The 121,896-nt window shown below is 41.0% G+C and overlaps 1 protein-coding gene and 1 pseudogene across 8 annotated transcripts; one reads left to right on the plus strand and one right to left on the minus strand.

Annotated features, from left to right (window-relative positions):
* Window positions 1-7,779: 7,779 nt before the first annotated feature.
* On the minus strand, window positions 7,780-113,139 carry RCL1 (RNA terminal phosphate cyclase like 1). Of its 7 annotated transcripts, none has more exons than XM_053573598.1 (10): window positions 112,830-113,139; window positions 96,955-97,026; window positions 93,716-93,891; window positions 86,575-86,649; window positions 85,215-85,339; window positions 71,598-71,723; window positions 69,692-69,848; window positions 59,116-59,219; window positions 16,276-16,342; window positions 7,780-8,771 (listed from the first exon to the last, which is right to left on the minus strand). In XM_053573598.1, the coding sequence occupies exons 1-10, from the start codon at window positions 112,963-112,965 to the stop codon at window positions 8,610-8,612; spliced, it is 1,200 nt and encodes a 399-aa protein (XP_053429573.1). In that variant the 5' UTR covers window positions 112,966-113,139; the 3' UTR covers window positions 7,780-8,609. The 7 variants fall into 7 exon arrangements, 4 of the variants coding, with proteins under 4 accessions (XP_053429573.1, XP_053429600.1, XP_053429589.1 ...); XM_053573614.1 differs by lacking the exon at window positions 7,780-8,771 and adding an exon at window positions 14,315-14,770 and having other exon boundaries at window positions 112,830-113,137; XR_008376456.1 differs by lacking the exons at window positions 7,780-8,771; window positions 16,276-16,342 and adding exons at window positions 47,208-47,344; window positions 51,519-54,651 and having other exon boundaries at window positions 112,830-113,136.
* A 5,628-nt stretch (window positions 113,140-118,767) lies between these two features.
* LOC128566539 (CCA tRNA nucleotidyltransferase 1, mitochondrial-like) lies at window positions 118,768-120,230 on the plus strand (annotated as a pseudogene). The gene is made up of 2 exons (XR_008374580.1): window positions 118,768-118,920; window positions 119,037-120,230. The product of XR_008374580.1 is annotated as a CCA tRNA nucleotidyltransferase 1, mitochondrial-like (transcript).
* Window positions 120,231-121,896: the final 1,666 nt, after the last annotated feature.

Raw genomic sequence — 121,896 nt, forward strand, 5'->3', positions numbered from 1 at the left:
TGTCTCAAAAAAAACCCCCCAAAAACAAAAACAAATTACTGATGTCTACTACAATGAAAATGTGATTTATCAAAACAGATTCAAGAAGAGGTAAAAATCTGAATAGGCCAGTAACTACAAAATATATTGAAAAGTTATTAGTAATCTACTATACCGAAAAGGTACAAGTTCCAGACTGTTCTATCAAACTAACAAAGAATAGGTTATTCCTGAATTATTTAAATTGCTCCAGCTCATAGAAAAAAGAGAAAAAGTGTGCTGTTTAACAAAACTATGTTTTGAAAACTAGACAGTAACATTAGGCTGAGAGGGAGAGAAAATTGCAGGCAAATCTCACTTATAAATTGTTTAGGGATGGAAGGAGGATAAAGGGGCAACCAGGAGGTGGGAGACAATTATGGCCTTCTGGATAAGAAAGTTAGAAAGGAAGCAAAACAAGGACTTTTAGGTGGATGTGACCTCATTAACCAAGTGTGTGCTGTTCCTGTGAGATGTAACTTCTAGCCTGTGACACCTGACCTCTAGCCTGTGAATGATCCCCACATAAACCAGATACAGATCCTTGTCGCAGAATGATGCACACCATGGTTGCCACAAACCTCATGAGACTAACAGATGCCATACCATCACTAGTAAAATAACAGTTAATATACAGAGTAAAGAAAATTGGGTTTATGTGACAACTGACGTAATCCACAATCAATGAAATAGGACAGCCTGCCGGAAAGGGATCCAATGGGAATTCTTATAGACGAATGCAGGAGGAAGTGGGATGAAAGTGCTTATGTTGGTGAACTGCTTTTGTGTGGTGTTTCCTCTCACGAGGGGAACCCTTTTCCTCTCTTTGGAAAATTCTATGCTTATCTCTGCTTTCCTTTACTCTTTTTCTTCACGTAAATACTTTGTCTTTATTCTACTATAATAGAGTCCCAGCTGCCTCATTTTCCATTACCCCAGTTTTTTGCTCTCCCTTGGATTCAGCCAAACTTGCTAGTTCTGCTGGGTGAATTGAACCAGGTCCGCTGAACAGCTCAGAGGTAAATTCTCACCTTTAACATAGATAAGATATTAGCAAATTGAACTTAATACAGTATAAAAAATGAATAACACAACAAAACCAAGTGAAAATTATCCTAATGTATTTTACTGCAATTTACTACATTAACAGATGAAGGGAACAAAACCATTTGATCATTTCAACCGTTTGCAGCATGCTTTTTAAAAATCCAACACCCATACACAGCTCTTAAAAGTGTTTTTAGTATGCTAGAAAGAGGATAGCATTTTCCTAATGTGATAAACAGAATCAAATAACGGAAGCAAACACTCTATTTAACGGTGATCATTGGAAGCATATCCGTTAGAAACAAGAGAAGGATGTGCTCTGTCAACACCATCATTTAACACTGTACATAGTCAATGTAATAAGGAAAAAAGGGCAAATACAGTAGAGGAAATACGTTATTATTTCTTAAAAATCTAACTTAAAAGATCTTACAGAATCAACCAAAAACCCATTTGCACTGATAGAATAATTTAAGATGGCAAGATTCAAGACAGACCACGCAGAAACCAATAGTTCCCCTGTATAAGCAATAACCAATCAGAATATAAAATAACATCAATTCTCAGGACTAAGGAAAAGGCACAGGAACAAATAATACAGAAATACATGTTTTATGAAAATCAGTTTCTAAAATAAAAGCATACACTTATCTCACTACCACCACTGTCACACGTTAATTTGTCACCAGAACCTCATTGTGAATTAGCTTATTAGATTTTTACCCTCTTTGACAGGAAGAGATCACTAATGATATCAATTATACTATTATTCTTTGTGTCAGATAATTTGAGGGTACATCTTATTTTCTCTGCAAGATGATAAGTAATTTCCTCTTTGTATTCTATGGGGACACATCCATAGAATGTGCATTTGTGGGGACATCATCTTGGGTATAACAGGTACACAGAGATTATCAACAGTAAGAAGACCTGGGACACAGTGAAGGGACAAGAGAAAAACTGAAGAGGAGGGTAAGAATTGGGGGTCAGAAAGGCTGATGGAGGCAAATAATATGAGTCCCTCTTATTCACTCCTTCCCCTGGATAAATTCTCATTATCTGAATGCCTTGAATTTTAAAATGATAAAAATTCTAGAGCAGACTATTCACTATTAGGGGATCTTCTAGGGAAAAGACTAGGAAATGTCTCACATGAAATGTAGCTTAAGTGTACAGAGCATTCGTAATTATTTGCAAGACTTGAATTTAATTTTTTCCTTTCCCATTCTCCATAATTCTCCCAAATACCCTTATCTCTTTTCTTGGCCTCATTTCTTTTCTTTCTTTCTTTCTTTCTTTTTTTTTTTTCTGAGACAAAGTCTTATTCTATCACCCTGGGAAGAGTGCCATGGTATCCTAGCTCATGGTAACTTCAAACTCTTGGACTCAAGTGATCCTCCTGCCTTGGTCTCCCACCACCACCATGCCCAGGTAATTTTTCTATTTTTACTAGAGATGAGGTCTTACTCTTGTTCAGGCTGGTCTTGAATTCTTGAGCTCCAGTGATCCACCTACCTCAGCCTCCCAGAGTGCTAGGATTACAGGTGGGAGCCACCTGTAGCCCTTGGCCTCATTTCTACTTGGCTATTCTCCTTTTCTGTTTTCCTCCCCTTCTTCTTTACTTCTCTCCTGAAACTAGAAGATCCTCCCTTGTGTTCCATAAACCTAGGCCTGGAACCAGAGGAGACTAATATTTTGTATCGAACTTGATCATGGCCTCCACAGTATGGGAATGAAGAAATCAGAACTGACTACCTATTTACTGAAAGTATTCTATGTGCGGAAAGAGTGCACATTTGAGAATGAAACAAAACTGGATTGAAATTAGTCTCCATGCTTCTAAGCTCTGTGCTTCAGTATGCTCATCAGGAAAATGAGGACAAGAATAGCAGGTCCCATAGATGGTTGTTGTGTGGATTAAATAAGATACAGTGCCTCGACACTCAGCAAATAGCACTAAGTAGGGAACTATGGAGAACAAGCCAGGCAGTAGAAAGCCTACTCCAGCTTTTTTCCTCCTTGTCCTCGCTCTGGCTTAAAATCATAGAGAGGAAAAGCAAAGGCGGTAACAGAGGAAGGGTGTGTGAGCAAAGCAACACTATCATTTAAATCTCAGTCCTCAATTTAGCTATTAGATTAATCAAAGACATTGACATAATAGTTTTTACTTCATATGCCTGATTTCATAATTTATTCCAGAGAAATTATCTAAGTAATAAGAGAAAAATATTCAGGAAAAATGCTCTTCAACCAAAACTCCAGTGAAACTGACACACCCACATTACTCACTGGCTTTTCCGGGGAAATGAAAATCTGGTGATGTCATTTCTCTCCTTGTTCAATCCAATATCAATATACTTTTCAATTCTCAGAGGGTAATAGAAAGTTTTGTCTTTCACACAATAAGAAAACATAGCAAACTCTCCAACACTCTTGAGGTTACCAGGATTGCAAAGGAGGGGAAAATGTTATCTAACTAGCAGATTTTCCAGTTATTTCATCTGTTCTGCATAAAAATTATAAATGGCTATTTCAGGCAATTTATTCCTAGTGAAAGGAATTGTGACTCACTTGCAAAATATTTTCAAAGCAAGTAGACACATTTTTTCAGAATACTAGTCCACTAAATAATTACTGCTACACATACAAGATTAAAAAAAAAAGTTCAAAAGGGGCAAGTTTCATCATAGTCCTGTTAGAAAATGCTTTACTTTCCTCTGTTGCTGCTCAGCATTAGCCATATCTGATTTCAGTGTTAGCGCATCCACTGCACTTTGAAGTAATAAAGAAAAGAACACATTCAAGTTACCACTAAAAAGGTATTTCATCAGTTTTCCTGTTAGTTTGAGTCATGGCAGAGAATTTGATGCTCTGCAAGAAGAAACCACAGTTCCATAACAAGCACTCTAAAGCCTTTATGCCACAAGAGAATGGAATCAGCAACAAACTTTAGTCTTAAGTTTTTCTTTAAGAACCTACAATGTGGCTCGGTACACATAGCACAGTGGTTACAGTGCCAGCCACATACACCGAGGGTGGAGGGTTCAAATCCGGCCTGGGGCCAGCTAAACAACCATGACAACTGCAACAAAAAATAGCTGGTGTTGTGGTGGGTGCCTGTAGTCCCAGCTACTTGGGAGGCTAAAAAAAAAAAAAAACCTACAATGTACTAGCACTGTTCCAGGTTTTATGCATACTGCTTAAAAGAAAAGTACAAGATACTTTGAGGAATGTATAATTTTCTTTATAAACAAAATCAGCATTCTTTTTATGAATTCTCTGATGTTGAGACTTTTATTTTAAAAAATCAATGCAAAATAGCTCATCCTTCATTTGCCCTTAGAACAAAAATAAGGACATTAACACAAACAATCAAAATTTCACCAGCTCCAAGCCTCTCATTAACTGATCTTCCTTCTTGGCCATAGGAAGCCCAATCTTTCAGACTGAAATCTCTCCTTCAAAGTTATTATATTTACTGGCATCTGAAAAGGTACCTATACATGTCCACCAAAAAGTCATGGAAATGAGCTAATGAACTCACTTGGGAAGAAAAGAGGTTAAGTCTCCAAGGGGTAAGTAAGTGCTTCACTCCAACAGCTCTTCATCTTCCAACTTAGTGAGCAGCTGAGGTGCTGACAGTTTATCCAAGGGCCAGATCATCTTGTCAATGAGGGACATTTATTTACACAAAAATGACCTTGAATCCACTGGTGGTCAGGGTCAAGTCTCCTGTTCAATGAAGTTCCTTGCCCCCTTTGCAAATCAGTGCCTGTCTCACCAGAATCATCTAAGCCCCAGCTCCAGCCCAGTCAAGATGCTCAGTTACATCAACCAACACTGGGAATATTGCTATTAGGAGAACAGTGGTAAATGACTGACAGATGTGATGGTAAGCATCCTGAAAAGGTATAACTCCTTCTTGGAGCAAATGATATAGTCACCTGTCAGTTATCCAGTTCAAAGGGAGAGAGAGAGGGGCATGATAAGAAGGCCATTTAAAGTGACCAGCACAAGAGAAAATTCATACTTATTCTAAAACAAGTAGTATTTTTACTTTTCTCAAAAAGATTAGAATATTTTATTTCAGAATATTATGTACCCAGAGCCAGAAGCAAGCAGCAATAGACTTCAAAGGTTCTGCTTTTAAGGGATCTTTAAAAATTGAGTATAGCAATGAGAACCCAGTTCAATCTCTAAGGGATGAAGTCCTGGAAAGCTGGCACAGCATGACAGACAACATTTTTGAGCAGTTTCTATGTGCCAATTTCTATTTTTTTGCTATACATGTATGACTTACATGCATTGTCTCACATGAACAAACAAAGCTTTGAGGGGAGTGCTGCCAGGATCTCCACTCTACCAGCAAGAAGACTGAGATTAAGGAACCTCATTACTTTGTCTATAAAATGGGGAAATGAAACTACTTTCCAGGAAGTGGTGAGAATATTCTGAGACAACATTTGCAAAGACCTCAAGGCAGTGTTGCCATTTTGTGAGAGGGAAGAGGGGGACAGAGGATCTTCCTACTGGGACACTGTCCATGCCCAGGAAAAGAGCTCAGCCCAGGTGCAGTAATAATGTGATTTGGGGTATGAGAAGAAAGTGGGCCCTCCAGGCACATTGCTGACCTCAGAACATTACTGATTTCTTTAGGAAAGGAGGTTCACACATACTAAACTTATTTTAGGTCCCATCCAGATCATTTTTAGCCTTTGCCCAAAATTGCTCAAGTTGGGAAAATAAGATTTATCTGCTCCTTTTATTGTTGTGAAATTTTTCTCAGTGACCAAAGCTGAGTGTTTTCTGCAAGTACACTCTTGCTTCTTATCACAATCTCTCAGAACAAGCTTTTCCTATTTGATTCATGAGTATTATAATATTTTCGCCCTTTTAAAGCATACTTACAAATGTGACTTCTGCTCCTTTCTTTGCTCAGCACGATTCCACAGATGATAAGAAACCAAAGTAAAGTATAATCTCTTGACACTAGCTCTGCAAGTCATAGTTTGTCAGTATTTGGGCAAAATCTCCAGGGAATACTTGGTCTATTTTTTGATCCTATTTGCTCCACAGCTACGCTCCTCTTATCTGCTCCAGTATGACAATTTTGTTTAAAAATATAATGACGACAGTCTCCTAAGTAAACCACCACATCCATCTCTTCACACATCCATCTCTTTATATTGCGCTAAGAAAACAAACGAAGAAACAAACAAAAACCCCACCTATTTCTTTTGGAGCAGGTACCAGATCAGACTTCCTAAGTAGAAATCAATGTGGTAGGCTGCCAAGCACTCTCTCTGGAAAGCACTGTAATGAACTCTTAATGCATTGATGATCTCTACAAAGATCCCTCCCTAGCAGAAAGGCAGAGATGAGTTCTTGGGAAGGAGAGATAAAATGCTGTCTTCACAAAAGCCACAGTCCACAAAAACTTGTATCTAAATACACCAGAATCCCAGAGGTTGGGGGGTGGGGTGAGACTTTATAAATGTAGATTCCTACAAATAGTTACATTAGGTAGATACTCTAATCTGATAGGTCTAGGATAGGGCTTAAGTCTGTTTTCGTTCTTTTTCTTTTTCTTTTTCTTTCTTTCCTTTTTTTTTTTTTTAGAGACAGGGTTTCATTCTGTTCCCCGAGCTGACATGGCATACATGTGGCATGATCATAGTTCATGGCAGGCTGAAACTACTGGGCTCAAATAATCCTCCTGTCTCAAGTTTCCAATTAGTTGGGACTACAGGTGAGTACCACCATGTCTGGCTAATTTGTTTGTAAAGACAGGGTCTTGCCATGTTGCCAGGCTGGTCTTGAACTCTTGGCCTCAAGCAATCCTCCCACCTCTGCCTCCCAAAGTTCTGGGATTATAGGTATGAGTCACTGTGCTCAGTCAAAATTCTGTATATTTTTAATGTTAATTTTAAAGATGGCAACCACACATAGAGAAAAATGTAAAAATCATACACATACAGTGTAAAAAGTTTTCACAAAGTAAACCACACCCAGAAAACTGATCAGACCAAGAAATAAAACAAACAAACAAAAAAAGCTAGCATCCAGAATCCCTTTCATGTTTTTTTTCTAGACTCTGCCTCTTCCCTCAAGGTTAGTCTATGTCTTGCCCTCTAGCAGTATAGACTGATTTTTGCCTTTATTTGAACTCCATATAAATGAAGATACATACTATGTATGTATTTCTATGTCTGGCTTTCTTTGTTAAACATTATGTTTGTGAAATTTATTTTGTCACTTTATTTGTGCTTTGTTCATTTTTATTGCTGTTCTGTTGATGGACATTTAGGTTGTAGTTAGGGTCTGTCCCCCATAGTGTTGCAATGACATTCTTGTACATGTCTTTTGGTGCACATATGCATGCATTTCTGTTAGGTATGCATCTAGGACTAAAATTACTGGGTAAAAGAAAAGGTACATGTTTAGCTTTAGTAGAGACTGTCAAATAGGTTTTCAACATGGTTTTATGAAATCTGACCATTTTTAAACTGCTTTCCTGTTGATTCCAATGTCAAGTTGGTAACTGCTGAACTAAAGTCCAAGCAATTTGAAAGCAGCCACCATGTTGTCTTCTTTCTCCTGTTCCCAATGGATTAAACAGTATCTTACACATCGTAAGAGATCAAGAAATACCTGTTGGATTAAGTTCCGATTAAATTTTCCACATATATTAATAAATGAGAAACAGAAAAAGCTCTCTTTATTTTCTGATTACCTTTTCTTGAAATTTTATTTTTTTATTGTTGGGGATTCATTGATCCCCACAGACCAGGTTACATTGATTGCTTTTGTTAGATGAGGACTGTCTTATACTTGTATCCCACCCCCAAAAGGTGTACCATACCCCTTGACCCCCTAACTCCTCCCTTTCTCAATTCTCCCCTTCCCCCACACTCCATTATGTGCTGGGACCTTAATTGTCCTCATATCAGAATTGAGTACATAGGATTCTTCTTTCTCCATTCTTGTGATGCTTTACTGAGAATAATGTATTCCACATCCATCCAAGTTAATACAAAGAATGTAAAGTCTCCATCTTTTTTAGTGGCTGAATAGTATTCCATGGTGTACATATACCACAACTTGTTAATCCATTCCTGGGTTGGTGGGCATTTAGGCTGTTTCCACATTTTGGCGATTGTAAATTGAGCTGCAATAAACAGTCTAGTGCAAGTGTCCCTGTGGTAAAAGGATTTTTTTTCTTCTGGGTAGATGCCCAGCAATGGGATTGCAGGATCAAATGGGAGGTCTAGTTTGAGTTCTTTGAGGGTTCTCCATACTTCCTTCCAAAAAGGTTGTATTAGTTTGTAGTCCCACCAGCAGTGTAAAAGTGTTCTCTTCTCTCCATATTCACGTCAGCATCTGCAATTTTGAGATTTTGTGATGTGGGCCATTCTCGCTGGGGTTAGATGGTATCTAAGGGTGGTTTTTATTTGCATTTCTCTAATAATTAGGGATGATGAGCATTTTTTCATATGTTTGTTAACCATTCGTCTGTCTTCTTTAGAGAAGTTTTTATTCATCTCTCATGCCCAGTGATCTAAGGGATTGTTGGTTCTTTTCACTTTTCTTGAAATTTTATAGAATAGTATCCCAAATGAGTTGAGATAGTAAAAAGGAGGCCAGTCAGTCATCTGTTCTCTCTTCATAGAGACCACCTCCCAAAGGTCGAATTCTCTCAGGTCCATCTAGAAAAAAATTCTATTAGAATTTTTTCTCCTGGCTTAATTATAACACACTCCAATGCAACTTAAGCCTTTAGTAAGCTTACTGAGTTTGAATACCATTTCAATAATTTTAACAAGGTCTAAAAGAAAACTGGAAGTTAACTCTCAGGGTGACCCCTTAGCACATTATTTCAAAGTATTTGTTCACTAATTTCTAGAGCAGTGGTTCTCAACCTTCCTTTTGTTGCTAGTAGCAACGAAAATAATTTTATAGTTGGGGGTCACCACAACATGAGAAACTGTATTAAAGGGTCGTGGCATTAGGAAGATCAAGGACTACTGTTCTAGAGAAAGAACACTCTGATTTTTGCCTCCATCCAGGAGACAAAACCTTCAGAGGTTTAGGTTAGTCCAAATTGTAAGTTGCAGAGTTGGCAATAACAGTAGTTGATGTAGGCAAGAGATCCCTAAACAGAAGAATGATTCTATACAGAAAGACTGAAAACGAGGACTAAATTTTTTCTTTCATGGGGAAAAGTGCATGTTCAAGACTAAAATACTAAAGGGAGATTAAAAATATATAGTATAATCATAATACTGTTTTTGAAATTTATCTACATACACACACTCACACTTATAAATAAGGAAAAAAAAAAAAACCTGAATGGGGACACAGAGTCTCACATACCTCAGTATGATAGGAAATTGTTTAAGCCTTTATGAAAGGCAAGTTCACAATAACTTTTGCATTGTAAATACACACGCTTTTTAACCCAGCAATTCCACTTCTGTGATTATCCTTACAGATATGTTAGCACATGAGCCCAACCACAAATGTACAAAGATGTTTATTACAACATTACTGAAAATACAGAAAATTGAAAACAATCTAAATGCTCATCAATAATGAAACTGTTAAAAGAAATTATGGTACATTATTCATATAATGGAAAACTATGCAGTGTGGTTTCTGTGGTAGGTAGTTTTCTATAGGTACTGACACAGACAATTGTTTATGATATACTGTTAAAGGAAAAAAGCAACTCACCGAGCAGTATTTGTGTAAACAAAGAAACTTCCTGTAGATGACTCTGTATACACAAACAAAGGAAATAAGCCCAGAAGGCAGTGTTGGTCATGGTTAGACCTGGGCAGAGCAGAGGGATAAAGGGCAAAGGGATGCATCAGTTTGCTAGGGCTGCTGTGACAAAGTATGCAGACTGGGTGGCTAAAACAAGAAAACTTTATTTTCTCAGTCTGGAGGCTAGAAGTCAAAGATGAAGGTGCCGGTTGCTTTGGTTTCTCCTTTTTATCTTGTTTTTTTTTTTGTTTGTTTGTTTTGTTTTGTTTTTGAGACAGAGTCTCATTTCATTACCCTTGGTAAAGGGCATGGCATCATAGCTTGCAGCAACCCAATTTGGGCTCAAATAATCCTCTTGCCTCAAGCCTCCCAAGTAGCTGAGACTATAGGCGCTCGCCACAGCACCCGGCTATTTTTAGAGACTGGGTCTTGCTCTTGCTCAGGCTGGTCTCGAACTCCTGAGCTCAAGCAATCCACCCTGCCTTGGCCTCCCAGAGTGCTAGGATTTCACTTCACGCCCAGCCTGCTTTGATTTCTTCTGAGGCCTCTCTCCTTGGCTTGCAGCTGGCGGTCTTCTTACTGTGTGTGCATATTATCCCTGGTGTCTGTGTGTACCCATAGTACTTTAACTTAATCTCCTCTTCAAAGGCCCTATCTCCAAATACTCACGTTCTGAGGTCTTAGAGGTCAGAACTCAAGTAATCCTCCTGTCTCAGCCTCCTAGCAGCTGGGACTATAGGAGCACATCACCACACCTGGCTTCAAGACTATTTTTTAATGAAATAAATGAATTTAACAGTTCTCCCTTCAAAAGCTTAGAAATCAGACATACTCAGGGAACCTTTGGAACTGACTAATGATCTTTAATTACTTATAATGCCAAATTATTTAGTGTTAAGCTATTTAAAATATGTGATCATTCAGAGATGGCATGTGATTCTTAGGGTATGAAAACCAACTTACCTTCTCTCAGTTTTATAGGTTACAGTATTAAAATGAATGATTTTAAGTTCATAGCCTTTTCAAGTAATTATTCAAATTAAAGATTTTTTTCAAATTAGTGTTAGGAAATACCTATGCAGTTAATTAATGCTGTGAACTTTTTCTTAATTTACTCAATTCCATTAAGTCTTAATCCCAACACCAATAATGATCATGTCATATATACTCATATACTTTTTTCCAAGAGATGTATATGGTGTACTCCTTAACCAACTAGTTCCCTTATATTTGCATTATGAAATCACCTGTACACAAATATGCAAAGAATAAGAAAACAAAAGCTTATGATTCTAATACTCACCTACTTTGCCTCAGGGTTTGGAACTCAGTTAATTTTTTTTTTTTTTTTTTTTTTTTTTGTGGTTTTTGGCCGGGGCTGGGTTTGAACCTGCCACCTCCGGCATATGGGACCGGCGCCCTACTCACTGAGCCACAAGCGCTGCCCAGGGTTTGGAACTCAGAAACATCCAGGATACTTGCTAGTTCCTGAGTTCAGCAATTTTGCCTTGGAGTCCACATGAGCAAACTAGTGTTAAGTGGTGGGTTTATCAGTCTCGCTCCCAGGACCGGCCTTGTATGGAGAAACACAAGATGTTCTGAACATCTACTAATAAGGAAAATGTTGCATATTCCCAATGTGGTTATCTGAAGGATAAGATAATGAAGTCTTCCAAAGTGGCATATTCTTTTTTTTTCCCCCCCCTTTTTTTCTTGGAAACTGACTTTAGTGCTGGAAAGAGTGGATTTCCCAGAGATAGAAATCAGTTTAAGTAATAAATACTGGAAATTTTGAAATTTTTCTTTTTGTGGTCAGTAATCCCAATTATTTTTCCTCCCATTGGGGAGCTACTCAAAATTCCTAATTGTTCATTTATCCACAGGAATCCAGCAGATTTGGAAATTGCATCTTCTTTACCATGCCAAATCTTGGAAATGACAGTAGTTTGCATTTACCAGGGCTTTTACAAATGAGCAGAGTTTTTTTTATGTTCATATTTTTAGTAGTCATAAGCCAAAACAAACACTTCGGAGAATGACTATGAATAGATGATTATTAAAGAGGAGTGAATGGCTTCCAATACTACACCATTGAATGTGACACTGCACAAACTCTTTGGTAATGATATTATATTCAAAAATATTTCCTTTTCATAGCATTTAAGCCAAAAATTGGCTTAAATTAGTAATTATCTAAACATCTATCTTTATACTCAACTCCATGCAAACCGGGAAGGTTAATTATATTTGTCTACCTGGTGGAAAAAGAGCGGGAAAGGCGGAATGCCCAACATTGCCAAGTCGCTGCTCCTGTTTGGATTCAATTCTTTCATTTTTTCAGATGAGGAATCTACACTCTTTTGTCCCCAGAGAGAAAGAAGCAGCCTCTTTGCCAGGTTCTTTGGCAGGATTACAGAGGTGCCTGGACTCACTGAGGTGGTTCCACGTGGGCGAAGGAGCAGCAAGAGTTTAAGGAGACAGAGGAAGAAAGAAGAGGCTGCTGGCAAGCAGTGGGGTGAGCCCCCTCTCACTAACACCAGGTCACCCTCCACAGCTGACATTGTATGTACAATAACACACCTAACTTTCCCAACACCCTTTTGCGGAAGAAATGGGAGGTTTACACAGTAAATGCTATTTTGTATCATCTCTCATTACATTTTCAGACTTTGCAGTCAAATTATTGGTATTCAAGTCTTAATTCAGTCACTTCTTGCCTTTGTTGGTTTAAATAAGATATTTAATTTCTTCATGACTCATTTTTGTTTTTCTTTTTTTTTTTTTTAGAGAGACAGAGTCTCACTCTACAGCCCTCGGTAGAGTGCCGTGGCCTCACACAGCTCACAGCAACCTCCAACTCCTGGGCCCAAGCGATTCTCTTGCCTCAGCCTCCCGAGCAGCTGGGACTACAGGCGCCCACCACAACGCCCGGCTATTTTTTGGTTGCAGTTTGGCCGGGGCCGGGTTTGAACCCGCCACCCTCAGTATATGGGGCCGGCGCCTTACCGACTGAGCCACAGGCGCCACCCACTCATTTTTGTTTTTCATAAAACAGTGATAATAATAGTCTGTTTCATAGGACTGATGTGAGAACAAAATGAGATGACACAAGTCCTGAGTACATGACCCACTATATAGTAATCCCTTGATAGTTGTTAGATGCTATTTGGTTTCTATCTCTCTTACTATGCCATAAAAGTTCTTTCTTTGCCTAAGATTACATAGTCATTCATACTTCCTTTTATGGTTTTATGTTATACATTTCAATCTTTTTTTTTTTTTTTTGTAGAGACAGAGTCTCGCTGTACCGCCCTCGGTAGAGTGCCGTGGCGTCACACGGCTCACAGCAACCTCTAACTCTTGGGCTTAAGCGATTCTCTTGCCTCAGCCTCCCGAGCAGCTGGGACTACAGGCGCCTGCCACAACGCCCGGCTATTTTTTGGTTGCAGTTTGGCCGGGGCTGGGTTTGAACCCGCCACCCTTGGCATATGGGGCTGGCGCCCTACTCACTGAGCCACAGGCGCCGCCCACATTTCAATCTTTTATCTATTTGGAATTTATTTGGGTATATGGGATAAAAGAAGGGATCTAACTTTTCTTTTTCCCCTAATGGTTTACAGGACATAATACTTTAAACAACAAAATTATGAAATGAAATGAAATAATGAAAAAAAAAATTTTTTTTTTTTTTTTTTTTTGAGACAGAGTCTCCCTTTGTTGCTCTCAACAGAGTCCCATGGCATCACAACTCACAGCAACCTCAAACTCTTGGGCTTAAGTAATTCTCCTGCTTCAGCCTCCTGAGTAGCTGAGCACAAGTGCCCCCCACAACGCCCTACTATGTTTTAGAGACAGGGTCTTGCTCTTGCTCAGGCTGGTCTCGAACCCCTGAGCTCAGGCAATCCACCCGCCTCGGCCTCCCAAGTGCTGGGATTAGAGGTGTGAGCCACTGCACCTAGCCAAAACAACAAAATTATATAATACACAATGCTTAGCAAGAGTGAGGACAGGGCAATTCTTTCATAATGAGACCAGTTCAACTTTATCTTTTTAAAAATAATTTCTACATAGGATGCTTTTTTTAAAAAGGCTATGAAATTATTAGATTTTCTTGGTTCATCTTGATTTCTATCAAAAATAATGAAAAATATCTTAACACAATAACTAAGAAAATGCCAGGAAGGCTATGTTAACCAGTGTAATGAAAATATGTCAAATTGTACATAAAACCAGTATATGGTACCCCATGATTGCATAATTGAATAAAAAAAAACAAATTTTATCTTCTCAAAATATTAGAGAATGGAGAATATTCCAAAAAGAATATTCTTCAGAAATAAAATGAGAAAAATAGTGAAATGCTGGTCATATGACCTACTCCTGTCTACTCTGGCAGGAAGGAGCTATAAATAATCTCTGTTTAGATATGTAAGGACAAAAGAACATAATGGGGATGGGGAGGAAATATATCACAAGGAAAATATTTGTATTTTATTTGCTTGTATATTTTTTATTTTATAAATTAATATAGTTTAACAAAAATATATAAAATAGAAGATAAATGAGAAAAGAACAAGACAATAAACCAAAAAACAAACAAACAAACAAAGAGTAGGCGCATAAATAGGAGGCAAGAATGAAGCTAATCTAAAAATATTTACCCAGGCCAGGCGAGGTGGCTCACACCTATAATCCTAACACTCTGGGAGGATCCTCCAAGGCAGGAGGATCACTTGAGCTGAAGAGTTCAAGACCAGCCTGAACAATGATGATACTCTGTCTCTACTAAGAATAGAAAAAAGTAGCTAGGCCTGATGGTAGGCACCTGTAGCCCCAGCTCCAGGGGAGGCAGGAGGATCACTTGAGCCTGGGAGTTTGAGGTTGCAGTGAGCTAGGCTGACACCATGGCATTCTAGCCCAGGCAACAGAGAGACCGTGTCTAAAAAAAGAAAAGAAAAGAAAAATAAATTACCACAGTTTTCTGTGTATTTCCTATAAGTGGGCCACAAAATTTATCTTTGAGCTTTCAACTGTCAATGAAGAGCCAAACATAATGTCAGTTACTATAAACAAAATATGAAGTATCTTTAAGAAAAAAACAAGACCATTTCTCAGAAGCTACTTTTGGAGAATACGTAGAGGTGAACACTATTGGTTATCTTCTCAGAATTCATTCTTCTCGTCATCCTTCCTAACAGAAGCTCAATTTTGTTCAGGTATCTCCCCTTCCTTGTATAGCATTTTTGATTGGATGAAGCTGGTTCCAAAGGCAGACAGATTAATATAAGCCAACCAGTGATAGGTGTAGGAATGAGCATATGACTTAGTTTCAGCCAATAAGACACAAGGAGATGGTTGCTGAAGACTTCTAGGCAAGTTTTCTTGGCTTTAAGAGAGACTAATGATGAGACATAGAAGCCAGTGGCCCCCATGGCAGGATATCCCACGCTTGGGTCTCAGGCCTCAAACCTACTTTGCTCCGCAGCCTGCTGGCTGGCCTCCAACAGGCTGCAGCCAAATGTGGCCTCTTCTTGTAAGTCTGGGTCTTTGGCTATAATTTCCAATCTGGGGTGGAGTATGGAAGAAACAACCCAAATCCTCCCCTGCATGCTTTCCTGAGTGAGGCATCTCATCCCCACCCTCTCCCAATTCAGCCAGAATCCATCTTCCCACTTTCCCACCCAGCCTCCACCCACTCCCTCCCTCTGCCAGCCAACCACTGGGGCAGCACCTGCCCCGAAGGATTGAAGTGTTGTGGTGACAGCTGCAACCAGGGGAACAATTCTTCTTGGGCTGCTTGAGGTCATTATGAAGCCCTCCTTGGGCCTAACTCCCACAGAGCCCTCCAATCCCCCCAGCCTGAAGGATATGCTGGAGTTCAGAGGGGCATTGACAACCCAGCTATCTGGGATGCCCCCCATCTGGAATCTTGCCTCCAGTAGTCTCTCTGCAGCATCTTTGGAGTAAGCCAGAGACTTCTGGGACCCAGTGGAATGCCCTACCCACCCTGCCATGGCTCAGTCATCCTGGGATTTAACTTCTTACTTTTCCTGCCCCCATCCCACCCAGCTGCCTCTCTTGTCCCAAGGGCTGGGCTGGAGTGATAGTATCTGTCCCCACCCAACCCACCTTAGAGGCTGCTGGGAGGAAAATGGCAGCAGCTGGGGGTCCCCAACTGTGGAAGGGGCTATGCTGAAGTAGTAAAATCCCCATTTCTGGAGGTATGCATATCTCTAGTGCCAGCTCTGAGATATTTTGGAGGCATCTCTTTGCCCACAGGAGATGGGACTAGATGAATTCTGAGCCACTGTCCAACTCTACCTGAACAGAGAAGACCCCACTATACCCCCCCCAACACATGCACAAAATACTTGTACTCACAAAATTTTAGCTGACTGTGAAAAAAACACAAAGAACGACCATGGAGAAGCAATTTTTTCTGACCTGAAGTCTGTGAAAAAAAGCTGCAGTTGCTCCTGGCATCCATCTCAAAACCATGAGGGAATCCAGCCTAAGGACAAACCCAACATAAGAAGGGAAGAGTCAGGTGGCGCCTGTGGCTCAAGGAGTAGGGTGTCGGCCCCATATACTAGAGGTGGCGGGTTCAAACCTAGCCCCGGCCAAAAACCAAAAAAAAAAAAAGAAAAGAAGAAGGGAAGAGTCAAGGCAATCAAAGAGAATGGATTGAAAGCCCTGATCACACTGTACCTGAAGTTGACCCTAATGGGCATCTATCCATAGGCACCTCTTTGTTTACCAGTTTGTTTCCAGTGTCTGATATTTGCGATCCAAATCATGCTGCTGCATCCATACTCAAGTGAAAAAGCAAAGTCTCCTTTCCTCCAAACTAATTATCTCAGTCAAGCTAACACCCCGTCTCCTATCCATTCACCAACAGCACAAACATCTCTTGAATATATACCCTGTACTGGCTTACTGTGCTAAGTTCTGTGAATGCTATGCAATGGTGATGTGATAAGTGCTGTGACAGAGCACTTCATACCACAAGAAGGTGATCTGATTGACAGTGGGAGGCAGGAAACCTTCCTAGGAAGATCCATTTAAATTGCAACATAAAAAGAATGAGGAAGCATTTGCCAGACATAGTGGTGCTGAAATTAGTTCAGCAGAGCTGGAGCTGAGATAATGAAGTGGAGAACAGGATAAAGTGAAACTGAGAAAGACAGCTGCTTCCTAAGCCACACCAAGGATTTGGAGCTTTAGCCTAACAGCAATAGGATGAAATAATTTTAAGCATGGATGAAATAACATATGTGAATTTTCAAAAGATTATTCAGGAAAGGGGCTACAGTGGATGATGGCAGCCACATCCTTGGCTTATGAAGTGGCCAATGTGACAGGTGATGATGATGGTTGGACTAGATTGGTAGGTGTGGTGAAGTGCAGGAAAAATGTGTAGGAACTGTAATCTACAACATTTGGGGATAATTCAGATGTGAAGAATGAAGAAAAGAAAGCAGTGAAGAACAAGTGCCAGGTCTGTGACTTCTGTAACTGGGTAAAAGCTGGTGCTGTTTTCTGAAACAAATAGCAATAGCCTAAGAGGAGCCTTAAGGGGAGTAAACAATGATAACAAATTTATCTTGGGGTTTGCTAATTTTTTCCAACATTTTTTAACAAAAATGTTCAAGCACACAGAAAAGTTCAAAGAACAGTGCAATTTACATCTATATGCCCAAAATGTAGATCCCACAACTAACATTTTGTTATATTTTCAATATCACGTTATATACATCAATCTATCTTACTTAAAGTCGTATCAGTCTATAGTATCAATCTATCTTACTTAAAGTTGACACATTTCAAAGTAATTTGCAGTACATTTCACCCTTAAACATACCAGGATGCATGTCCTCAACTGGATTTAACTATTTGTCTGTGGTATTTTTTTGAAATAAAATTTATATACATTGAAATGCACCTATCTTAAGTGAACAATTCAATGAGTTTTGACAAATGCATACACCTCTATAACCAAAACTCTTATAGTAATAGAGAACATTTATATAAATCACATGACTGTTGTTACTTGGTATGTCCACTCAGCTCTGTCTTGACCTTAATATTATCATTACGATATGTATTAAATATTCATTTATTAATAGGCTCAGAGTCATTTTTTTGTTTAACATTTCAAAGACATCATTGTTCTCCACAGTTTCTAAGGAGATGTTTGCAATCACTTTTTCCATATATCTAATGTGGTGTTTTCCTCTGGATGCTTTTAATATTTATTGTTAGTTTTCAAAAGTTTGACTGTGTTGTGCCTACACATGGTTCTCTTTGTATTTAGCCCAGTTGGGGTTGTCCTTGAATCTGTAAATCATATGAACTTTAAATACTCCCATACTTTAGAAAATCTGGGGAAATTTTGGCCATTTATTTCTTTAAATAAATTTTATGTCCCATTTTCTCTTTACTCTCCAGGAACTCTAATTACATGTTTATTAGGCCTTCTGTTGTTGTTACAGAGGTTCCTGTAACTATACTCATGTAAAAAATCATTTTCCTTCCTTTGCTTCAAATTGAATAATTTTGATAGCTTCATCTTCAAGTTCACTAAGTCTTTTGCCATCTTTACTCTGTTATTATGATCTCTAGTACATTTTTATTTAAGATACTGGGGTTTTTTTTTTTGTTTTTGTTTTTGTTTTTTTTTTGAGACAAAGTCTCACTCTGTTGCCCTGGGTAGAGTGCCATGGCATCATAAGCTCACAGCAACCTCAAACTCTTGGGCTCAAGTAAATCCTCTTGCCTCAGCCTCCCAAGTATCTGGGACTATAGGCATCTGCCACAGTGCCTGGCTATGTTTTCAGAGACAGGATCTCACACTTGCTCAGGCTGGTCTTGAACTCCTGAGCTCAGGCAATCCATCCTCCTCAGCCTCCCAGAGTGCTAGGATTTCAGGCATGGTAGCCACTGCACCTCACAAAGATACTATATTTTTTTAGGTCTAGAATTTTCATTTTGTTCTATTTTATAATTTGTGCTTTTATCCTGATAGTTTCTACATTTTATGATAAGCACATTTTCCTTTACCTCCATGAGTTGTTATAATACTTATAAAATCTTTATCTGCTAAAATCTTTATCTTTAAAATCTTTACTACTAACAATGTCTGAGTCATCTTAAGGTTGGTCTACACTGATTCCCTTTTTCCTTGAGTATGAAATCACATTTCCAAATTATTTGTATGCTTAGAAAATTTGGATTCTATGTAGACATTGTGAATAATACATTGTAATGTCTCTTGATTCTGTTATATTTTTCTGAAGAGTTTTGATTTTTCTGTTCATTTGTTTGATCAGGCAATTAATTTGGCTGAACTCAGTGTCTAAATTCTGCTTCTCTTGTAGTAGACAGCAGCTGAAATCTAGTGATGAAAGAGTTGAATGAATTAGCATATAAACCATACATAAAATGCCCATGGAGTAGATAAGATCTCTGAAGAATGAAATGAGAAGAGAGTATATTAGTTTGCTGAGGCTGTCATAACAAAGTACAACAGACTGGTGGCTTAAATAGGAGAAATTTATTTTCTCAGAATTCTGGAGACTAGAAGTCCAAGGTCAAAGTGTCAGCAGAGTTGTTTGTTTGTTTGTTTGTTTTCTGAGGACTCTGTCTTTGGCCATCTTCTCATTGTGTCCTCATGTAGTTTTCCTTCTGTACCCATCTGTGTCCACATTTTCTCATTGTAAAAAGATACCAGTGTTGTATTAGATTAGGGCTGATCACCTAATTATGTTATTTTAACTTAATTCGTTTTTTAAAGACCCTATCTCTAAATACAGTTCACATTCCTAAGTACAATTCAGCCTATAACAGAGGACATAAATAGAAGCCAAAGAAATGCCAGCATATTGGGTCAAGAACTGGAATAAAAATCAACAAAAGAGGGCGGCACCTGTGGCTCAAGGAGTAGGGTGCTGGCCCCATATACCAGACGTGGTGGGTTCAAACCCAGCCCCAGCCAAAAACTGCAAAACAACAACAAATCAGCAAAAGAAACAAAAAAAAATTTGTCATAAAGGTAGGAAGCTACTTGGGAGAGTTCATTATAGATGCCAACAAAGAGTTTCCAAGAGGGCACAGTAAAGAGCATCAAATTCTACTGTGGGGTTCAATACCACAAGGAAGTTTAGTGAAAGGCATATCACTGACAACCTTGGTGAGAACTATTGCAGTGCTATCATGGGAGTGAAAGTCTGGTGAGAGTAGATTGAAGAGAGTAAGAGAGGGAAATAGAGTCATTTTACTTCTCTGTGGTTAGAAACTGAGAGGCGTGAGTAGAAAAGATATCAGGCTTCACCACAACACGTACTGCAGATTGCATCATTCAGTCCTCACTTCAACAACCTTTTACGTTTTTTTCTGTGCTATATTCATTAATTCATTGAATGACTATTATGTGCCAGATACTGTTTCAAGATACTGTTCATGATATATATGTGAACAAAACAAATGTCTGTGCTCTCATGGAACTCAAATTCTTGTGGAAAAAGACAGACTGTAAGTAGTAAACATAATAATAAGTATATTTTAATTATACATAAGTAATAAACTATAAAATTATATACTTACTGTGAAAAAAGAGGATGTGAACGGGGTAGAGAAAATGGGAATTCTCCTATGTACTCAATTTTGATATGAGGACAATTAATGACAATTAAGGTTATGGGGGGGGAAGCAGAAAGAGGGAAGGAGGGAGGGGGGTGGGGCCTTGGTGTGTGTCACACTTTATGGGGGCAAGACATGATTGCAAAAGGGACTTTACCTAACAACTGCAATCAGTGTAACCTGGCTTATTGTACCCTCAATGAATCCCCAACAATAAAAAAAAAAAAAAGAAATTAAAAAAAAAAAAAAGAAAATGGGAATTCTAGTAAATGGGGAGGGAAGGAAGTTGCTGTACTAAATATCAAATAATGGGGATAAAATTAATAAAAATATGTAAGATTTTTACACCTAGAACTACCAAACTGAAAAAAAACTTGAAAGATTAAATACATGGAGACATGTATCATGTTTATGGAAAACTTATAGTAAAGCATCCATCCTCCCTAAATTTTTCAACAGATTCCATGCAACCACCATCATAATCCTGGCAGGCTTATTTTGGCAGAAATTGACCATGTAATTTTAAAATTTATATGTAAATTAAAAATCCTGGAATAGGCCCAGCACGGTGGCTTACGCCTATAATCCTAGCACTCTGGGAGGCAGAGGTGGATGGATTGCCTTAGCTGACAGGTTCTCTCACAGAGAACAGCCAGAGGCAGAGTGAGACCTGGCCTCTAAAAAGCGTTGTGGAGGGTAGTCCCAGCTACTTGGGACGCTGAGGCAAGAGAATCGCTTGAGCCCAGGAGTTTGAGGTTGTTGTGAGCTATGACACTCTACAGAGGATGACAAAGTGAGACTCCATCTCAAAAAAAAAATCTTGGAATAGCCAAAATGTTTCCTTTCTTAAAGGAGGTGTAACAAAAAAACAAAGTTGAAGGGCTTCAGCTACTAAATGTTATGGCTTACTATAAAGGACAACAGCAACTGAGATTTGTATACCTGCTCCCAACACACCAAGGCATCTTTTATACAGTGAGAGGACCTCAAATGGGTGATCTAAGTTAAATCAAATCCCTCCCAAAGATACAAATTGACTAAATACATCTTAATGTTAACACTTTATAATGCTGTCTATAGTAGAGAACACAGCAAAACCAATAAGTTCATGATTTAAGAAGAAAATCATTGGCCTACTGTAGATTGATATTCAATTCTGTTTATCTTAACCCAATATTTCTTAAAGTGGTAATGATGTTTCATGAACAGGAAGGAAGAAAAGGAGAAAAGGAAGGAGCAAGGAAAGAAGAAAGATAAATCTTGGCCAAATAAGTTTGCGGATGGCCGAGTTTATGATGTTATTACAAACTTTATGATTTTATTGTTGCAAGTCTTCCCAGAACCCTCAATATATTAATGTTCACCATAATTCTCCACAATGCCAAACAGTAGTTTTTTTTTTGTTTGAAACCCCTTTTAAAATAACTAGTGTTCCATAGAATAACATCCTTTGAGAAATGCTATCTCAGACTAATGGAAAAATGCTGCAAATATAAATTTATTATTTTTTTCTGACTTAAGAGGAAAAAGCTAATCTTCAAGCTTATTGAGGAAAAAATCTTGTATTTTAAGTGATATGAAGCATCAAGGTTTTATCAAAAGAACATAGGATTAGGAACCAGGAGATGTGTTCTCTTCCAACTAGCTGTGTGACCTTGGGTGAGTATCACTTTAATCTCTTCTCATCCAATTTCCTTCCCACAGCTGCAAAAGTAGATATCCCCTGGCCAGAGTTCTTTGTGGTGGCCAAATATAAAATGCATTTGAGTATCACAGAATCAAAGAGTATACAATGTTAGAATGGAAATCCCCAGACTGTCCCATTAGAAATTTCCTCCAATTTTTCCCAATTCTTGCTCAGTGAGTACTCACCATATTTTTGCACTGGGCTTGGTTCCAGTGACCCCAAAGGCAAAGTGAGAGCAAAGGTGCGCATTTACTGGGGCAAAGCCTTCAGGATGGTCAAATCAGCAAAGTCAATGAAGAAGCACCCACTCTATAGGCCTCCCCACCTATGGCTGCGTTTACAGGTGTCCCCTCCTCAACCAGGCCTAAAAGGGTAGTTGGGGGGTGGGGGGAAGAAACAGGGAGGGACGTTTAAAGAACCCAAAGTTATAAAATTCCAAAATAGACTCTTTGCCTACTTGCCTTTGCAATAAAGGCTCATTCTCTGTCTATGGAGAATGTATCCTGCTCTGTAAGCTCTTTTACTCTGTAAGCCTACCTTTCTCTTCCTCAATAAACTTTGTTTCATCCTTTAAAAACATTCAAAATAATTTAGATGATTTATCCTTGGGGGTGGAATCAGAAAGAGAGGTTACAAAAGTTGGTGAGAGTACTTAACCCAAAATACCTTCCACTGTACTTCTTTTCATTTTATCTTGAATGATATACAGTGAATTCCACGACATAGAAATTCATTTAATCTAAACTGATTTGGAAAAAAATGAAAATATCTCTTCTAGGAACTTTTAAAGAGTTATCAAACATCCATTCGTAGTGTGAGTTTGCTTAATCGGGCCACTTTCATGTTAATACTTGAGGTTATTTGTACTCAGGAAATAGAAGCCGTGATTGGCAAATAGGGGAAGGAGATGCCTGGAGAGTGGGGAGAGTTTGCCTCAATGAGAGGTGGGCTGTGACAGTGAACGGGTGCAGAGAGGCACGCATACAGTACAGAGAAGTGCAAAAGTGGAAGTGTAAAACAAGATGTTAACAACAAAGTATCCAACTCCAAAAAGCTCCTAAGGCCTATCCTAGTTCTTCTTTTTCCTTCCTCTCTTACCTTATAAAGGTCTCCTGCTCAAGGCCACCAGGAAAACTGGGACCAGGATTAGGCAACATCATGAGTGACCTTGGTTTTCAAGAGCTAGGCCAACAAGCTAAAAAACACTTGTCATTGTGATGGCCAAATGTATTCCAAATTCCAAAGTACTTCTTCTTTTTTTTTTTTTTGTAGAGACAGAGTCTCACTTTATGGCCCTCGGTAGAGTGCCGTGGCCTCACACGGCTCACAGCAACCTCCAACTCCTGGGCTTAAGGCGATTCTCTTGCCTCAGCCTCCAGAGTAGCACCCGCCACAACGCCCGGCTATTTTTTGGTTGCAGTTTGGCCGGTGCCGGGTTTGAAACCGCCACCCTCGGTATATGGGGCCCGCACCTTACTGACTGAGCCACAGGCGCCACCCTCCAAAGTACTTCTTTACATGAGAAATGTGGGGTTACAACCTGTTCCTGAACAGGGAGTTTCCCATAATATCTAGCCAATAAATATTCACGGAACACCTATCAGGCGCTGAAGCTCCAATAGAGCATAAGAGGCCCACTAGACATATCTGCCAGCCATTTCTAGCCATCTACCTAAACATTCCACACTGCTCAGACGACCTGCACTTGAAGAAACCCCTTGAGTGCTGTGGGGGCCCCAAAGATGACTAAGTATAACACAGACCCTTGCCTCAAAGAGTATCTCCTTTGACTTCTAGCTCCATTGAAAAAATTTTAAGTCCTCTAATTATTAATTCCCTGGCTCTCTCTACCTCTGCCCCCTCCAGCCTCCATTGCCTCTGAAATGCAAATTTCTCTGCTATGGTAAATTATTACATTAATGGCTCCAAATGAATCATGCACCCAGTGAATCATGCTATTCCCTAGGGCAGTCACTGCCCACATTGAATTTGAGCTTGGCCATGTGACTTGTTATGGCCAGTGGGGCATTAGCAAATATGATGCATGCAGAGGCTGGGTCAGTGTTTGTGCTTTGCAGTTGTCTCTCCTGCATACTGCCTTTGCCATGAAGGGTCTAGACTGCTTGAGGATGAAAGACTATATGGGAAGAGGTCCCACTGCCCCAGCCTCCAGTGGGCCTGCTTGCCGAACACAACCATGTGAGAGAGACCAGCAGAAAAACCATTCAGCTTGGGTCACAGAACAATAAGAAATAATTGTTGCTGAAGCCAAAGTCTGTCTGTTTTGTTATGCAACAAAGCATAACTGAAACGTGCACCTTATTTTTAAGACTCTCCTTCTTAGATCTGCTGTGCAAGTGGGAAAAGCACAGCCTCTTGAATCCACCTCTGGCGTTCATGGTAGTTAGTGGCTTTGGACAATTTACTTAACCTTTCAAAGCTTCAGTTCTCTGTACTAGAGCTGTGTTTCTCTAAGTGTGGTCCACCTACATCAGAATTACTGAGGTGTTTATTTTAAAAAATGCAGACTTAATCAGCTATTGTTATAATAGCCCAAAACCGTGAACAATATAAACGTCCATTTACTGGTAAGAAGATATGATATGTTCATATCATATAAAGGAATACGACTCAGCATTACGAAAGGACTGAACTATTGATACATGTGTAATAACAACATAGTTGTTATGTTATTACTATTTGAGACAATCAAATAGTCTCAGATACTATTTAGAGTGAAAAAAGTAAGAATACCAAAGAAGACTTTGTATGGTTCTATTTATTTGAAATCTTAGAACAGGCAGTACTGACTTGTGAGTATCAGGCAAAACAAATTGGTGGGATCAGAACAGTGATTGCCTCTGAGCAGGAAACAGGGATGACTGGCTGGAAAGAGACACAGGGGACTTGCTGGCAAGATGGGATTGTTCTTATCTTGAGTGGGCTCTGGGTTACCTGAGTGCATGTATTTACAGAGCTCATCAAACTATTGGCTTAAAAAACTGTGCATTTTTATATGAAAATTATATGCCAATTTAAAAAAGAGATTGCAGAAAACATACAGATTTGGGCCTGCCTATGTGCTGAATACTTACATTGGCTCTTGCCTACTATTTCATCTTCTGTGTAGAGGTTAGAAAGCTGAGAATACATTGTCAGGTCCCCTTGCAGCCACCCTTCTGGGTGTGAATTGGTCCTGCCAGTTAGATGTGTTCATGTACAATTTGGAAAGTGTAAAGAAAGCAACACTACTTTGCCATCTTTTGATAGAGCTTCAGGCCAACGAATGGGCTCTGGCAAAATGTGAGCCACTCTCTGTGACAATAGTGACAGCCTAATAGAAAAGCGTGACAATGACAGAGGTTTCCTTATTCTATTTTCCCATAGCTCTCTGTACTTTTCCCTTAGAACCATTTCCTAATTGTACTTAAATAATTGGTAATTATTCCATACTTCTCCCCCCACACTAGATGTAAGTTAAATGAGGGCAAGACTTGGGTGTCTTGATCATTATTGTATCTCTGCTGCCTAGCTCAGTACCTGGCACACAGTAGGTGCTCAATTAATATTGATGACTACAGAGATGACTTCATGCCCTTACCATCTTTGCTCAGTATGGTGTCTCCTTGGGAAAGCAGTAACAGTTGTGATCTTGCGAAGATGCGGTCAGGTCAATCAGCCTGTTTAATCCGCAGGCTGATGATATTCAAAGTAATAAAAAAGGTCCTAGAAGTTGGCATGGGCAGTGGCAGGGTCCAGGGACCTAGGACAGCTAGGCTGAGAGATCTGGTTCAGGTGCAGTTTTTATCCTAGCCTCAGAGCAAGAAGAGAATGTGGTGCTATTTGTGCTCAGCTTTCTTGTCTGCCCCTGTGGGTACCCTGTCACAGTACTGGCCACCCTCACCTCAGGAGGCTACTGATACAAGGATCACATGAGACATCAACTACTGCTATGGTCTCAACACTTACATAAAAAGAAAAATCCGAGTCTCAGGGCCACCCCTGAACTCCTTATGTCAAAGAGAAGGTAAAAGCCTCAGGTACCTGTAAAGAGCTGGCCCCACAGATCATTCATTAAGGAAATTCCTTGCTAACCTCCCACAAGCAAAGAAATGCAAATTGTACCTATATCTAGTCCCTAAAACTAAAACCTGTCTGATTCCACTCTAAAAATGAATTACAAGTTTATCTTATAGGTCACAGAACCAGAAAGAAGACAGAATTAGACATTTTTCCACCTACTCAGGGATGTCTACATAATGGACACCTCCTTCACTCCTTATTCTGCAAACAATTTCCTGCAAACAAGAATATAACTACTTTGCCTTATCAGCCCCAACACTACCCCCCTTTTCCTTCTCTCTGTATGTCTTTAAAATGCCAAAGGTTCCAACTTCCCCTTCAGAAAAGACAGCCACAGCTTGTCTTGAGGTTCACGTTTTTTGCAGGCACATCATCAAAATCAGCTTAACAAACCTCCATTGATCGAGATTTTAGCTTTGGTCACTTACTTGAATTGACTTGTTTCCACGCCCCCCCCCCCCACCAAATAAAAACATATGTTGAAACCTAATCCCCAATGTGATGGCATTAAGAGATGGGTCCTTTGGAAGGTGATTAAGTCATAAATAAGATTGGTGTCTTTACAAAAAAGAGACTTATGCCTCTTGCACATTGTGGGAACACAGCAAGAAGATGCCATCTATGAACTCGGAAGGGGGCCCTTACCAGGCACCAGATCGGCTGGTGCCTTGATCTTGGACTTCCCAGTCTCTGGACTGTGAGAAATAAATGTCTGTTGTTTATAAGCCACCCAGTTTATGGTATCTTGGTTTATAGCCATATGACAAACTAAGACGGATGCTAAGAGGTTTGGAAAAAATTAATCAGTTTGTAGTTGAACTACGAGTTTGTTGGGTACTTTGTTTGTAGTTCCAGAAACTTGGGAACACTTGCGCCCAGGAGTTCAAGGCCAGTCTGGGCAGCTTAGCAAGACCTTGTCACATACACATACAAAAAATCAATTTATTACCAAATTATGCACATAGAAAGAACAGAGCCAGGAGGTCTGAATAAACTGTGCTTTTTGTGCGATTGTGCCTCTCAAAGGTTTTTCATTTATAAGGATATAGAAGCAGGTCTGTCCACCACCTACAGTTTTTTTGGCCCCCAAGCAAAATAGCCCCTTATCTCAACTTAGAACACACAGAAAATTCCCTTAGCCTTTCTAAAGCTGTTTAGGCAGTACAGTCTCCTGTGGAAACAACCATCACTGTCTCCCTGCAAATTCTACACTCCCTTGCTCTGGAGCCAGAGGAATTGAGTAAGGTTCTTGCTTCCGGTTAGACCCTGTCACCATGACAACCATTTACTGAGCATGCCTGAGCTTTTGGTTGGTCTCTGCGCAGGTGCAAAGAAGAATGAGGCCCAGTACTGACTTCAAAGAACCAATCATTGGGCAGCACGTTCACTGCCCTAAACAGCCAGGCTCAGTGCCTGCAGGACCGGTTCCAAAGAGTTCATGCGAGGATTTTAAAGGGCAGTGCATTTAGCCCCGAGCCTGGCAGGTGGCAGCTGCTCCAAAATGTTTGCCATCATCATCATTATTGAGGCTAAAAATTTTGGAAACTCTCCCCTAAAAATTGCTTCTGAAAAAAGCTTCATCTCAGCAGCTGTTCCTAATCCCCCTAGAGAACTGAAACTGTGAAGGTAAAGGCTCTCTTTTTCTTGTTACTCTCTTATTCATCCTTTTTGGTTTTTCTGACAAACATTCACCAAGTACTTATCACATGCGAGGAACCACGCTAAACATGGGATATTATTACACAGTCCCTAGAGCTCTTGTAATGCAGGTGGAGACACTTTGTAGAACAAATTACACAAAAATTTCACACACTTAATGATTTAATGACAAAAGAACGGGAAAGAACACAAGTCCTATAAAAACACAAAACTAGGAACTGACCTAGTTTGGAGGTCAGGAGAGTTTCCCTGAGCACATCATAGCTGAACTGAGCTTTGAAAGATGGGTGGGAATCAACCAATCCCAGGTAGGGAAATGAGAGGTGGAAAGTCCCCTCCAGGAAGAGGGAGCAGCAGGAGCAAAGACTGCCAAGAAGTAGGGCAGGTTTCCTGTTGCTGGTGGGGGGGTGTGCATGTGGTTATGTTGTTTGTTTCCACTTTTCTTCATAGGCAAGAGCCATGGATTTATTAAGCCTAAACATGGAGTTATAGAAGGAACTGGAATGAAATTCTGAGACCTGGGCACTAGTCGTAGCTGGGTCATTATCTGGCACCTGTGTGATAAGTATGAGAACTTAAGTCAGTCTTTAGTTCTGTAATTTACATTTATTCATATGCAAAATTAGAGTTCTTAGGATGAAATTATCTTTAGAATGATTCTAGAAACCTCTATACTTCTGGAAGACTAACCAACATATGTTGGATATTTACTGGATCCTCCTTTGGGAATGCCATGTTTCTGGTGTGTGGCCCCCACCCCCCTGAACACAATTGATTTGGGGGTGGGAATCTGACTCAAGCCTGGCCAATCAGATTTTCTTCCCTCAGAATTTACATTAGGCTGGTCCCTTGAATGGAGAAGATAAGAAATGGGAGACTGTAGAGAAACCACTTTCTTCCCAATGGGCAGAATAAGCAGCAGAGAAAGATTTCAGAGAGAAGCAGCTGCATATGGGCAAAAAGCAGCAGCCAGGTTCAAGTCCCTTTCTAAGGCCCAGCTTGTATTTCTTCTCTTGTACTCCATGAGACACTCCTGTACCTTTAAAACAAAGTCTCCTCTTTAAGCTAACTTTCTATATAGTGAATTATAGTAGTCACGCTGTTTGTGATGTGTTCCTTCTAATGATGTGTTCCTCCTCTCCTGAGCTCAAGTGATCCTCCTGTCTCAGCCTACTGAGTAGCTGGGACTACAGGCGCACACCAACATGCCCAACTAACTTAAAAGACATTCTTTTTTGTAGATCTAAGGATTTCACTGTGTTGCCCAGGGTGGTCTTGAATACCCCATTTCAACGGGGCCTGCTGTGACCCCCCCAAAGTGTGGGAATTAGAAGCATGAGCCACCACTCCTTGTCCAAAATTTTAACTAATACAACATATACAGTTATAGTATTTTATGAAGTCTTGCAGTTCAGACAGTTTTGCCTGTGGAATTTACAAGACCACTGTTGTATTTTTGTTTTATTTTGACACTCAGTACAATTTCAAAGACCACTGTTTTAATGTGGGCTTCCAAGTTAACCACATAACTCCTTCCAGATCCACTTGCTGCAGGTGTCCATTATAGGGTGAAGTGTGCATCCCCTAAAAATATAGACTTGGAAGTCCTAACCCCAGTACCTCACAATGTGACCTTATATGGAAACAGGGTCATCGAAGTTGTAATTAGGTAAGTCAAGGTGAAGTTGTGTTGGAGTAGAGCGGACTCTTAAGCTAGTGTGATTGGTGTCTTTATGAGAAGACTGAAATGTGAAGACAGAGGCCCGAGGGTGACTGCCATATTTGGCCAGGTAAAATGCATTCCCGTGTATAATGCACACTCAGGTTTTTGGCCCAAACTTTCAGGAAAATATTCCTCAAGAAAAAGGCCAACTCTCCACAGGAAAGACACATGTGGGGTGGGCTATTGCTCCTGTGGTAAATGTGCAGATTGCACAGCCTTCCTGTAACCACTTGCTCATGAAGGCTGCCCCTTCCCTTTCTCCTAGGAGACATATCTCCTGGGAGTCCTCACTCCTGGGAGCCTTTTCTCCTGAGAGACGTCTCTCCTGGGAGCCTTTTCTCCTGGGAGATGTCTCTCCTGGGAACCCTCTCTCCTGGGAGATGTCTCTCCTGGTAGCCCTCTCTCCTGGGAGCCGTCTCTCCTGGGAGCCCTCACTCCTGGGAGCCTGCTCTCCTAGGAGCCATGGCAGAGTTGGCCACACACATAGCCAGTGGGGTGGGAGCTTCTGAGGCCCCGAGGCTACTCAGCCCTTGGGTAGCCAGGCAGGTCCTTGGGGCCTGTGTGGGGTTCCCGGTCTCCTCAACATGACTGGGCCTCAGTCTTTAGCCCTTGCCCCTCATGGCCACAGTCCACCTCACCAGCCCCACCACCACCCCCCTACCACAGAGCATGGTGCTGCTCTGTGATGACCGGGGCTCAGGCAGGAGTGTGAGGTGGCCCTGGGAGGCTGCTGGGCTCCCCTGCTCGCAGCTGTACTACCCACATATGATGCACATCCTTATTTTTCCCTCAAAAATTTGGGCAAAACAGTGTGCATTACACTTAGCAAGATACAGCATAGGAAATGGAGGATTGTATCTATAATCCAAAGAACATCTACAAGCACCTACAAGCCAAGAAGGGAATGGAATTACCAGAAGCCAAGAGAAAGGCAGGGAACAGATTTACCCTCAGAGCTGTCAACAGGAATCAACCTGCCAACACCTGGAGTGTAGACTTCGGAAGAGTGAGGTCATACACTGCTGTTGTTTCAAGTCCCCCAGTTTATAGTACTTTGTTACGGCAGCTGTAGGAGACTAATACAGTCCCCAAACTATGAAGCACTATTTGGGAGATGGTTTCAGGGGCAGAAGGTGCTGACTCGCTGCCTCCCATCAGGGTTGTAATTGTATTTATGTCAGAACAGCTGTCCTCAGACCACCTTCTCACTCCACTACTCTCCTTCATAATTTGTTTTTCTTTTGCTCTAAGGACACTGGAGGCCTGGATGGAAATTCTGGTAGCACAGCCCATGATCAACTCAGTGGAACTAAGGTGAGAGCCCAGTTTCCAAGGGACTCGGACATCTGTGGCATTCACGACTGGCTGCAAGGTGAGAGAAAGAGACAATGAGCACCACATACTTTGGCAGAACCGCAGCCAGAGCTCCATTCCCAGCTTGTGTCTGGGCAATGTGACAGTCACATTGAGTGTAGGAATTGTCCTCCTTTTTTTCCAACAGCCAGCACCACCTCCAACATAACCTCCGGGAAGCCAGCCCAGGGCTTAGGAAAGGGAGGAGAGAGAAGGTTGGGAAAGAAGTAAAACAAGCACAAAACCCAACATCTCTGTCCTTTAGAGAGACACAGGGAGGGAAGGCCCCAGTGTGGCTGCCTGTCCTCCTCAGCCTACTCACAGAAGACGAATCTGGCATGGCACCAATACTAGATAAAAGGCACCTTGCTGAGAGCTACACAATTCTGCTGGAAATAGAGTCTGAAGGAGTTTCATGACAGATTCAAAGGATGAGCTGGTAATTACTGTGTTTTTTCTCTAGAGTTTTTCTTCTGAAAAGACCATAATCTCCCTGATTCACTAACTCATTCTACTGTTGGGAGGACCTGCTGACCTGGACAGCACAAGCCCTCCAGCAAACTGTGGGACCAGCTGCTGAGTGCATCAAAGGGTGGGGGAAACTTTACCAAAATGCAAGGAATAGCTTTAGAAGAACAAAACAGATCAAAACAATCTCAGATACCTGATACTCCTTAGTTTCCCAGCAACGGTTCCATTAAATTGTCATTTATTGATTTATTGTCCCAGTGAGGTCAGCACAAAGGATTAGATCAAACTGTGCTTGTCCTTTAGGCCAGACAGGTTTTGGTGACCGAGATCCCAGGTCAAGCTTCTCTGTGCAACTCAAGTGTCACCTGGACAGTCTCTCTTGCCCTCTCCCAGCCCCATGCTACACCCTGCCCATGCCTTAGGCTCCTGGCCAGGCCCTCACTTTCCCCTTCTCTCACTTCAGAACCTGGCCTGAGCCTTCAGCTTTTGGAAATCTGGGTATCTGGGTATAGGAAAGATGAGGGAACTGTGAAACAGGACCACATCACACCACATTCTTCACAATTTGAGAAAAGTTGGTATGGGATTTCACAGAGATTGCCAGGAAGGGGAGAAATAAAATTCTGGGACTCAGATTTTTTTTTTTTTTTGTTTGTTTGTTTGTTTTTGGCATTGTTTTCAGTTTTTGGATATACCACTTAAGAAAAATATCAAATCTGAAAGCTAGAATTACCCTTAAGGACATACCACTGCCACAACATACCACATGCCAGGATTACTGCAGGCCCTGGGGGGAAAGAGACAAATACAAGGTCATCCCTTTTGCGACCTTACAATCCAGTGGGGAAGAACCAAGCACAAATAATTGAAGTGACATAAATGCTGCAATGCTCCAAGAGAGGTGTGCCCAGGGTACCACAGGGATCCAGCAAACACTTCGCCTGTTCCAAGCTGTCCCTCACATATTCTTAAATTTTCTCTGGCTCACCATATAGAATGGCTAATTAATATTCCATCATATGAATATCCTATCATTTAACTGACAAATCTCCTAATTACTGAATGGTTAGTTTTTTTTCCTACAACTATCCTATACTCAAACCTTTACCCAAACTTCTGATTATCTCCTTAGGGTAAATTTCTAGCAAGAGAATTATACCCACCAAATGTTATGAAGATCATTTTTGAACTTCTGATACAAATTCTCTGTTCCCTTTATAGTAAAGCCTTTAAATGGAGAAGAGACCTGGGAAGATTCATGTTTTACTAAGATGTATCTGGCAACAGAGTGGAAAATGTATTTGAGGGAGCAAGGCTGGAGTCAGAGGAACCGATGAGCAGACTGTGATTCCCTAAATTAATGAAACGATTAAGAAAATAGCCTTAGATGTAGAGAAAAGGGATGATGGTGAGAGTGGCTAAGGAGGCAGTTACTGTGGCTGCCTGGTGAAACCAGCTAAAAGGGTACAGGATATGAGAACTAGAAGAGGGCAGAGCAAAAGCTGGCCCTGAGATCCCACCATGCATTATCTGTATAAATAAATAAAATAAATAGTCCACAATTTTTGAATTGAGCTACATCGACCAAGGGAAGAAATGTAGGCCAAGGCCCAGCTTTGGAAGCAAGACAACATAAACTCTGTTTGGACATGAGGCTTCCCATGAGGTTCCCAAGGGCTATAATTTTAGAACAGGTAGAAAGCTCTGGTAAGAGATGCATTTGGGCATTTAGAATAAGGAAGACAGTTTGAACCCAGAGAAGTGATTTATACACAAGTTAGAAAGAATGATGTTTATCTAAAAATGGCAGCTTTCCAATTTTTATCTGGGATGCTTTAGTCTTTCTGGTCTAGCAAGACAGCTAGCTCCCTGTTGTGTTTTCTTGTTTTCAATTCATTTACTGATCTACAAAATACATTTTCTATCATTTCCATCAATATAATGCAGGAGACAAAAAAGTCACCCTGTTCTCAGTCCTCCTTTGAAACCAGGCTGGGACAGAGCCTGAAAGGGGGCTGAGGAGAAATCTGGAGGGACAGAGTAAGGGAATAGCAAAAACTCAATCAAAGACTCCAAGGGACAGGCAGAGGAGTTCCTGTCTGACTGCACTGTCCCCAGCTCAACCCCACACTCCTGTGACTCTGAACATCTCCTTCTAATGCCCATCCCTCGAAGGTCTGGAGCAGGGATCCTCAAACTTTTTATACAGGGGGCCAATTCGCTGTCCCTCAGACCATTGGAGGGCCGGACTATAGTTTAAAAAAAAAAAAACTATGAACAAATTCCTATGCATACTGCACATATCTTATTTTGAAGTAAAAAAACAAATTGGGAACAAATACAATCACACGGCCGCATGTGGCCCGTGGGCCGCAGTTTGAGGACCCCTCGTCTGGAGTTTCGACTTACTTCATGTATATCTCTTTTGAAGTTTTCGAAAAGGTTTTGTTTATGTAGATGAGGAAAAATGGGGAAAAAATGACTGCATTTTATGCCCCCTTCACCACCTTTTCCCTTCTTACAGATCCTATAAGAAACAACTCATTGACCCAGAACTTCCAGGGTCCTCAGATTTACCAATGATTAGAAAGATGCATCCATGGCCACTGCCAGTCCAGCCACCAGAGATTTCACTTAGCACAAGAAGGGATGAAGTAAAGGTGGGACTCTATCCAGGCCCCTCTGGGAAGCCGTCAGCAGAGGGAGAGAGAAGCAAGAAGGGGAGCCCTGAGCACAGTTGGGGCCACCGCCTGTTTTCAGGTCAACAGCGTGAAGGGTGACTCCTGCACAGGAGCAGCATCTGCCTCTAAGAGATCACCCAGGAAGGTGGAATCCTTATTTTAACAGAGGAGGCCTCTGTTACATAAATGTTTAGGAAACCCTCTGTTGACTTTAAGGTACAACTTTATCCTCTTTGATGTCCTCAGCAATGGAAATCTTTATGTTTCAGCACAGATTTGATGATTGAAATAAGCCTGAAGTTATTTGGAGTGAAGCTTAGACAAAGAACTGGAAAATTCCCTTTTAGGTCAAAATCTAGGTGTGGCTATTTGAGTGACTGTTTTTTCTCTTGTGCCTTATACAACTGCCCAGAAGGGAGGTGGCCAGGTCAGTAATCATCGTGCCCATCGGTCAACAGGGTCTTCACAATGTTAGGTGCAGTGCAGAGCACGTGTCACTGCCTAGCAGGGCCAGTGCCACTGAGAGAAAAAGTCCTCATCCTCTAAAGGCCTTAACTTTCCTGGGTCGGTGGCTACCTCGTATTTGCGTCCTGACTCTTCTCTCCAACTCTCCCCACCCCCTCCAGCTCCCACTTAACTCCCCACTGGAGGCACTTGGCCAGTCTTCCTCACACTTCATATTTAGGGGCAAGTGTGACTCCCTGAGACATCCCACAATGGCTCAGGGCCTCCCTCTAAATAATTACAGCAATGGAAAAATAGATAAGCAAAAAGTGCAAGTCCCTTCTCAAGTTCACAGGCCTATGCTATTCCTATTAATGGCTTAGTTTATCCTTCTAATATAGATGATTACTTCTGGGGAGGACTTAGCATTCTCTTACCTAAATCAATACATGTATTCTGAGCATCCTCTGCACAGGCTTGAGTAGGGTGTGATCACCTCAGGCTGTTTGAAAGTCTGTGCAGGCTGCTGAAATAACACACCATAAATTAAGTGGCTTACAAACAATAGAAAATTATGTCTTACAGTTCTAAAGGCTGGAAAGTCCAAGATCAAAGTGCCAATAAATTGAGTGTCTGGTTCAGAGTGGAAGGGGCACAAGGTCTCTGTAGGGTCTCCTGTTTATACACCCATCCCACTCATGAGAGCTGTACCCTCCAGACAAGAGTTAATCACTCTCCAAAGACCTCACTTCCTAATCCCACCACTTAAGGGTTAGGATTTCAAGATATGAATTTGGTGAGGACAAAAACATTCAGACCATAACAGTGGCCAACATAGACATTTCCAGAGCCCAGAGAGCTCATGGTGCACCTACAGTCCATACCAACTTTGGGTCCTAGAAGAACCTGGCAGGGTCATGAGACAAGCATGCCGGGCTGCCCAGGAGTGCCAGGGTCGGCAGTGCTCTTTGGTTGCAGTAGCCAGTAGTCTGGGACCAAGATTGGTCTGAACCCTTCTGTATCCTAGTTAATAACCTGGGCCAAGACCCTCTGCTCTCCACCTTCCTCACCAGGTAAACATAGAGTTGGAATAAGGAGCAGAAGATGACCAGAGAGCCAGTCTATAATGTAGTAGAACAGAGAAAATTAGAACTCTGTTAGGGGAGTGTCTTGAATGTTCCTTAAAGGAATTTAAGCTGCTGAGTGCTGAGTGTTCAGGGGCTAGAGGCACATGTCTATAGAAAATGCCTGTTGTCTTGGCCTGCCCTGCATCCACATCCTTGTCTTTTGGCACTGGAAACCCTATTTTCCTTGGGGAATCACCTCTCCTACCCTCAGTCCATGTGGTATGGGAAGTTTCACTGCACAATATACATCCTTATAACCTTTCAAGAAACCACAAGAACCCTTTTTAAATGCCAAAAATTGGCCGGGTGCAGTAACTCACACCTATAATCCCACCACTCTGGGAGGCTGATGGATTGCTTGAGCTCAGGAATTGGAGACTAGCCTAAGCAAGACTGAGACCCCCATCTCTACTAAAAATAGAAAAACTAGCTGGATGTTGTGGGGGGCACCTGTAGTCTCAGCTATTCAGGAGGCTGAGGCAAGAGAATCTCTTGAGCCCAGGAGTTTTAGGTTGCTGTGAGCTATGACACCACGGCACTCCACCCAGGGTGACAGAGTAAGACTCTGCCTCAAAATAAATAAATAAACAAACATCTAAAATTTTCAGACCTGTTTATATATGATAATAGAATCTGTTGACTGACTAGGAACACAATGAAATAAGAATGAATTCAACAATGCTTTAAAGTGCATTTGTATATTATTCATAGTAAGAGTTCTCCACATGTGGAAGACAGTCCCACGAGACATACAAGGCGTGTAATGTGTTCAGACGGTCCTCTAGGGCACACAAATTGCTGGCAAACAGATCACACAAGCAGGCCAGTCCCCCTAAGTGGGAGCAGATGACCCACTCCTATTCTCCCTGTAGGCCCCTTATTTTGCCAAAACTGCTTTCTCAGCATTGTTAACAAAGGTCATCACCACACCTTCCATCCAAGGTTGTTTTCCACTTCCTCTCTCACTATTCTTCCTCTCAAGTAGTTAAGCAGGGAATTCATCTTCTGCACTCCCAAAAGACAAAACTCAGGACTACCAACAGCAATCACTCAGGAAGTCAAGAGCCGCAATATTTATCCTGGGCACATGGGAGCAACAGCTTTTAAAAGGACTCACATAAACTCTACATTTTGAAGAAGACACTTAGAGAGGATCAGTCAGGCTCTTTTCTGGAAAGCTCATTAAGAGAAGAACAAGGGTGGAAGCAATTCAAGGCAGGGGCTTAGCCCAGGCTCTCTCCCCATTCCCAATTATCACTCCAAGCTCCATTGCCTCAGTCTTATTATTTCTATTCCTAAAATATCCTACTAGACCCAGAGCCCCCAGAACACTACATGAAATTAATATTTTTCTGTCTTTCCTTCCTCCCCTTCCAGGGTAGGGAGAGTACCATGGTTAAATGAGTTTGAAAAGTAACTAAGTTAAACAGTTTCAACTGCAGGACCTGGTAGAGCTTTTGCTACATTAATATACAATGTGATTCTTCAAGCCAGGGATAGAGACTGGCATTTTCTAAAGTTCTATTAAACCCTTTTTCAGGGAAAGCACCCCATGATGCTAGTGTACCAGGGAATATGTTCTGGGAACCACTACGTTGGACCTCAAGAAAACCCTAATTTGGAGTCTCAGCACAGTGCTCAGATGCAGAATCCTGCTGCCAGCCCTGGAAGATAGGTAATGTGCAAGGGTCAACACCACTTGTCAGCCTCCTAACAGCTCTCCCTCCAACTGCTGCGTCTGCTTCCAAGCCTCCTGCCACATCCCAAGTAAGGAGATTTTTTTTTTTTTTTTTGGAAGAACAGATTCCTAATCTTTATTTGACTTGGAGTTGATGGGAAATTACAGGAGTTGTACCTAAGATTCTTAACATAAAACAACACATATACATATGCAAATATATTTGTATGTGTATACATTTATAACCATAAAAACAAAATAGCACAAATTATTAGGAAATAAGGGCAGCCCCTCTGGTTCTCCCACCCCAGTCCCCTGTCACAGGTTTGTTGTGTCTTCATTACTCTTCAGGTAGCTCTTTTAATTGTTGTCATTCGTATAACTATCATATTCCAGGCAATGGAAAAAAGCCCTGGTCTTCTTACCCCACTGCTGAATCTCTCCAGAGGTTAGGAATGGCAGAACCAGGAAAGAGAACACCAACTGACATTTTTCTTTAATTTGGGTCCCCAGCCCTCCTCCTGACCCACACCCCACATGCCACTCCCACACCCAGAAATGGTCATTACCACATCTTCCCTCTGGATTATCATCTGGGTGTTCCTCCCCTTCCTCCATACTGGTTAAAATGGCTAAAATGAGAAGTGTTTGCCCACCATCTCTGTTAACTTTGGTCTTCTGGGTACAATGATCCTCCTTTGCTGGGCCTCATTTGTTAAACTGAATTCATTCTTGTCTACCCCATTCTATTCCATGATGCTGTAAGATTCTGGGTCTTGAAAGTTGGTGGTGGGCAGGCAGTACTGCGAATATTCAGGGAAGTAGGCAATACAAGCTATAGTGGACTGTAGTAATTGATACTGCCTCTCCAGTATCAATTTTCTTTTTTGTAACAGCATTTGGATTGAAAATCACTTCTTCTTCTTCTTCTTAGTGCACACATCTGGGTGAGGCTGACATCATTAGCACTCCACAAAAGAGAATCTAATGGAGAACAGATTTGATCAGAGAACTCTGTATTCAGCAAAGAGAGACACAATTCTGCAGGGTTGTTTTTTGATGCTGCTGTTGTTGTTTGTTTGTCTTGAGACAAGTTAGTTCCCTTGCTCTGTTGCCTGGCCTGGAGGCCAGTGGTGTCATCATAGTTCATTGCAACCTCACAGTCCTGGGCTCAAGTGATCCTCCTTCCTCAGCCTTCTGAGTAGCTGGAAATACTGGCATGTGCCTCCACCCCTGGCTAATTTTTCTATTTTTTTTTTTTTTTTTTTGTAGAGAAGGGGTCTCATTCCTGCTCGGGCTGGTCTTGAACTCCTGGCTTCAAGCAATCCTCCTGCCTCAACCACCAAAGTGCTAAGATTACGGTGTGAGCTATCACATTCTAACCCTTAACTCTAACCCTAACCCCAATCCCAACCCTAAACCTAACCTCTGAGGGATTTAAGAAAAAAAAAATTTAAGTATTTGGTAGAAAGAATCTGTCCATTAGGGTTGCCAAGAGGACAGCGTATTAAAGACAATGCTGGAAAAGGGAAACACCACCAAAGAAAGCAGAGCTGACAGACAGAAGAGAGTTGAAATTCTGGTGGCATTATTCGAGCCCCTAAATTCAGCTTTGCCTGAAGCCAAATGCACTACTAAACTTGTTAGTTATAAGAGCCTATAGATTCTTTTGTTTGAGTGAGTTTTTTTCAATTTCTCATTTACAACTGCATTATACCCAATTTAGTGCCTTAGGACCTACCCAAGTTAAAATGACTTTCATATCCTTTTCATAATATGTCTAGTCTTTCACTATACCATCAGTCAAGCTGGCAACTCGTAGTTGGTTGATGCCTAGTACTGCCAACGACCATGACATATACATGCTTAATCTTCATAGCCTATTGTAATAGGTTTTGTTCAAAATCTTAACAAAACTACAGTTGAGTAATTTGCTCCAAGGCAGGCCTTACTCAGAAGACCTAAGACCAGAACCTTAAGCTTGTCTGACTTTTTCGATTATATGATGTTCTATGTAGCCCCAGACTGGCTACAGGAAAAGTAAACTGACATACAAAATTTCAGAATTCCCAGTTAGAGATTATGATTCTTTCCATCTCTTGGAGAAGAGGAAAAGGATGGAGTTCTTTACAAGTCAGCTTGGTTTGGTGTACACATAACCTCTAGCATTTAACAGCCTGAGGCCACACAGGCTTTTTTTGCTCTGCCCCTAATGGGTAGTAGATCCTGGCACTCTAGATCACAGTGAATTTACTCTTATAACATTTGTCATGGGGCACTTTAACCTCAACCCACACGCAGGTGCCACAGCTTGTCCCTGGTCTTCCAGCTCAGTACATCCAAGTACTAGATGTAAAGATAAACTCTGTGACTCATGTTGACATGAACCTGTTGGGTGGAAGGCTACTTTGAATCTTCACCAAGGACAACTGAACAACTAAAGAAAATCGTAATCACAGTCACTATGTTTAACAAGTCCTCTCAACACCAGCACGGGCATGAGGTAGGTAATTCCCACTTTCCAATAGGAAACTAAGGGCCACAAGGATGGAGGACCAGTCCAGTGACAGACACAGATTTCAAATGTATGTTTAATTCCCATGCCTGTGTTACTTCTACGATGCTCTGCAGAAATTCAAGAAACCATTCTGCTTTCATTTACTTATTTTTATTTGTTTGTTTGTTTGTTTGTAGAGACAGAGTCTCACTTTATCGCCCTCAGTAGAGTGCCGTGGCATCACACAGCTCACCACAACCTCCAACTCCTGGGTTTAGGCGATCCTCTTGCCTCAGCCTCCCGAGTAGCTTGGACTACAGGCGCCCGCCACAATGCCAGGCTATTTTTGTTGTTGTTGCAGTTTGGCCGGGGCCAGGTTCAAACCCGCTGCCCTTGGTATATGGGGCTGGTGCCCTACTCACTGAGCCACAGGCACCGCCCTCATTTACTTATTTTTAAAAGAGAAACCAAAACCTCTTCTAATAAATTAAAAAAAAAAAAAAAACTCTTGGGCGGCGCCTGTGGCTCAGTCGGTAGGGCGCCGGCCCCATATACCAAGGGTGGTGGGTTCAAACCCGGCCCTGGCTGAACTGCAACAAAAAAATAGCCGGGCGTTGTGGCAGGTGCCTGTAGTCCCAGCTACTCGGGAGGCTGAGGCAAGAGAATCGCCTAAGCCCAGGAGTTGGAGGTTGCTGTGAGCTGTGATGCCACGGTACACTACTGAGGGCGATAAAGTGAGACTCTGTCTCTACAAAAAAAAAAACAAAAAAAAAAACTCTTTAACATCGTGGCCATACAAAATCTTAAAAGATGACCCCAGTCCTCATCACCATAGGTTAAATGTGAGGAGAATTAAACAACTAACCATGTGAGTACTAAGAGGAAGGGATGGAGAGGACTCTGAGAATATGTTGCAGTGGGGGGACTGCAGGGGTCACGGCTCCCTGAGGCCTTAAGACTGAGGAAGCAGCTCTGTCAGAGGAGAGAACTGGACAGTTCTACTTTCTAGGCCTCTCACGAGAGTATTATTGAACCACACATATTAAAATCTATAAAAGGGGGCAGCGCCTGTGGCTCAAGGAGTGGGGCGCCGGTCCCATATGCCAGAGGTGGCGGGTTCAAACCCAGCCTCGGCCAAAAACCACAAAAAAATAAAAAAAAAATCTATAAAAGGCTATTTATAATTTTGCCTTTTAAATGGTTGGTGATCAGCAACTCCTTTAGCACCATCAGCTATGATTCCTTGGCAATCGATCAAGGTCAATGTGTGTGCCTAGAAATTCTACAGAACTGCTCATCTCAGCGGCTCATACACTAAAATCAGAAATTATAAGTCTCACCTGTATTGTCTTCAATATTTTAACAAGCTGGGAAGCATTTCATTTTGTAGATATTTTTGCTCTTTGCATAATTTGCAGCCAGTATTTTTTTTTTTTTTTTAACCTGGAAGCAGGTTAAATTGCTTTCTTGGAAGCATTTTCATAGGTCCTTCAAAGCTTATAGATCTCAGACACAATGCCTTTAATTGCCTAAGGGGTAAAAGAGCAGAGTGGTCTAAACAGAGCTTAGTACAGAGACAGAAGCAAGCAGGAGGGTCCAGGAATCGAGTGCACACAACACTTACAAAGCCTGAGGTCATCTACCACAAATGAAGCCCAGCACCATTTCAAAACATGTGGTCCCCATGAACATTCTTCCTTGAAGATTACAAAGAGTTTCCAGGTGGCTACAATTCAGAGGTTGCTGGAAGAGAAAGCTCCCCCTACCGTGTGGGGCATCATTTGTTCCCAAAGATGGGAAACCAGCTACCCAGATGGCCACCAGTGAGGCCACCTCTCTACCAAAGCTCAGGTACGACAGGGGCTCAAAGAAGAACAAACTCAGGAAGGCACCACATGTTATTACTGAGCTGGTGCATTACCTTTGGTCATTAAGTCGACCTCTGATTTCTCTAAATTCACCTACCATTGTTGATTTGAATATATCATTTCCCAAATTGTAGCAGAGAGAAATTATTAACAAATTAATCAATCTCTGAATGCGATGCTCTTTACAAGGCTGGGAATGAGGAGGAATCAGAGGAATAAAGAATGTCTTGAGCCTTCAGAGAAATTCAAATTAGAAACCTCTAGGATGCTTTGCTTCTGAAATGGAGTCTTCCTCTGTCCCTCTGGCTAGACTGCCATGGCATCAGCCTAGCGCACAGCAACCTCAAACTCCTGGGTTCAAGCAATACTCCTGCCTCAGCCTCGTGAATAGCAGGAACTACAGACACATGTCACTGTGCCTGGCTAATTTTTGTTTATAGTAGAGATGGGTGGCCATACAAAATCTTAAAAGATGATCCTCGCTCTTGCTCAGGCTGATCAACTCCTGAGCTCAAGAGATCCCACTTTAGCCTCCAGAAGTGCTAGGATTACAGGTGTGAGCCACAATGCATGGCCTAGGATGTTTTAAAATAGGTGCTGACCTAAGGCCTGTGCTATGGGGTTGGAAGACAGATGATCTGCCAGGTATGGGCCAAATGTGACAAGGAAGTAGAGCTGCCCCACACCCAGCACCCTCAACAAAATGACAGCTTCTATTTGCTTCAGTAAAGGAGTGATGTGGCTTGGGCTCCATAAGATGCCAAACCCTGATAAAGTGTTCAACTCAAGTGGCCCCTTAGATGTGGCCAGCAAAAGGACAGAAAGGCCCCACTGCATATTGACATTACCATTACCTTTTAGGCACTCATTAAAGAGCAACCAGAGCTGCCAACACACAGAGACTCTGAGTGCAAGTTACTCCCCATCTGCTCCGCAGCTGGGTGAGAGCAATGGGGGACTCAGGCTGTGCTTGTGCCCTGGTGCTACATCACCACTCATCAGACTGGCCAAAAACGCCCACTCGTACATCCACAGGTCTCCAGCACAGTGCCAAATGTGTGGTCAATGGGACTGCACCGCCTGATCCCCACTCTCCTCACCAAGCCCCCAATCCACCTCTTCAGTTGACCCTGATCCCTACTTCACCTCAGTGACTCTCACCCTCACTTCAGGACCTGCCAAAGCCTTGGGATTCCTGTTTCGCTGGTGTTCAGTGTCACCATTACTGTAATTCCACCAATTGTTTCAAGTCTCCTCTACTCCTTCCCGCCCTTTAGCACCCTCAGCTCTGTTACTGTGACCATAAAACAAACTGCCAACATTTGCTTCACCCAGCAGCCTCCACCACAGACACCTAACAAAAAACAGCCACCTCACGGCCTTTCATTGTAGAACAGTGTGGACAGGCACCATGGTGCAATTCAAGTGTTTTGTCTTTTTAAGTTGGAGTCTGTAATTAGCTACTCTTCACCACTTTTTATTGGAAATGATTTTAAAAAATAAAGAACCTGGAGGGTTGGCTGCCTGTGAGGGCAATTTGGATGTCAGCAGGTCCTCATACTGCCCTTTCCCAGTCAGCCTGTCGTGCCGCTGTACACCAGCTCCCTTTCCCCCTTAGCAACTGTCCTGACGAGAGTGGTAATGCGGCAGAAGAAGGCTGCAGAATGTTTGTGCAGAATGTCATTGGATGGTGTTTCAGCAGGGCCTACCAGAAAGACAAAGACAGCAATTGTGCCAAAGTCCGCGGGTGGACCTGCCTATAAAACTCGCTAGTCCCCCTGGGCAACTGCTGCTGTAACTCAGAACGGTCTGCCAGCAAGGAGCAGACAGACCATGACAGAAAACCAAGCCCCCAAATGCTGGAATCTCTCTGCAAACTACCCCAGGGAGCAATAGGACTGACCGGGAGCTAAGCTAAGAACAAGGCAGAGAGTGCAGGAGTTGAATGGTCTCTAAAATGTACCAGCCACTAGACTCCTGCCCAATGAATAGTATTCTTGGGCATCTGAGAAGGGGCTAGAAGCAGGCTGTTTAAATAAACATCATTATTATTATTATTCCTCCTTTTGGCAATCATCACCACTACTGCCAGTTCCAGAAGTAGCTGTGTCAAATAGAGGGCTGGAACCCCACCAGACACATGCATGTTTGCAGCAGTCAGGAGCACATGTCCCCTCTACTGCTTGCAATAATCTGCCTCTTCATAACACCCTAAATTCACTAACAGTACCATTTTCAGAGCTTGAACCAAGGGAGAGGAGTCCCCTGCCATACAGTATTTGATGTCCAAAGCAACGTGGCCATTCTCCTAATTTGGGGAGGTAGAATAAACAAATAAAGTGGCCCCTTAGTTCCAGATCTCAGTTCTATATAGGCAGATCTGGGTTCAAATGTCAGCTGCACTTAATAAGATTGCAGTGTATGTGGTAGGCAGAATTCTAAGATGGCCACTCATAATTCCCAGTCCTTGGTTATTCAAACAAAATCTAGGTACTGCTGTAATCAGCTGATCTTAAGATAGAGAGATTATCCAGGTGTTTAAAAGCAATGCTTTCTCTAACTGCCAGCATAAGAGGAAGTCAAATTTTAAGCAACAGGATTATTGGCTGAGGATAGCAGGAACCAAGTGCACAGGAATGTGAGAATTATTACTTTTTTTAGAGACAGAGTCTCACTTTATCGCCCTCAATAGTGTACCATGGCATCACAGCTCACAGCAACCTCCAACTCCTGGGCTTAGGCGATTCTCTTGCCTCAGCCTCCTGAGTAGATGGGACCACAGGCGCCTGACACAACACCCAGCTATTTTATTTTTTGTTGTTGTTGCTGCAATTTGGCCGGGGCTGGGTTTGAACCCGTCACCCTTGGTATATGGGGTCAGCTCCCTACCCACTGAGCCACAGGCACTGCCCAGGAATGTGGGGATTATCAATAAGCTGAGAGTTGTCTGCAGCTGACAGCCAGCAAGGACTTCGGTGACTTCAGTCCTACACCCTAAATTCTGCCAACAACCTGAACAAGCTGGAAGCACATTCTTTCCCAGAGCCTTTACTGGAGAGCCCAGCCCAGCTGACACCTTGACATCATCTTGTGAGACTCTGAGCAGAGAACCCAACCATGCCTGCCTGGATGTTTGCCCACAGAGCTGTGAAATGATAAATGGGCATTGTTTTAAGGTGCTAAGTTTGTAGGCATTTGCTATACCTGACAGAACACCAACACGTAAAACTCTTAGCAGAGGGCACCAGTACAGAATGTCCTGGCATTCCTCCCATACCCTGTCATCAGAGCACAGTCTTCCCCTAGCCCTTTTCACCGAGAAATTAAAGAGTATCAAGAGGGACTGATGAAGCAAAGACCTTTCCTTGCTTCAAAAATCCACCCAAGAGGGAGGATACCATCTGCAATCCTAGTAGAAAGAATTACATTTTTTCCTCTTCTACTAAATCCAAGCCAATACACACACCGAATAAAGATTCTACTAGTTGGTAGAGGAATCTACCACAGGTCCTGAGTATTCCCACACATTCTTGCTTGCTGGGTGGGCCTTTATCTGAGTTTTTTTTTTTTTAGAGACAGTCTCACTTTGTCGCCCTCGGTAGAGTGCCATGGCATCACAGCTCACAGCAACCTCAAGCTCTTGGGCTTAGGTGATTCTCTTGTCTCAGCCTCCCGAGTAGCTGGAACTATAGGCACCCACCACAGGGCCCAGTATCTGAGTTCTTTTTTAAAACAGTGTTTACAGCAAGCAATCTTGAGGGATGAAGTAACACCTCCATGTGGGAAAAAGAGCAGGCTTGCACAGAAGAGGTGGAGTCCCCCAAAACATGTGTTACTTATCTGCGATGCAAACGTATTACATTATGGCATCTACGTGGGCCCCTCTACATCTACTGTGGGACATGGGAGCCAGGAGAAACCAATATAAACAAGAATAGTGCTATGCTGAGTACACATAAAAATTCTTTGTGTCTGACACAGTACCCTCACTAAAAGAGTAATAATCTAACTTATTAACATACAAGTAGGGTAAAATTCCAGATCTTGATTCCATTACATCTGTGTCTTTAAATCAGGAGATCTAAGGTCTTTACAATATAAATTTCAAAGGAACAAAACATCTGTTTTGAATGTTCTTATGGAGATAAAAATTTACATTATAGGGCTATTGTGAGAATAAAACAAAATCTATAGCACACACCTGGAATACAGAAAACATCCAATAACTTTAGCTGGACCCCTGCCCTCTATAGTTGGCCATTTCTCATATATCCATACAATGAACCCGATAAGCGTCAGTATCTGTGTTCATGACAGCAATCCAGGGCGGCGCCTGTGGCTCAGTCGGTAAGGCGCCGGCCCCATACACTGAGGGTGGCGGGTTCAAACCCGGTCCCAGCCCAACTGCAACAACAACAACAACAAAAAAAAAAAATAGCCAGGCGTTGTGGCGGGCGCCTGTAGTCCCAGCTGCTCGGGAGGCTGAGGCAAGAGAATTGCTTAAGCCCAGGAGTTGGAGGTTGCTGTGAGCTGTGTGATGCCATGGCACTCTACCGAGGGCGGTACAGTGAGACTCTGTCTCTACAAAAAAAAAAAAAAAAGTGTTCATGACAGCAATCCATTCACAAGACAAGAGATCACAGTCTAACATACCAATTCCGACCTTTGCATGACACTGCATTTACAATTCATAAAAAACTTCCACGTCGATTAACTCATTTAATCCCTACAACAGAAACTGAGGCTTGGCTCAGCACCTGTGGCTCAAGTGGCTAAGGCGCCAGCCACATACAACTGAGCTGGCGGGTTCGAATCCAACCCGGGCCCACCAAACAACAATGACAGCTGCAATCAAAAAATAGCCGGCTGTTGTGGCGGGTGCCGTAGTCCCAGCTGCTTGGGAGGCAGAGACAGGAGACTTGCTTGGGCCCAGGAGTTCGAGGTTGCTGTGAGCTATGATGCCACAGCACTCTACCCAGGGCAACAGCTTGAGGCTCTGTCTCAAAAAAAAAAAAAAGAAAGAAACTGAGGTGCAAAGAGGTTAAGTCCTTGCAGAAAGAACAGTGACTACAGATTAGTCCACAGGAAAACAGCCACATGACATAACCCAGGGATGTAGTCTGAGGAAGCATGCCAAAAGCAGCTGTGATACTGTTCCAGCAAGTCAACTGTGGCCTAAAGGCATACTCTCCCTCCAGGTAAGCCCAGGGAGCTCTTACAATGACTGACCCTACTGAGGAATATCCATGCCACTGGAGAAATGGCTGAAAACCACATGATTCAGAGATGTCTTTTATTTGTATATAGATTCTTCTATAAATGGAAAATTAAGCAAGTCCTTAATATAAGCAGCTTTCTTGTCCGGGATGAATAGATTTGGACTTAGTCCCACTGGTGTCCTTGGCAGTTTCTGCTTTGTCTGTAGGTACTGGGGCCTTATCTTGTGACAGTTATCACTTGAGGGTCTTGCTAAGGTTGGAGAAGCCAGTGCCAACACAGGTCATCAGTACTTTATCCCCGCCCTTGAGTTCTTCACCACATGGCTTAGTTTCAATTTTAAACATAATCTGGAAAAAGGTCTTCAAATGCCGCAAAAATTCTATCCTAAAAACAAATTTGCAAATTAAAAATAAAAGGAATTAGTTTCTGTAAAAATTTCTCCCTCCCCCCACACGTAGAATCCAAGCTTTTAATTTCCCCCCAGATCAAAAGAAAGGATTGAAATTAAAACATCTCACCAAATCTGATTAAATAGTATAATACTTATTTCCAGTCTACCAGTTTCCAAAGAAGATTTAGGTAGCTTGCAAGGATGCATACAATACAGCAAGATAAATTAAATCGAAGAAAAAGAAGTTAGAAGTTAGTACATGACACATAAATCACTTAGTCCTACATACCTATTAAGAAGTGGACATAAATATGGTGATCATTTTTTTTTAAGAGGGAGGGTCTTCCTATGTTGCCCAAGCTATCCTCTCACCTCAGCCTCCCAATAGGTAGGAATACAGTAAAGCTATGTGCCACTATGTCTGCCTTAGGTAATGATTTTTGAGTAGCCCTTACAAGGACAGAAACATGCGCTTCCAACCAAAAAAACAAAATTAAAAATCCCTCCTTCATGAAGATTTCAATCTAGTGATGCAGACAAGACACATAAGTTAAATATTCCTGAAAAGTACTATGGAAAATTTAAATAAAGCAAACCCAGATTGGAGAGAACTATAAGTATTAATGTTTTGTGCATATTTAGCAGGAGGCAATTTTTTTTTTTTTTTTAAAGAGACAAGAGCCTCACTCTGTCGCCCTGGGTAGAGTGCTGTGGTGTTGTCATAGCTCACAGCAACCTCAAATTCTTGGACTCAAGCAATCCTCTTGTCTCAGCCTCCCAATAGCTGGGACTACAAGCACCCATCACTATGTCTGGCTGTTTTTCTTTTCTATTTTTAGTAGAAATGGGGTCTTGTTCTTGCTCCGGCTGATCTTGAACTCCTGAGCTCAAGCAATCCACCCACCTTGGCCTCCCACAGTGCTAGAATTACTGGAGTAAGTCACTGGAGTGAGTTACCTGGCCAGCAGGAGGTAATATTAAAGTGTCCAGGGAAACGCTCACAGTAAAACATGGCAAGGAGTTTCATAGGGCTGTTTCTTATAATTCCCCTTTAACACAGTGATAACATTACCCCAAGAATACCTTGTAAAGACCAATTCTGTGGATGGACCACAGTACAAGTATACAGGTTTGTAAAGGTCTGCCCTAGCAGACCCAGCATCATCCTAGCTGGCCCAACCAAAAGTCTCAGTCAATAAATACATAGATTCCTGAAGGTTCTGATCAGCTTGCAACCAGTAGAAAGGAAATATCCATGTGGAAGAGTCTGGAATCAAGGTCACCCTCAGTGCTATCCCATCCCCATTCTCTACCATGCCTTGTGCTCCCCAGTACACAGAGGCCAGAGAAATATTAACAATCCCTGGCAATTCTTATTGGGCAAGTTTGGGGAACACTGGTTTAGTGAGGATGGGTGATCTGGATACCCACAATGAACTATTACAAAAACCTTGTATTGTGCTGTCTCCCAATCAAACCAGCCAAACTCCCACCCTGGCCAAATGGGTCCCAAACTTGACTGTATACCTGAGAAGCTTCAAAAACACTGATTCTGGATGTGTAGATCAATGGAACAGAATTAAAAGTCAAGAAATGGACCCACACATTATGGGAATTGATAATTTGATGGAGAAAGAATAATCTTTTCAACAAATAGTACTAGAACAACTGGATATCCACATGCAAAAGATGAAATTGGATCCCTTCCTCACACCATACACAAAAATTAACTCAGAAAAGATCAAAGGCCTAACTCGAAGAGCTAAAAACTATAAAATTCACAGAAGAAAATATAGAAGTAAATCTCCATTACCTTGGGCTAGGCAATAGTTTGTTAACCATTCTTAAATACAACATCAAAAGCACAGTAATAAGAGGAGAAAAAAAGATAAATTAGATTCCATCAAAATTAAAAATCTTTGGTGTAGTACATCAAAGGACATTAGCAAGAAAGTGAAAAGACAACCTAGAGCAGTGTTCTCAACCTGTGGGTCATGACCTACAGGAACTGTTTTAAAGGGCTGCAGCATTAGGAAGGTTGAGAACCACTGACCTAGAGGATGGGAGAAAATATCTGTAAGTCATGTATCTGATAAAGGTCTGGTATCTAAAACAATTAAAAAAACAAACTCAACTCATACAAGGGAGAGAGACCTAAATAGACGTTTCCTTAAAGAAGACATACAAATATTCAATAAGCACATGAAAAGATGCTTAACATCACTGGTTATTAAAAAAATGAAAATGAAAACCACTATGAGATACCACTTCATACCCAGTAGGATAACTATAATAAAAAAGACAGACAAAGGCACAGTGTGGTGGCTCATGCCTATAATTCTAGCATATTTGGAGGCCAAGATGGGTTGATTTCTTGAGCTCATGAGTTCGAGACCAGCCAAGAGTGAGACCTTATCTCTACTAAAAACAGAAAAATTAGCCAGGTGTTGTGACAAGCATCTGTAGTCCCAGCTACTAGGGAGGCTGAGACAAGAAGGATTGCTTGAGGTTGCTGTGAGCTATTATAAGGCCATGGCACTCTACCCAGGGTGAAGAAGTGAGACTTTGTCGCAAGAAAAAGAAAAAAAAAAAGACAATAACGAAAGTGTGGGTAAGGATGTAGAGAAATTAGAACCCTCATTCACTGCTAGTGAATGAAAAATGGTACAGCCACTAGGGAAAACATCTAGAAGTTCCAAAAAATTAAACAAGGACTTACTACCATTTGACCCAATAAATCTACTCTTAGGTTTACATGCAAACACACAACAAAAAAAAAATATAAACCCACATAAAAACTTGTACACAAATGTTCATAACAGGATTATTCATAACAGTCAAAAGGTAAAAACAACCCAACTGTCCCTCAACTGATGGATAGGTAAATAAAATGTGGCATATCCATTCAAAGGAATGTTACTCATCCATAAAAAAGGAATGAAGTGCTGATACTTTCTACAACATGGATGAATCTTGAAAACATCATGCTAACTGAAAGAAGCCAGTTATAAAGGACAACATATTGTATGACTCTATCTACAGTATATGAAATAGGCACAATAGGCTAATCTAGGCAGAAAGTAGATTGGTGGTTGCCTGGGGCTGAGGACAGTGGAAAGAACAGGGAGTAGCTGCAAATGGTTACAGGTTTCATTCTGGGGTGATGAAAATGTTCAAAAACTAGGTTATAGTTGTAATTATACAACTCTGTGAATATGCTTAAAATTATACACTTTAAATGAGTACACTGTGTGGTATGTGAATTGTATCTCAATAAAGCTGCTTAAAATAAATAAATACATATTTGTGACACTAAAAAAAGTAATGATCCAGGTTCTCATCCCTACCCTGCGCATACCAAACTACATATAAAGCCTATTTCCATGAATTTTCCACCCCCTGCAGTCCCTATTCTGAGCACTGATCTAGTCAAAGGAGGGAAAGGCAATAAGAAGAAAAGCGGGGCTAAACAATTCCTTACCCTGTCTGGCTAAAATGACCAGCAAGTCAAGAACTAAGAGATGAAATGATTAATGATTACTCGCCTTGAGAACAAGAGTTCTAGTGAGTGGGAGATTTTGAGAAAAATCTCCCAATTCTCTGCTTTCCCTTCTACCTAGGAACCTTCAACTTCATTTCCATCTTTGAACTAACATCCTGTTTTGTTGACTCGTCTACAAAGCCTCTCCTAGCCAATAATCCCCACCCCACACAATGTTTCCTCCCCTCTGAATTTCCATAGCATTCTCTGCTCATAGTGTCTAATTAAAGGTTTATGTTTAAACCTTTGTTCTCTTCCCCTTTCTTAAATTATATACACAAACTTCAGGGCATTGACCTCCCTTGTTGAAACCCAATATTAAGCAAGGCACTATCATAAGGCCCTCAGTATAGAGGCACTGAATAGAATTTAGGAGTTAAGGGCAATTTTGAGAAACAACTTCAACATTCTTGGCAATTAAGGGAAGTTCTCTCCTTTCCTGTCTTACTAACCAATTAAATTTTTGTTGTTTTTGCTTTCCAGCCATCCATCCCATCACCCCCCCTACCCAGTCCTAGGGAAAAAGAAAACAAACACATCAAACCCACAGGTAAACAGTCCACATCTGTGGGCACAGATTTTAGCTAGCAGCAACTCAGAAAAAGCCAGCCGTCTCCCTTGCTCACCTGCAGTAACAGCTTGGCCTCCCTTTGCTTCTGCCTCAGACTAATACAGGCCTGGAACACCCTCTGCTCCTAAGGTCTCTCTCTGCCTACTTCACTCTGAATCACCCAACTGTGCTTGAAAACCCAGACACCTTCCCCAGCTGGCAGAATTCCTATGGGGCCTCAGCTTGCTTCTGATCTCCTGAAAAAGGATGAGAGGAACACAGGATTGAGTGTCTGCAGGCCTACATACTTGCAGTTTGGGGGCATTTGTAGCCTTTGGAACAGTTAGAAAAATTAAAGTTAGTTCCACTTTTTACATTATGTCTTGCCAATCCTTCAGCCTGTCTGAGGAAGACTGTATTTGAGACTGGATAAAGGTACAGAATGTCCTTCCCCCACCATCAGCCCCATTATCCCTATGTCTCCCACAGCTAGGATATTAAAAAGCAAAAGCCCTGGAATAGCATGTTCATGTTTAAAAAAAAAAAAAAGCAATAACCATAGGTGATATTAAATTCTAACAAACAGGTTCCATAAAAAAAATAAAAGCCAGGAAGAAGCACACAACCACAATACTCTGAGTGGGGGCTCCACTGCTCACGTCCACTCGTGTGGCGTCCTAGAACTGGAAAAGCTCCTTGGAAAACTGGAAGAAGTCTCAACACTGTTTCTTTTTTAGAAAAAAAAAAAAATTATAAAAAAATAAAAGCCAAATGAAGAATATCCTGCATCCACATGCATTTGAAAAAAGGCCCAGCGGTACTGATCCACATCCTTCTATGCAGCCCCTAGCTCTGGATGGCTACAGCCCCAGCAAGGCACCACCTCCCCAGTTCGCAACACTTCCCTACCCTTCTCTGCCACGGCACTATACTGTAGAGCAGAGGATCTCAGGTGTACCACAAAAATTTTTAAAAGATCATTAATTAAATTATTTCCAGAAGAAGTTCAAAGCACTCTAAGTATATTCTGCTTTTTAATCTTTTTATTTAATCAACATAATTTATATGTGCTGTGGAAGTTTCACTATAGGTTCAAGTGTGCCATGAGATTAAAAAATGGTTGAAAAACACTGCTATAGAGCCACACTTCCCAGATATAACCAGACAGCCACACAGCCAAGACAAAGAGAGACCCACCGCTGACTGAGAGAACTCTGTCCTTCAGTGAATGACCACCACACTGTGCAAGCAGTAGCTTTTCAGATGAAGGATTTTAGGCAACTGGGGCTCTGTGCAACTCCTACGTGAAGGGCTTATACTCCTGACTTACAGAACTGTATCTTCAGTGAGCAACTTTCCCCTTTTGTTTTTTGGACAAAGTGATTTATTTTCAGGAAACAAAAAAATAATCAACTTTTTTTTTTTGAGACAGAGCCTCAAGCTGTTGCCCTGGGTAGAGGGCCGTGGCATCATAGCTCACAGCAACCTCAAACTCCTGGGCTCAAGCGAGTCTCCTGTCTCCACCTCCCAAGTAGCTGGGACTACAGGCGCCTGCCACAACGCCCGGCTATTTTTTGGTTGCAGCCATCATTGTTTGGCGGGCCGGGCTGGATTCGAACCCGCCAGCTCAGGTGTATGTGGCTGGCGCCTTAGCAGCTTGAGCCACAGGCGCCGAGCCTCAACTTTTCTATGAAAGTCCCTCGTCCATCTGACAAGCAGTTTTCAGAGAATTCTGGAGCACAGAGAAAACTTTTCTTGGGTATTTTCAAAAAGTGGGTTGTTCCCAGTGCCACTGTTGGTCAACAGGTAAAGGCCATCTGCTCACTGAATCCCAATGGCCTCAAATCTGACAGGCTGCCAGACCACCCGTTTAAACACAGCCCCTCTCATGCAGTCCCCCTTCTGAAGCATGGTACAAAGTGAGGTGAGAGCATGGTACAAAGTTAGGTGTGTCCTTGCTTTGGCAGCTCCCATAGACAGAAACCACAAGAGAAGGTCCTGCCTCCCACTCCAAGCCACCTGGTTTCCATGCCACTAGGATATGGGACAGAGTGAGGGTTACCTACATCTCAGGTGTAGAGAGATGCTCTGGAAGATGATGGGAAAGAGCTAGGGGTAAAAAAAGATCTGCTCAATGTTGTCCCCTGTAGTTGGTCACTACATAGCACCTTGCAAATACACTGGTAGTGCTTTTTCTGCCAAATACCAGCTTTACCAAACACCACCTGACCTCTGCTCTAAGAATCACATTATTAAATTCCGTTGTATAGGGGCCAGGCACAGTGGCTCATGCCTATAATCCTAGCGTTCTGGGAGGCCAATGCGGGTGGATCACTTGAGATCATGAGTTTAGAGATCAACCTGAGCAAGAGCAAGACCATGTCTCTACTAAAAAAAAAACTAACTGGGCATTGTGGCAGGCATCAGTAGCCCCAGCCACCAGGACCAGGGAGGCTGAGGCAAGAAGATCACTTCAGCCCAAGAGTTTGAAGTGAGCTATAATGCCACAGCGCTCTACCAGAATGAGACTCTGTTTCAATTTTTTTTTTTTATAAACTTAAAAAAAATAATAATAATCTCTTACAGAGGTAGCAAAAGAAATAGAACCAGGCTAGCTGCACTGTTAAGAGATGAGGGTCCCTAGCCGGGTGTTGTGGTGGGCGCCTGTAGTCCCAGCTACTTGGGAGGCTGAGTCAAGAGAATCGCCTAAGCCCAAGGATTTGGAGGTTGCTGTGAGCTGTGTGACGCCACAGCTCTCTACTGAGGGCGATAAAGTGAGACTCTGTCTCTACAAAAAAAGAGATAAGGGTCCCAGGCCTCATTTGGACAGGAACTCACCATAAGCAGGTCATTGACCTATTTTTTCATCTGAAAAGTAAGGATATCCCTTGCTTTTACTATTAATATTTGCCAAATATGCTCTGGGGCTCAAACAACTAAAGTGATGGGGCTTTCTAGCATTTAAAAACTCTTTGTAAATGTAAGGCACAGTGGTAGTACAAGAATTCAGAGTGCAGTGAAGCCGATTCCAAAGAGCGGCAGGTGTGGCCCGCAGCTCCCAGTTTTCCCATGCATTATCTCATTTCATTTCATATGGCTGTTCCAGACTGGGGAAGCCAAGAAGCCCTGATCAGTGGATGTGTAAAGAGAACAACAGGTTCTAGCTCCTCAGCATTCCACAGGTGATGGGAAAAGGTCATTTATCACAGCTAGAAAAAAACAAAGAGGTATGGTTTATTTTAGATTTTGAACTAAAGATAGAAGAGATCATTTTACAGCAGAATTTGAAATGAAGACTTTCTTGAAAAGGTGCAGCATGGTATTGTGCCTCAGGTAAGGTGCTTGGAGGCCAGCTATACGGATGGGATCTCAGCTCATCATAAGAGCAGAGGTTAGGGAAGAGGCAACTCTGGATGAGACCATCTAATATGAACCACATATGTCTGTGTGACCCTGGGGACATAATTCAACCTATGCATCAATCGCATTGCCTGTAAGATGGGAGCATATGACAGTATCTGCCTCATAAAGTTATGATGAAAACTAAGTCAGTTAATATTTCGAAGCACTTAAAACAAGATTTGGCACACAATAAACGCAGTGCTTGCTAAATTATCACCTACCTACAGAATTTGTGGAAACAATAAGATGTATGTTGTTTAGTAATGTGACTGAAAAAAGTCAAGAATTTAAAAATAAATAAATATAGTCCAGGCATGGCCAGCACTTTGAGAGGTCAAGGCAGAAAGATCACTTGAGGCCCAGAATTCAAGACCAGGCTGGGCAACATAACAAGACTCCATCTCCACAACAATTTTTAAAATTAGCCAGATGGGTGGTGCATGCCTGTAGTCCCACCTACTCAGGAGACAGAGGCAGGAGGATAGCTGGAGCCCAGGAATTCAAGGCTGCAGAGAGCTATGGGTGACAGAGGAAACCCCATCTCAAAACAAACAATAAAAAGCTCCAAATGGATATATATTTATAGATAACTGACCAATTTACAGTTGACTTCAGGCCTGAGATCATCCGCCAAAGTGAGTTTAGTAGACCTCTTGGTGTTCAAAGTGATCTGATGGAGACTGAACTGGGGCAGGGCAAGGAGGTATCCAGCACTGACTGAGCACTTCACCTGACCTCATTTGAGCTTCAGCCCATCTCCATAAGTCCATGACTTCCAGACCATGCACTTTATCTACAGATGAGACCAAGACCAGAAATGCTAAATACCACTTCCACAGTGTCTGGAGGCAGAGCCAGAACTTAAGTCTAGACAGACTGGATGGACCCCAAGGCTTGTGCATTAGCAGAATGCAGAAAGTTCTAGGAACCATGGTATGCTTTTCCACATAATTTCCAAAAGTGCTAATTAAGATGTTCATTGATATATATTTTTCTTGCTGTTAATTTTATTTTTATTTATTTATTTATTTGAGACAGCATCTCACTCAGTCACTCTGGGATTAAGTGTGGTGGTGTTACTGCTGACAGCAACCTCAAACTCTTGGACTTAAGCAATTCTCTTGCGTCAGCTTCCCAAGCAGCTGGGACTACAGGTACCTGCCGTAATGCCCAGCTAGTTTTAGACATGGGGTCTCACTCTAGCTCAGGCTGGTCTCCAACTGGTGAGCTCAAGTGATCTGCCCACCTCATCCTCCCAGAGAGCTAGGATTATAGGCGTGAGCCTCGGTGCCCAGCCTTGTTAATCTTTCAAATCAAGTATAAATACTCCCTATACTATAAAGGTAAGCTTGTTGATGTGAGGGTGAAACCACTGTCACGAACTATAAACCTCCTAAAATCCAATAAATTTAACATGCCAGTGTATTATTCAATACTATTTTACTCTAAGAAAAAAATCTCTCTGATCTTCCTAGAGAATCTGACGCGTGTACATAGACTTATTTTCTCAAGTAGTAAAGAAAACCACCAACATCAAGCTCCTGAAGACAGTGGGAAGAAAATAAGGAAGGAACATAGAAACCATTACTTTCCAGAAAGAAGTTGAAAGCAACACTGGAAAAAAAAAATCCTTAAATCCAGTATTCTTTAAACAGTCATTTAAAAAGTTATTGATACAAATCAAAACATGTGCAAACAGCCAGAAGAAATATGTTTTTTTAAACCAAGAAGAGTCTTGCTTCTGGTTTACTTTAGAAATTTGAGGTTTTGCAAAATATGTTTCTATAACTTTAACTGCATATAAAAATAAATGTGATAGTCTTGTCTCTAAAGCTCTTGAATTTAACTAGAACAGCAGTTCTCAACCTATGGGTCTATATTAAAGGGCCATGGCATTAGGAAGGTTGAGAACCACTGAACTAGAATAAACTGCTTCCCTGCCATGATGGTCCTGACTATAGATTCTGTCCCTTTTTGGCCCTCAACTGTACTCACAAATATAAAGTTAACTTCGTCTGCTGGGTCCCACCTTCACCCTTCATCACTTTCAGCTGCTGGACCCTTCCACGTTGGTTAAGGGCAGAAATAGTCCCAAACAGTTTCAGCTTCCTTCCTTTCCTTCCTTCCTCCCTCCCCCTCTCACTTTAAAAAATTTTTTTGAGATAGAGTCTCACTCTGTTGCCCAGGATAGAGTGCCATGGCATTATCAGAGCTCACAACAACCTCAAACTCTCTTGGGCTCAAGTGATCCTCCCTGCCTCAGTCTCTCGAGTAGCTGGGACTATAGGTGTTCACCACAACGCCCTGCTAGTTTTTCTATTTTTCAGTAGAGACAGGAGTCTCACTCTTGCTCAGGCTGGTCTCCTCAGCTCAAGCCATCCTCCTGTCTTGTCTTCCTGGGAAGTGCTAGGATTATAGCCATGAGCCACTGCAGCCAGCTTCAGATTTAGCTTTCTTAAAGATAAATTACCTTAGCCTTCCTGTAGTATCCTAATAAAAAAGATGGGAGGCTACCCTTTCCCACTTTCTAGCAGATCCCTCTGCATTAACCCCTGGGAGGCAGGTAATCCAGAAAAAAAGAGAGTGTCTCTAAAGCATAGCCCCAAGTCTCAAAATACAACATCTTAACAAATTTGTCCTACTCTTTTAAAGCTCCATTCAGAGCAGATCACTTTGTTTTCCCAGGAGATCAGTAATTTTAGGCAAGGCTTCTGAAAGAAAAGACACTAATTAATGTTTGGTGAAGGGGTGTGTGGAACAGAACATGGGAATTTTTTTAAATGTCCAGTCACATCTACACCATCTTCAGCAAAGCTGCCAACTTGAAAAGGAAGCCCTGAAGCCAAACTGAAAATTCTCCAAAAGAAAAAAAGAAAAGTGCCAAGGAAAAACAAATATATAATCCATTTTTCACATAACGTTCTGCCAAACTCCTTACTCCAGGACCACACACGTTGAGACACGCCTCACGTTGTGTGAGTGGTCAGGTCTCCCGTGGCCTTAGAGCAGGGCTGGGGAACACAGCAGCAAGGAGACCAGGAGAGAAGCTGGCGAGGCCAGGGTGGTCCCACATGGCTGCCCAGTAAACTCTCCACGGGAAGTGAATCTCTACAGTTAGGGCGCTATCTCTCCAGCCCTCACCTCCTCTCCAAATGCTAACCACTAAGTCTACTTCAGCAATGTTGACTACTGATGTCAGCATGCCATTTAAGATTACTCAATTTTAGGTTTCCTGTCCTGTGAAACAGTTTACACAAGTTATCAGGAGATAACGTGGTCCTTCCCAATTTCCTGCTTACCATCTCACTCCATTGCTAACAGAATGTATTCGCCTCCTTTTTCCTGTTCCAAAAGAACCTCCCACCACCAAAAAACAAACAAACAAAACCCTTTAGAAGATTCTCTCTGGAGCTCTTGGTTTCTAGCCATGGCCCAAAGCTGCACTGGCACATATCCCTTTCTCAACGTGATGGCACCACCATTCTTCAGTTATCACAGTACTGTACCTTTCAGATACACAGCATCGGTACCATGATAACCGAAAAAGGACAGTTCAGTCTCATTTCTACCTGAGCATTCCTCCCACCCAGCTCACCACCCACAGATGGCCTTATGCACATGTACAAACAAAACAGACAGTTTTCAGCAACCTCAGTTATGATAGATGGGAAATCTATTCACTGTGTTATTTATAATTCAAGTTTTCTGGTAAGCTATTTTTTTTTTTTTTTTTTTTGGGAGAGGGATTGCTTTTCTATCTCAGCAGTCAACTTCTGCTAATATCCAATGGCCCAAACTCACTTCTACCATTGTCCTATTCGTCCTGTAGTATTACTACAAATTCTGCCTTTCTTCTTTCCCAGCCAGCTCATACCCAATCATCTTGGACAAAAACACCCATCTATTTTGCCACAGCAAGTAAGACTGTTAGGGAAAAAAGCACTTACCAAACCTAACAACAAAATCCAAGCTATACAGAAACAGCCATTTACCTTCAAAGTGGAAACACTAAAGCACAGACAAAAGCCCAGAAGATCACCATACAGTTGGAGTTACATGGAGATGACAGGAATGAGGACAGAAAGAAAGACAAAAATTCTTCTGTGTAAAAAGAAAGACCAGGTTAAGAGTGACAAGTGCTGGCTCATTTAAGGATCAACACAAGCAGACCTTCACTGTGATAAACTAGGCACTGCACAACACCTTTGTCATTTTGTGCAATTAGAAAATTAAACTGAACAGAATAAAGAGATTGAAAAAAAACAACTTACGTGTAGGGAGAGAGTGGTCCTAGCAGGACTTTGGAAACGTCCTGCTGTCCAAGGGTCATGAGCAGTAGAGCCAGGCTTTGGTTGGTTGAGCCCACACAGCCACCCTGTAAACACAAATTAATCATTGTATAAACTAGACAATGGATAACAGAAGAGAGAAGGAAAAAACTTAAAAAACAGAAACATGGAATATTCAGAATATCAGAACCCATGGAATAGCAGACTGTAAAGTCAGAAAATAATAAAACAGAATATAGGTCTTATAAGAGTAATCCATGTATCAACTAACATTAGGGGATTAAACTAACAGTTAATCAAAGCAACTGTAATAGCTGAGACTATCTCAATTAATAAGACATTCAAATCTCCTACAGTGAATCTAATGAAAAAATGAAACTTTCCCTTTGTAATTGAAGTAGCAATTGTACCCATTTTTATTGAGTATAAACAGGAAAAAAAGGATAATCAGTACTATAGGAGATGCATAGTTAACTCCAAAGGTTAAGTGGATGGCACTACTATTTATTTAATCTGCTGTAGAACAACACAGTCAATCTGATATGAGATGGCCTTTAGAGTCTAACTATTCCACTTATGCAAATAACACTCAAAAACTGCTTGCCATGCTATATTAACTTCTGCTCTTCTTTATCTCTTCCTGAGTTCTAAAACTGCAAGACTGGTAAGTTTGGAGCCCTCCATTCTTATCACTTATATATTATACACCCCCCATTTCCTTCCTTTTCTTCCAAATTAATAAGACAGAATTCTCTTCAAATACTTTCCCCTGAGGCAATAAATGCTTTGATAGCCTTTCTTCTTTCATTCTTGATTTTCTCAACCATTCCAGCCATTTTGTTTCTATAAGAAGCACACATAATTGCTATTTAATTTTGTGCCTTAAAAATGTCTGTATTTCTGATCATTCTTTCTGAGATGACTTTATTGAAAATGATTTAAACTTAAATTATACATAGTAAAAGCAGGATGACTTCCAATTCCTATAGATTCTGACCAGCTCAAACTAAGAAATCATTTCCGATCACAGCACATTACTATCCAAGGACAGACCCAACAGAAAGGCAGCCAGTCAATGCTGTTCATGTACGTACAGCCCCCTCCTTTCTAACGTACACAGGATAGGGAATAAATCAATTCTCAGGGGCAGACACTCATTCTCTAGCTGTCAGACTTCATTTAGTACCTCTGATAATAGTGTAAAAAATAAGGGGATTTATCTTCCTACTAGCCTTTATAAAAATGTATTGCTCTTCCTTAAACTACCAGGTTACTGAAGGTTAGGGAACAATATCTATCTTACTTAGCAAATTTTAAGACAACAAGAGTTCCTTTTCCATCCAAAAAGGAAAACCTGGCCCACAGAGAATAAGAGAATCAATAAAACTAATTCTGCTTTACAGATCTTGCTCCTTGTCTTTCGTAAGATTGCCTAAAATTAAACTGCTCTCCTTAGTCTCTACTTCCTATCACTGTTGTTATTCCACTATTCTCAACTAAGTCTTATTACAGGGTGCACCAATATTATTATGCAATAAATGTTAGGGTCCATGTACCAGATATCATGAGGGAGGAAGGAAGAGGTGCTATCAGAGAGCCAGCAGTGTTGGGGACAGAAGGAGAGAGGGAAGAGGTGTTGTTTGTCTGACAGCAGAGGAGGATTTGGGGAATGAGGACTTGAACTAGCCCTGGAGGAATGAGCAGTGTTTGAAGAGGAAGGAAGAGCAGGGTAGTGACCTGACAAACGATGGCACAGGGCCAGCAACGAACAGCCAGGAAGCTAGCCTGAGAGGCACTACAAGCTGCCTGTGAAACATTAGCAGAGAGAAGGTGGGCAGCCAAAGTGAGGTGAGGGTTTCCTAACTAGGTCAAGAATTCTGACTTTGATTCTGGGAAGATGGCCGACTGGAAGCAACCCTCAGCAGGAAGAAAAACTGGATGGAATTAGACTCTGTGAAACCAAAGATGGGGAGCTGAGCCAAGAAATAAGTTAAGCAAGCTGTTAACTCCAAGGAGGAGCATTCAAGAAAACAAATTATAGATACAAAGACTATCAACTAGAGGAGAGGAGACCCCTCCCTAAAGCAGGAGGCCTGCCGCAGGCTATCTGTGAACGACCAGGGAACAAAAGACCTCTCATTTAACCTCCAGGAGAGAGCCACAAAACTCCACCCTCTCTTTCTCCAGGTAGGTCCCACTTATGAACCCAGACACCACCCCGCCAGGCATAAAATCGAACAGATATTTTCCCCCATAAGTCCAAACTCCTACTCCACGCTTTCCCCCTCACATGGCGGTCTGAAGTTCTGCCCCCTGTAGAGAAAAGAGTTTGGTCTTGTCCTGAGAGATCTGGGCATAGTGTGGACTACCAACCATCAGGACAATCTGTGGCTAACAGGGAAAAAAAGAGGGAGATCAAAAACTGATTATTCCCTCAAAGAGTTGTCGTATCACTCCAAAAGATCAAACATTCATCTTAGAGGAATTCCCGAAAGACAAGAGGATGGTCCTAAAGGTACATATGCTCTACTACAAGAGATTCTGGAGAATTTTCCAAGCACTGCATGAACTTCAGATAGCAGACAGTTTCAGAACCCCAGCAAGACTCAATACAAATAAAGCATCTCCTAGACACATTGTGATTAACTTTGCCAAAGTTAAGACAAAAGAGAAAATTCTGCAAGCAGCCAGACATAAGAAAAAAGCATCACCTACAAAGGGAGAAGTATCAGAATAATACTTCAGATCTCTCAGCTAAAATATTTCAAGCCAGAAAAAGATGGTCATTGACCTTCAATCTCCTAAAACAAAACAACTTCCAGCCCAGGATCCTGTATCCAGCTAAACTGAGTTTCATTTGTGATGGAGAAATGAAATACTTCAATGACATGGACATGTTGAAGAAATTTGCCATAACTACACCAGCTCTCTAGGATATTCTCAGACCCATCCTCCACAATGACCAGCAGCAATATGCTCTACCTTCAAAGTAAACTCACCCAGAAATTTTTGAACAAAACCCAACTTCCACAGTGGTGAAAGGATTAAAAATGTCCACTGGACATCTGAAAATTATGACACCCAAAACACAACCAGGTTTATCAATTCTCTCAATTAATGTGAATGGTTTAAATTGTCCTCTAAAGAGGCACAAGCTGCCTGACTGGATATATAAACTCAGACCAGATATCTGTGAATACGAGAATCTCACCTTACCTTAAAGGATAAAAATAGACTCAGGGTGAAGGGATGGACTTCTATATTACAGGCAAATGGAAACCAAAAAAAGGCAGGGGTTGCAATTTTAGTAGCAGATACAACTGGCTTTAAACCAACAAACATAAAGAAAGATAAGAAGGTCACTACATAGTTGTCAAGGGAAACACCCAACATGAAGAGATTTCAATAATTAACATTTATGCAACCTACCAGAATGCTCCCCAATTCATAAAGCAGACCCTAATGGACAGGAACAACTTGATATCTTGCTGCACTGTAATACTTGAAGATTTTAACACCCCTTTGACAGTTTTGGATAGATCCTCTAAGAAGAAACTCAACAAAGAAATATTAGACTTAAACCTAACCCTAGAACAAATGGACTTTACAGACCTCTACAGAACATTTTACCCTAAGAAAACTGAATATACATTCTTCTCATCAGACCACGGGTCATCCTCCAAAATAGATCATATCCTAGGACACAGACAAGATTAAGGGTCAAAGACGAGATTAAGAAGGAAATCACCAAATTTTTAGAACAAAATGATAATGAAGACTCAAATTATCAAAACCTGGGGTATATTGCAAAAGCAGTCCTAAGAAGGAAATTTATAGCATTGGAAGCCTTCATCAAGAAAACAGAAAGAAAGAAAGCCAACAACTTAATGGATCATCCCAAGCAACTGGAAAGGAAGAACATTCCAACCCCAAACCTAGCAGAAGGAAAGAAATAACCAAACTTAGGGCAGAATTAAGTGAAATTGAAAACAAAGGAATCATTCAGAAGATCGATGAAACAAAAAGTTGGTTTTTCAAAAAGATTAACAAAAGTGATAAACCTTTGGCCAACCTAACCAGAAATAGAAAAGTAAAATCTCTAATGTTGTCTAACAGAAATGAGAAATGAGAAATGAGAAATAACAACAGACACTCCAGAAATTCAAAAAATCCTCAGATTACTACAAAACCTCTATTCCCAGAAATATGAAAATCTGAAGGAAATAGACCAATACCTGGAAGCACACCACCTACCTAGACTCAATCAGAAAGAATTAGAAATCTTGAATAGACCTGTAGCAATCACTCAAATAGCATCAACAATACAAAATCTCCTAGAAAAGTCCAGAAGCAGACATCTTCACATCCGAATTCTATCAAACTTTTCAAGAGGAACTAGTACCTATATCATATACAATGTTTTCCAAAGCATAGAAAAAGAAGGAATACTTCCCAACACATTCTATGAAGTAAATATCACCCTGATACCCAAACCAGGAAAGGATCCAACAGAGAAACAAAATTATAGACCAATATCATTAATTAATATAGATGCAAAAATATTCAATAAGATCTTAGCAAACAGTCAACAACACATCAAAAAAATTAAACACTATGGCTTGGCGCCCGTAGCTGAGTGAGTAGGGTGCTGGCTACATATACCAAAGGTGGCAGGTTCAAGCCCGGCCTGGGCCTGCTAAACAACAATGACAACTGCAACCAAAACAAAAATAGCTGGACATTGTGGCAGGTGCCTACAGTTCCAGCTACTCTGGGAGGCTGAGGCAAGAGAATCGTTTAAGCTCAAGAGTATGAGGTTGCTGTGGGCTGTGATGCCATGGCACTGTACTGAGGGTGACAAAGTGAGACTCTGTCTAAAAAAAAAAAAAAAAGAGAAATTATACACCATGATCAAGTTGATTTATTCCAGGGTTACAGGATTGGTTCAATATACGCAAATCTATAAATACATCACATCAATAAAATAACAAATATCATATGATTCTCTCAATTGACACAGAAAAAGCCTTTGATAGTATCCAGCATCCTTTCATGATCAGAACACTTAAGAAAATTGGTATAGAAGGGACATTTTTTAAACTGATAGAGGCCATCTACAGCAAACCCACACCCAATATCATATTGAATGGAGTAAATTGAAAATAATTCCACTCAGATCAGGAACAAGGCAAGGAAGCCCACTGTCTCCACTGCTATTCAACATAGTAATGGAAGTCTTAGCCATCGCAATCAGGCAAGAGAAGGTGATCAAGGGTATCTACATAGGGTTCAAGGAGATCAAACTCTCACTCTTCACCAATAATATGATCTTATACCTGGAAAATCCCAGGGACTCAACTTCAAAACTCTTAGAAGTGATCAAGGAATACAGCAGAGTCTCAGAATACAAAATCAATACTTACAAGTCAGTAGCTTTTATGTATGCCAACAACAGTCAAGCTGAAAATATAGTCAAAGACTCTATTCCTTTTATAGTAATGACAAAGAATATGATATATCTGGGAATTTACCTAACAAAGGACGTGAAAGATCTCTATAAAGAGAACTATGAAACTCTGAGAAAAGAAATAGCTGAAGACGTTAACAAATGGAAAAACATACTATGCTCATGGCTGGGAAGAATCAACATTGTTAAAATGTTCATACTACCCAAAGCAATCTACAGATTTAATGCAATCCCTATTAAAGCACCACTGTCATACTTTAAAGAACTTGAAAAAATAGTACATCGTTTTACATGGAATCAGGAAAAACCTCGAATAGCAAATACATTACTCAGAAATATGAACAAATCAGGAGGTATCACATTACCAGACTTCAGGCTATACTATAAATCTATAGTGATCAAAACAGCATTGTACCTGCACAAAAACAGAGCAGTAGATTTATGGAAAAGAATAGAGAACCAAGAGATGAACCCAGCTACTTATCGCCATTTGATCTTTGACAAGCCTATCAAAAATATTCAATAGAGGAAAGACTCCCTATTTAATAAATGGTGCTGGGTGAACTGGCTAGCGACCTGTAGAATACTGAAATTGGACCCTCACCTTTTACCATTAACAAAAATTGATTCTCACTGGATAAAAGATTTAAATTTAAGACATGAAACTATAAAAATACTAAAAGAGAGTGTAGGGAAAACACTCGAAGAAATTGGCCTGGGAGAATATTTTATGAGGAGGACCCCCCCACCCCACCTCCAGGCAATCAAAGCAACACCAAAAATACATTACTGGGATCTGATCAAACTAAACAGCTTTTGCACAGCCAAGAGCACAGTAAGTAAAGCAAACAGACAACCTTCAGAATGGGAGAAGATTTTTGCAGGTTATACCTCTGCAAAGGTCTGATAACTAGAATCTACAGAGAACTCAAACTAATCAATTAGAAAAGAATAAATAAACCCATTTCTATGAGGGCAAGAGATCTGAACAGAAACTTCTCTGATGAAGACAAGCACATGGCCTACAAACACATGAAAAAATGCTCATCATCCTTAATCATCAGAGATAATACAAATCAAAACCACTTTGAGATATCATCAAACTCCAGTAAGATTAGCCCACATCACAAAATTCCAAAACTAAAGATGTTGGCGTGGATGTGGAGAGAAGGGAATGCTTCTACACTGCTGGTGGGAATGCAAGCTAATACGACCTTTTTGGAAAGGAAGTTTGAAGAATACTCAAGGAACTAAAAATAGACCTAATGTTCGACCCTGCAATTCCTTTAGTAGGTATATACCCAGATGATCAAAAATTATTTTACAACAAAGACATCTGCACCAGAATGTTTATTGCAGCCCAATTCATAATAGCCAAGACATGGAAACAGCCCAAGTGCCCATCAACCCATGAATGGATTAACAAATTCTGGTATATGTACACCATGAAACACTACGCAGGCATAAAAAAAGATGGAGACTTCACATCTTTTATGTTTACATGGATGGACCTGGAACATATTCCTCTTAGTGAAGTAGCTCAAGAATTGAAAAAAAAAAAGTATCCAATGTACTCAATACTACAGTATATAATCACCTACACACTCATATGAATGGTAAAACATAACTATAGTCCAGAAAGTGGAAGGGAAGAGGAGACTGAGGGGAAGGGAAAGTAGAAAAGAAGAGGAGAGAGAGGGAGGGTGTTTGGGGGGAACCTCACCTAATGCACATGATGCAATGGTACATTTCAAAACTATTAAGAAATGAGTATAATTGTGATGGATGTTACTGAGTTCAATGTAAGCATTTCACATTGTATATCGAAGCAGTACCCTGAACCCCATAAATGCATCAATGTACAAAGTTAAGATTTAATAAAAAAAAATGATAATAATAATAAAAGAATTCTGACTTTATCTTAGGAAAGTGGAAAACAAGTGAAGGTCTCTGTTGCCTGGAATGAAGTGATTAGAACAGTGTTTTAGAGGGACATTCAGACTGAAAGGGTGTTTGGAAAGGACTGCCCCTCTGGAAGTACAGGGAGCCAGTATCCACAATCCAAGGGTGGGGCAGCGTGGGAAGGCAGGCAGTAGATGAAGCAGTTAAAAGGACAGACAGAAAAGGGCACTTCCACAAAGCCTGGGACAGAATGAAGAGAGTTTGGTAAGTGACAAGAAAACAGGACAAATTAGATCAAGGCCTAAAATTTTGATAAATAGCACCTTTAAAAGCAATGGATTTTTATTATTCATTCAAATCATGTCATAGCATGGTTTTGTAAAGAATTATTCAGAAAAGAAGGAAGTATTTTCATCCTTTTAATAATAAAAATCCAGGCCAGGTGCAGTGGCTCACGCCTGTAATCCTAGCACTCTGGGAGACGGAGGAGAGTGGATTGCTCTGAGCTTAGAGGTTTGAGACCAACCTGAGCCAGAGTGAGATCCCATCTCTACAAAAAAAAAAGCTGGGCGTTGTGGCGAGAGTCTATAGTCCCAGCTACTTGGGTGGCTGAGGCAAAAGAATCACTTAAGCCCAAGAGTTGGAGGTTGCTGTGAGTTATGATGTCAAAGCACTCTACCAAAGGGCCACAAAGTAAGACGCTGTTGCAATAGAAAAAATAATAAATAAATAAAATAATAAAAATCCACCTATAATCCTAATGCACTGGGAGGCCAAGGTGAGTAGATTGCTTGAGCTCAGGAGTTCAAGACCAGCCTGAGCTACAGTGAGACCCCATAGCTGGGTGTTGTGGCAGGAGCCTATAGTCTCAGGTACTCGAGAGGCTGAGGCCAGAGAATCATTTGAGCCCAAGAGTTTGAGGTTGCTGTGAGCTGTGATGCCATAGCACTTTACCCAGGGTGACAGAGAGAGACTCTGTCACACACACAAATAAATAAATAATGATAATAAAAATCATAGACACACAAAGGAAATTTTCTTACTAAAACAAACTTCATCTAAGCATAATGGAATGGTCTAATGTAGATCTCAAGTAAATAAAAAATTAAAATAACTTTAATTAAGCTGCATGTTTTTTCTGTTGTGGACTAGTGGGCTGTGCTTTCACCAGGAGCCTTATAATCTGCTATTTGTGGGGTATGAAACCAACCAATGCTGTAGCTGTGCCCAAAGCTCCTACTGTGCTGTTCTGAAATGGGATGCTTCCAAGTCTCCCAAGGTCTATTAAAAAGGGAGGGAGTGCCCCCATGGTCAGGCAGAGAGAAGGCCTGCCAGCCACTACAGGACCAAGAAAAGGAAACCTACACAAGCCAACCAGGAGCTTAGGGTCACACATATCACATATTCCTTTTTCCCACTTACTACTGTTTAGACAACAAACTTGATAAATTAAGTAACTGGCAGGGCAACCTCTTTATCATTTATCACTAAACTTTTTAGTTACGGCCCATCTTTCAAAATATTATTAAATTAAGCACCCAAAATTGAACTGACTTAGCATCAAAACTTCTAAGGCCAGACTTTGATTACACTGGACTTGTGAAAAAATACCTCGTCCTTCAGGAGGATTTCATCTCCTGCCTCCAAGACTTCCCAGCTAAATGATAAATAGAGGAGACAGAGTCACTCTTCTGAAGATACAAACACAGGTTCTTTGTCTTCCATTTTTAGTAAGATGGGACATTAAATAGAGTCATTTAGGTCCTGGAAATTTTAATTAATCCTGAAATAGTCCATTCTCATTTATCCCGCCTTGCAACCAGTAAGATGTTTTCAAGAACACTGAATTCACTCAGGGAAGCAGACTGTGACAATAAGCTGCTTTTTGCCGTGAGGCTTGCCCAGGTTTCCCCTGCTACTGCGATTAATACACTGAACCAGTGGCAAAAGGAAGAATTAAAAGAAAAACAAATCATCACTGTATATACTTTGCCGATTTTATTTCACTGGGTCCTCAGATGTAATTTTTGCTATTTTAAAACAGAGCAAAACTTCCTTGGAGATCAGAGATGTCTAAGAACCGAGACGAAATAGACAGATAAATACAAAGATGGAAATCTCTTCAGCTCCTTAGGTGAAAACGAGAGACAATTTATAAACATTATACACCATCCAATAGCAAATCATCTACACTTCTTGCTAATATGCAGTTGACGAATTTGGAGTCCAGCACATACAGCAGAGAAATAAGCATCCCTCAGAGCCTGTCCTAGTTTTCCTGATGTGGGACCAGGGCAAACGACAGTGCAGGCTCACAGAAATCTTAGGTCCAGATATGTGACCCTTATCTAACCAAGCACATAGGATCTGACAGGAAGTACTTTTCAGACAACTGCATCTTACTCCTTTTGCCATCATCTTCCCTTCTCCTAATTTCTTCCTTCCCTTAGGTCACCTCAACTTTTGGGGGGAAGAAGGAAAAAGCACCTGTGCGTGCTGCACATACAGATCAACAGAGAAAGACAGTAGCACTAAAACGGTGTGTGGGTCTAAGCTGCGTTCCACCGGCAGAGCTGTAGAAATCAAATAATTGATTGAGTCTGTCTTTGACATCATGTCACTCTTTCTCTGACCCTCATATTCATGTTTTCCAAAACCCCTGCCAGCCTGTGCCACAGACCTGCCTTCCCCAGATATTCTTCTACGCTCTAGAATACACTGCAAAATCTAGCCTGCTGACATTATTTTATATCTGAATCAATTGTCACATAATTCAGATTTCTACCTTCTCTTGAAAAATCTGAAAACGATTCTCCATTCCCAAATGGCAAGACTGTGGAGCCGAGAGACGGTACCATGTTTGATCAGGGCAGATGCCAGTCCCTACCATACCTGCATCATTTCTTTCACCTGCTCTTTCTTTTACGACTCTGTTCCAGTTCTTTCCTCTGCCCTCTGTTAAAATTTACATGCCCGGCAAACCCAGTGAGGCTGGAGATCTCTACTCACTGACTAGTTCAACTAATGTTAAACTAGTTAATCCTAAATAATAAAATGCTTAGGAACAGGTTAACTCCTTAGTTTAAACCCTTGGAAGAGGAAAAAAAGTTGCCAAAGGTTAAGAATGAGTGACAACAACTTGCTTCCTGATCACTCTCCTCCCAAACCCTGCAGAGGCTCAGGACCTACCCTGTAGATTTCCTCCAGCAGCAGCCTGGCACAGTTCCTGCCAAGGTCCTCTGGAAGCACTGCTGTTCCCTGGCCCTGTGGGTTGGAGGCCAGCTCAGCACTGAGGAAAGTGCCATTGGTGGTCTCAGCAACCAGGGACAACCCAAAGCCTGGAGACCTGGGGATGCAAAGCAAAGACACTGAGCAGATTAATGAAATGGGATTTATACTCACCAGCAAAAAGCAAAGCAAAAACACACACTTTTTTGACAGCACTGTGTTCTAAGGCTTCCTTCTGGCTGAACCTCATAGCATTGCGATTAGCTTACATTGCACATACACTTAGGGCACACAGGCATGAACAAAAGAGATAGGATTTCAAATTGCTTTCCCTCTTAGCTATCCTTCCCCTACTGCCTACACTGTAAAAGGTCATACTGTGAGAATTTTAACAATCAATAGCATAACATAACATGAAAAATGCCTACCACATATTGTGCACCTACTTTCTGCCAATTCCTGAGCTAGGGACTTTGCAAATAGTGTGATGCTATAGCTCTGCAGACTGGACATCACTATCTCTATTTGACAAATGAGGGAATGAAGCAACCTGCACCAGGTCCACACAGCTAGAAATTGAGCTTCAAACAGATTGCACCAGGTCCACACAGCTAGAAATTGAGCTTCAAACAGATTTTTTAGGTCCCAAAGCCCACACCAGTTCCCCAACACACAACTAACTCAACCCTCAGCTGGGTACCAACTCAGAAGTACAAGAGGCCTGGAAACCACCTGACCAAAACTTCCTGAGAAACATTAGGCTTCCTTCCACTCCCCAATAAGGAAATACACCACACAGGCCAGAAAGGGACTAGAAAGGGCATATCTTCATGTTTCTGTCTTCAAAGGACATCTTCAGACTTAGAGTACAATTATATAATTGATGAACTGGCACCATGTTCTCTCCTATCGTGCTTCAACCACCCAACAGCCAGAACCTAACACCCTTCTTGTCCAGGACCATCACTGACACATTTATTCATACAGCCAGCACACGCCTGGGGGAAGCCTCGTGAACAAGGGGCACCACGGTAAACACCAGAGCTCCTGATCTCACAGAGTCTGGTGACAACAGACGATCAGTCCACAAACAATAAAACACAAAGCACTTCTCCACAAAATTCAAACTTTAACACCTCAAATCTACTTTGCCCAAAGGCTTTTAAGTGAAAATGTCATCACACACATGTCTGTATGTTTAACATTTTCACAATTAAAAAAGTGGTTTTAATTGCTCCCATAATTTTCTGGTTTCTAAATACACAAGGAAAGCCTAAAGAAGGAATTTTTAGTACATAGATTATCATTTTTTTCCATTTTGGTTTTCTTTTATTTTCCTTATTTAAATGTTTTCTGATTTTTAAACTTTTAATTTTGGTTTTTATTTAGTAGTCTTACTTTTTAGCAAAGCAAAGGCTTTAACTAAGCCAAATTCAAATCTGCAGTAACAACTTTCTCTGGATCTAAGTGTGTTGTTTCCATGGATGGAGAGAAACAATGATATTCACTTAGAATCTGACAAAGAATTTTTAACCCTATCCTGTTATTTACTCAGTGTGAAAGAAGTTGTTCATTTTAATCTTTTGTTGGAACAAAGCATAGATGGAGTTTAAAGCTTGGAGCATGGTTCATTAATATTAATCCCCAGAGGCTAGGCAGGGGACCCTCAGCTACTAGCACTAGCCACTTTCCATGCAACAGGCACTCAGAAAATGCCAACAAGAATAAATCACAAGGAAATTAATTCTGAAATTATTCTTCCTCTGGCTGCCCAAGCTCTGAGCTGGCAGTTTTAACCTCAACTAGAACAGGCATATGAAAAAGGCTACGGTAGCTGCAGAAATAGACTCCAAAAACATAGACTTACTTCCCAGAGTTGACGCCCTTCATGTGGTCTGTGTAAATATAGATGTCAGGTATGAACTTGTTGAGGAGGCTCCTTGCAGAGTCCACAATTCGGTTCGCCATCTGAGGTGATACACGCACAGAGTACCTGCAACCTAGAGTTAAGGATGTCATTCTGCTTGGACTTCAGGACAGAAAAGTCACTTACAAAGCTGGAAAACATTTGTGGAACTGTACTAACGCACTGTAATTATATTATATTAAATTATATTTAATTACTTAACTTTACAGTACTGTAATTCAATGTCTTCATTATAATTATATAAGGCTTGCATGGCCATGGTGCAAAAAATCCAAACAATACAGAGAGTAGGAAGTATAAAAAGTAAGAATTCCTCAACCCTGCCCCTGACTTCCTACCCACCTCACCCCTGATGTCTGGCCAGAATAGACATCACACTGGGGCCAGCCCAAGTCAGTGCCAATCCACACCCTTTCCCACATGTTAAAGAAAAAAGTATGTAATGTGTACTTCCAATGTGCAATGTATGCTCAAGGGCTGGTTGTACATGTGGGACTAAAGACATTCAAATAAGAACGTGTGATCCTCCCACTACCCTGATACAAAGCCCACATGGCAAGTCCAAAACCAGGTATGCATGATCTACATATTCCAGCCCCACTGTTCAAGAATTACTGTCAATACAAATTTAATTGTATACAAATTGAAATACAGTAATAATTGAAATACAAATTTCATTTAAGCTATAGAAACAAAAATGCTCAGAGACCATGCAAGGAACCTGACCCATCCTACACACTCCACTGAAAGATCAATCTTATGCTGGTGAGAGTCTCCCTGATCCTGCTGTCAGAGCTGCAGCCTGCTCAGTGTGGCCATCCCCAACTCAGCACCATCCTAATTGTCCAGACTTCTCAACCTGAGCTGCCCTCCCCCTATCTTCCAGCCTCGAGTTCCCGCTGTCTCCTGAAAACTCAGTGGGCACCCAACTGTGGTCTCCACTGAACTTACCTTACACCTCTCTTCATAGACACACATTTTGTTCTTCCTCAACAAGACCACACACTCCATAAGGGCAGGGGCTTTACTTCTGTATCCCTCACAAGCTCTAATACACTACTTTTGTACTCAGAAATGCTCAATAAATATTTGTCTTGACTCAAAGGACAAACTTAAATGAGGAAAGAGTAAAGAAGGATTTTTCAATACTGAGAGCCCGTTACATCACCGTCTCTTTGGTCTAGAATGCACTTTTGACCACAGACAGCTTAGACAAACACTCCCAGGTCTCACCTTTTGGACCAAGTAGGTGCTGTCATTCTGAGACTGCCCATTCTGCCTGGGATAGCACAGGAGATGTCACTATTCGAACATATAATCCCACAGCATTCATGGCTCCTGAAGTTCTTTCACCTACATCATCAGCTTATTTTATGCTCACAGCAACCCTGTGGCAAGGGCCATATTTCCTAGTTCTAGAGGATTACGTGAAGGACAACTAAGACTCAAAACAAAGATACTTGCTTAAATTTAAACAGATCTGACTCCCAAAAAACATCTTTCTCCCCACACCCCGCCAGAGTTATGGAATCAGGAGGGTAACAAGAACAATTCAGGGCCAATGGAAACTTGTGCTATTATAGAATTCAGGCAATGAAGTGGAGAAGAAGGCAAAGGAGCTTTAAAGGAGATACATGGAGTAACTTTGAGCCCTCTGGCTTGGCATGGAGGCCCTACTAAGATATGGCATCATTCTGAGTCAAGTGTGCTCACTTCCCTATGCCTTCACTTCCTCATCAGTAAAAGAGTAATGATCATAATACTCCTCACCACGTTTGGAGGTACAAACAAAATAGTAGTTAATAATAATGTACAGATAGTCCTTGCTGTGTGGTAGGAGCCCAGCAAATGTCACCTGTTGCTTTTCTTACTATTAGTCCAAGATTCGAATCCCAAAGCAACAGTTCCTATCCTTTCAGGAATCAGCCCTCTAAGAATCTGATGAAAGCTATGGACTCTCTCCTAAGAAACATATGCACACTCATGGTTTTGCAGAAAATCACAGAGAGTTGTGAACCTCCTAAAGCCAATTTATGAATCAACACCCAAGAGACAGTCCATATGGGACTCTCACCCTTTCATCCACCCTGTGTTCCAGGTGAGAGCTAAGAGAGGTGCATGTGTTTATGTGTGTGTTGGTAGTGGTCTGAGTGGGGTGGGGAGGGAGTTGATTCTCCAAGTACTTCCCTATAGTCAAGAAAAGGTAACCAGACCACCCCGCAAATTCCAACTCACCACCCCCCAGCTTCTTCACCTAACTCTAGGTACCAAATCATAAGCAACGGGACAGCACCACAGAACTAAACAGAGTGTTCCTTTCTCTGTTGCCTACATCAGGCAGTGGGGAGAATCTGCATGGGTGGCATTAAATAAAAAGTAACTACTGTCTAGTCACAGTTACTGGCAGGAACCCACACCAGCTCCTCCCAGACCCTGGCCAATAGATCCTCATGTAGAATGCAAGAGAGAAAAGATGTGCTTTAGGGAGTAACTCAGTTAAAACCACAAATGCACACAAGAGTAGAGCCAGTTCCCCCAGCTCGAGCCCTCCTAGGGGCCTACAACCTCTAAGCTCAGTCCAGCAGTCAGCTATCCTTGCATGTAAAAAACCACAAGCCAACTACAGCTTTTTCCAAAGGCAGCATTTTTTCCCCAGGTCTGAAAACTGGCAAAGAAGGTGATCTCTATTGAAACCCACATTCCTCTGAGGTGTTTGTTAAACAGGCACCTCTGCAGACCAGTGGCTGGAATGTTTGGTTCATCGACAGGGAACTGAGCAAGGGCACATTGTCAATTTTTCAGGGGAGCTGAGAGGAAGCCTCTACAAGTCAGAGATACATTGGGGATGATTTAGGTGTCCTGTCCCTTGCCTCAAGGAAGGGAGGAACTTGGGGCCTCACAAGTATCTGCCTGACTCAGGTTCTATTCAGGAAAGGTTCACCCACTAAGAGCAAGAGAAACCAGGAAGGAACAAAGTTATACCCAGAGTGTCTAGGCATGAGAGCTCTTTTAGCTTTCATGCTCTCTGGAAAACTCGGAGCCTTCTCCATTCGCCAGCATCCTGGTGAAAGCAGGAAGTCAAGGGATTGGAAATCTTAATGGGCTTAAAGATCAGGTCTAGTGGAAGTAGATTTGTGTGGTATATAGGAAAAGAGATTGTGTTGAGAATTCTGTTTTGGGATTTCAGATATTAGAAATGGTAAAATCCTGGGTGCTGACATGATCCAGGTGGAGACAGATATTGGAGACTAGGGAACTGGAAGGTGACTTTCTTTTGAAAGTGTGACAAGGGAGGCAGACCAGGATGCCTGCTTCTAGGGGTGTGGGGGGTGAATGCCTAAAGTCAGTTTTGTATTTTCAGGAGGTCTGGGATGGTGGTACTTGGAGGAAAAGAAGTGTAGTATAGTGTAGACTTTTCAGAGTCTTGAACGGTAAGTGGTGAGGGATGTGGAATGTGTGGGCTACACAGCCACATATGGAGAAAGTAAAAGTAGTTGAGATAAAGGATCAAACTTGGGTGCTGCGTGAAGTTCTTTGTAGGGATTGTGAGAGCAGAAGAGTATTAAAACTTGCCTGGATTATGATCTATTCTCTGCATTGCTGCCCTGGGGCCCACCTAAGGGCCAAGCCTTATGCATACAAGCAGAGAGCTGGGCAGAAAGAGAAACTGTTCCCATCCTATCCAGCTTGATAGTTGAATCATCCGTGTGACTTACTAAGTTGATGTTCAATTCTAATATTCTCCAATTGTGAGAATAATTGAGAAACTTACAAGAAATGCAGTGCATCCAGAAGTGTTTAAAAAAAACCTAAATGTGCCTTTTCTACTTGATCAATGTCAGTTTCAAGAATGATCTCATTAACAGGCACATTGTATTCCATTATACACAAGGTCTGACAAGTTCACAGACTCATCCTAGAATAAGTGCTACATACTTCATTGCTGAATATCACTATGGTCACCTTCAAAGTGCTCCCCTGGGGAAGCAATACACTGATGCCAAATGCCGAGTTCACCCTTCAAAGCTATTTTGGAATTCTTTTTCTGATATGGCCATCAAAGCTGTCATTGTATTATCCTCGAAGTCCTGAATGTCATCAAAATGTCTTCCTTTTGATATTTTGGGTAAAATAAAAAAGAAAACTTTGGGTAAAGAAAAAAGCCATCTTTACCAAATACCTATGGACTTATTCTCAATATAAGAATTCACTCTCTAGGGAAGAGGCAAAATGGCCGACTGGAGCCAGCTTTCCATAGAAGCTCCCATCCAGAAAGAGAGTTAAAGGTCAGAAGTTTATCAAGTAAGCTGATGGTTTAGAGCTGAGCCAAGAGAGAAGATTGAAGAGTACACATCACCCCTGCTGAGGCAAGCTGTGACCCCAAGGAAACAAACAATAGGTACAAAACCAATAGCCAAGTGGATGGGAGTCTCCTCCCCCATAAGAACAGCTCGCAGTGTACTTTCTACAAACAAGCGAGCAGAGTTCTGATCTCTTCTTATTCTATCCCACAGGAGAGAGCAGCTAAAAACCACATCTCCTTCCCCAGAGAGGACCCACTAGTGTGCCATGACACTCTACTGCCAGGCATAAAACTGAACATATACTCTACCCGCAATTCTTAACTGCCAGCACTCCCCTCCACTCCCATCCAGAGGCCTAGAAGCCTGTCCCCCATGGAGTCCAGATTTTTGGGCATTTTCTTGAGAGGTATGGACAGGCATGGGCTGTTACAACTCTGTGCTGAATCAGTGGCACAGGTGTAAAGAGAGGACTGTGGTGTGAGAGAACCATACGGGAGAGGGAGAAACAGTGCCCCGGGGCACAGCACACCAGTGGGAGGAACATTAGGGCTTACACCCCTAGTGATATTTTGGAGGAACACTTCCCATCTCTCTTAGCAACTTGAGAGAGCCGGGCCTCCCCTCCGGTGGCAGCCATGGGCGAAACAGATCTGGGACAGAACCGCAGGCCCCATGAGCAAAGGGTATGCCTGAGGTGGTACCTGCCTGGGTGGAGCACAGAGATGGCATATTCCCAGGGCAGGGCTGAGTCAGAATTGCTGCTTTTGTAAGCCCAAGATGCACGCAGCCCCCAGTGGAGCATAACTGGGACAAAAGCAGGCATCGGCCCAGGGAGGGGCAGGAACTGAGAGCCCTCTGTAAGCTCTAACCATGCCAGCCACAACACAGAGTGCAATGGAGACAGAAACACCAGCTACGTGAGAATTGGTGCAGCGGTAGCAGGCACAGGGCAGGGCTGAGTCACAGTTTCTGTAAACTCAAACAGAGCCTGACCCACAGTAGAATACAGCTGGGACAGAAAAGCAAATTCCACGAGAATATAAGTGGCAGCAACATCGATCTTGGGCAGGGCTGGAACTGAGTGACACTCCCCAGCTTCCATTAAGCACCTGAGGTAGTCAGGCTTCAGGTCCTCCTGCCAGCTGGTGGCAGAGTGCAGGGCCTGGCCAAGGAGACATAGATCTCCCTGTGACTCAGGCAGGCACAAATCCCTGGTGCATCTGCTCATTGAAGGGAACTGGGCCACAGCCCTGCAGGGTTACCAGTGACTGGGTGTGACAGAGGTGCAAGGTGGGGAAGGAGGCATCAACCTCCCCGGACTAACTCACTTGCTAAGTGGGTCTTTCTGACTCCATGGAGCTCTGGAATGAGCCACACTCAAGCTGCCAGCAGATGCCTGCTATTTAGAGGCTGGAGACCTTTTGAACCCTCCCACTTGAGACTTGGTGCTGACTGAGACTATTGATTTGGAGCTCATGACCTGGGCCAATCACCTGAAGACCATCCAAAGTGGTACCCTGGTTGTGTTGTTGTGGGAAGGTTTGATTTCCTTTTCCAGTTGTTGCCCGTGGCAGGCGGGGTGTCTTAGTTGCTTATATTTCTTCACAGCTGAGACTTCAACCCAGAGTTACTGATTCACTAGGATTGGACAGAGACCAGCTGAAAACAGGACAGAATCACCTACCCCACCACACCAAGCAGGTCCCTGGTGTCTTAGGCTGTAGTACTGTAGGGGTCCTTTGCAAAGCTCTAGGGGAAAACCTACAGTCACCAGTTCCAGCTCTTGGGCAAAGGGCTGGTTAATAACTACTCCAGGAGCCCCCAATCCAATTTCACCTTATCTGCTCATCTAGCCAAATAGTGAAAAATAATCATAGGGTGGAATCAGCAGAAAAACTCTGGCAACATGAATAATCAGAGTAGATCAACTCCCCCAAGGAACCAATTCATAAACAAATGGCTGAGATGTCAGAAATCGAATTCAGAATTTGGATTGCTAATAAGATTAACAGAATGGACCTAAAGTTGGAATTAGAAATTCAAGGAGCATTTCAAAAGTTGTCTCAAGAATTCAATGAATTCAAAGAAAAAATTACCAAAGATTTTGACACATTTAAGCAAGAATGTGTAGCCCTCAAAGATGTGAGAAATACAGTAGAATCCCTCAGTAACAGAATGGAGCAGACAGAGAGCACTGGGACAATTCAAAGAAAACTAATATTCACCTTATAGGAATTCCTGAAGGCAACAAGGTTATTTCAAAAGGCACAGATGCTCTATTCCAAGAGATAATTGAGGAGAACTTGCCAAACATAGCAAAAGATTCTGAAATTAAGAAAGCAGACAGTTTCAGAACCCCAGCACGACACAACCCAAATAAAGCATCTCCCAGACACATTATAATTAACTTTGCCAAAGTTAATATGAAGGAGAAAATTCTGCAAGCAGCCCTTAAAGATATGAGAAATACAGTAGAATCCCTCAGTAACAGAATGGAGCAGGCAGAAGAATGGATTTCTGACATCGAAGACAAAGCTTTTGAATGCTCCCAAATGCTCAAAGAGGAAGAGAAGTGGAGAGCAAAAACAGATCATTCTCTCAGAGAGCCGTGGGATCATTCCAAAAAAACTAATATTTGCCTTATAGGAATTTCTGAAGGCAATGAGGCTGCTTCAAAAGGCCCTGATACTCTACTCCAACAGATAATCAAGAACTTCCCAAACATGGCAAGAGATTCTAAAATTCAGATTGCAGACACTTTCAGAATCCCAGCACGACTCAATCCAAATAAAGCATCTCCCAGACACATTATAATTAACTCTGCACCAAAGTTAATATGAAGGAGAAAATTCTGAAAGCAGCCAGACAAAAGAAAACCATAACCTACAAGGGGAAGAATATTTGAATGACTGCAGATCTCTCTGCTGAAACTTTTTAAGGTAGAATAGGATGGTCATCAACCTTTAACGTCCTAAAACAAAATAACTTCCAGCCCAGGATCCTGTACCCAGCTAAACTGAGTTTCATTTGTGATGGAGAAATCAAATACTTTAAGGACATTCACATGTTGAAGAAATTTGCCATAACTAAACTAGCTCTCCAGGATATTCTCAGACCTATCCTCCTCAATGACCAGCACAATGCTCTACCACCAAAGTAAACTCACTCAGAAACGTTTGATCAAATTCCAACTTCCACAGTGGCAAAAGGATTAAAAATGTCCACTGGACTTTTGAAAAACTCAATACCTAAAATACTAACAGCCTTATCAATACTCTGAATTAATGTGAATGGCCTAAATTGTCCTCTAAAGAGGCACAGGTTGTCTGACTGGATACAAAAACTTAGGCCAGATGTTTGCTGCATACAAGAATCTCATCTTACCTTAAAAGATAAATAAGGCGGCACCGGCCCCATACACCGGAGGCACCAGGTTCAAACCCAGCCCCGGCCAAAAACTGCAAAAAAAAAAAAAAATAGATAAATATAGACTCAGGGTGAAGTGGTGGTCATCGATATTTCAGGCAAATGACATCAGAAAAAAAGCAGGTGTTGCGATTTTATTCACAGATACAATAAGCTTTAAACCAAAAAAAGTAAGGAAAGATAAGGATGGACACTTCATATATGTTAAGGGTAAAACTCAACATGATGAGATTTCAATAAATAAGATTTATGCACCCAACCAGAATGTGTCCCAATGTATAAGAGAGACTCTAATACAGATGAGCAACTTGATTACCTCCAGCACCATAATAGGCAGAGATTTTAACACCCCATTCGCAGGGTTGGATAGATCCTCCAATAAGAAACTGAGTAAAGAAATTTTAGACTTTTTTTTTTCTAAGACTTTTATTTATTTACTTTTTGTTTTTGTTTTTGCAGTTTGGCCGGGGCCGGGTTCAAACCCAGCGCCCTACTCACTGAGCCACAGGCACCACCAGAAATTTTAGACTTAAACTAAACCATTCAACAATTGGATTTAAGAGACATCTACAGACCATTTCATCCTAACAAAACTGAATATACATTCTTCTCATTAGCCCACGGAACATCCTCCAAAATTGATCACATCTTAGGTCACAAGTCTAACCTCAGCAAATATAAAAGAACAGAAATTATTCGTTGCATCTTCTCGGACCATCATGGAATAAAAGTTGAACTCAGTAACAACAGGAATCTGCATACTCATACAAAAACATGGAAACTAAATAACTTTATGCTGAAGGATAGCTGGGTCATAGATGAGATTAAGAAAGACACTACCAAATTTTTGGAACAAAACGATAATGAAGACAAGAAATACCAGAACCTCTGGGATAGAGCAAACGCAGCCCTAAGAGAGAAATTTATAGCATTGCAAGCTTTCCTCAAGAGAACGAAAAAGAGAGAAAGTTAACAACTTAATGGGACATCTCAAGCATGGATGAGAAAGGAAGAACAGTCCAATCCCAAACCCAGCAGAAGAAATAACCAAAATTAGAGCACAATTAAATGAAATTCAAAACAAAAGGATTATACAACAGATCAATAAATCAAAAAGTTGGTTATTTAAAAAGGTCAATAATATAGATAAACCTTTGGCTAACCTAACCAGGAATAAAAGAATACAATCTCTAATTTCATCAATCAGAAATGACAAAGACAAAATAACAACAGGCTCCTCAGAAATTCAAAAATCCTTAATGAATGTTACAAGAAACTCCATACTCAGAAATATGAAAATCTGAAGGAAATAGTAGACCAATACTTAGAAGCATGCCACCTTCCTAGACTTTGCCGGAATGTTGAACAAGCCTATATCAAGTTCTGAAATAGCATCAACTATCCAAAATCTCCCCATAAAGAAAAGTCTGGGACCAGATGGCTTCATATCAGAATTCTACTAAACCTTTAAAGAGGAACTAGTATCTATATTACTTAACCTTTTCCAAAATATACAAAAGGAAGGAATACTACTCAACACATTCTATAAAGCAAACATCACCTGGATCCCCAAACCAGGAAAAGATCCAACAAGAAAAAAAAATTATACACCAATATCTCTAATGAATATTGATATAAAAATATTCAATAAGATCCTAGCAAACAGAATCCAGCAATACATCAAACCAATTATACACCATGACCAAGTGGGTTTTATCCGAGGGTCTCAAAGCTGATTCAATATACCTAAATCTATAAATGTAATTCATGACATAAACAAATTAAAAAACAAAGACCATATGATTCTCTCAAGTGATGCAGAAATAGTTTTTGACAGTATCAGTATCCAGAACCCTTTCATGATCAGAACACTTACAAAAACAGGTACAGAAGGGACATTTCTTCAACTGATAAAGGCCATCTACAGCAAACCCACAGCCAATACCATATTGAATGGAGTTAAATTGAAATCATTTCCACTCATATCAGGAACCAGGCAAGTACCAGGAACCAGGCCCATTGTCTCCACTGCTTTTTAACATTGTAATGGAAGTCTTAGTCATCGCAATTAGGGAAGAAAAGGTGATCAAGGTTATACACACAGGGTCAGAAGAGATCAAACTTTCACTCTTGACAGATGATATGATTGTATATCTGGAAAATCCCTGTATACCAGGGATTCTACTAAAAAACTCTTAGAAGTGATCAAGGAATACAGCAGCATCTCAGGTTACAAAATCATCACTCATAAATCGGTAGCCTTTATATATACCAACAATAGTCGAGCTGAAAAAAGTCAAGAACTCTATTCCGTTCAAAGTACTGCCAAAGAAGATGAAATATTTGGGAGTTTACCTAACAAAGGACGTGAAAGATCTCTATAAAGAGAACTATGAAACTCTGAGAAAAGAAATAGCTAAAGATGTTAGTTAACAAATGGAAAAACATACCATGCTCATGGCTGGGAAGAATCAATATTGGTAAAATGTCCATACTACCCAAAGCAATAAACAATTTTAATGCAATCCCTATTATACTTTAAAGACCTTGAAAAAATAATACTTTGTTTTATATGGACTCAGAAAAAAATTTGAACAGCAAATACATTACTCAGAAATAAGAACAAATCAGGAAGTATCAAATTACCAGACTTCAGGCTATACTATAAATCTATAGTGATCAAAACAGCATGGTACTGGCACAAAAACAGAGTGGTAGATTTATGGAAAAGAATAGAGAACCAAGAGATGAACCCAGCTACTTATCATCATTTGATCTTCAAAAAGCCTATCAAAAATATTCAGTGGAGGAAAGACTCCCTATTTAAAAATTGGTGATAGATGAACTGGCTGGCAACCTGTAGAAGACTGAAACTGGACCCACACCTTTCACCATTAACAAAAATAGACTCTCACTGGATTAAAGATTTAAACTTAAGACATGAAACTATAAAAACACCAGAAGAAAGTGCAGGGAAAGCACATGAAGAAACTGGCCTGGGAGAATATTTTATGAGGAGGACCCCCCAGGCAATTGAAGCAACACCAAAAATACATTACTGGGATACAAACTAAATACAAAACTAATACAAACTAAAAAGCTTCTGCACAGCCAAGAACACAGTAAGTAAGCAAGCAGACAGCCCTCAGAGTGGGAGAAGATATTTGCAGGTTATGTCTCTGACAAAGGTTTAATAACCAGAATACACAGAGAACTCAAACTTATTAGTAAAAAAAGAACAAGTGATCCCATGTCAGCGTGGGCAAGGGACTTGAAGAGAAACTTCTCTGAAGAAGACAGAAGCATGGTTTACAGACACATGAAAAAATGCTCATCATCCTTAATCATCAGAGAAATGCATACAAAACCACTTTGAGATATCATCTAACTCCGTAAGATCAGCCCACATCACAAAATCCCCAAACCAGAGATGTTGGACTAGATGTGGAGAAAAGGGAACAAACACTTCTGCACTGCTGGTGAGAATGCAAACTAATACATTCCTCTTAGAAAGATGTTTGGAGAACACTTAGGGATCTAAAAATAGACTGGCCATTCAATCCTGCAATTCCTCTACTAGGTATATATCCAGAAGACCAAAAATCACTTTATAACAAAGATATTTGCACCAGAATGTTTACTGCAGCCCAATTCATAATTGCTAAGTCATGGAAGAAGCCCAAGTGCCAATTGACCCATGATGGATTAATAAATTATGATATATTTACACCATGGAATATTATGCAGCCTTAAAAAAAGATGGAGACTTACCTCTTTCATGTTTACATGGATAGAACTGGAACATATTCTTCTTAGCAAAGTATCTCAAGAATGGAAGAAAAGGTATCCAATATACTCAGCCCTACTATGAAATGAATTTATAAGCACCCACACTTCCATATGAAAGCTATAACCCAACTACAGCTCAAGATGAAGGAGAAAGAAGAGGGGGAGAAGATAGGAGGGGAGAGTGGGTGGAGGGAGGGTAATTGGTGGGAACATACCTATGGTGCATTTTACAAGGGTACATGTTAAGTCTACTAAGTGTAGAATATAAATATCTTAACACAATAACTAAGAAAATGCAGTGAAGGCTATGTTAACCACTTTGATGAAAGTATTTCAAATTGTCTCTAAAACAGCACATTGTACCCAATAATTGCATTAATGTACACAGCTATGATTTAATTTAAAAAAAAAAGGAAATTAAAGACAAAAAAAAAAAATTTACTCTCAACTAAAAATAAAAAGAACAGTAGCTATTTGAACCCAATGCTCACTCACACACCAGTGTCTACCACCTCACTTCATTTAACTCTACACCCCTCACCACAGCATAACAGGCCCAGTGACACCTGAGGCCACCAATGCCACCAATGCGCGGGGCCAAAATGTTCCCAGAGGGAGTGGCAGAGCCAGTATCAGAACCCATGTCTATCTGACCTCAGTACCTGGCCTTTCAATTACCGCATTACCTTGCTCCACCTGCCTCCCTCTCCTACTTAAATCTACTTCAACCACCCTACAAAAACACTCAAATCATCACTATTTTTAAATGGGAGGGAGTCCTCCTTACTCTCTCTTCTACAAGTTTTGACCTCATCTTTCTTTCTGCCCCCCTCTCCGTCAAGATTCTGGAAAGAGCAGCCTCCACACATCACCATCTCCCTCCCCTCCACTCAACAACCCAGAACTGGTCCCCAGGCTTGGTCTCCACCAGTGTCAGGAAAGAGCTCTGAGGTCAACAGAGCCTGCTGCTCAGCCCCTCGGCTTCTCCCACCCTGGTGCTCACGCCTCAGGCCCGGGAAGGCGCTGACCTGGGAAGCTGGGTTTTCTTTATTCTCCCCCCTACTATTTGACTTCTCACCTTCCTTTGCTCTTGCTGTCACGTTTTGGTGGCCTATCAGGGTTTGACCTCCTCTCTTTGCACTCTACATGGTAGCTAATTCCAGTTACCTTCAGCTCTTCACTGGTTCCTGCCTGCCTTTATGCCCTGTTTTCTACTATCAGATACCACCAACTGACCTGAATTCTAGCCACACAGCATTGCAGCCACTCCCCAGAGCCACTGTGCACCATCACCTCTGCACAGGCCTGTGTTTCTGCCTGAAGCACCCTCCTTTTCTTGCTTCTCCACAAGCATCACAAACCTCTCTTCTTCATGGCTCCTTTCTATAGGAAAAAGCAGGAGCTAAATGCCTGGGCTCCAGAGTCAGAGACACAGAGTCCAAATCTCAGCTCTACCATCATTAGCAGTTAAGCTCCTAATGCCTCAGTTTCCCTATATGTAAAATAGAATGAAAGTGAACTCAGAGACTCATTCTGAAGCTTAAAAATAAGGTATGTGCAAAGTGATTAGTGAAGTAAATGCAGAGCAAACACTTCATTATTATTATCCCAGCCCTTCCACATCCTCCAGATAAAATTGGCCACTCTCTACTCCTAGCCCTCCCAACGCATGGCAACATTTTATAAGCTGTATCAGAACTATGTATTTGCATTTTTAGTTTCCTTCCCCAGAAGATGAACTCTTTTGAAGCAGGGAAGGTAGAAGATTCGTGGCCCCCAAGCCAAAGCCCAGGGGAGCCACTGGTTAAGTATTAACTGGAAAAAAAAAAAAGAGAGAGAGAGAATAACTCAGTCAGTCTAGTCATGGTGAGGCAGATAAGAAAACAAACATCATACCTCACAGAAAAATTACAGTTTCACTGTTAGGGCATTTCCAAGATTATAGTTTAAAATGTGAATAACCTTGGGAAGAAGTGGTCAGTCATTCTTATCTTAAGCAAGAAAAAAATAAGTAATCTAAACCAAATGCAAAGGATACGCCATTCCTCTGATACGTTTGATTTTTCCTGGATCTGTGAGCTGTACGGGCTTCAGGACCTTCCGTACAGGACAGGAAAAAATCACTTCACCTCCTCCTCCAGGAGGCATTCCCCGTCGTATAATCTGTATGCGGGATGAGAAAGATGAGGCTAAGACGAGGCTAACTAGTGGGTTACCCTGACACCCAACCCAGGGAGGATTACACCAACAGGCTCTTCCTTACAAGGCAGATAGCTCTTTCATATTCAACTTGTCAACCCCTTCAAGACCAACAGCACCTTCTGTTAGCAACAAGAGGGCATGTGCTCTGCAGTGCGTCCAAGCCAAGGTTAAAGCAGATTACCCACGAGGCTCTGCCACTCACCTCTCAACCTGTAACCTGAGCAGATCACTTCACCACCAGGGCCTATTTCAACCTCCTCAAAATGAGAAACAGGCCTCGTTTATTAGCTGTTCACTCCTTAGCCATCATTCAAGAACCCCTCTGTCTCCTTCCATGCAAATAACTGATCTATCAACTCTACATTATTAAATAAAAATGAAGTAATTTCCCCTGTTTAAAAACACCAATTTAAAAGTCCCAGACGCTAAACAGCCTACCATACTAGATTGGTACGATTTATTTTAATAACAAACAGATGCTTAAATTATGTCTACTAGGTTCTGGAAATAAATCCTGAAAAATCTCAAGAGCATCCATATTGGGAGCCCCCAACCACAAATCATATGTAGGATCATTTAGATCAGATAGGTAATACACTCAAATCCTACCTCCACTACTAAGTAGCTGAGTGACACAGACAGACAAATAGTGAGAAGAAATGGAGTGAACATATGTGAAATGTTTACAACAGCACCTATCACAAAGTACAACATAATTGTTGGCTACTATTGTCAGAACTAAAGAGTCCCTTTCAGTTCAAGGTCTGAAGTGTTTGGTTCATGAGCCCTATGGATCTACTAATAAATGGTGGCTTTTTTTTTTTTTTTTGAGACAGAGTTTCACTGTTTCCTGAGTGGAGTGCCGTGGGAGCATCATAGCTCACAGCAACCTCATTCTCCTGGATTTAAGCAATTCTCTTGCCTCAGCCTCCCGAGAGGCTGGGACTATAAGTGCCCTCCACCAATTTTTCCTATTTTTAGTAGAGACAGGGTCTTGCTCTTCTTCAGGCTAGTCTCAAACTCCTGAGCTTGAGCAATCCACTCATCTTGGCTTCCCAGAGTGCTAGGATTATAGGCATGAACCACCACACCCAGCCAAATAGTGACTTTAAATGTGACACACACATACAGCTCTCCCAAAGAGTAAGAAAATGTTTTATATAGACACAGTCAATAGTGTCTTCATATGTTCTTACCTTTAGCTCGAACAATTCACCATCAATCCCAAACTGTTTCAACAGAGGAAGTGCTGTTGCCTTTAGAAGATCAACCTATGAAATTATTTCAAAAGAAAAAAATTAAACAACTCCTAGCAAGTCTGGCTTCTTTCTTATTCATCTGTGGATTCCTCATAAACTAAAAAGTTGACATTCAAATCATGTATTGCACATCTAAGTAACAAATATTGCTTCTACTGCAACATGGGAAAGAAAACTACTCTCTTACTTGCTGTCAGTAGAGCAATAGATGTTCCCCTCTTACTAGCACAGAGGGCCCACAGCATGAGCGAAGGGTGTAGGGAGAGCCCAAAGCCCACTCCAGGCTCTACTTCTAATTAGCTGTGTGGCCTCCAACAAGAAAATCACAACTATGCGAATTTCCTTATCTTAAAGGTAAGAGGCTCTATCCTGGCTGTCTCTAAGTTATCACCTTCTCTAATGGGCTAAGAAGCCCCAAAGAAATACTGTACTATAACAACATTACCAGAAGTAGAAATAACCTGAGACACCCAAGAACACGTTCCAAATGGATGACAAAGGGCAGGAGCAGCGACTAGGAAAACCTATTAGCAATTAGCTAATTTCAATTAAATATTAATGCTAACTACATCTAAAAACTTAATATGTGCATTTTTGGATTGCCAGAGTAAGAACTCAGTCTAGAATAAATTAAGAGCAGCTGGAGAGAAGACCAAGCCAGATTCTGAAACAGTGGGAGGCTGCAAGGATGCAGGTTACTCTGGAATTAGGCACCCATAAGCTCTCCCAGGAAAAAGGTGAGAAAACAGAGCATCCCTGCTGGCTCATCTTTCCTATACTGAGTCACAAAGGACGAAGCCAAGTTTACTAAGAGGGTGAGCCAGAAACCCAAGTGTAATTCCAGGGATAGTCCTGTCCCCATCCAAGTCTGAGGGGAGGCAACACAGTGCAGTGGGACAAGGGCTGAAAGGCAGAGGCCCTGAGACCCATTCTGCCTCTTCCCAGCTGTTGGACATAAGATAAGAGGCTGTGCTGGACACTCTATGGTCTCCTGCAGCTCTGCACACTCTAGTTTCAGCAGAGTGAGGGCAGCCTGCAAGTTCTGGTTAAGGAACACTGAGTGGTCACTCTGTAGTCAGGGGGAAAAAGGCAAAGACCTGACCCAAGTGGCACCTCACAGCACCAGCACTGTCCTTCCAGTGCAGCCGATCAATCAACAGAGAAATGTGATGATCCACACCCATCCATGCCCAATAGAGGAGTAAAAACTCGCTGCTCTCCAGTTACCTTATCTGAACATCCACCTCACTGGGCTGGTGAAAGAGTTAAACAACCTCATATATACACACACATACCGATGTACATTCCAAACAATGCCAAGCTTACGGTAGGCATTATTCTACTTATTTTCCCTTTCCAGAAGGGAATTTAAAAGGAATGGAATCTTCACTCACCATTGGCCCAGCTGGTTGGCACCAATAAATATTTACTGGGGGTTCTGGTGCCATATCCCTGAGATTCAGAGGAGACATTATAGAACTTTTCTTGTCCTCAAAATTTTTCCCCATTTCCTTTCTTAATTCCTCTAAGGAGAAAATGTCCCTTCCCCTGTCTAAGGTTCATCCCATCTCTTCTGCTTTCAATCTTTATACCAGCTGGAATTCTGCAAGGACCCTCAGTTTTTTATTTTGATTCTTTCCTTTTCCTTTATAACCTTCTCCTCAGTCTACAAGCAAGCATGCATTTCTGGTCCAGCCTAAAAAGAAATTCCAAACCTCAGCTCTTAACCCTCTGGAGGAATCTCCTAATTTGCTCTAGTTCATACTCATTCCCAAGAATGGTCTGTCCTTACACTCTCCAGTGACCCTGCTCTCTCAAAGGTCAATGAAACTGTTCATAGGCCTATCCTGACACACCCCCTACAAAGCGTCCATCCACCCATCCTTGGCTTCTCCAAAGACTTGCAGAGCCCCACAGTCATTGTGTCTCTAGGTCCTTCCCAACGCACACTTTCATCACTCATTTCCCCTTCTTCTACTCTCAGCCGCTTGGACCATGGGACAAAAACTAACACTCACAGAGGCTAAAAGGAAATTTAAATAATTCAGTGAGCTGCAACCAACCTGTATCCAGCTGGAGAGCTCACACAGCTACTCAGCTCCCACTGATGGCTGTGATGAAAGAACAGCCAGTCAGTGCTGTTACACGGCTCTGCTATAAGGTAAAACCTGGGGCTTCAAACATGAACAACCCAATCAGATACACATACACTACCACCACCACCACGCTGTAAGGAAAACACCTGCAGGATAACTTTAACCAAAAAGCCATCAGTGTTCAAACCTCAGCACTGACCAATCTCATACAGTAAGTAAGATCCTGATGACATGTCTGAAGCTCCAAATGATAATTCCCAACTGCTAAATGGATATCCCCATGTGGTTATGGTGCCAACATCCCAGGAGTAGGACCAAAATCAAACATGTCACCCATTATTCTATCACTATTTTAATCTTCCTTGTGTCAACCTCTTTCTGATCATCATCCCTCAAGTCAATCAGGACAGAAATCATGGAGTCATTTATCGCAATTTCCTCTCGTCCCATCTTCAATTAGCTGTCAAGTAATGAAGTCTCTATCTTTCATGTCTGCCCCTGCCTTTCTACTCCCATCTCCATAATATCCTAATTAGTTAACCACCTCTCCAATTATCAATCGCTTGACCTCCAGAATCATCCTCTGAAACCCCAGACTTCCTCTGGTTTCCCCTCCTCTAGAAACCCTGACACACAGCATTACACTTGTACTTCTAGCAGAACCCAGGAGTATTCAGTCTTGTAGCCTCCCTCGGTGGGTTCGCAGCTGTCCACCCATGAGACTGGAAGTTCTTTAAGGGCAGAATCACTTATTTCATTTTGTATACAGTGACTAGATGCAGACATAAACTAATGAGGAAACCACACAAAAAAGAGTAACTTGAAATGCAGCAGCCATGGAATGGACTGAAGAAGTTACTCTTTACCCAGGATTAGGCATATTTATTTTACCCTGGGCTAGAGTCAGGTACCAGTCACACAGCTGGCAAAAGCAGACAGTCCTGCAGCATATGAAAACAAAATTTCTTAATACTCTGCATAACAGAGCTGCATTTCTGGGGAATTAACCAATCCTTTGTCATTGTTAACACATAAAACTTTTTCAATACCGACAGTGAGAAAAGCCTAAGCTCATCAGGAAAAGAGTACAAACTAAGACCCAACACTACTGAGTCCCCTACACGCCTCAGGCACTTTCCCATTCTTTTAGGCACCTCCTCTCTTCTCCCAATGTAGGTGGAAATAAGCCTCCTTTCACACATTTAACCCAAGGGCCCAATTTCCGAGAATCTTCCAGAAAATGCACAAAAAAGTAGTCATTTAAACCAAAAATGCTAACCTTATGCAGCATCCCTTGACAGTTTAAAATTTCAGATCTTGTACTATACTCAGTGCCCCAGGGGAAAAAGTTTATGCAGCTGGATTTCCAAGAAGAAAGGAATTAAGTCTTTCACTGCCTAAGAACATATTAACCATGATTATATCCAAGTACAGGACTGGGGAACATTTTCATGTTGGAAGGCCACATTAATTTAGCAGTAATCAAATATGGTCACATTCAAGAAACTTCAATGAGATACATTTAAAAATGTAAATTATTTTGTAAAACTTGAACTGCTATGTATTTAATAATTTCACAAAATGAACACTATTTGTTAATTTTAAAATTAATCTTTCCATGGCTTTTTGTGTCTGCTTTTTGTTGGAAAGCATCTGAATATTTGGTTGCAGGTCCAAATATTTAGTTGAAGGTCTGTATTTTCAGTTGATCCTCTAGATGGGTATCAGTCATCTTTGACCTTAAGGGTGTCTTGATTTGGGTGAGGAAGAAGAATGTAGATTTGCAGCAATAAATGAAGCAATAAGCAAAAGCAAGAAAACATTTTTCGGGCATGCTGCCAAAGGTGAGGGTGTTCTGCTGCATTTTTCCGTATTTCTTAGCATCAGACAATGACTTTAAATGTCCTCTACTGAGAGCTCAATTAATTTCACCTGTAGTTCTTTAGGTGCTACAACTAGGTGAGGCTGAAATGCTAATTTGAGTGTGATGTCATGATACCCAAAGCCAGTGAAACTTTCACTGTATTCTCCAATTAACAGCTGCAGTATTCAAATGATTCAGGTATATTAAACTGTTAATCAATAACTTTCTAACTGGGGAAAATATTCGTCTGAAATTTCCTCTTGAAGAAAAGTTTTGAAAAAAGATAGCTTTTTTTGAAATGCTTGGATTTTTTTGCCACATACACAGCATTAGTTTCACCACGTTAAGAAATACTAAGGTTGTCTTGATTGAACATTATATCACACAGAAATGCTGCATCCCTTTAGAAATTTTCTTTCAATAATTCACATTGCTGATTTTATTCTTCATAAAATTTAACTATCTGTTCTCAACAGAGATAAAATATTAGCTAACACCTGTCCCTACAAAAGCCAACACACTTTAGAACTGTAAGGCAAACCACACTAAATACCTTATGGTTCAAGTTTAGCATGTTAGAATACTGACTATGCCATGCTGCATTTGCATGAATTAACAATACTTATCACTTGTTGCAATGTGTCACTTAAAATCCTAGCTTTAGCAGAGAGTTTGCTGATGCAAGATACAATGAAAAGAAATGAGAGTGCCTAGATCTGTTAATATGTATTTTTTTAATTGGTGCAATAAACCCTTTATGTTTTCCTGTCCTGGAATGTCTACTGTCTGTACATACACTCAATTAATTTACCAAATTCAGCCCAACTTCAGGACATTTATTTTGAAAGCTGAAGATATGTATGCCCAGTGTTCTGTTCCCAAGAGTGCCCAAAGTGAGTAATCCTTTGTAACAAAGAAAAAACCTTCTGTTATGACCTGAATGAAGTATAAAAACTGTGCCAAGTCAGTAATACAAGTTGATTCACACAAAGTGATCAAATAATACACATTTTCCTTTTGAAATATTGCATGGAGTTGTTCTGTTAAGTTAAAGGCTAATTCATGCTGCTGATCAGTTATGATTCTCCTTGAAAGAGGCAGTTGTTTGTACTTTGAAACACTGTAGGGTCTCAGCATCTACAACTTTGACAATGCATTCACAATTTCTACCTTGCTGAATGGCTTCCCTTTGTTCCCAAGGACTTAAGCTACTTTGTAAGTTTCTCCAGGGGCATTATTTCCAGGTCTTATTGCCACTTGCAAGAATTGTCTTTGCTTTTGCTTTTCATTTTTAATCTCTGAATTACATCCCTTTATGCCTCTCCCTCTAATTTAAAATATTTGTGGTCTTGATGAGTATTATAATGCTGATGATCATTAAATTTCTTTAAGGATGACATTTGCAGTATCACAAAGCAAGCAAATGACCTTATCTTTAGCAGAAACAAGATAATATTATAATTCCCAATTCTCATTAAAAAATCTGTTTTCTTCCTTCCAGGTTCTCTTGGTCTTCTTTGACGTGATGGGCTGTTAAGCAGACAGAATTTAAAAATACTATAGAGCTGTGCAGCCAATCACAAATTCCATTTCAAAGAGAAACACAGTACACTGATGTCAAAAGTCAATAACAGACTGGTGTACCGGACCCCCATACACGCTTGCCAACCAGCCTCCTGTGGCAGTGGTACAAGCCAAGCAGGGAAAGTTAGAACTGAATCATGACTGTAGCAGCTGTCAGTTTAGCTCTTGTGGTTTACTAATGTTCTTTCTAATTGTGCCAATCAATCTGGAAGGATTATTTGCTGGAACTTACTTTATTCTTTCATATTTTAAATGTTTATTTTTAAAATAAAAATATAAATGACGAAGAAAAATGTGTTAACAAAAATAAAAGGATTTGTTCTGTAAAATTTGGATTCAGTCAAAAAGTAGCACCTAAAGAACCTAGAACAGTAATTTCAACCAGGGAATTTAAAATCTTGAAGATCATTAATTAAATTATTTTCAAAAGAAGTTCAAAGCAAAGTATATTCTTTTTTTGATCAACATAATTGAAGTGTGCTGTGACATTTAAAAAAAAAAGGTTGAGAAACACTGACCTAGAAGACCAGGTTCCCCATCTTGCCCCTAGTAGGTAGTTATCTTGCTAAATACCAGCAATCTCCATTCAGGGGCTTACTGCACCACCTAATTGGTCCTCCCTGATTAGGAAAGCTACACACTTCAGTTTCTACCTCAACAGCTGCCCATTCATTGGTATTAGCCTATGTCTGTAGTGGTAAAGACAAGTATGCCTCCTCAATTAGGGTAGCTTTAAGAGACCTTCCCTGCAGACAGCAAGGCATACAAAAGTGAGGAATCTGTCTTTCTCTACAAGATAACTAAGGCAGGTCCAAAAAGGCCTTCTCCAATATCTTTCTCTCTCTCATACACACGTACAAATACACATACATATATACACACACACACTCATCTCAGACTGGCACTAATACAGCTGTGATGATCACAATGACAATTTTATTTAATATAGATATTAAGTTGTTCTGTCTGTACCAGTAGAAAAATTAGCATGCTTAATAAAAAGCTTGCTGGTAACCCACAAACTATCAAAGCTCACACATCCCTTCCCTGCCTTTAAGACCTTTTTCTAAATCTGCAAACTCTTTTCAAAAGATAGCCCTCAATTTTATTATTGAAGCCTGGATAAGTCAAGATTATGCTGTGGCAATGCCAATAACATATTATTTCTTGCCTAAAATTCTGGCCTGTTGCCTGGCAGCCTCAGCTATCATATGACCTTACAAAAAACACTCTCACATACTCCCAGCCAACAGAGCTACATTACATGTCAACCATGATGAGATGGCAAGCATCTGTTTTGAAGGATCTTAGCATGGAAGTCACCTTGATAGCTATTAAATATTAACAGTCATCCTGAATTTGATGTTTACAAGTCTTGGTTTATCTGCCTCCTGAGTGATTAACTCTGAATCTCAAGGTAAACAGCAAAAGAAATGCACTTGAAAATAAGATTGTTATCTATAAGGAACTTTTTCTGAGAAGTTGGGTTATGACAAGAGCTAAAACAAAATCATGCTTTGGCCTCAATACTCACCGAAGGATCAACTTGGTCATTGGTCACTCCTCGCAGAACTACTTTTAATGGGTGCTTCATAAATGGAGCCAGGCAAAGAAGACTCTCTAGATAATACCCAATGCTGCGAAGGACACTACAGTCATGTTCCACAAATCCACCATACAGGAGGCCAGGCTGATAATATAAAGTTGTTCCTTAAACCAGAGGAAAAAGAGTCACATTCAGCAAGAAAAAAATTAGTATCACAAAGGTAATGAAAGCAGCGAGACCAAAGGGGAAACTCTGACAAGGGCATCCAAGGGAGTTTGAAATGCCATCACTAAGAGCCCACACTTCACTCCAAAAGCTGACTCACTACTGTCAAGCCCCTGTAACAGTAATAAACTGTGTAATTCAATAAACAGTAATAAATTAAACCCCTCCCAAAGCCATCTGAGTTGCCAACATCACGGCACAAGCACAGAGGAGAGATCCTAGTAAGCACTCTACTCTCCTCTCAGACTGGGCTGGCTCTGGGGGTGATTAGAAATGATATCCTTAAACTATCACACCAGCAACCAGCACACTCTAGGCTTCTTAAACTGAGATTTCTCTTATAAGTCACTCAGTGAACAAGATGCCAAGAAAAGGCAAATACTATACAGCAGGCAATGCAAGTAGCAGTAACTTTCAATTTAACACTGATAAAAGGAAATCTCTAAAATTATTTTATAGCTTTAGGAAAAACTACTCTCTTTATTCACTTTTTCACATATTCATATCATCCAAACACTTGCTCGTTTTCTGTTCGTTCGTTCGTTTGTTTGTTTTTGAGGCCAAGCTTCACTCTGTTGCCTAGGGAGGGGAGAGTGCCATGGTGTCAGCCTAGCTCACAGCAGCGTCAAACTGAGCTCAAGAGATCCTCCTGCCTCAGCCTCCTGAGTATCTGGGACTAGAGGCACCAGCACAACACCCTGTTGATTTTTCTATTTCAGTAGAGCCAGGGTCTCTTGCTCAGGATGGTCTTGAACTCCTAAGGTCAAATGATTCTCCTGCCTCAGACCCCCAGAATGGTAGGATTATAGGGATGAGCCACTGTGCCCAGCCTCATCCAAAACATTTCTAACTACGTTTCCATATCAGAGGAAAAACCATGTAACATATACCACATGATTTAAGGGACCATAAATAAAGTATTTCTCCTGCCAAAATCTTTTGCAATTTTTTCTGGCAAATTTATTAAAACCAAATTTAACACTAGAGTCAGAAGACATGTTCAGTCACTCAAATGGGAAATAGCTCTTGGAAGTTTAATAAAAATAAATTTAGGTTTTACTATATTAAAAACCAAAATTCAAACAATCACCATCAGGATCATATTCTGATCAAAGCAGCTAACACTTTTGAAAAGGAAGGGTTCTGGGTCAGTCATGCTAAATACTATTCAGAGTTACAAAACCATCTTTTAGGTCAATAAGCCAAAACCAGACTATATATAACCACTGAATCTTTCAATTTATCTGTTTACCTACAAATTAGCCAAAAGAGAAACTGACCAGAGCATAGAACAAAAGCTTCTACTGGAAGGAGGAGGAAGACATGGGTGGGAGCAAATCGTGCAAATGTCTTTCTCTTCAATCTATGCCACAGATGTAACTAGAAAAAAATAAAATTACCTGCTCTCTTAACTACCAATACACGTTGCTGAAAAACTTTCCAACGATTTCAAAGTAAGCAAGCCAAGAAAAATTAAGGGAATCACAGCTGGCAAAGCTACTCACATCTCACGTGGCACAGGACAACTTATGAACCCAAGCTCATCGTAAGAGCGTCAAAATATGGGAAAGGTCAGAGATTTCTTTGTAGACTACGTGTAGAAAGATACAGAACTGATGAAGTCAGCCAAAGGATGTTTGCCATGGTCTTCTATAAAATGTAGAGAAAATTTTCTAATAGAGGCCTGGCGTGGTGGCTCACACCTGTAATCCTAGCACTCTGGGAGGCCAAGGCCGGAGGATCACTTGAGCTCAGGAGTTTGAGACCAAGCTGAGCAAGAGCAAGACCCCCATCTCTACTAAAAATAGAAAAATTAACCAGCTGTTATGATAAGTGACTGTGGTCCCAGCTACTTGGGAGGTTGAAGGAGGATTGTTTGAGTCCAGGAGTTTGAGCTTGCTGTGAGCTAGGCTGACACCATGGCACTCTAGACCGGCAATAGAGTACGACTGTCTCAAAAAAAAAAAAAAAAAAAAAAAAAAAAATATATATATATATATAATTTTGTAATAGGAAAAAAGCAACAAAAAAGGCTAGAAACAATCTAAATGTATATCAGTAAGAAGCAGTTAAATTACTGTGCATCCACACAATGGAATCATAGCCCATGAAAATATTGGGTAGACCTGCATGTGCTGGCAGGAAAAATTCTCTAAGACGCTTGTGCTAGCAAGAAAATGCTGGCTACAGAATAATACGAACAGCTGACCCCTCTGATGGTTTAAAATATGTAAGTGCCCAAGTAAGCAGATGCTGTGACAGTGTCTACCCCTCCAGTGTTTATTCTTCTAGAGGGGAATGGAAGAAGAAAAAGTGAATGGATATTCATTTTTGTGTATATATATCTATATAAACTTATCTTACGCCTACTACACAAAACTTTTCTGTTTACTTGTACTACCACATTAAATTCTTATAACAAACTCTGTGTGGTAGTTTGTGTTAAATGTTAAATTCTATTTTAATTTTTAATTTTGTCTTTTAAAATACTTATGGCTAAAAAGAGGTGTCTGCTTGTTAATCTGAAATTTTCATTCTTCTCATTTCTTTAAATCAAATTTATGCCCCTTAATTGGATAAATAACAGACAAGTAATGGGTCTTTCCATCTAGCAAAACACTAACACTATTTTTTTTAATTACCCAGAATGATAAACTTTTATTATAATCTCCACTTGTAGCTTCCTCATATAATACCAAAACATTGTAATTTAATGGCGGCTTATATAACCCAAAGCAATTAGTAAAAGATTCGAACACAACACAGGATTTATATCATGAAAAAGAATGAGAAACAGCCAGGTACAGTGGCTCATGCCTATAATCCTACTCTTGAACTCAGGAGTTTGAGACCAGCCTAAGCAAGAATGAGACCCTATCTCTACTTTAAAAAAAAAAAAAAAAAAGAAGGAAAAATGAAAGGAAAAAAAATGAATGAAAAACAAAGAAATGCTTAAGTAGTGCATGTAGGTGCTTTCAAGAATAGAGAGAAAAAGAGCTTACCTGTTTGATTTATTTCAATTCGAGAACCATTAGTTATTTTGTCCAATAGCCTTATGAAGCTGGCTTCAAAATCTGTGGGGAAAAGAGAAAACAGATTGGCCCCATGTCAGGTCACCATATTAGCACCTCTATGCAGGGGTCCTCAAACTACAGCCCGCGGGCCACATGAGGAGATGTGATTGTATTTGTTCCCGTTTTGTTTTTTTACTTCAAAATAAGATATGTGCAGTATGCACAGGAATTTGTTCCCAGTTTTGGTTTTTTTAACTATAGTCCGGCCCTCCAACGGTCTGAGGGACAGTGAATTGGCCCCCTGTTTAAAAAGTTTGAGGATCCCTGCATAGAGGGTCGGGGGCTTCCTGTACCATACCTGGAAGCTCCTCAGGAAATGAGTGGGCTCATGGGTTGAGGAAGATGAGGCAGTTGAATAACAACAACTGGTACATATTTGTCTAACAGAACTTAGAAACAGGCCAGGCGCAGTGGCTCATGCCTTTAATCCTAGCACACCGTGAGGCCAAGGAATTCCAAGTAGAACTTAGAAACATTTCAGCTTTCACATTACACACACAAAAAGCAGCTCTACCATCAATCTAAAGGGATATTAAAAAGAAACAAAAAAATCTAAAAGGATATTAATTACAGCACCAAAAAACCCATAAAAAAACATGTTTTCCTGATCTCAGAAGGGCATGCCAAATAAGGGCTAAACAGTAGAAAACAGGGAAGGGTTTTTAAACCCCTTATATTCTTCCTTGCTCCAGAATACCGAAGAGGGCATATTAAATTGAGGGCCACTCTTCAGTCTCGGAAACAGACATCACTTCACTGTCTCCTTCATTCAACAATGTTCCTTCTCCCTTCAACTATCATCTTACTGATCTTCCTATGCAAAACAATCTATTCAATTCAGCCTTTTATTTCATTGAAAAGGAGCTTAAATGTACAGTAAAACTGTCACCTTTTTTTAAATACTTGAAAAACAACTGAAAGAAAAAAGACCAAATATTAACAAATAGGTTTTTCTTTATGATACGATTTTATATAAATTTCATATTAAATGTTTATACTTTTGGTTCAATTCCTTTTATAAACAGACTTCTATAAAAAATATAAAAGCTGATCATTCTTTTCTCTTTTTTCTGTTTTTGAGACAGAGCCTCAAGCCATGTGTCACAGCTCACAGCAACCTCCAACTCCTGGGCTAAAGCGGTTCTCTTGCCTCAGCCTCCCAAGTAGCTGGGACTACAAGTGCCCGTCACAACGCTCAGCTACTTTTTTCTTTGTAATTGTCATTGTTGTTCGGCAGGCCCAGGCTCTTGAACCCGCCAGCTCTGGTGTATGTGGCTGACGCCCTAGCCACTTGAGCTACAGGTACCGAGCCAAAGCTGGTCATTCTTTAAAAAAAAAGAGAGGGACAAGGGAAGGAAGGAGAGGAAAGAGAATAGATTTTTCAAATTGAAATTATGGGAAGAGGAATAAGAACTCAAACAGCAGACCGTGTTCTCTGGCCTTCCCACGAGTTAATCTTATAATCTTATACATACATACCCCCTTTAGTTTTAATCTCCTGCCTATGAACAAAGACAGAAAGGTCAAGTCTTCTGTCCCTGAAGGCTTGGTGACTGCTGATAGTTTTAGACACTTCATGCTCCTGTAACAAGCCACCAGAGTTTGTGGACACAGACCCCAGCAGTCACCTAAACTGATCCTGGAGAGTGAGCAGATCAACTAGATAATTCTCACCTACCTGATCTGTTACTTAACACTGTTCCATAATTCTTGTCATAGTAGTTTTTGCAATCTGTACAAAGAGCACTGGGCTAGAAATCAGAGAAACTTCAGTAGATACTGAAACAATAATAGCTAATAATAGTTGCTATGTATCAAATACTCACTTTATATAATACTTTCTTTTATTTAATTCTCAAAGCACTGAAGCACAGACTTTCCTATGATTTGAATGTCCCCTCCAAAATTCATGCTGAAATTTAATTGCCATTGTGACAGCATTAAGAGAAGGGTCATTAAGAGGTGATTATGCCATGAGGGCTCTGCCCTTATGAATGAATTTATGTCATTATCAAGAGAGTGGGTTCATTAACACAGGAGTGGGCTGTTATAACATGAGTCCAACAGGGAGCTGGTTAGTCCCTTGGGTGGTCAACTTACACTGGTTCTACTTCATCTTTAAAAATAAATTAGAACAGGGCGGCGCCTGTGGCTCAGTGAGTAAGGCGCCGGCCCCATATGCCGAGGGTGGCGGGTTCAAACCCGGCCCCGGCCAAACTGCAACAACAACAAAAAAAAAATAGCCGGGCGTTGTGGCGGGCGCCTGTAGTCCCAGCTACTCGGAAGGCTGAGGCAAGAGAATCGCGTAAGCCCAAGAGTTAGAGGTTGCTGTGAGCCGTGTGACGCCACGGCACTCTACCAAGGGCGGTACAGTGAGACTGTCTCTAAAAAAAAAAAAATAATAAATAAATAAATTAGAACAGAATAGACTGTATGACAGAGTAAGTACACATACTAAGAGTGCTGTTTATAAAATTTTAGTTTGTTTTACATATATGTGTATGGGTACTTGGTTTTGCAGTATAAACAGAATCACAACAGTTTGAATGTAACTGAACTATGGAATTAAAGTAGAAATTATTTTATAGATTTTCTATAGAATATTCAGTTTTTAAAAATCAAGCACAATATCTATCATAATGCCACTTTCTAGATAGGTATAAAGAAAAAACAAGATAGAGCCAGGCATACTGGCTTATGCCTATAATCCCAGAGACTCAAGAGCAGTGGTTCTCAACCTGTGGGTCACAACCCTCAGGAACTACATTAAAGGGTTGCGGCATTAGGAAGATTGAGAACCACTGCTCAAGAGGCTGAGACAGAAGGATTTTGTGAGGCCAGGAGTTAGAGACCAACATGAGCAACATAGTGAGATTCCATCACTAAAAAAATAAGAAAAACTGTCTAGGCATGGTGGTGCATAGCTGTAGCCCTAACTAGGTAGGAGGGTGAAGTAGAAGGATAACTTGGGCCTAGGAGTTTGAGGCTGCAGTGAGCTATGATCACACACTATGTGTGTGTGATCAGCTATGACTGCACTCCAATTGCAGGGACAGAGAGAGACCTCATGGAAAGCAGGAGTGTGGAGGTAGAAAAAGAGAAAATGCAAGGTAATCTGAACAAAAAAAAAAGAAACCTCTTGATTTGCTCAAGCTTTCTAGGTGCCTAAATGGGAGAGAGGAACAAATATTTACAAATAAATCCCAAGATTAAACCCCATAACTTTTAAAAGAAAAAAATATAACTTTAAAAATTGAAGGAGAGGAATCCACAGGGGCTCTTGAGCACAAATACGGTCAGAAATGCCCACAGGAACACACAAAAGAAGAGAATGGGCATAAAGTGACACCAGGATCACAGCAAACAGGTGCTTCAGAAGCAGCACTTTAAAGAAATCAAACTTAGCTAGTTCTGGAACACTGGCAACAGTGAAGACATAGCTCCATCACCTGGTGTGAAAAAGATCTCAAGTTCATATAGTAAGATCAAAGTCCCCAAACTTCATTAAGCCAAGAAGCATAGGATTCCTCACCCATTGACATCCCTCCCACACACCCCGTCTAACTCTCCCTCTTCACAAATGCTCCTAGAAATACAAAATTTCAGAAATCTAAAGATTTTAAAGGAAAAGTTCCAAAAGCAAGCACAATTTTACTACATTGTTTAGAAATATATGATGAGGTTGTAAAACTACAAAGAGAATCAAAGTGAATGTCATAATGGTTAGGACACTGGCTACCACTGGTCCCATGGTAAGGAGCTATGAAATCATAAGATGTGCACTGACGTTGGGAAAGTTCTGTTGCTTTATGTAGATGGTGATCACATGTATGTTCATTTCATAAGCCCTTAAGCATTACTTTCACATCTTATGCATTTTTTATGTTCCTTTATTTCACATGTTTAAAATTTTATAACTGTGTTGGGACCATTAAGTGATTTTTTTCACCACTTCTTTTCCTTTTTTCTGTTAATTGGTACCAAAACATGGGATTGGACCATCATTGTTTTTTAAAAGCGTTTGCATGTCCCATAAGACAGTGGATGTCATCAGCCTGACCCGCTCACTCCTCCCTAAGAAAGGCAAAGACATATCTCAAGAAAAAAGAAAAAAAAAGGCATAAGAATACAATCTAAAAGTCTGTACTTTAAAAACAAGGAGCAAATTTCAATAAATACATTCTCAATTTGTATTATACCTTCAATGTCTACAAACACTGGGCTAGCTAAATTATGACACGTCCATATATCAAAACACTCTGTAACCTTATAATCAATAAGGTTTTTTATAAACTACTGAGTCATCTCCAAGATACACTGAGTGAAAAGATGCAGGTGACTACTTGTGTGAAAAAAGTGTTCATATATGGGGCGGCGCCTGTGGCTTAAAGGAATAGGGTGTGAGCCCCATATACTGGAGGTGGTGGGTTCAAACCCAGCCCGACCAAAAACTGCAAAAAAAAAAAAAAAATTGTTCATATATGCATGTGCACAATATATGTACATACACATGCTTATTTATGGAAAAATTAGCCCTGAAAGAAAAACTAATAACTCTGTTTATTTCACAGATTATCTAAACCAAAAGTGGAGAACCCACAGCTTTAAGGCCACATGTGGCCTTCTAGGTCCTTAAGTGTAACCTTTTAACGGAATCCAACTTTTACGGAACAAACCCTTTTACTTCTACTAATATGTTTTTGTTGATCTTTTATATTTTTATTTTAAATGAACATATTTAAAATAACCAAAGAATAAAGTAAATTTCAACAAAATAATCCTGTCAGATTGACCATCACAATTACAACATTAGTAAACCATAAGGGCTAAAGTGATGGCTGCTATGCTCATGATTTAGTTCTAACTCCTCACTCCTCCCCAACCGGTGCCACTAACAAATGAGGCTGTTGGGGAGTAAACAGGGGTCAAGTAAGCCCTCTCCTTCTGTTATTAACTTTTGACATGAGTGTGTGTTTCTGTTTGAAATGGAATTTGCAACTGGGTGAACAGCTCAGCAATATTTTTAAATTCTACCTGCTCATCAGCCCATCATGTCAAAGAAGACCAAGAGAACACTAAAGGAAGAAAACAGATTTTTTAATGAGAATTGGGAATTGCAGTATTACCTTGTTTTGCTAAAGATCAGGTGACTTGCTTCCTTTGTGATACTGCAAAGTGAACCTTAAAGAAATGTAATGCTCACTGGCATCATAACACTCATCAGGACCACAGATATTTTGAATTACAGGAAGAGGTATAAAGAGATGTATCTCAGAAATTAAAAATGAAAAGCAAAAAACAAAGGCAATTCTTTCAAGCAGCAGTAACCTGGAATTAATGCCACTGAAGCACCTTCTAAAGGGAAGCCATTCAGTGAAGCAGTGCCTTGTCACACTGCCTCTTTCAAGGAGAACTGTAATAGATCAGCAGCAGGAAGAAGCCTTCAACCTAACAACTACTTCAAAAGGAAAATACAGGATATATTATTCACTCACTTTGGATGAATCAACTGATACTACTGACTTGGCTCAACTTTTATACTTCATTCAGGTCATAACAGATTTTCTTGGCTATGAAGAGTTACTCACTTTGGGCACTCTTGGGAACAGAACACTGGGAATAGATATCTTCAGTAACTTTCAAGATAAATGCCATGAAGTTGGACTGAAGTTGGTAAATTTATTGAACATATATATATAGTGTACCTTCTACAACAGGAAAACATAAAGGGTTTGTGGCACAGATTTTTTAAAAAAGTATAAACAGATTCAGAAGATGCTCTCCTGTTTCATTGTATCTCACATCAGCAAAGTGACTATGATAATACTATTTTAAGTGACACTTTGCAACAAGTGATAATTATTGTTAATTATATTCGTCCAAATGCAGTATGGCATAGCCAGTTTTCGAACATGCTGAACTTGAACCATAAGGTATTCAGTGTGGTTTGTCCTATAGTTCTAAAGTGTGTTGGCTATCACGGGGACAGGTGTTAACTAATATTTTATCTCTATGAGAATAGTCAGTTAAATTTTATGAAGAATAAAATCAGCAATGTGAATTATTGAAAGAAAATTTCTAAAGGAATGCAGCATTTCTGTGTGACATCATGTCCAATTAAAACAACTAGACTATTTCTTAACACGCTAAAAGTAAAGCTGTGTGTGGTATGTGGCAAAAAAAATCCGAGCATTTCAAAAAAAAGCTATCTATTAGGAAATTTCATATGACTATTTCTCCCCAGTTAGCAAAAGCCATTGATGAGCAGGATGATAAATAGGAATCATTTGGACACCACAGCTGTTGCAGACCTGTTAACTGGAGAATACAAGGAGAGTTTCACTGGCTTTGGGTATCATGACATCACACTCAATTAGCATTTCAGCCTTACCTAGTTGTAAGCACCTAAAGAACTACAGGTGAAATTGATTGAGCTCTCAGACGATGACATTTTAAAGTCATTGTCTGATGCTAAGAAAGATCCAACTGAAATATGGAAAAATGCAGAATACTCACACCTTGAGCAATGTATCCAAAAAATTCTTTTCTCACTTTTTTTTTTTTAAAAAAAATAAGGTTCAACCTTTTTTTTTCTATTTATTTATTTATTTATTTTGCAGTTTTTGGCCGGGGCTGGGTTTGAACCCACCACCTCCGGTATATGGGGCTGGCGCCCTACTCCTTTGAGCCACAGGTGCCGCCCCCTTTCTCACTTTTGCTTACTGCTTTACTTACTGCGAATCTACATTCTACTGCCTAACCCAAATCAAGATACCCTTAAAGTTACAAATGACTGATATCCCTAGAGCAGCGGTTCTCAACCTGTGGGTCGCAACCCACAGGAACTGTATTAAAAGGTTGTGGCATTAGGAAGGTTGAGAACCACTGCCCTAGAGATCAACTAAAAGTGTGGACCTCCTTGCTACAACCAAATATTCAGATGCTTTCCAATAAAAAGCAGACACAACAAAGTCATTAAAAGGCTTAAATTTTAATAACAATAACAATGTTTAAGATAAGGACTAGAAACAAAAAAACATAAATACATTAAGAAAAGGAATCAGACAGTTGCTACATTGAAATATTAAGCAATAATAATAATAATGCAAAGAAAGTAACATTCACATTGTCAAATAAGAGTATGTCTACAGAATGCTTTGACTCTGAGATTCAGTACAGTCATCAGTTAATTTCTTATTTTTTTAAGTGTCAAAAAATAGACAGCTAATATTTATTTAAAAAAAGTAAAAGATAATTTCGAAAAACAGATCATGCCAAATCTTATACACAATAGAGAAAGAAGAAATACTTCAAAATCATACTGCTTGATCTGGGTATACCTGATATTAAAATTAGAGAAAATATATTAAAAGATTTACTTTAAAATTAACAAATAGTTTTCATTTTTGAAATTATTAAGTATGCAGTAATTAGATTTTCACAAAATAATGCACATTTTCAAAGGTGTACGTTTGCCACAGCCACCAACAGTTGGTGGGCTGACAGGCATGTCTGTGTTGAAGGCAGCCCCAAGCTCCCCTGGCAGCCAGTACAGCAGCCTATCATCAGTATTAACAAAAGCAGCCCTGACAGCTGCCACCTGGTGGCAGTGGTGCCCAAGGCAGCGGGCCGCTTACCTGCCCTCAGGGTAAGCAGGAGGTGGTCCCGTTGTGCACCACTAAGCAGGACCACTGGAGCACTGGACCCACTTCTCAGCAAAGGCCATTGGCCAGCTGCAAACAACTTCTCCCTGGGGCAGCACATCCCAGCAGGACTTCCCCAGTAACCTGTCCCGTATGCCAGGCTTCCACCCCCACCCAGGGCCTAACTACCCACCCTTCTTGCCTGACCAGATGTAGCCAACCAGATCCCACTGTTGCATTACCAATAGCACAGTCCACTGGGTTTTGCCCAAGCCAAAGAGGGGAAGATCGTGGTTTTGAAAAAGGTCTGCCACCCACACTTGTGACTATGGGGGCTGCAGTAAAACCTACAGAGTGCTCATCTTAAGGCGTGCCTGTAAATCTACACGAGTGAGAAACCTCGCCACTGCTACAGCTGTGGATGGAAATTTGCCCACTCAGATAGTGGCCAGGAATTACTGCAAACATATAACATGCTGCCCATTCCAATGCCAGAAGTGCTACCAGGTATCTCCAGGTCCAACAGCCTTGCTTAGATATGAAGAGACACTTTCAAATCCCAAACAGTGGATAGATATGAAGAGACACTTTCAAATCCCAAACAGTGGATATGGCCCATATCACCAGAAGAGAATTCAGTATTTTTTACCTTTCACAAAATATCTTCCTAATAAGGGGAAGAGCCCAGCTGGAAAGCACTATACTCACGGTCAAGTTCCCAAATGAATCAATTTGTGAATGGATATCAGGAAAAATGAAGAATCCAAAAGACAAAAATCGAAGAACAGATGGGGTCTGTGACTGGATCTTCTAGCATTCCAATTCTAAATTCAACTTAAATGTTCCTGGACTTACAAAACACCAAGGGGACTGACTAGAAGTTGTAGATATCAGCTTACAAATTAGATCCATGAATCCAAGGGAAGGAAGATCAGAATTCCTTTAGATTGTGTTTTGATGCATTGTAAGCATAAAGATCACCTGGTACTCCCTTTGCCTTCTAAAAACCATTATTATGATGTTAGAATACCTAGAGTCTTACAGGTACATGCTTATAGTCTTATAGTTTCAGTTACTCTGGAAGCTGAAACAGGATTGCTTGAGCCCAGGTGTACAGGCTGCATGAACTATGATTGCATCACTGTATTCTGGCCTAGACAACAGAACAAGACTCTGTCTCTTAAAAAAAAAAAATAGTTGATACATTATACCATCATTAAAATCTTTTCCTCTGCAAACAACCATATTAAGAGAATGAAAAGGCCCAGTACAGAGGGGAGGAAATTATAGCAAACCATATATCTGCCAAAGGACTAGCATATATAATAAGCTTTCAAAACTCAACAATAAATAATCCTATTAAAAATGGACAAAAGACTTAAAAAGACATTTCACTAAAAATACTATCAATTTGAAATATGCAAATTAAAACTGCAATGAGACATCACTACACATCTATTGGAACAACTAAAATTGAAGGAAGCAGAGAAACTGAATCTCTCATATGTTGCAGACAGAAATATAAAATAATACAGCCACGGGCGGCGCCTGTGGCTCAAGGAGTAGGGCGTCGGTCCCACATGCCGGAGGTGGCAGGTTCAAACCTAGCCCTGGCCAAAAACCAAAAAAAAATAATAATAATAATACAGCCACACTGGAAATCACTGGCAATTTCTTAAAAAAAAAACTAAACATGCAACTACCAAACAACCCAGCAATTACATTCCTGGGCTTTTATCCCAGAAAAGGGAAGATAATATGTAAAAAAAAAAAAACGAAAACCTGTACACAGATTTTTTTTTAGCACCCTTATTTGTAAAAGCCAAAAACTGAAAACAAGGTGTTCGTCAACAGATGAATGGTTAAAAACAGCTGTGGTATTTTCATACCATACAATACTACTCAGAAATAAAAAGGAATAAACTTGAGGGGGACAGAAATTTTGGATAAATCTCCAGAGAATTATGCTGCATGAAAAAAGTCAATTCAAAAGGTTATATACCATATATGATTCTATTTATATAACATTCTTCAAATGATAAAATTACAGAGATGAAGAACAGATCACTTGTTGCCAAGGGTTAAGGAGAGAGTAGAGAAAGGAAGAAAAAGGCTGTGGCTATAAAATGGCAATATGAAGAATCCTTACAGTAATGGAAATGTTCTCTATCTTTACTATATCAATGCCAATGACCTAGTTGTGATATTTTACTATACTTTTTCCAGGTATTAATCCTGGGGGAAATTGGATAAAGTGTAGATAGGATCTGTGTTATTTATTACAACTGCATGTGAATCTATGATTATCTCAAAAGGAAAAGTTTGTTTTTTTTTAAAAAGGTGATAGTTCCATCTGGAATAGCATTTTACAGCTTCCAAATAATACTATATCTGAAACAAGTCATTATGATTTTTGGCATTTTTCTTTAAAAGGTTTGTTTTGCACACACTATCAGTCAACAGAAGCACAAAAGGACAGGTCCCTATCAACAAGACAATGTTCAATCTACACTTATTAGCATAGTCATCTGGCACTTCCCAAATCCAGTTGTCTATCAACAGTTCAAACACCCAAATCATACTGAAATAAAATATAGGAAACTCCTCCTTTTAAAAGGCCTAATTTATGGCTCGGCACCTGTAGCTCAAGTAGCTAAGGCGCCAGCCACATACACCAGAGCTGGCAGGTTCAAATCCAGCCTGGGCCTGCCAAACAACTACAACCAAAACAATAGCCGGGGGCAGTGCCTGTGGCTCAAAGGAGTAGGGCTCCGCCCCATATGCTGGAGGTGGTGGGTTCAAACCCAGCCCCGGCCAAAAACTGCAAAAAAAAAAAAAAAAAAAATAGTCGGGTGTTGTGGCGGCACCTATAGTCCCAGCTACTTGGGAGGCTGAGGCAAAAGAATTGCTTAAGCCTAGAAGTTGGATGTTGCTGTGAGCTGTGATGCCACTGCACTCTACCCAGGGCGACAGCTTGAGGCTCTGTCTCAAAAAAAAAAAATAAAAAAAAAAAAAAAAAACTAATTTATTGGCTCATGCCTGTAATCCTAGCACTCTGGGAAGCTGAGGTGGGTAGTTTGCTTGAGCTCAGGAATTCAACACCAACCTGAGATGATTTTTATCATAAAAAATAATCTAGCTGAGGCAGAAGAATGGCTTGATTCAGGAGTTTGACAATTCAGTGAGCTATGATGCCACAACTATACCCAGGTGACAGAGCAAGACTCTATCTCACAAAAAAAATAAAAGACCTAATTTATGAACAGTCAGACTTATCCCCAAAACTATGCATTAGTTTACCAAAACTTGTTTTACCTTTTGAAGGACTTCCATATAGCATGTTTCCTCAGCACATTTTTAAAGGACTCTTTTGATTAAAACTCCACTTAGGGGCGGCGCCTGTGGCTCAAGGAGTAGGGCACCAGTCCCATATGCCGGAGGTGGCGGGTTCAAACCTAGCCCTGGCCAAAAGCCACAAAAAAAAAAAAAAAAAAACTCCACTTAGCTTTTCTATTTCAGACCCTCATCTGCTTAAATGATGTATAACACTTCTATGGTACAAAAAAACTTCTATCTCTTAGTTTCACAGGGGAAGATGCTAAGGCTTAGTCATCTGACCTTGTTGGCAGTCCTGTCTCTTGACGCCTGTATCAGTGCTCTTGCTCAAGTCAATCATTCCTGCTACCCCTACTTTAAACAATTATTCTAGTGGAGTTCTTTTCCACTTAGACCTCAAATCAAACAGAAATCATCAAACTGAGCACTGCAAGACACAACCTTCATGAAATCCAAAGCCAGAGAAAGAGGCACTTTGGACAGCTGCTTTATAATACTGATGAAGAACAATCAGGTCCATCACGCCGTTAAACCAAGAGAGGAGGAGGGAAGAAGAATGGGCCCTCCAGGCTGGAGCTGGTTACATTCGCTTACCAGCTCTGTCCATTAATGGATAGTCAACCTCACCAGCTACTTCACTTAACTATGTCTTAGCTTTTTGACCTTTAGTAAAATAACCAAAAATATTTACTTCCTCCTCGATGAAAGATGAGTACAATGAGACAATTATTCATGTTGTTCATGAATGAAGCATAAATTACACATGTGCCTATATAATTATAAAGACCATTCTAGGATCATCCTTTTTGAGGTTCAAATTTTTCTCATTATTTACAACCCCATGGCATTGGAAAAAGATATTTTAAGAGATTAACTAATTGGCCTAAAGTCATAGAGTGTGACCTGTGTCTCATCTACTCTGAATCCTTGTGCAGTCTTCTTGGTATTACAGGCTACTATTCCTAATCATCAGGGATATGGAGAAAAAAGGGTTAATTATTAAAGCCCAGTAGGCCTGGGTTTCTGAACATCAGCACTATCAACATTTTGAACAGAATAATTCTTTGTTATGGGGGCTATCGTGTGCATTGCATTTAGCATGATCCTAGGGTTCTACTCACTAGCAGCATCCCCACTCCACTCCCATTTAGGACAACCAAAAACATCTCTAAACACTGCCAAATGTTCCATAGGGAGCAAAAGTGCAAGTACCCTGGTTGACAACTCTAGTATAATACACAAATGTCTGGAAACAATCATCTGAAAGGAAAGCTATAGACTGAAAAGAGAAGATAGAAGACACACTTCTCTTTACAGATGTGAAAAGTTTCCATGTAGAAGTAAAACAGATTTGGGATAACATTCCCAGTGGGTATCAGCTACATAGTAACAAAACCAGCTTACACTGTTCAGTACACTTTGAAGTATTATTTCACTTAGTCTTCATGAAGTGTTATTTCATTTAGTCTTCACAATAATCCAACCAGGTCAGTAGAAATGGCCTTATTTGACTGACAAAAACAATTAGTGAAGACTTCCAGGGAAGACTCTGCTCTGGACCCCATTGGGCTCCTGTATAATAGCCAATTCTTCCTACTTCAAGTGACACATGCTCTTCCTATCTAGAGGGAAAACCCTGTGAGAGGAGGGGCTGCCAGCTTCTCACATTTATAATCCCCACAAGCGTGGTACATAGTGAGGCTCAAACTTTTTCTGAATGAACATTCCTAAGGCAGAAAACCTTTCATATCCACACTGTTTAAACAGCACTTTGAGGCGATGTGATTCTTGCATTTGAGCTGAAGATTTTATAGGATACGCTGAGTTCTCCCCAGCTCTCAAGAACCTGAGTCAGGAAGAGGCAGAAAGGCATAGCTGACCGGCAGCACTGCCCAATGGCTACTCCTCAGTCAAGCTACCATGGACTCCTTTGACTATGGCCACAAATAAAGGCTACAAATATTTATGTATCATATGTGTGTGCATATACATATGTGTATATATGTATACACACATATGTACAGTTCTCAGTTCTCTCTGTAAGAAATTAAGCAAACATCTACAAGATTTCTGGGGCCAACACAAGCTGGTCTAAATTAGCGCATCCCCTGGCATAAAAATGAGGTAAAGCAAATAATGTTCCACAGTAATGCTCTTCATAAAATACTGGCACATCTGTCAACCAGTACTACCTCTGCTCCATACCAGGGTCCCGCACCCTTTCAGGAAAAGGCCAAGTGGCCAAGTCCCTGTTCTTAGAAGGAATGAAGTGCATATGTGTGTGGCATTGAAGAGGTGCGCAAAGACAGCTGGGGAGAAGAGGAAGAGGAACATCCATTGGGACATTATGTTGAATAGATTAGAGGCCACCTATCAAGAGACAAACGGAATCATATCTTATGGGCACTATACTTCTGGCAGATAACCAGTCTTAGAAAGATGAGCAAAATAATAAAGTGCATACTTTACTGAAAGCCTGAAAAGCCCATTCTGGTTTCTGCAGGTATAAGTGGCAACTTTAATTTGTAGCATCAATTTAGGTCACACAGAAGTTTTCTCTCCCTTACTGATTTTCACATCTCTTGGTACATGATGTTTTTAGAGAGCTGAATTCTGCACAATCTTTTATTTCAGTTCTTTGTTATCTCAAGATACAGATTCTTTTCTTCACTATTTGAAACATATTTTTTTTTTTTGTAGAGACAGAGTCTCACTTTATGGCCCTCGGTAGAGTGCCGTGGCCTCACACAGCTCACAGCAACCTCCAACTCCTGGGCCTAAGCGATTCTCTTGCCTCAGCCTCCCAAGTAGCTGGGACTACAGGCGCCTGCCACAACACCCGGCTATTTTTTGGTTGCAGTTTGGCCGGGGCCGGGCTTGAACCCGCCACACTCGGTATATGGGGCTGGCGCCCTACTGACTTGAGCCACAGGCGCCGCCCTGAAACATATTTTTTAAACATCACCAACTCTTCTTTAAAAAGCTGCCTTTTATGGTAAGATCTTGACTTCCTTGTTCAGAGGTTCTCAACTGGTGGGTCTCAACTCACAGGAACTGTATTAAAAGGCCGTGGCATTAGAAAGGTTGAGAACCACTGCCCTAGTTCTAATAATCTCATTCCAGGCTATCTGTGAGCCTATAGTCGGCAATTGGCAAATACTTGCTTAGTGAATAAATGAGTGGATAAGAGGCAGATTGAGATTTGTGTAGATATCAAAGAAATAATACATAATGTATGTTAATTAACAAGAATAAAAATTAAAAAGTGCATCTACTAAATATTTTTGGTAATTGATATTTATGAATCAACCATTTACTTTCAGGATTAAAGGAAAAGAACATACTTACTTCCAGGGTAAACAGCTTCACTGGTGGCTAGCTGCATAATATGTTTTAACTAATAGTTAACACTGCATGTATGATAAATCTTAAAAAAAAAGAATAGCTATGTCCAGTGTTCATAGAAAGTAGAAACCCATCTTACCATAGCAGCTAGTGCTCTGGGCTGGGCTAACTTGTGGGTAAAGTGGAAAGCTGGCTGAAAATGCCACAGAGTACAACAATCCAGCAATCACAAAGGCCAGACTCAAAATAAAGAGAACATAAAAAGTAGAGCCCTAGTATAAACCATTTAGTGCTATCTCCTTATCTTCTTCAGTGTTTTTCAGCAGTAGACAGACAGGAACACCATGAATGCAAGCGTTTCCGGCTGTCAATAGGATTCTCACCACTGTACATGGGATCTTCTAGTTCTTTCCTTCCTAACCTTCTATTGTCCATCAATAACATGGCATCTCTGCTCCTTATACGCAACCAATCACCACTCAAGAGCGGAAGAAATCTAACAGATGATAAAATGGAATGGCATTTAATACTGGAGACAATGCAAAATTAAATATATCAACACCACCCGGGAAGCTTTCAAGGCCAACCATAAACCCGCTCCTTTAATTTGCAGACAGGTTTTTGCCTTTTAAACCGACTCTCCCAATTTGGGATAACCAGACAGAATCTTCTAAACAAGACAGAAGCTTTTAAACACACGTCCTATGGGGGGGGAGGGTTTGAAAACCGGCGCCATTTAATGAGAGGTAGGTTTAAAAGGGGCCTGTTTTTAATCCATTTACTTTCTAGAGAAAAAAGTGAGCTTGGAAACCTGCAGTTTAGCGCTTGTCATCAACCCTTTTCTAAAGTCAAGGCAATTAGGCCCATGACTGTTAAAAATCTATCTAAAAGCTCCTGTCCTTCGCACATCAAGCACAGTCACGGCTGAAAACAAACACAGAATTTTTTGTTTAATTCTTTATCCACACCCAAGGAGAAATGTGAGGGCAGCCGAGAAATCATGGCGACAAGAACAGTCGGTGTCCAAGGGGGGCAGCTGCTTCTGAGACTGCTTCGGGACAGAGAGAACCAACCGGTGGTATTTTTCTCTCCAAATGTCTCTTCCACCGGCTCATTCACCACATTTCGGTCCAACAAACTGTTTTTCTCCTTACAGAGGTTTATGGCAAGAGCTGGAGAAGCTCAAGAGAAGCGAGAGGCCGATGCCAGGGATTTGTTGCAACACATAAAACTAGAAAACGTGTAGCTGTTTACTACACGCGCTCGGTAGACACCGAGCGCGGCGTGCAGCTGAGTGTTCCCCTCGGGGCCCGACCCCGCCTCCCCACAGTGCTCCGGCGCATTCGGATGTAGGGGCGACGCGCCACCCCCTCCCCCCGACGCGCACACGGGACCCCGACGCCCCCCAGCGCGCCGGCCCCCGCGGCATCATCTCCGTCTTCCCTTGACCCGGTGCCCACGCTGCCCACCCCAAGTTACCTCGGAGGCCCGGGTTGTCGTCTCTGGCCCGTATCTTTCGGATTTTGACGGGGCGCCCGCTCAGGGTAGACAAGACCAGACGCTGGCGCAAGAAGTTGCACCCCGCGTAGCTGAGACACTGCGCCTGGGTCGCCATGTGCGCGCCCTCTGCAGAGGCGCGGGCACTCCGGAAGCGGCGACTTCAGACAGGCGCGGAGGTGCAACACAAGCGGCAAGAAATACTACCACGGTGGCGGCCCTGGCTGCCTCCCGCAGCCCCACCGCCCCCGGCGTGTCCACGTGGTTTGGAACAGGAAGACAGAGAGACTAGACACCGGGTCAGAGGGGAGTGGGGCGGAGCCAGTGGCCACCTCCCCAGGCTTGGGGGCGGCCTCTGCGCCGGGCCACACAGCTATTGGCCTGCGCAGGATCAGGGTGGTGCCCGCGCCGCGCCGCTATTGGACTGCCCTGGAGCTAGGCGGTGCACAAGCTGAGCTGCCATTGGCCGGTGGTGAAGCTGGGCGGTTCCGGGACCCCGGCAACAGCAAGCAGCGGGAGGGGATGCTGGAGGGCTCCGGAGTAACCAAGGCTCCCGGGTCGCCAGCTGGGCAGTCTGCAGTAGGTCTCGCCCTACGTGGGGCGAAGGGAGAAGACGTATTGGGGATGGGTGCCTACTATGTGCCGGGTGCTTAGCATCACTATTTATGGCTACAGAAGGGATAAAGATAGTATTATCTCCTCCGCCTTTTTCTTAATACATGAAAAACTGGGTTGTCACGCTTACTTTGTAACAGACACGGTGCTGAGCCCTCTGCAGGCACGGTTCCTCGCTCCCCGCTGTAACCCTGCAAGGTAAAGCTATCCAGTTTTATAGGAAAGACTCGAGGAATAGTGGAAAGCTGACAGTGGCAGCCTGAACTAGAATCCGAGTCTTCTGATACCAGGCCACTGTTTACTTTATGTTGAGACACTTCGCTTTGCCTCTTTCTTATTGGTCCCTTGGTTATATTCGCTTCGCTTCTGGCCAAGTCAGTCCCTCCTTCTTTGCATGGCTCAAGATGGATTGTAGTAATAATTTCACACACGCACACTGCTTCCCCCACTTCCCGTTCTCCAATCCTGCACACCAAGATCTTCTAATTATTGGATTATTTCATTCCTGTACTCAAAAACCTCCAAAGATGCAGTTAAACTACCAAACGACCATAAATTTAGGAGTTCTATATCATAATAACGTGCATTTGCAGCCTTTCTTAGACAACGTCACCAGATCATGAGTTCCAGAACACACAGGAGGAGCAGGTGGCTGAAAAGGTGGCAGCTTGAATGAGGTTAAGAGTTGTGAGAAATCTTAAGCGGATCAGAATCAGTTATGAGGAACCTCCAGGGAAGTCTGAAATCTAGTAGATGAAACTTTGTTTGAGATACAGGTAGAACTTGATGGACTCAGCCTTGAAGTCTATTGAAGGAGGTGGGTAATCCATTTATATTTATGCCATTTCTTGAAATTGCCTTTTAGGGAACTGACAATGATTATGTGGAGTGTGTTGAAAATGTTTCAGGACCCGTGAAAGTCTTCCCCTGGGCTATTCTAGGGGAATGCCAAAACCAGAGGAGGAGCTACCACTCTGGGAATGGGTTTTTATATATCATATTATTTACCCCCCCAACTATTGGGTCCGCATGGTGGCATACTCTGGGAGGCCCAGGTAGGGGGATTGCTTCAGCTCAGGAGTTCGAGACCAGCCTGAGCAAGAGTGAGACCCTTCTCTAAAACTAGCCAGAGTTGTTGTGGGGGCTGTAATCCCAGCTACTTGAGAGTCTGAGGCAAGAGCAATGCTTGAGCCCAAGAGTTTGAGGTTCCTGTGAGCTATGGGGCCAAAGCACTGTACTGAAGGTGGAAGGAAGGAAGGAAAGAAAGAAGGAAGGAAGGAGGGAAGGAAGGAAACAACTATTATCCTCTGCAGCAGACACGTCTGCGCCCTGTTCACATCCTTTCGTCTCTTAGTATTTTCAACAAAAGCCTGCTTAATTCTCTTCCATTAGTATCTATGTCTCTTTGCCTAACGGTATTTCCCACCCACATAGAACTTAGCATGCCGACAGTACTGAGATACTGGTGCCTTCCTTCCACCCCCAAGAGTCTTCAACCAATGACTAGCTGGAGTTGATATATAAATAACCCAGCTCCCTTAACCTTTAAGTGGGAGAGCTTTGATATGTCCATTCTACAGTGTTTCCCCAGTATTTCCCAACAGTTTTAAGCTCCATTTGCCTACAGTGGTAACTTGCTTGATTAAATATCTTTTAGCAGGTTCTTTCCCTTTCTTACATCACTTCTCAACTCGCTTAAGATATGTCCTGGGATTAACTCCCAAGGAATTAACTACTTACACTCAAATTTCTGCCTTAGACTTGAGTCTTCTGAGCTACCCCAAAATAAATGCTGGCTTTTAAAATTTGAGAACTGAGGTTCAGAAAGAACAAATGACTCTCCCTCCACCCCCTTCTTATTGAAGGTTCTTTCCGGTATGGCAGCTTCATGGTAGCCAGGTTTCCCCATATATTTAAAACCAACAGGTTTCAATTTGAAATCTACCCTGTTTTCCCGAAAATAAGACAGTGTCTTATTTTAAGGTATGCTCCCAAAGATGCACTAGGTCTTATTTTCAGGGGATGTCTTATCTTTCCTGTAAGTAGGTCTTATTTTCGGATGATGTCTTATTTTCAGGGAAACAGGGTAGCTACCATGAAGCTGCCCTGCTAGACAGAGTACACAGATAGAGCAGGCTAGCTGTTCCACTTGACAGCCAGCGTCCCTTGCCAATCCAGGTAGTGAGTAAGCCCTTCAGATAATTCCAGTCTCCAGCCAGCTTCTGAGGATTCTTTGGGGCCACCCTAGTTGATGCCACGTGGAGCACAGATGACCTATCCCACCACCCCCCCACCAGCTCTGCCCAAATTACATAGCCCTAAACTAAATAAATGATTGTTACTTTTTAAGGGTGGGTTTGGGAGGTGGTTTGCTACACAATAGTAAATAACTGAAACAAACTCACTCTGGTGCATTTATATTGTTTCAATTTAAATGAAATGGAATCAAATACTGCTAAATTCCCTTCTCTGCACAGTTCTGGGTTAGCAAACCAAAAGAAATACCTTGTGTAAGATAAGTGAAGGCCTCCTGAAAGATTGTACAGGATCCTATGCTGAGGAATTTATATACATTATCTCATTTGGTCCTTACACCATCCAGCTCAAAAGTTGCATTATATGTAATTAGGGGTTTAGGATACAATTCTCTCTACTTTTCTTTCTATTTGAAATTGTTCATTACAATTTTTAAAGTCTGATCATAGAATCTCCTTTTACACTAAATGATAAATAGCATATACCCTGCTTTGTAATCACTTCCACAAACACTTCCATGTTAATAAAGCATTGGATCTAGGGGCTGGAGTACAAATGAATTCTCTCCAGTCCACAGAGAAAGTTGCTCAAGACCACACTTCCCCCATCCTGCTATCTCATCATCTCCTTTGTTCAGGCCATCACGACTCTAAGGGTATTTGTCCACCACAGTCTGAAACTAATGTGTACAGTGCTCTGGTTTTAGGATGAATTTCTGTGTTCAGTGATCCTCTTCTGGCCTTCCACAATAGCTATTCACAACTACATTTTTACATAGTATGCTCTTTAAGAGTAGGGACTATTGGGCGGTGCCTGTGGCTCAAGGAGTAGGGTGCTGGTCCCATATGCCAGAGGTGGCGAGTTCAAACCTAGCCCCGGCCAAAAAACAAACAAAAAAAAAGAGTAGGGACTATCTTTTATTATTTAAAGCAGAAATAACATCTTCTTTGGGGGAGGAGCATAGAGACTTACTCTGCTGCCCAGACTAGAGTGCTGTGGCATCTGCCTAGCTCACAGCAACCTCAAACTCCTGGGCTTAAGCAATCCTCTTGCCTCAGCCTCACAAGTAGTAGGGACTACAGGCACCTGTCATTGTGGCCAGCAGATTTGTCTATTTTTAGTAGAGATAAGATCTTACTCTTGCTCAGGGTAGTCTTGAACTCCTGTACTCAAGTGATCCTCCCACCTCAGCCTCCCAGAGTACAAGGATTACAGGCATAAGCCACCGTGCCTGGCCCAAAAATAGTATCTTATTGGATCCCCAGTGCTCAGCATCTAGTAGGAGTTCAATAAATGTATGACTAGAATTTATTACTTAATTGAAAGACACATGCTAGGCTAAATCAGTGTTAAATTAATTTTAGCCTAAAGCTGTCTCTTTATATAAGTTTGGCCTAAGGATTTCTCTATACAAAGTGAACTATAGCCTAACCAAATGTGTAAACAGACTATAACCCTCATTTGTAACAAGTAGCCAAGTGTCAGCCAATCACAGAAGCCATGCTTCAATCACTCACAGGTGACCAACTGCTCAAAAGATGTTTGAATAAGGCAAACAACAAGCTGTAACAAACCTGGCTCTTTCCATATCTCACTTCTGTTTTCTGTATATCATTTTCCATTTTTCTGTCCATAAATCCTCCCTGACCATGTGACAGCTTCAAAGTCTCTCTCTGAAGCTATTCTGGTTCAAGGGGCTGCACAATTCACAAATTGTTCTTTGTTAAATTAAACTCTGTTGAATTTAATGTGTCTAAAGAGTTTCTTATAACATTAGTGAACTCAATGGTGTGTAAATCATTGGTCAGGCTTTACCATGCATTAAAATTGCTGAGAGGGCTTGTTAAAATTCATATTGCTGGGCCTCTTTCTCAGAGTTTCTTTGGTATGTCTGGGGTAGAGATTGGAAATTGATATTCTAACAACTTCCCAGGAGATGTTGATTTTTCTCACCTAAGGACCACACTCTGAGAAACTTTTAATGATTAAAGAAAGAAAAAAAAAAGCACTCTGGGAAGCCAAGGCTTGAGGAATACTTGAGATCAGGAGCTTGAGACCACCCAAAACGAAAGCAAGACCCTGTCACTACAAAAAATATTAGCTAGGCATGGTGTCACATATCTCAGCTACTCAGGAGGCTAAGGCAGGAGGGTCACTTGAGCCCAGCAATTTGAAGTTGCTGTAAGCTATGATGATTCCACTGCAGTCTACCCTAGACAACAGTGGGACTCTGGAGAGAGAGAAAGAGAAAAGGAAGGAAGGAAAGAAGGTAGAGAATATTTGAAGAAACAGTGGGCCAAACTTCCCACTTGATTAACTACATAAATTTACACAACTAAGAAGTTCAACAAATTCCAAATAGAATAAACTCAAAGAAATTAATACCAAGACACGATATCAAACTGTTAAAAGACAGAGGGTCTTGAAAATAGCAAGAGAGAAGCCACTCATTGTGCTTATCTTCAATAAGATTAATATCTGATTTCTCATCAGAAATCATGGAGGCCTAAAAGAAATGGGAAAGCATATTCAAAGTGCTAAAATAAAAAACAAAAAGAACTGTCATGTAATAATTCACTATCCAACAAAACTATCCTTCAAAAATGGAGGAAAGGCTGAGTGCAGTGACTCAGCTTGGGGCCAGCAATTCCAGGCTACAGTGAGCTGAAGCTAAGATCATGTCACTGCACTCCAGCCTGAATGACAGAGGCCAACTGTATGTCTAAAAATCAACAAACAAACAAACATCCAACCAACAACATTGAAGGGAAGCTAGGCACAGTGGTGCATGCCTGTAGTCCCCTCTGCTCAGGAGGCTGAGGCTGGAGGATTACTTGAGCCCAGAAGTTCAAATCCAGCCTGGGCAACATAGAGAGAAACTATCTATACAAAATTAATTAATGGACTGATTGATTAAAATAAATAAAAAATGAAAGAGAAAGACATTCCCTGTAAACAAAAGCTGAGAAAGTTTATCACTAGCAGACCTACCATGCAAGAAATGCTAAAGAGGGGCGGCGACGGCCGGTGGGATGCATGGTTGGTGACTTTCCAGATGCTGAGGTACCTGTATTCTAGGCACAGGCCAGTACTGAGCTGTAGTTGGGCTAGGCTGTGCCTTCTGAAGCAGTGTCTGTTTACAATGAAGTTGCAGTCTCCAGAATTCCAATCGCTTTTCACAGAAGGATTGAAGAGTCTGACAGTTTCTTGGATACCGCTTTAATATGAAGAAAGAAAACTTGAAAAAGAAAATAAACCCACTTCCCAGTGAAGCCATTCTTTAATAGCTAGAATATCACAGCGCAGTTCCATCATGAGCCAAGTTGGTACAGAGATGAATAAGAATTATTTGTCAAAGAGAACCATGAATTAAGAATAGCAGGAGGTGCAGTGAGGGATTTATTAAATGGAGTGAAACCTCAGGATGTGGATTTTGCCACCACTGCTACCCCAGCTCAGATGAAGGAGATGTTTCAGTCGGCTGGGATTCAGATGATAAACAACAAAGGAGAAAAGCATGGAACAATTACCGCCAGGCTTCATGAAGAAAATTTTGGAATTACAACACTACGGATTGATGTCCTCACTGACGGAAGACATGCTGAGGCAGAATTCACAACTGACTGGCAGAAAGATGCTGAACGCAGAGATCTCACTATAAATTCAACGTTTTTAGGTTTTGATGGCACATTATTTGACTATTTTAATGGTTATGCAGATTTAAAAAATAAGAAAGTGAGATTTGTTGGACATGCTAAACAGAGAATACAAGAAGATTATCTAAGAATTTTAAGATATTTTAGGTTTTATGGGAAAATTGTAGACAAACCTGGTGACCATGATCCTGATACTTTGGAAGCAATTGCAGAAAATGCAAAAGGCCTGGCTGGAGTATCAGGAGAGAGGATTTGGGTTGAACTGAAAAAAATTCTTGTTGGTAACCATGTAAATCATTTGATTCACCTTATTTATGATCTTGATGTAGCTCCTTATATAGGTTTACCTGCTAATGCAAGTTTAGAAGAACTAAACAAAGTCTGTACAAATGTTGAAGGATTTTCACCAAAGCCAATGACTCTTTTGGCCTCATTATTCAAAGTACAGGATGATGTAACAAAATCGGATTTGAGGTTGAAGATTTCAAAAGAAGAGAAAAACCTTGTCTTATTTATAGTTAAAAATAGGAAAGATTTAGTTAAAGCAACAGACAGTTCTGAACCATTGAAACCCTATCAAGACTTCATTATTGATTCTAGGGAACTTGATGCGACTACTTGTGTGTGAACTACTGAAGTACCAAGGAGAGCACTGTCTCCTAAAGGAAATGCAGCAGTGGTCCATTCCTCCATTTCCTGTCAGTGGCCGTGACATCAGAAAAGTGGGCATTTCTTCAGGAAAAGAAATTGGAGCTCTATTACAACAGTGGCGAGAACAGTGGAAAAAAGTAGTTATCGAATGGAAAAAGACGAACTTCTAAGTTACATAAAGAAGACCTAAAATTCATGGCTAATAAAATCCAGAAAATTTGCGGTAAAAAAAAAAAAGAAATGCTAAAGAGAATATTTCAAGCTGAAATGAAAGGACATTAGTTACTCGAAACCACATGAAAAGATTTTTAAAAATCAATAAAGGTAAGTAACTACATAGGTAAATATAAGTGACAGTATTAACATGTTTTTTCTTTTTCCTATTTTACTTAAAAGACTACATAAAACAGTCATAAATCTATATTGGTGGACACACAATGTATAAAATTATAGTTTGTGACAATAACAGCATAATGGGGAGAAAAGTGTTTTTTTTTAAAGTATAGTCACAATGTTGTGTAACAATCATGACTTTCTTAATTCTGGAACATTACCCTCATCCCAAAGTGAAACTTCATGCCTCCCAATTCCCTCTTCTCTCATCTCCTGAGAATCACTAATCTATTTTCTATTTGTATGAATTTGCCTATTCTGTACATTTCTGCATACTTGGGAGGCTGAGGCAGGAGAATCACTTGAGCCTGGGAGTGTAAAGCTACGGTGAGATGACAGCCTGGGTGACAGAGTGAGATTCTGTTCTAAGAGAGAGGGAAAGTAGTATAAAGTAGTAAAGTTTTTATATACTAGTGAAATTAAGTTGGAATTAATGTGAATTAGACTGCCATAAGTTAACATGTCAATGTTAATCTCCAGGATAACCACTATGAAAATAACTCCAAAATATATAGTAAAAAGAATTAAAATGATACAATAGAAAATATTTTTTTATCACAAATAAGTTGAAAGTAAAAGGATTGGAAGAAATATTCTATACAAACAGAAGCCGAAAGAAAGCTGGAAAGGCTATACCAATATTAGACAAAATAGATTTTAAGGAACAAATTATTAAGACAGACAAAAATGAACTAATATAATGATAAAAAGTGTCAACCCATCAAGAAGATATAGTAATATGCATCTACCAACAGAGTCCCAAAATACATGAAACAAAAACAGACAGAATTGAAAAGAAAAATAGTTGTACAATAATAGTAGTGAGGACTTCAATATTCATCTCTTTCTCTCTCTCTCTTTCTCTCTCTCTCTCTTCCTCTCCCTCATTCCCTTTCTCTTATAACAGAATCCCACTCAGTCACCCAGGCTGGAGTACAGTAGCACAAATCATAACTCACTGTAGCCTTATACTCCCAGGCTCAAGAGATTCTCCTGCCTCAGCCTCCCAAGAATACAGAAATGCACAGAATAGGCAAATTCACACAAATAGAAAATAGATTAGCGATTTCCAAGAGATGATGGAAGAGGGAATTGGGAGGTATGAAGTTTCGTTTTGGGGTGATGGTAATGTTCTAGAATTAAGAAAGTCATGATTGTTACACAACATTGTAACTATACTTTTTAAAGAAACCACTCATTTAGGGTGGTGCCTGTGGCTCAAAGGAGTAGGGCGCCGGTCCCATATGCTGGAGGTGGCGGTTTCAAATCCAGCCCCAGCCAGAAACTGCAAAAAAAGAAAAAAAAAGAAAGAAACCACTCATTTGTATATTTTGAAATGTTTAAATTGTGAATTTTATGTTATGTGTCTTTTATTTGAATAGAAATTGTAACTTGAAGGTTAAAAAATAAAATAAAACAGGAAAAATAACATTTAATCTAATACTGGGAACATAATAAGTGCTACATAAATTTTTGTT

Source organism: Nycticebus coucang, chromosome 2 (assembly GCF_027406575.1).
Source record: "Nycticebus coucang isolate mNycCou1 chromosome 2, mNycCou1.pri, whole genome shotgun sequence".
In the NCBI taxonomy this organism is placed as follows: domain Eukaryota; kingdom Metazoa; phylum Chordata; class Mammalia; order Primates; family Lorisidae; genus Nycticebus; species Nycticebus coucang.

Coding starts and splice junctions, on each gene's coding strand:
- RCL1 (XM_053573598.1), bottom strand. CDS start 112,965: ATGGCGACCCAGGCGCAGTGTCTCAGCTACGCGGGGTGCAACTTCTTG. Junction 71,724..85,214: donor AAACGTATCAGAGGAATGGC/GTATCCTTTGCA, acceptor TCTAGGTTGCAG/GTACTCTGTGCGTGTATCAC. Junction 69,849..71,597: donor AAGGGCGTCAACTCTGGGAA/GTAAGTCTATGT, acceptor TTGCATCCCCAG/GTCTCCAGGCTTTGGGTTGT.